Source organism: Protopterus annectens, chromosome 4.part0 (assembly GCF_019279795.1).
Source record: "Protopterus annectens isolate FY-2018-M chromosome 4.part0, PAN1.0, whole genome shotgun sequence".
Lineage (NCBI taxonomy): Eukaryota > Metazoa > Chordata > Ceratodontiformes > Protopteridae > Protopterus > Protopterus annectens.
In genome coordinates this window covers 204,578,964-204,723,142 of record NC_056733.1, presented here as the reverse complement: position 1 = coordinate 204,723,142, position 144,179 = coordinate 204,578,964, and the positions used below count along the sequence as shown (strand labels likewise).

Below are 144,179 nucleotides of genomic sequence, written 5' to 3'. Positions count from 1 at the left end.
TCACTATTACATTAGCCAGATGTACAGTTTTCAAGAATGGGAAGGGGTTGAAGGGGGGCTACCAGATTCTGGAAGCATGGGCACGTGTATTAGAGAGATGTATACCAGTAGACATAAAACAAATGACAAGAAGAAGGGAGATACAAAAGAAGTTCATGGAGTCAGGAAGGGGTGCCTTATAACATAAGGAAATTGAAAATCTTGAGTAAAGGACTGCATCTTGTAGATATGGTACATAATTTAACATATGCTGTTGTTAGAATTGGGCAAAACTTACCATAGTTCAAGGCACTGTGAAATTTATGGGAGAGGGAGTACAGATACTCTGTGGTCTAAGTATAGTCCTAGTAGAAATGGTGTGGGAGAAGCAGCAGATTGACCCATTGTGAAAAGTACACAGCCTCAATAAAGACAGAAAGAGATGAGTGTAGAAACTTCAGAACGTACTAGATAGTATCAGGTTTTAGCTGAAGGGGATGGAAGAGCCTGTGCCTACTGAGTCTTTCCAGAAAACCCAGCTGTTAAATTAGTTGAAGAAGTAGATGAAGAAATGGAAAGGGAAGAGCCCATAGTGCATGATATGGAACCTTTTTATAAGTGTCCAGCCATTAAAATAAGGAGGCTGTCAGTGAGAGCATAGGCAAGATGGCTAAGTGAATGCAGCACAGTTCTTTTGTTCTGCTTCATGCATTTTTTTCTGACAGGGATATTTTGTCAATACCATCAGAATTCTATCAAAAGTAATATATTATTGAAGTAGAAGACACAAGGAATATTATGGTGTAAAACTCTACATATTTTGTCCTGTCATTTCATCAACAGGAAATCTTCATACACTAAAGAAGGAGATGAGTGACTTGAAGTTGGTGACACAAGAGAGCTGCATAAAAAAGGAAATACAACCACTTATTTCTGCCATCCAGGAATTAGTTACAAAAACTGGCAAGCTGGATTCAAAATTGGACAAAATAAAAGAAGACTGCTCTAAACAAATAGAACTCATGAATGAAACAATAAAGCAACCAAAATCACAAATAGAAAGCTTGGAGGAATCTGTCTCAGATATAGATGTCAGGTTAACAAAAGGGGGAACAATCTCAACTTCATTCTGCACCAAAATAACACGCTATTGGAGCAGATATATGACTTAGAAAATAGATCATGGAGAAACCACATCAGAATATATGGAGTACGAGGAAAAATTGAAGGAAGTAGTGTAATAAATTGGTACTTACGTATTATCACAACCAGATTTCCAAGCTGAAATAACTGATGTTAAATTGAAGAACGGATGTTTGGTCTTGCCTTGCAAGGTCTGTCTAATCTTTGTTTCATAAAAAAGTTCAAATATTTTTAAGGTGTAATGTAAGGATGGATTGTAAACAGTGGGCTTACTCAAACTTTTCTTTACATTGAAGTCTTTTAACACAAATTTTAAGTTAATTTTTCTTGTATATAATTTTAAATCAAGAATAGTCTTAATTAAATTGGCTGTATGACTTGGTATAAAGTCAAAACCATGATGCAAAACTCTGGAATAATGTTCATTTAATTCAAATCTGATAAGTTGTATACTTTAAAGTCATTACAACTCACACTCTGTGGTAAAACAGTCAGCATTTTTTTCTGCTGCTTCTTCCCCGACTGTGCTTTGAAAAATTCTTCATTTTCCATCAGTTTGAGTTTTTTGGATTACCCACTCTGCTATAATTGATCTCCAAAGTGAGACTAGCATTGTGGGAATGAAAGGGAAGTTAGTAGATGCAAAAGATTTTCCAGTAGTGGCATTTACTTCTTCTAGCTGAAAACCCCCCGATTGTCTTCACTTCCTATCAGATGTTCTGATGCACGTAAAGGGACACAAACACTGGAGCTAGTGTCTTCAGTCAAGCTGTTGATGTTATTTTTGTGATGATAATATTTGCTGTTGTCAGTACTAACTGTCTTATTAAAGTTGAGTCTTGTTCCTACTAAATAAGCTGTTTGACTGTTATAAGCATTTAGGTCCCACAAAACCTTCTTCTGATTATGTTATACTATGTTTTTTTCATAGTGATCAACTGCAAAAAAAAATCTGTTCATTTATCTTTCAGTAGAAAAGTTATGTCGCAAAAGTACATCACCCACAAATACAAAAGATGACCATTATCCCTCTTTCTGATTGATACACAAAGTGACACACTACTAATTCATACTTCCCACAACCCCTTTCAAGGTTAACAGGAATCGTTTGGTAAAACTGAATGAATTATCGCAGCTTGGAAATCTGGTTGCGATAATATGTAAGTACCAATACATTTTTTAACAGCCTGGATTTAAAAGTTTTAATTCTACCAGAAGCCTTTTACTTTGAAACTGAAAGGGTGCACAGATCTTTGGTGACTGTTCCCACAAACAAAATTCATCCAAGATCCTTCATAGTCAAATTCATATCAACACAGGACAAAGACTTAGTTTTAAAAAACAGCATGGTCTGCTGCATCTCTAAAAATTGAAAACTCACACATCAGATTTGATAATGATTATTTTTCTTTGGTAATAAAGAAATGGAAAGCCTGCATACCTTTGGGGAAATATTTAAAAAAAGAAGGACTCAAGTCACATCTTGTCTTCCCTGCTAAACTTAAGACTTTTTCTACCTGAAGGAACCAAAACCTTTGATAATTTAGAAGATGCCCAGTCTTTACATCCAAAAGAAAAACATTTTATCTTCTTCTGAAGCTATGGATACCACTATATCATTAAAGAGGCAAGCAATAAAAAGTGACTGGACTGTCAAAGAGAAGAAAAAGTCTAAGGACAAATAAATATCTTATTAACAATGTAAGGTAGTTACTAAAAGTGATGTTCCTTTGCCACTCACATAGAAAATCAACTAAAGGTAATCTTTTTCATTTTTTCATTCCTTTAATAATACAAAAAAAAAACAAATAATCTTATACTATTGCAGTATTAAATAATAGTTATAGTAATAGTATATTGCAACTAATTTTTTTATCTTAATCTTTATGAATTATTGCTAAAGTAGTTCAGTTACACCAGTTTCTTTTAAAGTTTTTTACACACATAATGGTACATATAAAACAAGTTCAACAACATAGCAGCATATATGCTAATATTCTAATTATTGAAATGAGTGTTTTATGTTTGGAAAATGCTGGTTAATATAGTCATCCATATGATTAAATGTTTCTCATCATTTTAAAGTCTTTCTGTTGTTTTTATTAAGTATAGCCTGTTTTGACTATTGGAAAGATCAAAATCTGCAATTTAATGTTGTATTCATTATACATATGTTTAACGTAATGCTTAAAAGACACATCTGCCATTTTTGCTTTAACTAATAATTTAACTTATAAAAAAAATGGCGTTTTGACTAAATTATGGCTTTTAAAAAACATCTCTGAGATATTTGAACTAAAAGCTTTCATTTCAGTTTGTTTTTCCCACTTAGGAGACTTACAGTGCTTCTAGGACTTTTTATGCACAGATTGAGCCTATACAACTGTAAACAGCACTCCATCCTTACTGCAAAATGCTCACACATTCAAAAGGAAGTGTAGTGCAACCTCCAACCTGTGAAAAGTAGGAAGTGCACAGAACTGGAAGAAAAGATCAAAACAGACTGTCTTAATCTTTTTTTAAAGAAATTTTATTTTTAACTGCCAGAATATTGTAGGTAATGTTTTATTTTCTAAGCAAAATGTTATTTAAAGTATTTTAATCATTCTTATGTTAAATTAATAGGGAGGGGGAACATTTATAAAGTTACACATAGAATGACATATTTTATTGCAACACCAATTGTAGTTTTAGCCATGTGCTGCAGTTATAACATTAAAACTGTTTCTAATACTTCGTCTTTGTAAATAAAGACTGTAATAATAAAGCAGCTAAAAGAAACATCATAGATAGCTATGTATGAATTATTTAATGCTTGTGACAGCCACTTCATAATATTACACATTGGAAAATCAGTTAAAGCTGCAGCCAAACTGAATGACAGCACTCAGACATTTCATTCATATTAGTTAACTCTAACATTTATATACTATTAAGCTAGTTTTGTAAAGTTGTATTATAAATATGTTGGATATAGATAACACTGTATTTTCACTGACAAAAGTAATACATATGCATTATAATATAACAGAACTTGTCATGTGTGCCACTAGATTACATTTTCTATATATAAAAATGTTTATTCCATTTTTATTTTGTAAAGAGATATGATGAAAGCAATTCATCAAATCATTAAAAGAAATTAATCAAATCATAGCCATTAGCAATAATTGAGACGTTTCTTATTCTCTTCCTTGGGATATAGTGAAAGTAGTTTTATATGGCAAGATTAAAAACTGGTATAGAGCAAAAAGGAAATAATTGGATAAGGAATTAACAAACCTCCAAATGGAAACTGACAAATTAAAACTGAATATAAAACCTAATGATATAAATGTAAATACTCAGTTAAAAAATCTAAACAAGAAATATACAGATATACTACAACACAAGATTTTTAACTTAGTGAAAAATAAACTACAATCATACTCAATAAATCCCAAAAGCTTACATAAAATAGCAGTTAGATCAAAATGCATGAACCACATTAAGGAAATTATATATAAAGATAGAGATAAAAAAATAGAGACTTGAATGACGTATTAAAATGCTTTAGAAATATGAAGAAATAAACAAATCAAAACCAATTTTAAGTAGCAATAATCTTTTAGATAGATTTTTAAAAAGTATACAACAAAAGCTATCAAAACAACAAATACTTAAAATGGATAAGCCCCTCTCCTTTAGAGAATTAAAAGAACAAATTAAAAATATAAAACTTAACAAAGTGGCAAGACTAGATGGGATAATTCCAGAATTGTACAAACTAATGATAACACTCTAAAACTCTTGCTAAACACATTTGAAAAAGTTAAGACTACATATAATTTACCTTCCTCTTGGAAATATTCCCTTATTTCCCCTATACTAAAACCAAACTATGATCCAGTTTCTTGTTCATCTATCTCTTTTAAATATAGATTATAAGGTATTCATGTCTATCTTAGCTAGAGATTAAACTCAATTCTTGCTTAATAAAGTAAGATTAAACAGCCTTTATAATTAATAGGAAAGCACATGACAATTTATTTAGGTCATTTTCTTTGATTGACATTGTGAATAAAAACAAGAATTAATTATCTGTAATAAGCCTTGACATAAACAAAACATTTGATTCAATAAATTGGTCCTGTCTGTTCAGAACATTAAAATAATATAACTTTTCTGATGAATTCATAGATCTAATTAATAAGATTTATGTTAACTCAACATCTTATGTAATAATAGGCACTTTCGTATCTAGTCACTTTAAGTTTTTAAAAGGAACAAAACAAGGATGTCAACTATTCCCTTTATTATTTGCACTTGCAATATAACCTTTCAGTAACTTTGTAAAACATAATATAAATATAAAAAGTTATACATTAAATGAAAATCTTGCCCCTAAAATCCAGTTGTTTGAAGATGATATTTTAATCACTAATGGAAATGTTGAAACATCTCTAGAACATTTAATACAATCTATGGACTTTTTTGGATAACTATTAGGGCTAAAATTCAATCAAAATAAAACAAAGACATTGTTAAACAAATAGATAACAGATAGGTTGACTACATTTAAAAACTTCAACCCAGAAAACTCTCAAATAAAATATTTAGGAATAATCATTGAATCAATCTATAAACAATCAATAACTAATTATCAGCATTTGGAAGAAATTATTCCTTACTTTGAAGGACAGGCTAACTCTAATTAAAATGATAGTATTACCAAAGATTTTATACATCAGCCAATCATTAATACTCCCCCCATCAAAAGCAATTATAAAAAAAAGTTAGACTCCATTTTAATAAAGTTCTTGTGACACCCAAAAACCTAGAATCTCCCAACATTGGCACACTTTAAGTTGGGTATAGCTTTTCTAAAGTTGAACTATATATTACACCTGTTATTATAAAAACCATTTACATGTGACTAGATTCTTCTTTTACCTCATGCTGGAAATCAATTCATGAAACATTGATAATGCAAAGCAATAAAATATAATTGAGTCATTTATCGATATTGATATAAATGTATTTATATGGATTATAAAAGGTTATTTATTGATTGAAAAATACTAATATATCTTCTTTCTATTTATGAATCAAATTCTTATATTATTTAAAAAACTCATTAACTCAAATTATTTATGTAAAGATCTATTGATAATATTATTCCCAATAGCTTACACAAGCAGATGTCTAATATATTTTAATACCAAAAAAATGATAGATTTGAAGGAGAATGGGCTCATACACTGGCATCAATTCTTAGCAAGAAACAAAATATATTCTGCAGATTATTTAATTGCAAAATATAGCATAGAAAGTAATAGTTGGTTAGACTTGCAAACATGTAAAAGAATTTATACAAGATAAAATCAAAATAACATTCAATACACAAAACACTCAGATTCCCAAAATTCTAAACCTTCTAACTAATGTCAATAACAAATCATCTAATAATATTTATTTCTTATTAATCATTTACAAAATCCTAAGAATTTAATTTGCCTTATCTGATAGCTCATTCTAGTCATACTCAACTAAAATTAATAAAGAAAAAAATTTTGGATAATAAAAAAATAATATTTAAATCAACAGTGAAAACAACATCTTCACCATACTGGAAAATGTTTACATGGCAATTTATATACAGAAATTTACTCACACCTCTAAAGACAGCAGCTATATATAAATTAGATGACACAAAATGTTGGAGATGTGAGATAGACCTAAATGTTGATTGGCAACATATGATAATTGGTTGTAAAATAGTTCTTCCATTTTGGACTGGCTTCAGAAACTTTTGTAGAGCATTGTAGTTGGATAAGTGTAACATCTCAGATTCTCTTATATTATTTAACACACCTATACCTGAAATGATTCCAGTATCACAAATACTTCTTCTCTGGAATATTTTAGCAATAGCTAAAAAACTGGAAAATGAATTTCTCTGTTTAGCAAAGTCAGTATGTAATAATTAAATAATATAAGAATGAGAACTAAAAATGTGACACATAAATTATTAGCATGGAAAAAATTACAAAGCTTACTAGAAAAGCATTAATTATATCAGAAATGCTTTGAATTTTGTTATGGACTTTATAAATAGTATGTACATAGTTTCATGAGATTGTTAATTAATAATTGTGTAAATGATTATTGTTTTGTTCAAATAAAAAGTTTAAAAAAATAAGAAGGCTATGTTCTTCGTGTTTCACTGTTGCAGTCATTACATTTGGGTAATCTGCTGGCAGATTGCCCTCAGTCACGGATATTCTCTGTTGCTGTTTTTAAAGCTGTCTCGCTATGTTAAACTCATTTAACATAGCAAAACAGTTTTTAAAAAGCAACGGAGATCTTGCTTTCTCCGTTGCTTTTGCCCACAGCTCTGATGTACTACGTAGGCATGAGCAGTACATCAGAACTGCCGCAGGATACCAGACAGCTGCGGAAGGGCAGCAAGGAGGCATTACACAATGCCATTATTTAAGAAAAGTAATTATTTTTTTTCTTAAATAATGTCATTGTATAATAGCAATAACCCACTTCTGGGTGTGGGTAATGCTGGATTTACCCACGGTTGGCTTTGTTTGGCCACTCGGGCTTCGCCCTCGTGACCAAATCACACCAACCGTGGGTAAATCCAGCATTACCCACACCCAGGCATGGGTTATTGCTATAATATAGCACCATTATGAAACTGACAAGTTGAAGGCTAACCTGAAACTATATAGGATACCAGACTCACAATGATCAGCCATGAATAGTTACTGAGGAAACCTAAAGTGAATGGAACAATCAAGTTAAGATGGTTCATAAGCCAGATGGCTCTACAAGATTTTGAAATCATTTCTACAAACTGAATGCCATATCCAAATCTGACATATATCTAGTGCCCAGAGTTGAAGAGGTCACAGCCTAGACAAACCAAGGCTTTTGAAAACCCTAGATTTAACCAATAGGTAATGGCATATTACCAGTACCAATAAAAAAAAAAAAAAAAACACAAGACAGCATTCTCTACCATTGATGAGCTTTTGCATTACACTCCTTTACCATTTGGACTTCCCAGAACTGCTACTTTTCAGAATATTACAGATGTAATTCTGAAATTTCACATCAGATATTCAGCAGTGTACTTTATTTTTTCAGAAGCTTGAGAGTCACATTTATTGAAAGTGTAGGTCATGCTAGACATTTTAAGCCAAACATTTGGTACAATTAATGTTGCCAAAAGTAAGTTTTGTATGAAGAAGCAAAACACTTAGGGTATGTGATCAGGAGGGGATAACTGGACTCAGAAAAAAATAGAAGCTGTCAAAAACTGGCCTATACCACATGACGAGTGAAATATTCTTAGGACTAACAAATTACTTTAGAACAACTGTATACAACTTTGATACCATAGATTGCCCTTTTACAGACCTTACACAATGTAAGGCAAATATTAAGGTAGATCATAAAAGCATATGAGACTTTTAATTAACTTTAAACTGTCTTATGTTCAGAGCCAGTGTTGGTTGCTCCTGTCTTTACTAGGCTCTTTATTGTCTACATAAGTACATAAGAAGTAGGCTAAGGACTGCGTTATTTCAGAATGTAGAAGGTTAGTTATACCTAGTCTGCTACCTGAGTAACAGGCTAAGTAAGACATACAAAATATTCCACCATCAAACATGATTGTCTTGCTTTTAAGTTAGCACTGATTTCTTTATGATATATTTTGGGATGTAGCTTCACTTTGATAACTGCTCATGGCATGCAAACACGAAATTGTGGTGGGTGGATTTGTCACTACAACCTTTTAATTTCATCATTAAACATAGACCTGACAACAGCTGCATGAATGTGGATGGGTTACTCTGATCCTATAACCAAACCCATTCAGAAAAGAACTGAAGGTCATTATGGCATAATGCTTGTTTCAGATGAGAATGTGCTGTATCAATACTATACTATATATTTTGGTAAGAACTTGATGGCAGTATATATTGTCAGTATGGTTACAGTAGCAAAATCCTGTGATAGGCCAGTCAAATGCGAATCACCAGAAAAGCTGTTGTTAAATGTAGGTCTTGACACCACAATGATCAGAGACATTTGCCTCTGTTAGAATAGGACTGAGAATGAGAACTGAGACTGTCAGTGTACCCTGCCTGAGGAAGTGTGGAAATGCCAGAAGAATCACTGGAATTCCTGTGGGTTTATTTATTTATTTTATTTAATTTTAATTTGCATTTGTTAACCGGGAAAGTCCGACTGGATACATATCCATTTTCATTGGAGGCCTGGGAAGAAAAGCTCCATATAACAGTATGGACATGAGAGAAAATATAAGCAAGCATATAAGCAAATATAAAAGAATACATATGAGCACCCATGAAAGAAATACATATAAGTATATATACAGTAGTTATTAACAAGTTCTTGTTGTAAGAACATTCATATAGTACATTAATACATGATAATGACTGAAAAATACATAAAATCACATTTTTTTAGAAGATATGTATTTGTTCTATACAGTATATGTCATTGAATCTGAAAGGTACATATCAGTGGATGAACAAGTATACTGGGGGAAACAGGTGATTCCCTGATGGAGTCCTTGCAATGGTGCAGTGGGGTGGATTAGCTAGGGGTGTAGCATGAACAAAGATAACTGTTTTCATAGTGGGTTTTCAGGAGTTTTTTAAATGGGTAATAAAGGTAGAAGTAATTTGGCTTGGGAGTGAATTCCAGGTTCTGGCAATAGTGCATCCAAAGAGAAATTTACCAGCATCATTTTTTTGTGTTTGATGACATTTATGAGGTTTGGTTAGTAGATCTTAAGGTTCTAGTGGTGAGGTAGGGCTGGATTAGTTGCTGAAGTTCTGGGGTTTTTACAAGAAGGTAGTAGAGCTTGTGTGCTATTGAGAGTTGATTGAGTATGAGAGTAGATGAGGCAGTTGAGTTGCTTGAGGGATAGACAGTGGTGGGATCTATAAGAGGTGTCAGTCGCAAACCTGGCTATCCTGTTGTAACAAGATTCCATTTTGTTTAGTTCTGTGTGGTGGAGATTAGTCATGATGGAAGAGGCATAAAGGAGGATGGATAAGAGGTGAGTTCTTGGCAATAGTGGCTTTGGTAAGTTTAGTGATGAAGTGTTTGTTCCTATAAAGGAGACCAAGCTTTTTGTTTACTTTCTTGATTGTTTGTGATATGTGTATGTCGAATTTTAGATTGTTGTCTATTTCAATGCCTAGCAGTTTTATGTGTCTTGTTGGGGTGATCTGAGCATTGTTTTTGAATGTTTTGGTAAATTCATTGTTTAGAGGAGGAGATCTACCATGGCTAAAGAGCATTAGTTTTTTTTTTTTTCAGATTAAGAATAAGTTTAATGTTAGTGAACCATGCTTCAGCTAAAGTAAAGTTATTTTGAGTTAGTGTTTGTAGCTCATTTAGGGTGGGGGTAGCACATATAATAGTGGTGTCATCTGCATATTGCACTATTGATAAAATCCAAACTGGAAGCAGCAGTCAGCCAAGATATAAATTCCACACTAATTTATTAAATAAAATCACATAAAAAAGCAGGTTAAGCACTTTCGTCTTGTTCAATAAAAGACATCATCAGAACCTGAATTTTCACTACCAATACAACATTTAAATACTATTAGCTAAACACCTTGACACACCCTCATTAATTACCATAGGAAACAGGTCATCTGATCACTTTTTTTCTCCAAAGATTTTTAAAGAAATTAGCCCTGTATGGGCACTTGTCTTATAAAAGAACCATGAATTCATACTCAAATGTTGTGTCAATGTGAATGTTAAACCACCTAAAAACTATTAAATATTATTCGATCTATATTTTAATTCACTTGCTATGGAGATACTGTCATTAAGCCCAGGTGGCATTGTTGCATCAAATCTGAACTGCCAGAACATCTCCTGATGCAAAAGTTTATTTTTCCAGTCACCTGAAAAAGTATGTCCTGGAATCTGCTCTACCAGAAAAAAGTGAATTTAACAAAATTCCTGCATTATGGAGTGCCTAGCTAGCACACTTTTGTTATCCCTTTTTAATATACTATACATATGTTGATAAATTCTCTTATTAAATGCATTATTTGTTTTTCCAATATAAAATGCATTACACTATTGAGGCAGAGGGGGAGGATGAAGCTATCTGGTTAGTAAATAGGAAGAACAGCAAAGGACCGAGGATGGAACCCTGTGGGACTCCTATGGATATTGGTAGTAGGGGGGACAATTGGTCTTGCCATAGGACTGCTTGCTGATGGCCTGATAAGTAGCAATTAAACCATGATATAGAGGGGGAGCTTATGTTAAGGGTAGTTAGAGTTTTGAGAATTATACGGTGGTTAACCATATCAAATGCTTTAGATAAATCTAAGAATATGGAGGATACAAATAATACCTTGTTCCTATGCTGATTGACTATGTTGGTAAATGAGAGTAATGCTGTGGTTGTGCTATGGGAAGTTCTAAAGCCATGCTGAGATTTGGATAGTAGATTGTTATTTAGGAGGCACTGCATTAGCTAAGAATGAACTACTTTCTGTAATAATTTTGATAATGGAGATAGAACTGCGATTGGGTGATAGTTTGTGAGTTCAAGAAAGTTACCTACTTTGTGCAGTGGAATAATATGTGATATTTTCCATGCATCAGGAACTTTACATTCTGATACAGACCTATTTATGAGAATAGATATGGGATAGGCTATAGCTTCTGCTGTTCACTGAAGGAAGTCTGCTGGAAGATTATCAGTGGCTAGTGTTGTTGGTTTAAGTCTTTTGAGGAGTTTGGCTATTATTTAGTGGGTACTGGATGTAGCGAAAAGCCATGGGAAATGTTTAGTGAACTGGGGTAGTAAAGTAGTTGTTAAACTGAGTGGGGGTGTCCTCCTGGTTGTTTGGTAATACAGGGGTAGGGGTAGTGGCTTTCCCTGGGTGAAGTAAACTATTTAATGTGGCCCAGTATTTTTGAGTGTTGTGAGCATAGTTTTCCTGCATGAATTTGTAATAATTAGTTTTGTCAAGTTTAATTTGTTTTTTGGCTTTGTTGCGAAGTTCCAGATAGTTTTGTCTCAAGGTAGTGGGGATTTCTGGTATTGTAACCAACTTTGTCCCTTTCTTTTATTATAGTTTAAGTATCCTTTGCTAGCTATGGGGCATAGTTAGTTTTGGCTTCGATGATTTGGGAAGGTGTATGATGGTTTAAGATGTTTAGGAAGGTTGAGATGAAGTATTGCATGGCTTCATCTAGTGGTAGTTGTTTTAGGGGAGTCCAGTTGCAACATTTTAGTGCATTTATTAGGTCATTGGCTCTGAAGTACTTTTTGTTGCGTACTACTCTAAGGATGGGTTGGTTAATGTGATGGGATCTGTTCCTAATTAGATAGGTTGCTTGATGGTCACTCAGACTATCTGGAAGACAGACTGATTGATGTGTGAAATTGGGGTCAGATAGCAGAATCAAGTTTAGTATAGACTGGCATTTGGTTGTCTTGTCAATTCTAGTGGGAGTAGATATAATTTGGGTGAATCCATGAAGGTTAATGTAGGTTGAGGGATTGTGGCTGGTACAGTCAGACTAGTCAATATTTAAGTCACCTAATAGTATGGTCTCTTTGGGGAAGGGAGGTTGTCATTCAGTTTAGCAGGTTTTCCATTATAGTAATATTATTGCCTGGTGGAATATAGCCACCTGCAATAATTATGTGTTTGTTGGAGTTTAGTTTTAATTTGGCAAGAATTAACTCTACATCATTGATTTTCTGGGAATTACAATCAAATTGTTCTATAGTGAGGTGCTTTTGGAATAATATTGCTACTCCTCCACCCTTTTTCCCTAACCTATTTCTATGTATAATATTGTAGCCAGGGGCAGTGATCTCATTATTGTGGTGTTCTGGTTTAAGCCAAGTTTCTGTTAGCACAGTGATATCTGGCTTGTATACTGCTAAAAGGGCAATAAGGTCCTGAATTTTGCTAAGTATACTTCTTACATTACACAAGAAATATCACAAACAATTTTGGATATGTCTGCGGATTGCAAGGTAACATGGCCTAAACTGCAACACCAATGCTATGAATATCAGGGATTGTTGTGTTTCATTCAGAAACTTTAAAAATGGTCTAGAAAACACATAGTTGAACTGTAAGTTGTCCGGGACCATGTTAAGCAAAAGTATACCTATCTTCTCTTTAGGGTGGATGTGAACTTTGATTTTATATTGCACAGTAAGTAAACTGCACTTAAACTGAAGAAAGTTTCCAGTATTTTGCATGTGCTATAGTTGTTATTTTAACAGAAAAGTATTTAAAAGCTAAACTTTTTCTTCTGGCAAATGGTCTACTTTTTTGTCATTGATAGAAGTAACTCACCTCTTCTGAACCTAGATCAGAAATGTTTTGTGGTGGGCAAACAGCACTTAAGTTTGTTGCAGTCAGAGCTTGTTTTGGTTATATCCTGATCATAAACTTGAATCTTGTGAGAATTGTCAGGTTTATTGAAGCTAAGAGGCTTAAAAGTAAACTAACAGAAACATTTTGAAAGCTTGTTCTTCCTACCTTACTGAGAAAACCTTGAAGTCATTAAAAAAGTCTAAAAAAGAGGTGCAACCATATAAAGCCAAAACTATGTGAACATTTTTGTTTATATCTAACATATACCTTATATTTTAGAATATGAATCCTTGATCTATATTTGCAGGTTCAAATTGCAGTGAAAGCTTGTCACTAATGCTCCTGCCTTTATTTTTGGCAAGTCTCAATTTGGGAATCAGCATATTCACTTTGGCTGCCTATCCTTAACATCTGTTGATGTGTGGTTACCCTTTCAGCAGAATGGTGTGTTTACCCTGATCAACAAGTATGATCTTATAGTGTGGAAAAATCTTCTGAAACAATGGATGAGAAAAATTATGTCAGGAAAACAATGCAGGAAACCTGTGTGTGTGAAGGTGGATGCTACTTGCAGGCTTAAGGAGGAAACATGGTATATTGGCTTTTTTAGCATAAGCAGCCAGAAAAGAAACTCAAACAGAGCAACTAGCAGAAATAGGGTCCTCTAAATACTCCTTTAAAATTTATTAAGAGGGGAGTAACTATCAGTGAAGATATTCAGGACTGAAAGAAGAGACTGGAGACTGGAGAAGTTGCAGCTGTTAACAAGCAAATATTAATATTTCATCTACTGCCTAAAGCAATCTTGGAGTTGAACATGCAAGCAGCTATATTGCACAAAGTTCCTCCTATTCCTGGGATTAGTTAGAAAAAAGATGTAAAATACAGAACACACAATTACGGATAAGTGAAACTGTCACTATCCCCATGTAATGAGCTTGGATCTGTTACTGCATCTAACTTATCTCTGTAATGTTGGAATGGGATCTTACATGTCCACAGCCAAATTGGCAACCATCTGTGACTGTAGTAGTTGACCAGCTCCATGGATGGCTCCTCACACCTGACAGGTGATCCAAAGAAGATATTGCATGTTCCAATGTGTGACTGAGTCTGTTGGAAGAATCACACATATGGATTATGCACACCCTGCATCACCCTCATTATGTCCTCCATGGTTCTGATGGTACTAAGCTGTGATCCATAATGACACTGGACATATGGTGGGTTGTCGCAAATTGCTCACCAACCTCAGGGAAGGACGTAATCATGTCTCCATCACATACCATTACCCACCCCCATGTGTGGTCCTCACTGATAGTGATACTCAATGCTAGAGCAGATTTTGACATCTCTCAACTGGGGACCAGCACACTTTCCTGGTTAATAGTGTCCCCATTAACCTGATCACTCTGTGAGGTGTGGGTAGCCACATTCATAGATGCTGTGTCTACAGTCTGTGCTGGAGATGCAGTGATCCCATTTCTCATATCCAACACTTTCTCTGTGCTCCTTGAATGTGTCAGCTCATCCCCATCATCATTATCAGAGAAGGCAGATTCCTCTAATATTGGAGACTGTATATCCTCCAGTATTGGGGATGGAGGATAAGTTCCACAGCGCTGGTGGCAGATTAAAAAATCCAGAGTGTAAGTATGGCCAAGCACCATAAGTATACATGCAACTTAGATTTACATATGTCAGTATGATAGCAAATAGTATTTTATTTGCATACCTTGTACGAATGGCTGAGGATTTTGAACCCCAGAGGTACCTGTATACCATAAGTCAGATAGCTTTGATAAGTTTAATAGTGAGTAAGGGATGCAGAGGACTTGCAAGTATTCTTACACAGAAATAGGTTTACTTATCTGGACAACTCTAGTGAATTGTCTCTGTGGCCTGTTCAGCTTTGCCCCAACATCCAGAACCACACTGTGGGACTCTGTGGAGGTTCCACTACCTCTGAGAGTGACCAGAACTCCTCTGTTTCTCTGAGATGTGTTGCACCCAATAGTTCCCCACTCATTGCCCTAACTTCTCTTGCCAGGAGTTATGGATTTTGTTAAGCAGCAGATATAATGTCACTGGTCCTGCAGTGTACCATGTCATAACTCTGGTTGTGGCTGCCAACTACATTACTGCCTGCAACAATTTCATCTAGATATGGTCCCTGTATGTCTGGTCAGCTGCATGCTGGGCAAAGAACCATTACCAATGGAGATGGAGGGCCTGGAGTAGCACCTCATTCTTTGCAATGGACGTTTTTGCTTCTGTGGATGTTTCAGCAGAAGTCTCAGAGGCAACAGTGTACTTCTGATGTTCCTGTTTTAGACATTTATCTATAGGTACAGAAAAAAGGTCATATTAGCAGCCTTGTTCCAACATGCATCTTCCAAATTCACATACCACTTGCTCCTCCACCCAACTGCAGAGCATACCATTTGTGTGCCTGAGACTTAATGTATCTGTAGCCACACTTTTTAGTCCAACTCAGACACATAAGTGTACTGAGGAAGTGTCTCCCAAACAAAATTACCCATGCCATTGCAATTAAACAAGGTAACATAACTGTTTACCAGAGAGATAAAAATACTGGCATGTATAATGTTACAATTTTATTTATTTATTTATTTTACATTTGTTGACCAGGCTAGTCCAGCTGGATATATGTCCATTTTCAGTGGAGGCCCAGGGAGAAAAGCTCCAACGGTTATAACAAGTTTAGAGAATACAAAATAAATAACAAAACAAAACAAAACAAAAACAATGAGCATAAAAGATAAAAAGATTTTAGTATAGGTAATACACATCTCAGAGGAAATATCCATAACAAGATAATATTCCTAAAGAAGTTATTAAATAATTGCAATAAGAAAATTTGATAATATCAAAACATAGTGTAAATAATACATTGTCTTACTAATATGGACGACAAAATAATTTTTTTTTTTTTTGTCATACAGTATACATGAGATAAGTTATATCTACAAAGATGTTATGTCAGTGGGGATCAGTCAGGATGCAGTAAAAGAGAAGGAAGTATTGTGGTAGAGGAAAGGAAGAAGGAAGGTTAATCAGGGTTGGTACAGGAGCAAAGCCAGTATTTATTAAGATGGATTTCCAGTTGTCTTTTAAAGAGTGGAAGAGTGGACAAAGATGAGATATTGGATGAAAGTTTGTTCTACATTTTGCCAACCGAGTTGGAAAAAAGGCAATCTCCTGCAGCATTAATGGGTTTGGTACTATTAACTAGTATGTCTAAAGAACGTAGTTGTTTCAGGTTGTTGTAGGGAGTAAGGAGGTTAGAGAGTATGGGTGTTATAGATGGTTGATATAGAATTTTGTGAGCTATTAAGAGCTGTTGATAAATGAGCTTGTTAGGAAGTTCAAGCCAGCCTAGTTGTTTTAAGTTAAGACAGTGGTGAGTTCTAAACTGGGATCCTGTGGCAAATCGAGCAATATTATGGTAAGATGTAGCAAGTTTCTTAAGGTTACTTTTAGAGAGATTAGTGTAGATAGGGGAAGCATATAGAAGGGTAGAGATGAGGTGAGATCGGGCTAAGGTGGTCCGGGCTTCAGGTGTAAGGAAGGGTTTGATTCTGTAAAGGGATCCAATCTTTTTGTTAACTACTTTTATTGTGTTGTTGATGTGACAATCAAAGTTAAGATTATTGTCAATAGTAATACCTAGTAGTTTTGTAGAAGAATCAGGAGTAATTTGAGTGTAATCAGTGGACGTAATAGAGAAGTTTAGGGAAGTAGATTTACGGGTAGGTGAGAACAGTAATAATTTGGTTTTCTTGGGGTTAAGGAGTAGACAACAGTCAGAGAACCACTGTTCAACAGTGGTAAAGGTTTTTTGGGTAAGAGATTGGAGTTCAGTTTGAGAGGAAGCAGTGCAGATTATAGTGGAATCATCTGCATATTGTATGCACGTGGTGTTAGGGATAGCTGATTGGAGGTCATTAATAAAGATAGAAAATAGAAGTGGACCTAAAATAGACCCTAGAGGTATTCCTAAAGAGATAGGAAGGAGGGTAGATAATGAACTTTTCCAGAGTACTGCCTGCTGACGGTTTCCAAGATAAGAAGTAAACCAAGTTAAGGAGGAGGGATCAAGTGCAAGAGATTTTAGTATGTGCAGAAGAAGTTTATGGTTAACCATGTCAAAGGCTTTTGATAGGTCTATGAAGAGAGAAGATGAAAGGTTATTGATGTTACGGTTATAGTTGATGGAGTTGGTAAAGGAGAGTAATGCAGTAGTGGTGCTGTGGGAAGGTCTAAATCCATGTTGACTATTGGCAAGTAGGTTATTATGGAGAAGGTGTTTAAGTAGTTGTTTATGGATACATTTTTCCATGATTTTAGCTATTGGTGATAAGAGTGCTATGGGACGAAAGTTAGAGAATTCATTAGACTTGCCTCCTTTGTGTAGGGGAATGACGTGGGATATCTTCCAGATAGAAGGGACAATACCTTCCTTTATAGATCTATTTATTAGGATAGAAATGGGATAGGCAGTGGCTTTGGCTCCTATTTGCAGGAATTCTGCAGGAAGCTTGTCTGCAGATGGGATGGTAGGTTTAAGTTTTTGGAGCAGAGATTGGATATAGGAGGTAGATACAGGTTGTAGGTGAAGGGGAGGAAGAGTAGTTTTTAAAGTAAGTGAGAGTAGTTTAGAAGTGTCAGGAGAAAGGTGGTTTGCAAGAGTTTGGATGGTATTGGTGAAGAAAGAGTTGAAGTCATTGGCTATTTGTGTGGGATTGTCAGGGTCAGAATCCTGAGGGTTAGGTGTGATTGCCTGGCCTGGGGATAGAAGATTATTAATACTAGTCCAGAATTTTTTAGGTTCTTTTTTGGTGGTTTTCCTGTAATTAAAAGTAATAGTTCTTTTTATCTGTCAGAATAGCTTTTTGTGTGCTGTTTCTCAGCTCCCTAAAGTTTTGGTGGTCAGTTTGGTTTTTAGTAGACCGCCATTTATCCCAAGATTTATTTCTGAGAATGATTTTTTGCTTGGTATTCTTGGTTAGCCAGGGTGCTGCTTTAGTTTTAGTTCTAATGGTACGACTTGGGGCATGGTGATCTAGGATAGACAGGAATGTAGAATTGAAGTAGTCAACTGCTTCATTAAGTGGGAGATGTTTTAGTGGGGCCCAATTACATTGTATTAGTTCAGCTAGAAACTGTGCAGAGTTAAACTGATTTTTAGTACGTAGAGTTTTGTAAGTGGTAGGTAAGGTTAGGTTAGTTTTGTATCTAATGATATAGGTTAGAGAGTGGTCACTTAGATCATCTGGAAGGGTGCCTGATTTGTAGGTTTGTAAGGGAGTATTAGTAAGAATCCAGTCTAATGTGGTTTCAGTATTGTTGGTTTTATTAGTTCTGGTGGGACTATTAATGAGTTGTTTGAAGCCATATAGGTTGATATGGGAAGTGGAGTTAGTACTGTTACAGGAATGCCAATCTATGTTAAAGTCTCCTAAGACTAGTGTTTCTTGAGGGAGTTTGGTCGAGAGTAGGTTAAGGATATGTTGAATGATGTTGATATTATTTCCAGGAGGGAGATAAGCACAAATGATATTTATGGGTTTAGTAGTACTGACTTGAAGTTTAGAGCTGATTACTTCAGCATTATTGTCTAGGGTAAGAGTCAGATTTATAGTACTAATTTGGAGTTTTGTTTTATATAGAATTGCTACCCCTCCTCCCTTTTTGGCAGTACGATCGAGTCTAATGATGTTATAACCAGGCGGGGTGATTTCATAGTCATTAATTGAAGGCTTTAGCCAAGTTTCAGTTAAACATAAAATATCAAATTGATGGACTTCTAGAAGGGCATGGAGTTGACTAGATTTGTTACAAATACTTTGTATATTGAGATGGGCAATAGAGAGAGAATTGGTGGGTTTAGAGAATGAGAGAGATGTAGCTTTGGTTTGTATTTTGTGTGTATTGGTTTTATTATTATGTGGGCCTGGATTAAGATGAATATCTCCATCTAGTAGAAGGTGGAGGAGTATGAAATATTTTTGTTGGGGAAGTTTATAGAAGGAGTCAAATATTTTCCTGGATCTAAGTTTCTTTAATTTGAAGTGTGCTAGTCTATGGTATTTGGCTAATAGGTAGTTGGGTTGTGTGGTTGGGTTTAAGAAGGTAGGAGATAAAGGTGATGTAGGTGTAGAGGTGTATTTTGAGGGAATTGAAAGAGAAGAATTCAGTGGGTGTTCGTAGGAGGTTAAGAGGTAAGTAGATATAAGAGAAGATATAAGTAATAGGCAGATAAGTATTTTAAGTTGTGGATGGATGGATGATATAGGCATATTAATTTGTATGGAAGTTAGCAAATAGGTGAGATATAGGTTGAAGGTGTGGTGTGGGGTAGAAGTATGAGAAGGAAGATAGGGGAGAAGGTGGGTTTGTAAAGTAGTGGGCGAGGTGTTAAGATAAGGGAGGAGCTGTGTTAAATTAGTGGGTGTGGTATTGAGAAAGAGGGTTTGGTTAGTTAGGGATGTTAGGAATCTGATTGGAGTGGACTGGATAGGGTGTGTCTATTATTGGTGTAAATGTAGGACCCCTAGGGGTGGGTGGGAATTGGGGGCGGGGTAGGGGAGCAGAGTGAGCCCACAGGGTGAACGGAGCGGGTAGAGACAAGAGAGTGAACTACTAAGGAAGACAATCAGTGGAGTGAGAGAATTCAGCAAGTAAGGTAGAAAGTGAGGAAGAAGTAGAGGTAAGTTAACATGCTGGTATAAGGAAGATATACCTGACAGAGAGGTAGAGTATAGAAAGTAAGTTGTAGGAAAAGGGTGGGAGGTGATTCATGTTTCTCACACTATACTTAACAATCCTGCAGCCCAACAAGTGCTTTAGCCTTGCAGTCTTCCTCTCAGTATAACTTTGTAACACAGTTACTGGTAAACCTACCTCATATTATGTACAAAAGTCCAATAGCAGTAAAAAGCAGCAGTATTTCAAAAGATAGACTTGTAAAAAGTACCAGTTATGTTGCAAAAGCAGAGATTTAGTCTTTCACAGCTTTCAAACTTGGCTGCTCTACAACTTCTTCCATAGCATGATGAGGCTATCTGCTTACCTTTGTGCTTATAATGTGCAGATTTACGTGGTACCCTGCCATTAACTGGGAAAACTACTCGTGTACCAACAACTTTGCCCAACAGTTTTTGGAATTCATAAATTCCAATGCCCTGGATCAACTAATCCATAGTCGCATGAGGGGCTCCACTATCCTGCTGGACCTGGTCATTACCAACATTGGAAATCAATTTTCCACACCAGTGGTCACCCCCTGGTTGGTTAGGTCTGACCATAAGCTAATCACCTTTGACATCCACATCCCACCCCCACACCCAGTAAGGAAGCATCTGTAAAAAAACTTCTCCAAGGCCAACTTCATGATACTCAAGTCAGAAGTGGCAAACTTCATGACACCCATGCAGACGGGAACTGAAAGTCTGACTGCCAAATCCTACACTAAAGCACTGTATGAGCACATCCACTCATGCATGAATCGTGCCATCTCAAATAGAACCAAGATGCTCTCCTCCAAAAAAAGGAAGCCAATCTGGTGGTCCCCTCTCATAAACAAACTATACAACAGAAGGAAGAAACTGTTGTGGAAAAGAGGGAAATCCCAGGATGCAAAAAACTCCCTTACCAGCCTCATTAAGAAACTGAGATCCCTCATAAAATCCTCCAAAGCTAGTTACGAAAATAAAATTCCCAAAGATTCCAAAGACAACCACAAGGCATTCTATAGCTATGTCAAGAATATAAATGGCAATGCTCAGATCTGCTCTGAGCTACAACAGAATGGCATTAAATATACTGATCCCAAGCTAAGAATACAGCATCATGGGACCAGATGACATCCCGGGCTGTTTACTACATGAACTACAAAATGAACTGGCACCTCACCTAAGTGTCATGTTTAATCATAGCCTCACCTCAGGCTTCATGTCCACTGAGTGGCGCACAGCTATAGTTATCCCACTCCACAAGGGGGGATCCACCTTGGATCCTGGTAACTACTGTCCCATCAGTCTGATGAGCCTGATCTGCAAGGCCATAGAATGTATTATCATGGAACTTATAAACAAAGACATTGGCAACCTTCAAACACTGGACCCCACCCAATTTGGGTTCGTGAAGGGCCGATCGTGTCTCCTGAACCTGATTGACTTCTTCGAATCAGTTTCCAGAGCTGTGGGTAAGGCAGTCCACACAGCCTATCTGGACCTCGCCAAGGGCTTCGACACCATCCCCCACTCTGGAATCATAGATAAATTACTAAGCTGGGCATTAATCCCTACATCACTTGATGGGATGCCAACTGGCTTACTGACAGAACCCACACTGTAAAAGTAGCCGACTCAAAATCCAGCTCCAGACAAGTGACAAGTGGAGTACCTCAGGGTTCATTCCTGGGACCGCTCTTGTTTGGCATCTACTTCTCTGAGGTACAGGCCAACACTGAGGGACTCTGGCTAACAAAGTTTGCAGATGACTGCAAACTGGGAGCCATTACTGAATCCCCAAATGATGTGGATATTCTACAAAAGGGCCTTACAGAAACAGATGCTTGGTGCCAGAGCCATGGGCTTAAGCTCAATGCCAAGAAATGTATAGTTATCCCCTTTGGGAAAAAAAACATGTACCCGTGAATTACCACATAGATGGCAGTACACTAAACACCGAAAGTGTGATAAGAGACTTAGGGACACAGGTGAACAGTGGTCTCACCTTCGATAACCACATTGTCACAACAGTCAGGAAATCCTTCTATGTGGCACACCTCATCACTAAGGGCTTTTCATCCAGAAAAAAGGAGGTTGTTGCCCCACTGTACTCATCCCTCATTATACCCATCATAGAGTACAATGCCCCATTTGGTATGTACCTCACAAGACATCTGCAACAACTGGAAAGGCCGCAGAAATACCTCACTAAAAGAATCACAGGCCTAAAGCAGATGCCCTATGCTGACTGACTAAAAAATCTCCAGCTATACTCTATCGCATATCGTCTACTCAGAGGCGATCTCTACTTAACATACAAGGTCATGTCAAACTCAGAGCTGTTGGACATGCTACACTTAAAGAAATCCCAATCCATCAGAGCCACATGCTCCAGGGACCTAAACCTTGTCATCACAATAAACAAAACATGCTGGAGGGATAGGTTCCTGACCCAGAGACTCCCCATACTCTGGAATAGACTGCCCATACATGTCTTCAAAAGGAACCTTGACAACTGGATGGGAGATAGGAAATTTAGCTCGGGCATCACATCAGTCACCCTGCTAGACCACGGGTCAAGGGAAGTAAATATTGTGGGAAGAAATAGCCAGGGAATTGTTATGGCTAGGCTTGTATAGGCCCTAGGGCCAATAGACTAGTACCAACCTATGAACCTATGAACCTATGGTGCTGTGTGATATTTAGATTAATTAGGGCTCAACCCATTATTTCTGAACTGCTCAGATTAGAAGAAGAGCACACCTACTGAACAGCACACTCACTCCTCTTCATTGCTGTGCACACACCCAGGTTGCTGCAGGCAGCACTGCCCATGTGAGGTCTAGGCCATGCCTTCAAGGGGGATCTGTAATTCCAAATCTAGCCATTTGTAAATGGAGTCATTGTACAGCCTGATTTCTTCACAGCATACATAGGAACACAGGACCACCATGTGTCACACCTTAATGTGCCATTCCAAACCATAATAATGCAATATCTATATTATCTGAGCCCACCATGTGTCATGCAAGTAAGGTGCTTATTGATGCCAGTTAGATGGGACACATAAGACCTGCTTGGGCACTGATTTTCCACATTTTTACTGAGATTCTTCAAGGTGAGACATCATGACTGTAGAAGGAAAGACTAGTGCTGCTTTAGGAGCACCTAAGAGAAAGTATAGTTGCTTCAGAATGTGCAGCATTTAATGTTAAAAGTGGTAGAGATTCATTTTCAGACAGTATTACCTTTCATAAATCTCTTCCACTTCTATAAAAACTGACATCACTCAAAGGTAGCAGTATGACTGTTAAGTGTTATTTCTGTATTTATGCATGCATTTTTTCATATTCTTGGACAAGTGGCCCAGGAGGTTAAGGCTGTGCTCCCACATTGTGAAGATGCCTATAGTTTCAATTCTCCCCCTTTATATCACCATAAAATTTAAGCTGAGGTTTCTTTCTCATTATACTACCTAAATTAGATGTGGGAAATATGTATGAGCAACATTTTTGGGTGGATGAATATCTGTGTTCATGGACAGCATCTGTCAATATACTCGTTTCCTGTGCTTATCATCTATGACTGAAAGGTATGCTGAGTAGTATTTCATCTTTATATATACACAATTGGGTCAGACATCATTACTGCATCTTGGAATTCAGACCCTATAACTTTGTCCAAATAGTTCATTATGTTAATCATTTGCTTTTTGGAATGTAGTTGTTGATGGTGATGGGCTCAGGTCCCCATCTCAGCTGTGCATTGTAACAGTGATGTTAACTTGGGAGATGTGTTTGTTGTTAATTATAGGACACCTAATCACAGGACAAATGCATAGCAGCTGTATGTATTCATTGTATATGGTTTTCTTTCTCCCTACCCTCTTTATCACTGTCCTTTCTGCTATGTACATTTATTTTGTTTCTTATGTTGTTTCTCTTCATTTATATTGCTATTATATATAGCACTGTCATGAGCTGCACCCATTCTTTCAACACAGAGTGTTGGCTCCCATGTGGCGGCAGCAACAGCAGCAGCAGGACTGTCACCACTACCACCAGAAGCACCCAGCCTGCCACGGTCACCTCCTCAAAGCCTTCCCTACCTGCATCACCCACTTCAGGTAGCCCTGCATCAGATGCTAAGACAGTTGTACCCATTGTAGTGAAACCTGTAACGTCCATCAGCAGCTGGCAGATATTGTGGGGAAGATTATCAATAGGAGATTGGATGCTCAAATTAGCCATATGGACAACCGCCTCTGGCAACTTGTTGAGTTATGTTCCTGTCCAGTGCTGTCTCCACCATCTGAGACAGGACCCAGTGGTGAGCAATCTCCTATTGGGTCACAACTGGCAGAGATTACAACTGCAGAAACCCCATTTTATCACCAATTCTGGTGTTCCCCCTCCATTTGAACCAGGCTCTGTTGAGGTGCATCATCTCTGGGAAGTTTTACAAAATTTCTGAAGCTTCAAGACCAATCTAAGAACTTTTTCATTTATTTTCATTATTGGACTTGCACTTGCCTGTCATTTTTATCTGTGCCTTATGGCTAATTTATCACATCTGCACTGTTTTATTTCATTACTGTTTAACTGTATTTCATTGCTATTTACTGCAATTCATTACTGTTTAACTGTATATTAATGCATTTCATTACTGTTTAACTGTATTTTTCATACTGTGAGTTCTGTTTTTGTCTGAAAGTGGTTAATATGTGCTTTTCTGTGAATTTTAATGTGTTCTTAACCCTTAAATTGAGTAGCATAGTCTGGTTTGCTGCGTCCAGAGCTGTTTGTTTTTGCCATCTGTGTTTCTGGCAGCCATCTTGTGTTTGCCTTCTGTGTTTCTGGCAGCCATCTTGTGTTGGTAGGGGCCTATCTTCTCTGCTAGTGAGAGTAGCAGGGCTGCCTGGACCTTATCTGGCACAAGCTGATCGGTAAAGAGAGCAGAGGCTAGCAGGGTTGGCTAGATTTTTGTGTTACTAAAATCTTCTATTTTTTGTGGTATTTAAACCCCATGTTTGAGCTGGTTTGGGCATGTTTGTGCATCACACACTACAGCTGCGTTGTTTTTAACCCATTGTGAGGTATTCCAGGTACAAATTTTCCCTTAGTAGCACTTATGTGATCACCTAGTAGTACTCATCTTAGACCTTCCATCCTTTACCCCCTTAGCTCTCTCTGGCCTCTCTCCCTCAGAGTCTGACAAATATGGATGGACAATTTCACACAATTTCTTCTGCTAGTCTGGTTGATATGGGCATCCTGAGACAGTGTAGCAACTGCTTCATGTACATGGACAACTCTCTACTACTATTACCTAAGAACACAATTTGTGAGAGATGTAATTAAATCAAGAACCTAGAGTCTATGCTGTCTCCTTCACTAGTCAGTATATCTGGCACTGAGAAGTTTATCAACACAAACATCACACCTCAAACACCACCCACACCTACATAACACACATCCACATATGCAGAAGTCCTCAACAAAAACATACCCAAACAAAATAAACCTCCGATACAAAAACACATGCAAACTCCACAGCCCACCACACCACACATAGTCCACACTCCTGCATCTCACAGCCACTAAGGCCTGACCATAAACCCAACATATTAGTCATAAGAGACTCCATTGTGAGACACAGAGATGTGCCCCTCAACAGGATGGATAAGGAGAAAGTCATGATTAGTTGTTTGTCAGGTGCCAGAATCCACCATATCACACGTACACTCAAGTCTCTCAACGACAGATACTGTTATGATTCTGTCATAGTCCATGTCGCAAATGACTTGAGATGAACCTCCCTGGACTATATGAACAGAGACATGATTGGGCTTGCTGAATATGTGTCCCATTCAGGTATGTTCCTAGCCTTAAGCAGCATTCTGTCATCACCCAGAATGCCTCAATACAAGCAGAAAATGATTGACTTCAACAATTGGCTTAGTTTCTGGTGTCATTCCAAGGCGATCCAATACCTGACATCCTGGGAATAGATGATGGCCTGCATCTGTCTCCCTTGGGGTTCAGGCTTCTGGCAAAGGCTCTTGCCTCCCCCATAGAGCCTTTTTTAGGCAATGCCATGAGGTCAAAACTACCAACATGAAAATTTCATCAAAATGCAAATTAAAGATCATGCTGCTAAACACTAGGAGTCTAAGCATGAAACTGCACTCATTGCAAACATTCTTAATCCTGGAATATGCTGACATTTGTGCAGTCACAGAAACCTGGCTCATAGCAGTGAAGAGCATCCCAGCCATACCAGGTTACTCATCATATCATACATTCAGACTCCAAACTGTGGGCAGCAAAGTAAAAGGAGGTGGAGTTTCAATATGTATTAAAAACATACACACCTCCCGGCTGGTCAAATAGTATGATGCACAGGAGGCACTCCCGTTGCAGTTAACCATTGACAAGTCCCCTATTCAAATCATGGCTAACTACAGACCCCCAACTTTGACTCAGGATGCCCACTCCATCTATCTGGACCTCTTAAAATATATCAAGATTCAACCCTTTACCTTGATCCTGGGCTACTTTAACTGTCCAACCATAGATTGGAAGAACTACTCATGCCAAAATACAAATGCCCAGAGATTCCTTGATTTCGTCAATGCAAATGCCTTGGATCAGCTGGTCGACCCCCCCCCCCCGCAAGAGGTGATAATATCTTGGACTTGGTATTAACCAACATGAGTAACCAATGCAGCATCCCTACAGTGTCTTGCTCCCTGGTAAGTTCTGACCACAAAGTGGTCACTTTTGAAGTCACCATCTCCACCAACTCCCTCCCAGCTAGAGTCAAACAAAAAAACTTCTCCAAAGCTGATTACAGCCTTCTGAGGGGAAGGTTTAAACAGCTTCACAGCCCCCTCCCCCTCTGTAGGAAGGAATACATGACAAGACAAAATCAACCTTCTCGAGGAAGAGTAAACCTGTCCGGTAGACATCTGCAATAAATAAACTCTGTAATAAGTATTTCGGCTTTTCCCGGTTAGGGGTCGCCACAGCGGAACTCTGGTCCGCTAATGATTGGCAGTAGATTTTTACGTGCTGGCTTTCCGGGCCTAATGCACAATCTTCAATGAAGGAATGCCCATTCACGCATGTCGACACACAGAAGACGTTCTATCTGAGAATCGAACATGCAACGTCTAACTGTGAGGTGACAACGCTACCACAGCACCACCACCGCAGTAAATAAACTCTGTAATAAAAGGAAAAAATGCTGTCCAGGACCAAGAAGGAGCAGATGCCTAATTGAAATCAATCTCTCCTTAGTCTGAACAAGCAAATAAGAGCACTAGTAAAATCATGCAAAGTAAACTGAGTCCAAAATGGCCACATCTACTAAAGATAATCATAAGATCTTCTTCACATATGTCCGCAATCTCAAAGGAAGCACTCAGTTCTGCTCAGAACTGGTGATCAAGGACACCACATACACAAATGCAGTAGATATAGTCTACCTACTGGCAGACAGGTTCAGTGAAAACTTCACCCCTCTGTTCCCCCCATCAGTAACGCAGGACATCCCCAGCACTTGCCCCCTTCCCCTTATCTCTACCGAGTAAGTCATCACTGCTGTCTCAAAGGCAAAAAAATACATCTTCCATGGGACCCAATAACATACCAGGCTGCATACTACATGAACTTGCAGCGCAATTAGGCACCCTATTCAACCAAAGCCTGAGTACTGGCTTTATCCCAGCTGAGTGGAGGTCAGCCACTGTCATCCCTTTGCACAAAGGTGGAGTGTTCACTAGTCCAGGAAATGATAGACCTGTCAGCCTAACTAGCCTGATCTAGAAGGCCATGGAATGGATTATCATGCACCTCATTAACAAGGACATTGGCAACCTCCAAACACTCGATCCCACAAAGTTTGGTTTCATCAAGGGGAGGTCATGCCTGTTAAATTTGGTCGACTTCTTTGAGATAGTCACCAAAGCCATGGATGAGGGGAAGACAGTGTGCACCACCTACCTTGACCTGGCCAAAGCCTTTGATACTATTCCCTACTCAGGTATAACAGATAAACTCTCTCAATAGGCATCAATCTGTATGTTATCAGATGCGTAGCAAACTGGCTCACAGATAGAACCCACCTAGTTAAAATAGGGGAAGCCACCTCAAGCAATAGATCTGTATTGAGTGGTATACCCCATGGATCAGCCTTGGGACATGGTTGTTTGGGATATACTTTTCTGAGTGCAAGCCAAAGCCAGTGGGCTATGGGTCACCAAGTTTGCAGATGACTGCAAGCTGGGCACTGTCATCAATTCCCTTAGTGATGGACATCTCACCCAAACAAATGACTGTTGCCAGAACCATGGCCTCAAACTGAATCCCCAAAAATGCGTCATCATCCCCTTTGGGAAGAGTGATGCCCCCACAAATTATCACATTAATAGCAAGGTCCTAAGCATGCAATTAGTCATGAGGGACTTGGGCACCCATGTTGATAACAAACTGACTTTTTACCATCATATTGCCTCCATTGTATGGAAAGCTTTCTACATGGCCCACCTCATTAGGAAGGATATCTTATCCAGGGACAAGGAGGTCATAACATCCCTGTATTTTCCCTTATAGGACCCATTATTGATTACAATGCCCCTTTCAGTATGTACCTCACAAAGCACATGCAGCAGCTGGAGAGACCACAGAGGTTTCTCACCAGGAGAATCCAGGACCTCAGACATCTACCCTACACAGATAGACTAAAAGCCCTGTTCCTCTACTCAGTTTCATACAGACTCCTCAGAGGTGACCTCTGTCTGGCATCCAAAGCAATCTCAGACCCGGCCTTGATGGGACTGCTGCATATCCGCAAGTCAAGCTCCATTCCAGTAACCCACACACATGACCTCAACCTGGTCTGCGACATTAGTAGGACTTGTTGGTAGGATAGACTTGTGTCCCAGAGAGTCTCCCTTCTGTGGAATAGACACCCTCTCCACATCAAGCAGAGAACCTTATTAATCCTTTTTAAATGCAACCTGGATAACTGCATGGGGAAAGGAAAATACACCCCTGGGATTCCACCTGTGTTCCTCCTGGACAGAGGCATCGGATGCTGACTTGTCAGAACAAGGGCTAAATTCTTGGCTAGGCTTGTAAGGGCCTGAGGGTCAGTAGCCTAGTAACTTCCTATGATCCTAGATCCTATGATTTTATGTTCATGTCTACCCCTGTTTGTTGTTCAATCCTCCCCTCAACATTATCTTCCCCCTTTTTGTCTGATATCTCCTACCATTGGGATTTCCCTCCCTTAATATGTTAATACACAACCTATCAGTTGTGTCTTTCTTCCCCTGCAACCTAACCTAATCTTCATACCTTCCTCTTATGTGTCTTCCTTCCTTCTTCAACTTACCTTCTCTGGGTACATGAAAAATTGGCACCTGTTACACAAAATGTATTTTACCCCACCTTTCTCACCTCCATCCTGATCATTCTTTGGTGGCTCACCTTTTGTTTTATCTTCTGCTTGCTTCCCTTTTTTTATTTTTCCTATACTCCCATTCCCACCCCTTTAATCTGGTCCAAAAATAGATGAACACAACTCATGGTTGCCCATCTAGGGTTTCCAAATCACTTATCTTTTTGGTCATTCTGTGAGTGGCAGGTCACAAAGAGCATCATCACAGCCCATGCACAACCAAAGAAAATTGACAGTGCTCTTTGTATACCAAAGAAGTGGGGATGTCATGTTCTATATATCCAACTACTATGTACATGGATCTATTGTACAACACACTTGTTCACTCCAACTAGTCCTATCATTTGTAACTATGTTGCTCTCCCAACACTGGATCCTATAAAACTCTGTAGCCCTACAAGAGCCTTAACTCTAACCTAAAAACTCCCACCTGCACTCTGAAACCCCACTCCTCCTTCCTAACTCTAAAGTTTCTGATCACTTGCTAAACTTAAAACTCCAATCCTCTCTCTAAATCTAAATTCCCTGATTGCTCCCTAACCTTAAAACTCCCCTTCCTCTCCCTAGCCCTAAAACTTCCTTTCCACTCCCTACTCCTTTCCTACTCCCTAATCCTAAAATCCTCCTCCCACTCCCTCTCCATGGGTGCTGCACTTACCTCACTTGAAATTGAATAATGTGTTCAGATAAAGTGCAGCAGCTGCTTGGCCAACTCATATTTGAGTTTTAGTGTACTCATCAGCCTACACAAGCTACAATATGCCAAAGTCCCTAGCTTTGGGACAGTGGTTTTTAAAGGAGGTGGGAGTTGAGCACATGTAGTAGAGCTTATGTACAGCCACTGTCATGCGCTATGTATATTGCCATTGGCCAGCATTGGTCTCACACATGAGCTGAGTATCATTGCATGGCAGTTTGTGTATTCAGCATAGGGTACATCTGTCAGGATTTGAGTAGTTTCTCTTGCAAATAATTACTATACAAACTATGCATACAGATGGTAGCTTAGACCCAAAGGGTGGTACCCTGTGTTGTTACTGACTCTCTTATTATTTAATTCTTCAAGTGTGTCATAAGTAACTACTCCATGTTTCCCTGACATATTTTATCTCACTGCTTGTGTAGTTCAACCTATAATTGAAGTGTTGTACATAGTACAAGTGAAGGAGGTTGTGGGTTCAAATTCCCTTCGGATTGTATGCTTTTTATCTTTTTTTCCCTTTCATTCTGCAAGTGTGTCACAAGCAACTACAATGTGTTTCCTTGATGCCTTTTATCTCACTGCTTCTATAGCTCAATCTGTAAATTAAGTGCTTTACATAGGACAGTTGAGGAAGGCTATGGGTTCAAGTCTTATGGGGATGCATATAGGCACATCATTGTTACAGCAGGGTACTTGTCTCCTGGCATTGCATTATAGTACGGGTATGGTGGTGAGACTCAGCAGATATTTTACCAACATTTGGTAGATATATTGGTATGTTTCTCTCTCTCACCCATTATGTGTTGTTTTACATTTTTCCTTCAGTTAGTTGACATTTATATCTGCATATGTGTGTGTGTGTGTGTGTGTGTGTGTGTGTGTGTGTGTGTGTGTGTGTGTGTGTGTGTGTGTGTGTGTGTGTGTGTGTGTAATGCCCCCTTCTCCATTGTTTTCCACATCCATGATTGTGTTACCACCTTCCTTCATTGTCTAGTGTTATTTGTTTGTTTGTGTGGTTGTACTGCTGTACTTAACTTATATTCTCTGTCTATATGTGTATATATATATATATATATATATATATATATATATATATATATATATATATATATATATTATTGCATCAGAAAAGTAGACTGGATTACATGCTTCATGACCCTGTCAGGCTGCCACTTACCTTCTTTCATTTGTTGCAACTGTGAACATCAGGTAGTGCAGAGCACCCTGAGGACTTATGCTCACTCATGAGAACTGGCACTGCTTGTATTTCCCTATAGCAGCACCCTACATTCTCTACCTGTGGTCCCTGCTGCAGATGCAGCCAGGGTATTTAATGAGGTTCTCACTGTGCACACTTTCCTGGCTGCATTCACTGTTATTGAGCTTTAGGGCTCATTGCACATGCATAATAAACAGAGGAGGGCTGGCTGTAATTTTTATGCATCCAAGAGATAATAAACTCATAAAATGTTATAAATAATTATTTTTGATGGTGTCTTACTGTTGTTAATTATATTGTTTCATAGGTTTCAGAAGATTTATTAAATCATTATAAAAATACTAACTGCAACATTTTGAGAAATGTGAAAATTCATAATTATACGATCCAGCATTCATAATTAATATTTTTTTCTGAATAATATTATAAAAGCGATTTGTGAAAATGTTTAAAAAAGGCCTCTTCTGAAAATTGCTACACTCAACAGCTCAGATTATTTTTAGCATTAGAGCTTACTTTAATATTATACAGTATCAAAAGTTGCCTTATTGTTACCAGGGCCATAATAGATAAAATGAACAAATTATTTAATAGTACATAGAAATGAGTAGTCTTTGGAATTTTGTCATGAAGTACAAACTGTATTAATGTTAATAGTTAAAGCATGAAGCTGTATGTGTTGCTGTATTCATCAATGCATTGGTAAAGTGTTTTGGTAGAGAACATCTGTCATCAACAGATGCATTTCAGCGATTATTTTAAGCAGGATCTACAGTTAAAAAAATACAAACTAACATCACTTTTTTTTTTAAAGCAGAACACAGAATAGCCAAGGATAAGTTATTTTGATGTTCATCATTTCCACTGCTGCAGTAGACTATATGGGTTGTTTTCTTGCCCAAGACACAGCAACCAGCCAGCTTCCAAAAGCTCTGGCTTCTTTCCACACCTCCACTCTGATTGTTGATTAGTCAGCCTTGAAGAAGAACCATCAGCAGTCAGAGTGGAAAATCCTCAGTACTTTCTTGAAGCCTCATGTAGAAGCAGCTCACAGGCTTCACAAGAACAGTAGCTGGTCATTCAGCTTATCTTTGTTAAATGAGTCCCCTATGAGGGAACTCTTGTACACAGGAAATATTTATATTTAATGTGTTTAGTGTGTGTGTGTGTGTGTGTGTGTGTGTGTGTGTGTGTGTGTGTGTGTGTGTGTGTGTGTGTGTGTGTGTGTGTGTGTGTGTGTGTGTGTGTGTGTGTGTGTGTGTGTGTGTATATATATATATATATGTACATACATATATAGATATACATGGATGTAGATAGATATATATACACACAGATATATATACATATATTAATTAAAATTTTTTTTTTACTTTTTATGTATATATGTATGTTATGGTCCCTTTAAGAAACCTGGTAGTTCTTAACCACTGTCAGTTTCCTGTCTGAGACCACTGTTTTTAACTTTGGCTTGTGTATGGCTTATTTGATGTAGAAATGTACTGCTTATGCAATCTTATTAATGTTTTGTAAAACTTTAAATGTGGGCAATGTTCCATTTCAACTGGTACAATGACTGTTTATAATCACTTTGTGGCAACTTACCTGCCATTTATTCTGTCAGATGAAATCTTATTTCTAAGGAGCTTCTTACAGGATTTTGGCATACTCTTTGTGCATTCACAGGGTGTGTAATGCTTATGTTCAAGCTGCGACAATTTACTTCACATTTATTTCTGTCAGATTAATTTTACTTTAATGAGTTGCTAACAGTATTTCAGTATACTGCTTCTGTTCATTCTGTGATAACCTATGCGCTATTTATTTCTCTCAGATTAATTTTTCTTCTAAAGGGTTTCTAACAAGAATTTAGTGTACTGCTTGTGCATTACTGTGTTTTATTTACTTTTCTTTTTAGGGAGTAAGTGTAAGTGTGCTGCTTGTGCAGACTTTTAACAACTCACCTTCTGACCAACTTGTTCCAGCAATACTAGGCAAATTCAATGCATCCTTCTCAGTCACAGCAGGGATACTTACCCACTCCTACTGGTCCCACTTCCATAGTTCATAAACAGAAAAAAAATGACTAACCTGATATCCTTGCTGACTAAGCAGGCTCAGTCTGCACCTCATCCAATGGTGGGTGAACCTGCAGTGGCCATTTGTTGCTGTTCAGACTACTCACTGATTTTTCCAGGTTCCTCAGGTGTAGCATTTTAGCCACCATGAACCAGGGGTCAAGCACATCCTCTTTGGCCATTCCAAAGCCTAGACTGGGCATGAAAGAGCCATGTTACTGGGACATGGAGTTTTTCCAGAGAATAATACTGGAGGTATCCAAAGGAAAAGAACTCTTGGAGGGACACAGATTCCTCTTTTAGTCGGCCTCAGAAGATACCTGTTAAGGTAAAACAAAAGGTTCATTTTTGCATACCTGCAGACATAGTATCAATAGGTAGAGGTTATTTTCTTACCTCAGTTAAGAAATTGCTACAGTTAGTCAGTCCTGATAAATAGACTTTAGTACCTGTTTTACAGGTCACTTTAATTATCCATGAGGAAAGCTGGTCTTCCAACCACCTGGGGAGGTAATTTCTTACCAGAATTGTTGTCAGATTGAATTATATGCTTTTGGGGAACTAATGGGTGCTCCCACTATATCGAGGAGATTTTTTTAAATATATTGGAAGTGGTTTCACCACATTGTCTGCCTTTTCCTCTTCCAGTGCCAGCTTTGGAGGAGGCGTATTATATTGTCTGTAACAGTTCTGATTCACATTCTTTAGTCCCTATAGAAGCAAATAGGTTTTATAAAGTTTCTTAACTAAAAAGTACTTATTTTCTACATTAAGTTCTTTCCTTTGTAAATATAGAGGGGAAGGTTATGGTACAGATTTTATATTACATTTTCTCATTCCACCATTTCGGCATTTGGAATGGATAACTATCAGTTCCTTATTTAGAGGTCCATACATATCTGTATCCTATTGTTCTTGACATGCATCTTGTTTCTAAACATCCCTTAAAGGTATATATGACCATGCAAATACTGTCTAGAACCTCTGCTTCTGCTACTGTTTGAAAAGTTATACCTAGGTATGAATTCTGAAGCTGTCAATTGGCATAATGGTTACATTGCTTACCTCACAAACAAGAGGTACAGGGTCTAACTCTCACCATGGAAAATTGGCTAGGCTTAAAATGGTCCACAAGGGCAACAAACCGAATGCTTACATATGAACCTAAAAGAAGTCTAAATATTTATATTAAGTTTTAGAGGAAAAAGTTTTTCCTGAGCCTGTCCACTACTCAGGTCCACCAACATTTTCATGAAAGAGGGGAATTAATTTAGTGAGTTTCAAAGATTTTTCAGGCTATCCCCTTCCCCTTTTTTTCAGATCTCCCAGATCTTCTTTGATGCCTAAGAATCGGTACAGCTGGCAGGAAGGGAACAATAACAAGCGGGATCTTTTCCAATAAAAGGACAACATACAACTCCAGGAAAGTTATGCTACCATGCCTCTTTCCTTCATCCTACCATCGTGCCTTAATCTCTTATAACCTGTCAAAACACCAGCTCTGCTCATTCCCTTTGAACAATGGATTGTGGTAGACTCTTGGGTGTTAAAGGTGGTACAGGAGGGATGCGAAAACCTCTGTGCATGGGAGTTCCTCCCCTCCCTCCAAACCAAACATAATTTTTCTTCCTTTTTTTGGATGACTTAATTATCTTTGCAGAGTTTTCTCCCAGATGTCAAGAATCCATAACATGGGAGGTTTTATCTCTTCTGACCAACCTAACACTCAAGATAAACTTTCAGAAATCCTCCTTGACCATTTCAGGAAGGTGGAGTTTTACGTAGAAAACTTCTTGGGCTTTTCAAATCAGCCAGACTTCAGCCTGAGAGTTCTCAGGATTCTGGGGTTTAGAACACTTTTGTTTCTCATGATTCCTCTAGCCAGGTTGTACATGAGAAAGATTCTATGGTATTTAAAAAAAAACTTGGACCCAGCACTTTCATCCTTTAGATTTTCAGATACCTATGTTGGGCTTCACATAAAGGGAACTGTACTGGGGGAGTGCAAATATTAGCAAATATATCTCCTAATTTTTCTCCTCAACCTCCAAATCAGTCTGTAACTGCAGATGCCTCAGAATTTCCTTGGAGTGCAGTTCCTATGAGGGTAAAGGTGCAAGGCTTGTGGGATGGGACTCTTCAGACAGTTCATTGAACATTATTTTCAAACTGTTGAACAACACCACAGTGATGTGATACATCAATATACTAGCAGAGCAGGTCATTACCCTCTGTACACTCTGGCTATGATCACATGGGAGTTAGCTCTTCAGCATTCATTAACCCCCCTAAGCATATTACTGTATGTATGGAGCAATACATAGTGTCAGGCAAATTGAGAAGAACAAGGACAGACCACCATGAGTACAATATGAAAGTGAGGGTCTTTCAGGTATTGATCAGTTCTGAGGAATTCCTCAAACAGATCTCTTGGCCTCCTTTAAAACAGACACTTTCTTCATTCCTTTCAAGGGAATGTTTCCTTATGTATTCCACCCTTTCCACTGATATCCAAGGTAATTACTAAGATTCAGAAGGAGTCTCCAAAAACATTTATGGGGACCCCTTTTAGGCCCAGGTATGAGGATGTGCAGCAGGTAATTAAAGGAGGCACGAAATCCTGATATTAGAAAATCTTATATTGTCACATGGAAGCCTTTTCTAGTTGGTGGCTACCCAGCAAGCAAGGTCCTACCTGGGGTATCACTATTGCTCAAATATTTGTGAGAGTTTTAACCTTTGGCCTTCATACTACTTTGCCAAGATACATCATGTGGCCACTTCAGTATGACTGCCCATGGATCCTTTTCTTTCTTCAATGTTTTCTAAGTAAAACAGTTTCTCATAGGAGTTTTTCACTGGATGAACCACCTTGCAAACAGTTTGTTCCTTCCTGGAATTTTAACTTGTTGAAAAAGTTAACCACATTTCCATCTGAACCTGCACATCAGGTACATTTAAGTTTCATTTCATGGAAAACTGTTCTTTTATTTACTATGGCATCTGCAAGATCAGCATCTGAATTGCAAGCTCTTTTGGTGGGTAAACCCTGTCTGGTCTATGTTTGGGATAGGGTGTCTGCAAGAACATATCCCTTATTTATGCTCAAAGTTGTTTCAGCGTTTCTTCAAATCAGGCCATCAGTCTCCCTGTACTCTATCTTACCCCTCAGAACCATGAATAAAGGGTTTCACATACTCTGGACATGCATAGGCAGCTCAAGTACTAACTTGACAGAACCAAGCCCTTTAGGAAAGCCAGTCCGCTATTTATTTCTTATGCTGGGATGTAGAGAGGATAACATTAGTCAGACAGACAATTTCTAATTGGTTATTTTTGGCTATTGCCTTTTGTATACCCACCATGGTAAACCAGTTCCAGGCAGCAATAAGGCACAGAGGACCTTGTCTTCTTTGATAGCATATTGGAAAAGAGTGAACTGTAGACGCTATGTAGACAGAGCTATAGGGTCCTCTGTATATACCTGTGTAAGACATTTCATACTGGATTCCTTGGTAATCAACCCTTATAGTGTAAACGCTACTACACAGTAGGAAAGATGAACATATTATGGTTATGTAAGTTGCACTTACTTGTAACAGTAGATGTAACAGTAGATGCTCAAATTCATCACTGCTGTACTAACCACAGCACCCATCATCCCCTGAGTATGAAAATGAAACTATTATTTTATAAGATAATACAGAGACAGCAATTATGGAAAATAACAAGAAAGTGGTTAATGAATGTCTGCAAAACAGTTGAAAAGAAGGACATCATAGATGAAAAAAGTTACGGAAGGGAGGCACATTCTATAAACACCACAGCCCAGATATTTGGGTGGAAAACAAAAATAGGAAGGAAAAAATATTACAGTAGAAAGATGAAAGATAGAAGTTTGAGTTAGAGGGAAAATAAGATTTATTTAAATATAAAGACAGAAAATTGAATATAAGCAAATAGTGCACTTGCTGAAGATTGTAGGAAGAAAAAAAACCTTAAAACTGGGAATTTGATTTAATAATTAGTTTAATAAACGGGGAAGCTAAGAAGACTGATTTAATAGAGACAATTTAATAACAGTATTTACCTCATGGTTAGAAAAGGAAAATAGAAACAGGAAAAAAGAGCAAATTAAAGTACATTCAGGGGAAGAAGAAATAGTAAAAAGGAATATTTACTTAACACGCATAAAAGACATAATGATAGCACACAAGTTCCTACTGGAGCAGAAAACCAAAGAAACCGTGTTGGGTAAAACCTTGGTGCAGAAATAAATCCAAATGAAAGGTAAAAAGTAAAAAATGCACCAAGATAACACACAGCAATCGTTTAATCACAGCAAAGTACAAAGTGGTAAGCGCTTTCACAACCGAAGTTGCTTCATCAGACACCACAGTAAAAAATGCACAGGTTTAAATAGAGATTCTAAAATGCCAATTAATCAATAAAAATCACACAATGATTAAGTAGCAGTGAAAAACAATTAAGCCTCATGCTCAAACTAAAAAAAGCATTGCTTAAAAACATTGTTTAAAAACATTGTACAAAATCCACTTTGAAACTTAATGCTGAAAAGTGTCCTGGTTTGAATGCTACTACTTCCTTGGTCCCTTTTTTTAAAGGCTAGACATCTCAAGCATTAAGATTAGCTAAGTTCTTTGAAAATTAGTCTAATGTATTTAATTATTAGTTTCCAAGTATTCTATTTAACTTTTTCCTGCCTAGTATTTTTCCATGTTTTATAATGATTTTATAAGTTTTTTAAGTGCTTTCTCGTGTATAGTATTTGATTCCTTCTTGTACAATGTTTTTAAGCAATGTTTTTAAGCAATGCTTTTTTTAGTTTGAGCATGAGGCTTAATTGTTTTTCACTGCTACTTAATCATTGTGTGATTTTTATTGATTAATTGGCATTTTAGAATCTCTAAACCTGTGCATTTTTTACTGTGGTGTCTGATGAAGCAACTTCGGTTGTGAAAGCGCTTACCACTTTGTACTTTGCTGTGATTAAACGTTTGCTGTATGTTATCTTGGTGCATTTTTTACTTTTTATTTTTTACTTTTTACCTTCCTACTGGAGCAGCTAACAGTGAATTATGTAGAGGAAGAAAAACTAATTGGCTGAAGCTAGAGTATTAGACACAGCAAAATATTAAAATCAAAATGCTAGGTGTTAAAAAGAGAAGAATGGAAAAAGAGAAATGGAAAGAATGCCAGAGAAGTCTATAACAAAAGATAAACACTGGAGTAAAAATGAGGGAAAATAAAGAAGGAGGAGAAATTCTTTGTTTTAAGTACAAGGGAGAACAGTTAAAAAAAGTGAAATAGGAAAGGGCATTAAAGTGAAGCAAAAGGCAGAGGGAAAGAGAATGAAATAAAGACAGCAAGGAAAACAGTGGAGGAGAAGAGATTTAACACAAAATGAAAATGGAAAAAATAAGTTTCCTTTTCAAAGAGGGGAACTAATTTCAAAGCAGCAAAAAAGCTAGAAAAAGAAAGGGTGGCTCAGTGATGTAGAGGGAAGGAGCCCTGCCTATGACACTGGCAACTGGGGTTCAATTAATGACCCTGGCACTGGAGAAGACAGTAAGTCGTAGGAAAAGGAATGAAGTGGCTGTTTTTGGTCACCTCTGTCTCTCTGTCTCTCTCACAAAGGGGAGGGATGAGTATTGTTACAAGGGAAGCATGTTGCTCTTATATTGACTGGAGAACATGGCAGAGTGCTCCACAGTCTGGGATAGAGTAGGCAGTATGTTACTGTGGAGGTGGAGTGCTGCCTTATAGTGTTCCATTACAAGGCCCCTGAGAGTGGGACCCCAAGTTAGTCAAATCACATAGGAGTTGTGGGGATGTTGGTCTCTCAGGTCTTGCCATCTAGAAACAAGCCTGGAACCAAGATGGAGGCAGTGGCAATCTATACAGTCCACAAGTTGATGGTATCTCCCCAGTTCTCCTAACCCTTACCCCTGATAGATGAAGGGAAATGCATGGGCCATTTGCGTAACTGGGGACAACTGATGATGATTGAGAGAGGGTGTCAGAAAGACAAAAAAAAATGAAGAAAGAAAGACCAAAAATTCATCTGTCTAAGTTATGATTTGTTAAAAATAATTAATAAATTGCATGTAAAAATGAGGAAGGTCAAAGGGTGTTATTTTTTGAAAATTTTAGTTATGGACAATAGAGTTAAGTTCAAAATAGAGACTGTTCTAATGTGAAGAATGAGCAGTTATGGGAGTTTACATTTTATTCAGTCAAACTAATTGTGATTATGTGAGGTATTGTGAGTTATGCCAGGAGAAGTAGGGCAGTAGATGTGTAACACATACCAGCATAGCTAGCTGGAGTTTTGTAAAGAATTATATTTCATATGTATAGAAAACTGATTTCTACAGGTGCTTGTGTTGAAAATGTATTTATAAAGCTGTTTGTGTTAAATATGTACCAACAGTGGGTCATGTTGGACAGAAAAGGAATGCACCTGTATGTCATATTGCATAGTAACTGTTGAAATAAATATATTGTAACAGAAGATATTGGAAGAGAAGATGTTAATTTCAGTCCAGATAACTATGAAAAATAGCCTGAAATTAAATTACCTGGTTTAGGCCATAAAGATTGTATCTTACACTTCTGATTGCAGCCAGAGTCAAAATTTCTGTGAAAAACAGGACTATGAATCCTACTGTATTGTCCTTAGGGATGAACTAACTGGTACCCTAGAATGGTGGAAGTTTTTGACTGGTTTTATAGCTTTCAGATGCTATAACGCATCTTAGCGAAGCCCTATGGGTGTGTATTATGAGACATATATGCTAGATTCTGGTTCAGTTTCTAGTAAAGGGTTAGTGTGAGAACCAGAAGTCAGATGACCAGATGTATGTGATGTCATTCTGTAATCCAGCATTGAAATGATGTTCTAGTACTAGATGAGACAGAAGTCTCAGGGCAGTCTGTTTGTGAAGCCAGACAAGAAGGAAGACCACTCATAGGTTCATAGGTTCATACTAGGCTATCTATCCTAGGGCATTTATAAGCCTAGCCAGAGTGTGTTTGGCTTTTCCTCCCATTTTAAATTAATTTTGCTATGCCCTTTTTCGAGGTTAGTATACTGTGCCTCTGTCTAGCAGTGACACAGAAGTGATACCCGGGGTAAACCTATGATCTCCCATCCACTCATCAAGATTCCTCTTGAAGAGAGTCAATGAGGGACTCTGCCTAACCTGGACTGGGATTTTATTCCAGAGTGAAGGGAACCTCTGGGTTATGAATCTGTCCCTCCAGCATGTCCTATTTATTTCAGTGCTGAGGTTCAAGTCTCGAGCACGTAGCTCGATGGGATTTGGATTTTCTGAGGTGCAGCATGTCCATTAATTCCGGGTTGGACATGGCTTTATACGTCAGGCACAGATCGCCTCTGAGCAGGCGGTATGCCACTGAGTAGAGCTGGAGTTTCTTTAACCAGGCAGCATATGGCATCTGTTTGAGCCCTTTGATCCTCTTGGTGAGGTACTTTTGGGGTCTTTCCAGTTGCTGCAGGTGTCTGGTAAGGTACATCCCAAAAGGGGCATTGTACTCAATTATGGGCCTGATGAGGGATGAGTAAAGAGGCACGATGACTTCCCCTATCTAGATGTGAATCCCTTCATGATTAGGTGGGCTATATAAAATGTTTTTCTAACCACTTTGGCCACGTGGTTGTCAAATGAGAGATTGCTATCAACTTGGGTCCCCAGGTCCCTAATTACTTCTTCTGTACTTAATGGATTACCACCTATGTGGCAATTTGTGGGCACTTTGTTTTTGCCAAAGGGGATGACTATACACTTTTGGCGTTTAGCTTGAGGCCATGGCTCTGGCACCAGTTGTCTGTTTCTATGAGGCCCTTTTGGAGGATGCTTGTGTCGGCTGGGGAGTCAATTATGGTGCCCAGTTTGCAGTCATCTGCGAACTTGGTCAGCCACAGTCCTTCCATGTTGGCCTGTACCTCTGAGAAATATATACCGAACAAGAGGTCCCAGGACTGAGCCTTGTGGGATGCCACTTGTAACTGGTTTGGAGTCTGACATGGCTCCAGCAATTCTAACCATGTGGGTTCTGTCCTTGAGCCAGTTTGCAACCCATCTAGTGACATAGGGGTTTATATTTAAGCTGGTGAGCTTATCTATAATGCCCGAGTGGGGTATTGTATCGAAGGCTTTTGCGAGGTCCAGGTAGGCTGTGTGGACCACCTTCCCCTCGTCAATGGCCTTGGTGACTGTTTCAAAGAAATCAACCAGGTTTTAGAGGCAGGATCTGCCCTTAACAAAGCCGAACTGGGTAGGATCCAGTGTCTGTAGGTCCCCAATATCTTTATTTATGAGATCCATGATGATCCTTTCCATAGCTTGCAGACCAAGCTAGTCAGGTTTATGGGGCGATAGTTTCCAGGATCCATTGAGGCACCACCTTTGTGGAGAGGGACCACTGTTGCTGTACGCCACTCTTTGGGTACATATCCTATAGAAAGGCTGAGATTGAACAGTAATTTTATGTTTGGGTTTAGCTCTTCTTGGAGTTCATGTAGGACACAGCCCGGGACACCGTCTGGTCCTATTGATGCTGTGTTTTTTGCTTTGGAGAGGGCAGCTCTTACCTGAGTATCTGAGATGTCAGGGGGGCAGCACTCTGCTGGGATAGATATTTGTCCTTTTGGTGGGGGGGGAGAAGTTTGCACTGAACCTGTCAGCTAGGATGTTGGCAATGTCTGTGGGTTCGATGTATTTTTTGTCATTTTGGACTAATTCTGAGCATATCTGGGAATTCCCACCCAGGTTCCTAACATAACTAAAGAAAGCCTTGTGATTATCCTTAGTGTCCTGTGAAATTTTTCTCTTGAAGCTGGCCTTAGACGATTTTATGATTGCCCGTAGTTTTTTGCTAATACTGATCAGAGATGCCTTCCCTTTTTGGGATTTTGCTCTATCATGTAGTAGCTTCCTCCTTCTATTGTATAGTTTGTTTATGGCTGGGGTCCACCAGACAGGACGTCTGCCTTTGGAGGATTGGGTCTTGGTTTTATTTGGGATTGCATGATCCATGCATTCCTGAAGGTGTTCATAGAATGTGTTTATAAAGGATTCTGTGGTCTGGGCTGTATTTTCCACAGGCTCGGGGGCTTTGAAGAATTCCATCTCAGTTTTGAGGAGTGTGAAATTTGCTTTAGAGAAGTTTTTCACTGTGGTTTTCTGGGCAGGGGGTGGGGTCGGGATGTGAATATCCAGTGAGATTAGTTTATGGTCTGATCTTACCAGTGAGGGATACACTTCTGGTCTGGAGCATAGAGTCCCCATGTTGGTGATGATCAGGTCCAGTATGTTTTCCCCTCTTGTGGGAGTGGTAACAAGTTGTTTCATAGCATTTGAGTTTATAAATTCTAGGAACCTTTGGGCTAGGGTGTTGGAGCTAGAGTAATGCTCCCAGTCTATGTTTGGGTAGTTGAAGTCACCCAATATAATGGTGTTTGGAGAGACCTTCATATTTTCCAGTGTTCTCAGGAAGGCCGAGTGGGGTTCCTGGGTTTGAGAGGGTGGTCTGTAGCAGGCTATAAACTGGAAGGCAGTTTTACCCACTGTTAGTTGCACATGGATAGTCTCTGATGCTTCGTGCTGTGCCACCAACCTGGAGGTGTGGGTATCTTTGATGAATATTGATACTCCCCCTCCTTTTGTGGTTTGGTCCAAGTTTTTGTGCCGAAAAGCATGGTATGAGGTATAACCTGGTAGTGCTGGGGTGCTCTCGGGAGCCTTGAACCATGTTTCTGTTACTGCACAGATATCGATGTTCTCCATGCTAAGGAGAGTTTCGAGTGCATGCATCTTGAGGTTTAGACTTCTGGCATTGAGTAGCATTACTCTTAGTTTCTTATTCCTTGTGATACCTATGGAGGTGGGTTTGTCTTTTGAGCCTTGCCTAAAAAGGCACTATGGGGGAAGCAAGAGCCTTTGCCAATATCCGAAAGCCCAGGAGTGACAGGTGCAAGCCGCCCCTAGCAAAGCATCGTGGCTTGTCAAGCATGTCATCCCAGGCTGACAGGCATTGGATCCCCTTTGAATGACACCAATACTTAAGCCAATTGTTGAAATTGATCATCTTGTCTTCATATCTCACCCACTTCATCTTGCCTTGCTCTAGTAAGTGAACTAGGGGACAGTAATTCTTTAGGTCAGTCAGGAAAATATAGTGAGATTAGTTAAGTATTGTTTTTCCTGTATCTGTATGAATCTTTCCATTGGTGTTATTTTTAATATTTCCTGTATCTGAAACTCTGATGTTTATTGTAAATAGATATTTAGTATTTTCATGTTATTTTACTATTATTATTAAATATATTTACACTTTTCATGGTGACTAGTCTTTTAGAGAATATTTTAACCTTTGAGTGTAATTATATTTATTTGGTGACACTGTGGCCGCTCCTGAAAGCCTTGCTGCATTGGTGAAATACTATCATTTGTATTATTATTAATTTTACTCAGTATTATTGGGTACCCTTGTAAGGAACTTACAGTATCTGGCTTTGGAGTGTTCTGGTGACAGTATCTACCTTATATTCTGGGCAGAGGGAGCATAGCTGGTAAATCTGTGCCAGTCTTTCCCAAGTGTGTATGTATGTGTGTGTGTGTGTGTGTGTGTGTGTGTGTGTGTGTGTGTGTGTGTGTGTGTGTGTGTGTGTGTGTGTAAATCAAATCTCAAAGAGTGTGTGTGTGTCATCTACCTAGAGCAGGGACACAGTGCACTGGTTTCACAGAGAGAGAGTAGTGGAGGACTTGGCATGGAACACTCAGCTGAAGACTCAACTCTACAGCTGGTCAGTGTGGAGTCTTGTTCGGGGCCTGGTGAGAGAGAGGGAAACACAGCCCCAGGGTGGTAGTGTGTTCCCTGTGTGCTCTTAAGGGAAATTGTGCTTGGTGCAGACAGCCACATCTAGAAATACTGTGTGTATCTATTTTTGTTCCAGGTGAACATCCCTCACTGGTATCAGTGGTGAGGATTTTGGCTCCTTGATTACGGTCCCAGAGAAGGGACATCACACTAGTTAAGTATGTTGATTAAAATATCCAATTATTTAGAAACTCGACGGCAAAACAAACTAGGTAAAAACAAAAAAAAAAACGGTCACAGCAGCAGTAGAATAAACACCAACAATTTATTAAAACCACTTTAAACACCAACGATTTATTAAAACCACTTTAAACACCAATGATTTATTAAAACCACTTGAAGCACTTTTCGTTTGCTGAGTGTGCAGACTTCATCAGAAGTAAAACAGCTGGAAATGCATCAACCATTTTAAAAGCTCAATCAAAAAACGCAGGACAATCTAATCAATTGTTACCACTTAAAATAAAACTGGTTTAACCTTTTTAAACTAACCTCCTCAATCAAGGAAGTTCACCTAAAGTTATTTTTAGACGTGGTAAGAATTTGAAGAATTTGTTAGAAAAACAGTACCACAGAGTCTCTAGACTAGTTGGCATGAATAAATGTGAGAATTGTAATTTTTGTAAATTTGTGGAGGTGGCCAATTCATTTGTCATCAATGGTGCACAGTTTAAACTTAAGTTTAGGTTTAACTGCAATTTGAAACTAGTGGTCTATTTGGCCAAATGTACATGTTGCCCTGCCTTTTACATAGGCAAGATGGAGTGAAGACTCCATGACAGAATGTATGAACACCTTTATGCCATAGGTCATAATAAGACTGATAATGCCTTGGCCAACACACCCAATTAAATGTTGACCATAAATTTAAATTCATGGCCATAGACCATGTATTGCAAGATGTTAGAGGTGGTCCTACACCCCTTAAACTTGAAGAGCTTGAGCTTTTCTGGCAAATTAAACTTAATGCATATAATCTACCAGGTCTCAATGAAACTTGTTCTATTAGTAGCATCTTAAAATTGAGGAGTTTGTAAAGATAATGTTTCACAATAGTTAAACATTTTAAGTTTGACTTGGTTTTTAAATTGTTTCTAGTGTATAAAGTTAATTTTCATTCTTACTTTTTATTTTTTAGGTATTAGTTAACATATTTATGTCATTTGGTTATGTACATGTAACATAATTATTTTATTTTCAGTTTATGTAAAAGTCTGTATTGTCACTTTATAGTATTCTTCACAGTTTTAGCTTCGTGTACCACTTTAAGTGTATTATAAGTGGTAACAATTGATTAGATTGTCCTGCGTTTTTTGATTGAGCTTTTAAAATGGTTGATGCATTTCCAGCTGTTTTACTTCTGATGAAGTTTGCACACTCAGCAAACGAAAAGAGCTTCAAGTGGTTTTAATAAATTGTTGGTGTTTAAAGTGGTTTTAATAAATCGTTGGTGTTTATTCTACTGCTGCTATGACCGTTTTTTTTGGTTTTTATCCAATTCTTTAGACTGTGTGAATAGTATGTAAGATTTTACAAATGAAATAGAATTTCAAAAAACACCAGATAGAAACTATTAGCAACTTAGTAAAGGTTCGAGAGAGAAAAGAAAAATAGTTGGGCAGTTAGCATAGAGATTAAGGCTGTAAGCTGTTAAACTGATTCTTGTAGTTCAGGGTTTGATTCCATCATCCTCTATTTTACGAGTTTGTGACACTGAACAAATCACTCAACTAGACAGTGCTCCAGGGTCATAGTTGAAATGGGATCCATGTCCAGTGGGCTTAACCAGATAACAACTAAATTAAAAATGAAACAATGAAGTTGGAAATAGAAAATTGTATTACAAAAGAGAGAAACAGTGGATCTTGAGGAAAAACAGAAAAAAAGATATAAGATCAAATGAGGAAGTGGTTCTGATCTTTTTATAGAATGGTTTAAGAGACACTCTGGGATGTAAAAAAATGCTTTGAAATCATTTTTAATAGTGACTTTATTACAAAAATGTGTGACACAGCTTGGGTTGAAAGTGCTTTAGACACAAACCAAACAGTTTTACAGTACGTTTATTTCCAGAATAAATAACTGTCAGCTAACATTAAGAAATTTGATTAAAATAGAATTTGCAGATTCCATTAATGGAACAAGAATTGAGTGAATTGACAGCTAAAAACAAGATGTTAAGAACAGTGTGGAATTTGTGTAAATCATTTATTTATTTATTTGCAGTTGGTTTACCAGGATAGTCCATTGGGCCAAGATGAACCCATTTTCAATGGAGTCCTGGGGAGAAAAGCTCCAGAAACAGGGTTACATATTTTTTAGATATGTATTACACTATTTGCAAAATTATACGGTTAGAGCATCATACTGGTGATGAACATTACAGATGATACAAACTAGAAAAAGGGAGATCCATATTACTATATTTACAAATTTATACAGTTAGAGTATAACATTCAGGTGACATTACAGATGAAACAGACTAGAAAATGAACATTTCAACAGGGATACTGAGAAGCCATTATGTCTTAGGTAGCTAGCTAAGGAAACAAAAGTTAAGAGAGGCAGAAGCTAGGAAGTTCATGGAAAGGAGGAGGAAGGAGGTAAGGCAGTGTAGAATTATGATGGATGGGTGCAAGAGCATTCCCACTGGGTTAGTAGATGAGAGTGAAGAGATATTTTGAATATAAAGAGGTTGAAAGTGGTACGAATGGCTGGAGGTAGGGAGTTCCAGAGACGTACTAGACCATAGGATAGGAGATTTTTTCCTGGGGGTCGAGTTGGTTTATATAATTCAATTAGGTTTTGGTTATTAGATCTGAGAACTCTGTTGGGGAGGTGCATTTTAAAGGCAGAGGAAAGGGATGGACAAAGGAAGGGTTTAAATATTAGCTTATAAGCAAGAGTAAGTTGAGAATAGATGAGTTGGTTGGGTAGTTCTAGCCATCTTAGTTTGTGGAGAGAAGAACAATGGTGGGTAGATGCTTTATGACTAGTAGCGAATTTGGCTATTTTGTTGTAGCATGAGGAAAGTTGTGTTTTGAGGAAAGATTGTAGGTTAGTCAGGAGTGGGGCTCCATATAGAAGAGAGGGAATAGGAAATGTGGAAGAGAGAGTGATTTTAGTAGAGTGTGTAAGGAAGCGATTTTGTCGGTAGAGCATGCCTAGTTTTTGATGAGTTTTTTTGATATTTAGGTGTATGTGGGAGTTGAATTTAAGCTGACTATAATTTTGAACCCCAAGTAACTTAGCCTCTGGCACCAATTCCAAGGATATGTTGTTGTTGCTAGTTATTGAAAAGGAGTTTGTGTTGATAGAGATGAGTTTAGAGGGAGTAAATACCATTAATTTGGTTTTAGAGGCATTGAGTGCTAGGTGGTTTTCTTTCATCCATTGTTCAATGATTGAGAATGCATCTTGTGTAAGCTTTTGGAGAACTGGGATGGATGTGGCAGAGCAGATAATAGGGTCATATAATCATCATCCATCATATAATGGAACATAGCAGGGCTTGAAAATAAATTGCACGATTAAGATTTTCTGCAATGCAAAAACATTATTTATATAATACATTGTTTAAGAAACATGGACAGCTGATGAGGGTATAATAGTAATACAGGATTATGAGAGTTGTGAGAGCATACCAAAAGAATGAAACACTTTGTCAGAGTTGAAGGTGGACTAAATAAATAAGTTCTTTCATTCTAGATTAATTGAAAGTAAATACTTATATTTTTGACAGACATTACAACAAATTAAAAATGTTAGTATGCTAAATATTTATGCACCCCTCCCTAAAAATAAAGAAGTTGGAAATTTAGACTGTAAAGAAATGGGAAGATATAGATAAATAGTACATAATATGATAAATACAAAGAATCATAATATTTTGTTCTTAGAATATCTAAATGTAAGGACTGGAATGTATCAGAAAATTCAGTTTATGTAAAAGAGAAAAATAGGACATCAGTGGATGAGAAAGAGAAGAGATTTGGACAAGCATTATTAAAAACAACTGAAAAAATGAAATGTGGCCTAACAATTTCCAGTGGAGTAAAATAATCAGATAGTACTACTAATGCATATTACCACAGGAACAGTGGGTCAGTAGTTGATTATTTTATAGTATGGTTGAAATACTTAAACAAGTAAAAATAATTCAAGTTAGAACTCAAAGTAACCATTTCCTTTAATAATAAATTTAAACAGAAAAATTAATATGAGAAGAAACACAGAACTGGAAGGAAATAAAAGATTAAAACAATGGAATGGGTGACTTCTAAATATGCTAGAAATGGGTTGAGAAGATACACATACAACTTTCAGACATTATCAGCAAATTAAAGAAAGGAATGTAAAAGAGAATGTGAAAAAGGTGAATTTAATCTTTTACTAAGAGAGTTTTAAAAAATTAAGAAAGTCAAAAATAGAAATAAAGAAAGAAAAAAAATTTAATGAAGGATGTTAACTTCAAAAATACAATAAGATATATAGTTTGGAACTGGGTATGCCTAAAACATAAATGACTATAAGCTAGCCAAAATAGAAGATTAACTTTAATAACTTATTAAGAATGAATGAAGACCAGTTGTGGAACATGTGTGACAAGAAATATTTAACACAAAGAGTAATTTAGACAAATAATCAAAATCTTTGGCAATTAATTGTAATAAGAATAGGAAAATATTTATAGGACATTGGTAGCTCAATTAAAAGGAATGGTTTAATTTTTTTTTCAGGAAAACATTTAGCAACAAGGTCAGTCAACAAGTCATATGAAACCTGCTAAAGGTAGGGGTGAAATGAACAAAAAAATCACAAGTGAAACATTTTCAGAAGTCTTAAGGAAACTGAAAAATAATAAAGACATTGGAATGGATAAAACAATAAATTAAGTTTATAAAGTCTCTATTTCTTAATGGGCACAGTTCACTTTTTATATTTCAAAATTATACAAATTAATTCATTTTTTAGGTTATGGAAAGAGAATTAAAGTTCCTGTTTTGTAACAGACATATTTATTAAATTATCACATATGACATAGACAATCTTCCATTAATATAACCGAAAAACAAACAATATTGACACCACTTTAGTTGCAAACATTATACATTACTGACACCATTGAAACAACTGCAGTTGCAAACATTATACATCACAGACAACCATTGAAACAAATGTACCTGCAAACATTATTCATCACTTATAATTTATCTAGTCATTGTCAGTTAAGCCTTATATGACTCATTCAAATCCTGCCTCTTAAATCTCATTCCTTCTCTGTATATATTGTTCCCACAATTCCCATTTTTTCCAATGTAGTTTGCTCCTTCCCTCATCTAAAGATCCCAATACCAGTTGTTTTATCTATGTTACTATATTCACTACTTCTAGTAAAGTTGGTCTAGACTTTCATTTCCATTTTCTAGTAATTGCTTTTTTGTTAGCTACCATAATTAGACTCAGCAAGACTTTATTATGTCTAGGCAATTCTGATTCTCAAACCTCAAAAAATCATCTCCCCAGTCAGTCCAATCCAATAACTCGGGATCTCCAACAGAGCAGTCCACAGAGAATCCCTAATATCTGCCAGCTCATTACACTCCCAAAAAATATGTTCCCAGCCATCTCTTTCTTGCCTGTCACACCTCCATATCCACCTGAGGAAAAAGTCTTTGAAGTCTACTTGGGATATAAAAATACCTATGTAAACACTTCCAGGCAAAGATCCTAAATTGTCTAGACTTTGTTGCATATTTGGGAAATATACATATATCCCCCATTGTCTTTTTGTGAATTGCTTATCCAGTCTCTCTTCCCAATCCTTTCTAAGCTCCTCTGATGTTCTCATAATTATCGTGCAATGTTTTATATGCTTTACTAATAATTCCTTTTTTAATGGTAGCTTCTGTTCTAGATTCTATTAAAAATTCTACCAGTGTTGGTCTTTCATTTAGGACCCCACCATTTCTTTCTCTTTGCATATACTATGACATCAATCCTTGACAGGGAATGCAATCTCTAACCTGCAGTCCAAATAAATTCTTGGCCTCTTCCCATTCTATTACCTTTCCCCTTCTAGTTATTTGCTCCCAGTACCTTGGTTCTTTTGCCAGTTTTCTCCAATAAATTCCACCCCCCTCTTGCTTATTATCAGTATCCATAACCACAGTCATCCCTATTGGCAAAATCTCTTTTCTCCATTCTCATACGGTTTAGTTCTTAGAATACTCCCTGCTTTTTATGAATATAATACTCTATATGATTTTTGTTGTTCTCCTTAAGATTCTGCATCCAAAATCCCAATCCCTCCTTATTTCTTGAGCTTCCCCCATTTCATCATCATCCCTTTCCACTTTGAATTATAGTTTTCTGCTTGTGCTATGTATAAGAGCCTTAACTGTGTTGCTCTATAATAGCCCCTCAAGTTGGGTAATCCTAGTCCTCCTTGTTCTATTGGAAGCATGAGCTTATCCCACTTGACCCTTGCTCTCTTCCCTTCACAGATAAAATCCTTCACCTCCTTTTAATTGCTACCCACAGCTTCTCCTCTGGTTAATAAAATATGCCTGACCTGTGTATAAGACTAAAGGGACTAAAAACATTTTAATTGCTTGTATCTAAGTATCCATATCCATGTAACAAAGCTTCCTGTTTCTCAATTTTTGTATTATCTTCTGTTTAGTCTTTTCCCACATATCCTTAGCTGCCACAACAGAGTAATTTCTAATCCATACTCCTAAATACTTCATTTTATCATGTCCCCATAAATATGGATATTGTTGGACCAATTTGTGTGCGGGTACATCATTTACCGCTATTGTCTTCATTTTAGCACTTTGTATCCTGAGAAGATTTGAAGCTGTCTTAAAATGTTCCACAACACTGCAATGTCCCTTTCTGGTTTTGTCATGTATAAAATAATATTGTCTGCAAATAGATCTAGCTTTTCCTGACTACCATACCAATTATATCTTTAAATTTCTGAGTCCCTTATTTTCTTTGCAATGGTTCTAAATATAATTCAAGTGACAAAAGGGAAAGTGGACAACACTGCTTGGTTTCTCTACTTAAGCAGAAGTTATCAGAGAGGACCCCGCCCACTTTAATTTTTGCCTCCAATCCCATATATATATATATATATATACTCCTAATTAATCTTATAATTGAATCAGGGAAAGAAAATGCTTCCATTGCCCTGCTCATGAAGTCCGAGTCTACTCTGTCAAATGCTTTCTCTGCATCAAGACACACCAATAACAGTGGTATTTTCTTACATTCTGCTTCCCTCTGGATCATCAGTGTTCTATTAATATAGTCAAATGTTTGCCTCCCCTCCACAAAACCACACTGTTCCGTATCTATCAATTTTGGTATCACTTTTGCCATTCTTTTAGCCATTATAGACATACACATATTATAATCATGGTTTAGTATTGAAATGGGGCTGTATGAAGCTGGAGCCAATGGAGCTTTACCCTCTAGATATTACTGTTACCACCACCTTTTTCCAGGATGTTGGTACTTCTCCTCCTCTTAAAATACTGTTAAACAAAACCTTCCAGATCTTCATCAGTTTTTTCCCTCCTAGCTTCCCAATTTCCACAGGAATACCATCTATTCCTGGTGACTTTCCTGTAGATTGGTTATACATAGCCATTTTATCTCATCTCTTCCTTTCCTGTGAGTAATTGAGCCTCATGTACCTCTCACCTTGGCATATTTAATTCTTCCATAAACATTTCCATTTGTATCTTTTCTTTATTTTCATATTTCTCTGCTTTATACAAACATTCATAAAAATTCTGAAATATTTCTAAACAGTTCCATGGGATCTCTTGTTATCTTCCTTGTTATAGGCTCCCTAAGCTTGGTGTCAGCTTTCTGTTGCCTGAGTCGTTGTGCTAAAAGATTTTGTGCTCTAGAATTATTATCAAAAAACAGTTGCTTAACAGCAATCTTTCTAAACTCATGCATATTATCGAGATAATCCCTTATTTTCTGTTTAGCATTCTGCAATTGATACAGGCTCCTTTACTGAATACTATTTTATAGTAATTGCAAGTGGTGAACCTCTTGGTTTATTCTCTATGAGTGAATGAAGCATATGTAAGGTAGTCTCAACGCTTCCAGTTTGACTCAGGTTTGTTTCTTTAGATTTATGTTCTGAAATGTTTGTTCTGTGGTCTGACCAGACACATTAGTCTTGTCTTCAGGACATATCTACTTGGTTGTTTCTACGCCTTTCAGACTCTGAATGCCTCTGCTCTCTATATTGGTCATCTTTCTCAGTCTCAGAAGGCTGTTTTTTTCTTTTGCAGATTTGTTACAGCCATACAACTTTCTTGTATCAACTTAGCATGAGAAGCAGGAGTTGAGAGATGTTGCTTGAATTTACTGTTTGTTTCTGCCAAAGAATTGCTTTGGACTTTATTTTCAACCTGCATATTTTTACACATAGTAGTTAACTTAAGAATAGCATCATACTGTGCATTCATCTTACAAAACATTTATTTTTCTTCTTACAACATATTAAGGTGACTTTTAGTTATTTTTGTATTTTTGTTCCAGCTACTGGATGTCTTGATTAAGTACACTTAGGTCAGTGTTATTGTATCTCTGTAGTTCTGTTATTTTGTATGTATATAGCTTTTTAAACCACTCACTGATTAGTGCCAACTGTTTAGTTTCTTTTATATTTTCAACTTTATTTTGTTGCATAAGTAGGGTCACTTCACTCTTATGAGCCATAGATTGTATACAGTTATTTACTTTATTTTCAGTCTGTTGGAGTTAAAGAGTTACACCAACAGTAGCTAAATCTCAGCTTGCACATTCTGGCACTTTACTATTAGAATATGCAGGACATAGTATTATTAAACTTTTGTAATTCCTGACACAGTTTTTCATTTTCACTTTGTAAACACACAATGCCAGCTTGAGTCTAAAACCTTTTTTGTCTTTCAGGGTCCAATATCATAACAGTTTTCTCCTTTTCCTTTGAGCTTGTGAAGCTAATTGACTTAGCATTTTATGTTCACTCTTATATTCCACTGTTTCTATTCACACAGACAGTTCGGTGAGTCTTTTGGCCAACCCAACAATTAATGTTTCTATTTTATTTTGATATTATTTTGCTGGCCAAGATCAGTGAACAGCATTGCAAAACTCTATATAATGTTATTTTCATTTGCAGAAACCATATATAACAACGTTGCTCATTTTCTTTGGTAAAAGACAGCAGCCCCAGGCCTCAGGCTCTTTCGCATTTCTGCACTCTCAGTTAATGTTTTGACTTTTTCTTGCAGAGCTGCATAGCACTGAAATAAGTTCTGCCCTTGCAGCTTAGTCTTTTTTTTTTTTTTTTACAGGATTTGATTCCTTCCTTCAGTCCCTTTCAAATGCCAGGGAATGGTGTTTTAATAATTTAAATTGCATTTAACATCTGAGAAAACATTTTTTTTTATTTCAGTGCATATTGCTAGGTGGACATAACTTAATTCAGCTTGGGGCTATCCTGTTACATTGATAGTAACTAGTAATTTGCTTTTGTTCTAGGGGTTTATTTGCTGAAATATGGTAACTAAATGGATGGGCTGGTCAAATGACTCTTCAGCCATGATATGGACTTCAAGGAAGCAGAAAACAAAATACAAGTTACAGCAAAAATTTAACAGAAATAGTAATAGATTTACATAGCAAAATGAATGCCAATAGTATTACTTGACTGAGATTTAAATTTACAGTTGACAGAGTTACAGCTGAAAGGGAAAGAATACATACAGTAAAGTTAAATACAATTTCAGTCTAAAAAATGTATTTACAATCTATATACATGAGATTTTCACCCAATGTACAACTAACAGAAGTATTTACAGTATGCATTGATGTGTGATAGTGGGGTAGTTATTTGTTCCCTAACATGCATCTTCAAAATAGTTGCAGTCTGATTCATTCTTGAGGTGCTTTTTGTATTTTGGACTTAAATTATTGTATAGTGTCTGGAGTTGTTAACTCAGGGAGTAGGTGGTTCCAGGTAGCTGGGGCTTTTTTCTAAAGGCTCTTACTACTGCTGAGGCCTCAATTCTGGGTTTGTTGAGGAATAGCCTCTCTTCTTGGGAATTCTGGAGTGCATACGCTGGTTTTCTGAATTGCAGCTTTGAACTGAGTTGGGGATCAGTGACCTAAAAAGGATTTTCAATATGAAGATAACCTTTAAGTATGTTACAGTGATATGTGTGGTGGGGGCTAGGAGTGCAATGTGTTATATTTAACTTTCCACTAATTCTGCTTTTGGGGCATTAGTGCTACAGTGTAGGGTTAGGGAAGGTAGACCTTATTCCATTTTGGGAGTGAGGTCATTTTTGGCTAGGGATTGCTGTGCTTTATGAAATAAACTGTGGGTTATTCTGCTGCAGAGTTTTAGCTGTGTGAGACATTTTTAGATAGGTAGTCAGTGTGGTGTGAGAAAGAGAGTGAGGTGTCAAGTAATATGTCCAAGGAGATCAAATTACTCCTGTCCTAATAGCAAGTTGTTTACTGATTGGCGGTTTCAATTTTCTGTTTTACACACACACACACACACACACACACACACACACACACACACACACACACACACACACACACACAAGCACAGATTGTGGATCTTACTATCCTTTGGCCTGCAGAGCTGTGAACTTTGCACCTGATCTCTTGTTAGTATCAGATTTGATGATTTTCTTACTGGCTTTGACTCCCTTCTTCTGCCCCTTCAAACACTAGGGAAGAGTGTTTTAGTTGATTGTCATTTAACATCTGAGACATCATATATTTTTTATTTCAGTGCATATTGCTAATTACGCATATCTTTGTTTGGCATCACTTAGTTTGATGGACCATCTTGGAACACTGCTATTGATTATTTTGTGAGACAGGGTAATTTGCTGCTGTTTGGGAAGTGAGTCTTCTTCTCAGCTTGTGGGCCTTGTTCTCCTTTTGTCTGGAGTATTGTGAACCGTGCATCTCAGCTCTTGCTGGAACCAAATCTGACCTGACCTGTTTTTTTACTGAATTTGAATCCGTTCTTCAGTCCCTTCACAATAGGAAAATGCATTTTAATTGTCATTTAACATCTGAGATAACAGTGTTTTGCTGACTTAAGTACATATTGCTAACTGAGCATAACTTAATTTCATGGGCACACTGCTATTAATTATTTTGTGAGACAGGGTAATTTGTTGCTGTTTGGGGAGTTCAAATTACTGCTGGCCTAGTAGGAAATTATGATTGATTGGCTGTTTCAATTTTCCATTTTTCTGTATTGTGTTGGTTTGTGCACATTTGCACTCCACTGTATTCTGCTGTTGATGCTGCTGCATAGTAGCTGGTTAATGCTGTTCAATAGTCATGCTTAGAGTGCCTAAACAAGCCCATTGTGTATTTAGTCATTAGCTAACATGCTTATTGAGCATTTCAGTTTAACTGTACAGGTGTTTCACTTAACGTCCTTCTTCACAATGACCGACTGCATATACATCCGAGGTCAACCTCATATACATCCCAGGCTACGTACAATCCCAGATCAAGTAAATTATGGCCCTCAAACATACCAAAACTAATCCTTGTGATGGCACCAAGGGGCAAATGAGGATTATTGACTTGTAAACAAAACTAAAAGTGATTAAACAACATGTAGGTGGAAATGAGTGAAACTTATTGCTCGTGAGTTAAGAATGTCTCACTTGATGATCACGACCTTCCTGAAATACAAAGAAAAAGTGACCTGAGCTGTGAAAGGATCTGCTCCATTGAAAGCTACAAAATTAACTAAAATGTGAGAAGGGCCTATATCTAATATGGAGAAATTGTTAATGATGTAGATTGAATAACAGATCTAGAAGCTTATCCCCCTCAGCACCATGACACTTATGGCCAAGGCACGGAGCTTGTTCCAGATGCTTAAAGAAAAATCAGTACCAGACTATGATGTTAAGCTTAGTGCTAGCTCTGAGTGGTTTAAGCACTTCAAATAGAGGTTTTCACTACATAATGTGAAAGTGAGTGGTGAGTCCACAAGTGCTGATATGAAAGCTGCAGAAATATTTGTGGAAGTCTTGAATAAACTTATTGCAGTGGGTGGATATTTGCCCCAACAGATCTTCAGTGAAATGTTCCTATTCTGGAAATGTATGCATTTATCCATAAGGAGGCCAAGACAATGACAGGTTTTAAGGCTTTTAAGGAAAAGATAACAGTTTTTTAGGAGTCAGTGTTGCAGGCTACAAGTTGAAACCATTTGTAATCTGCCACATTGAAAACCCCAGGGCTTTCAAGAACATCAATAAGCACACTTTACCTGTGTACTATTGCAGCAGTAAGAAGTCAGGGGGAACTCTGCAACACTTCCAAGATGCCCTTTTGAATTGTTATGCCACTGAAATAAGGAAGTACTGTCAAGAGGAAGGTACACCTTAAGAAGAAGGAATACCTTTCAAAAATGTAATGATTGTTGACAATGCTCCAGGACATCCTCCATTTATTGGTGACTTCCATCCCAATATCAAAGTTGTGTTCCTTCCTCCAAACACAGACGCTTTAATCTGTGGGTTATTGCTGCTTTTAAGGCCTACTACCTGTGGAAAACCTTTGCTCAGGCTTTTGATGCAGTTAACGAAGGTACTGGAAAAACACTGCAGTTCTGGAAGGAATACAACATCTACTGCTGAATCAAGAACCTTGCATGGGCTTGGGATGATGTCACCAAAGAATGCATGAATGGCATCTGGAAGAAGACTTTGAAGAGGTTTACCCATGAAGAATTTGCTAGGGTGGAGGTGGTTGCAAGGATAAATAAAGCTGTTGTTGAGATGATAACCTTAACCTGGAAGTGGATGGTGAAGACATAGAAGAACTTTTAGAATTGGTTCCTGAAGAATTAACAAATAAGGCATTTCTGCAACTGGAATAGGAGCATATAGCTGAAGAAGAGGCAAGGGAAAAGGAATCTGTAGGGGAAGAAAAAGAACAAGTGCAAAAAAAAAGATTCACTGTGAAAGGACTAGACAAATTTTTGCAGACCTAGACAATTTGCTTAAGAGTGCAGAAGACAGACATGGACCCAGACAATGAACGCTTTTCACTGATAGAGAGAAATTTCCATGCTGTAGTTGCTGCATATAAAGAAATCTATGAAAAAAGAAGCAAAGTAAACAAGCCACATTGGAAAATTCCTGAGCAAGCAAACACCTACTCAAGAAGAGCCTCAACCAGGTCCTTCAGGCTTTGCAGAAGCTGATATTGACATTTTTGGTAATGATGAATCAGTGCAGATAGTTCAACATGAGACTGTTCCACTGGGGCAAAATGTGGAAGTGAAGGACAGTGATGACAATGTGAATGATCCTGATCCTGTGTAATCTGTGTGTGATATAAAAAGTGTGTGATATAGAAAAGTTCAAGTGTGAGGTATTTCATAAGACTAAGAAAGTTTAAAAGAAAAATTTAAAAAACTAAAAACTACAAATAAAAAACTTTACAAACTAAGGTTAATTCAATTTACTGTAGTGTACAGTAAGTTCATTATCATGTCTGTATACTCATCCAACACTAATTTATCCCTGAAAGCTCCATTTGTAGTAAGTACTGTATACTTGCACTATGTGTACTCAGTATTGTGTATTACTATATGTATACTGTGTATATTATTCACATTACATAACCTTTTTATTACATAGCCGTATATACTAGAATACTATTTGTTGAAATATAATAAAAGAATATTGGCTGTTTAGTCCGTAGAAGTAGTACAGTGCAGTATAATAGGCTTGTACAGTAAAGTACAGCACACTATGAGATATTCGCAAAGCATCCTAGTTGCCTAATGTTCTATTGCACAGGATCTCTCCAAGACGTTAGGCCACGCTCACCTGTACTGCTGAAATCTACATGTGGTTGCAAGAGGCTGTCAGGTGCTAGTCAAGCATTTCATTGCTACAGTATTGCTATAGGGTGAGTGACTTTGGGTAGAACAATTGCTATTTGCATGCTTTGCCCCTCAGTGTAATCGCATTGCTGCCAGTTGAGCAGACTCCTTATTGCTGTTCTTGTTGCTGTACCAGCTAATTTATTCTCACACAGTGTATGTTGGGATGCACTAAGCTGCTCTTAGCTGCTCAGAATCAGTTGTCTCTACACTTAGCTTAGTACACCTAGCCAGAATAAAAACAGTATATCTTGAGCATATTTGTCAAACTAAAGTAAAGATGCACCTGGAACAAATAGAATGTAAACATACTTGTACTCCTTATTTTGCCAGCCCGGACACTGTAGGAATCACCCTACACTCACAGACAATGAACTCCTACTTGATGAAAATTATTTAGTCTGTGAGAGTAGAAACTATCTGTGCAGTCTGGAGACATCCTTCTTATCCAGTAAGAAGGTCAGTGAGATCACACACACTACCACTGACATACCACAACCACACTAAACTGGTGAAGGCTAAGCCTGTAAAGAAAGTCACTACTGGAACATCCATGAAAAAGAAGACAAGTTCTCAGCAGATATCTTCCACCACATTAGTATCGTGTTCATACATAGTAAAGGGTCACCAAGGGGTCACCAGGAGGTAGACCACAAACCATCTAATATCTCAATTTCCATGGATAAAACAGAAATTTCTTAGTGCTTGGTGACTGTTATCAGCCACACTGACTCAACTCTCTCAAGATTGAATAAAGACAAGGTTACAGTTAGTTATCTTTCATGAGAACCCTAAAGTCCCTCTCACTACTCAGTAGACAAATATAATTATGATCTAGTGGTAGTCCATGTAGGTGTGAATGATTTAATGTGCAAAACCCTGAGGGGCATGCAGAGAGAAATATTGAGACTCACCATGCATGTATCCAGTGCAGACAAGACATCCTTCCTTCCCCTAGAATGATACCCTAAGTACAAAGAAATGATGACTGGCTTCAATTTGGCTTAATAGTTTATGTCATCATCACTCATTTCCAGAGGGATCTAACAAAGGAAATCACCAGGCTCGAAGAAGGTAAGAGGAAGTGAGAACATCCGGCAAAGAGGTTGATGGATTGTGCGAAAGAAGATCTGCGACAGTCAGGCATGAGTGTTGAAGAAGGCAGGAGTGCGGCACTGAATTGACAGAGTTGGTGACAGTTAAAACGATACACCAACCCCATGTAGAAAATATGGGAAAAAGGGTCTGATGATGATGACAAGAACAAGGAAAGAAAAAAAATCCCCAAAAATATATTAGGAACTTTACTGAATGTATTTATTTCTGTGTTTCAATAATTTAAAAGTGAAATTAAGATACAGGTTTATCAAAATTGCAATCTGCATATATATATATATATATATATATATATATATATATATATATATATATATATAAAGAAAATGTAAAAGGAGCTCCCTTCACTTGATAAGACAATTTCTATATAGCATATATTGTGTATGCCAAATTCATCAACTCAGACCATGAGGCAATATCCTGCTAGTAAAATGGCCCATTACATTTTCAGAAACTGTACATTTCATGGGAGAATGCTTTAATTGACTTACTGATCATTCTTCTCCCAAGGAGAGATGTTGGAGGTGATCATGTTTTCAGAATGTAAGATGAGAGCCCTTCCTTTGTGTAATACTTTTTGGTGTGATGAAAACTAAAAGCCTTCTTGCAGATGCAGAAGATGGCATCTTTACAAAAATATAAAAGTAGATCCATTAAACGTTCTCTCTTATTTCCCAGAAAATCTAGATGGCAGCCTTGAAGACACTGCTGCCTTATCCAGAGGAGGGTCCTATATAGCAACACTGAGTCTGGAAGATGTTCACCTACATATTCCAGTAATGCCATCCCATATGAATACCTTAGGTTTCTGATTGTTCATTATTTTAGTTTCCAGTCCTGCCATTTTGGCTCTACATAGCTCTTAGGGTAAGTACTAAAAGTTTAGCTCCAGTGTTTGGTCACATGAAGAAGCAAAATATGCCCATCTTTCTTTATTTGGATGATTGCCTCCTAGTAACATAGTCTTAGGAAATAGTAGTAGAGCACATTAGCCTTCCTGTTTTATTCAGTCTTTAGGGATCACAATAAACTGCAACCCTCACCCCTTTTACATCACTAATCGTACTGTGTACAGCTATAGACTATTGCAATGAGAATATACTTTGCTCAAGACAAGCAGATACAAATTCAGGTTGCAATGATGAGTTTTCACATGAAGCAATAGAAATGGCAAGGCAGTATGTATAGGCCCTGCTATCGATGCATTCTCCTATTCCTCCATGAAATACCTCATGTGATAATATCCCAGGGGAGCATCAGCAATATTTGGAACCAAAGTTTTGGATTCCCTTGAGATTACTTCATCTCTATTTTTCAGTGAAAAAGGAATTTAGTTGACCGACCTTGACAATCTGTCCAAAAAAATGTCCCAGAATAATCCTCAACCAATACAATGGATGAAAAGACTCTTTATATTATGCTTGGACAGCCCATTTCACTAATCTGTCAATGCAAGGAAACTGGTCTAATTAAACATTAGCCTGACAAAGAAGCAACAGTCTACAGAGCCTACACAGCATTTCATGGTAACTTTATTCTGAGTCATGTCAAGTCAGTTCTGGCAATAAAGAAGGAGGACTAAATATTTTCAACTTTGCAAAGTGATCCTTAGTCTTCATCTTATAGCAGTACATCTCCCAGGACCATGGAACTAACTTGCACATTCATGTAGGAAAATAAAAAAAAATATGTCACACAAATAGAGATTTGGTCAACAAACTTTTCAGATGTTACACAGATGTAAAGCACACCAGGTGAACTTGTTTGCCGCTTATTTTAGTAGTCAGCTTTAAACTCCCCCCGCTTTATCAGACCTCATGGAAAGTTATCACCTTACCAATCCACATACTCAGAATTTACTTTCTGCCTTCTTTGTATTTCATCTGATGCAGAAAGTACTATTCTTATTGAAGCAGGGCAGAGGCGGCATTATACTGATAGCTCCTTAGGGACAAGACACCCCAGCTGCTCTTTATTTATAAAGTTTGCTGCTGTTTCTCCTTGACTCTTAATTCTTCACAATTCCTTCTAATCTGGCCACAGAGTACATCTGACCTTCAAGATATGAAATCTCATTTGGAGGAAAGGATGTTAATGCATAACAGGAATTCCTTTTTCCAGTCAAAATCTAAACATCCTAAAGGATGCAAAAAGTTGTAATACAAGAAAATCTTACCTACAGAACTGGAAACAATTTGCATTGTATCTGCTACAAATGGAACAGACTCCTTGAATTGTCCAGTCCCAAGAATACTAAATTAACTCAATCATTTCTTTAATCTATAATAGTATGTTCCTTTATTAGAGTAGGTGCCTCTGTCATTGGTGTCTTTCTGTCATTCTTTACAAAAGTAGTATCCAATCCTTTGGCCAAAGTCTTCTTAAAAAAAAATAAAATAAAAGATGTCCTTCACCTACCCCCCCCCCCTTTCCCTGAAAGTCATAAATTTCATCCTTGAGATTTGAATGTCATGCTGGAAAATCAGATAGTACCTCCTTTTGAACAAGTTGACATAAAAAATGATGTTTTAAAAAACACCTCTATAACAAACAATACTGAAACTTCACAATCTGAATATGTGTCACTAAGAAAAAAGAGTAACTTTTCACCTCCTCTACCCTTCAGTATTGACTGTTTCCTAAAGGCATGTGAGAGAGATTTTGTAAACTCTTTTATACTAAGAAAAACAAAATAGCTTATGTTAATTTGTCTTCTGGTGAAATGGCATCTTTAAAGAAGTTCAAACTATTTTCTGACATCACCTTTAGACCTGCAGACAAAGGTGGTGGTATTATAGTCATGAATACTACAGACTATGTTACTTTGATGTTAAATATGTTATCAGATCAAGAAACTTATTCCATCATTTCTCAAGAAAAAGTCTATTCCATCATAACTAATGTACATGCCACATTACATGACCTCCTAATGTGCCGACAAATTACTCCAGAAGAATATAGGTATTTTTATATTGAGTTCCCTACTACTCCTATAATAAAAGGCTTGCCCAAGATTCACAAACAGGTATATCCTATACCCCTTAGGCCTATAGTATCAGGCAATAATTGGGTAACTGCCACCATTTCGACAGCTCTTGAAAAATATCTTAGGCCTGTAGTGGACTCGGTTCCAACTCTGTTAAAAGACACCTATGATTTATTAAGCAGCCTTAAGGATGTAACACTCAACACTGGGACAGATGAATTTTTACTGATAACTTTGGATGTAAAAAATCTTTTTACGTCCATCCCCAATGACTTGGGTTTGGAAGCAATTAGAGAACTACTTGTAAGAGATACCAGCTTCTCCTCTGATAAAATTATACTAATTTGTCAGCTCTTGGATTTAGTGCTTAACAATAACATCTTTATGTTTGACAGCATGACGTATTTGCAGACATGGGGTGTAGCTATGGGCACCCCATGAATCTAGTGGTCCTAAATTGGGAAAAAGAGCATTTGTTCACTCATCCTGCTTTTGACAAAGTTAAGTTCTACAAACGTTTTGTAGACGATGTTCTCTTAATTTGGCAAGGTACCCTAGAGGAATTTACATGTTTCTTACACCATCTAGAAACTACCACTAGTTACTTGAAATTCACAGTGGAAGCATCCATGAAACAAGTTGATTTCCTGGATGTTACCTTGGCACTTACTGAGCAAGGAAAAATCACGTCTTCTATCTTTAGGAAACCTACTTGGACCAACACACTACTCCATTTCAGCAGCATGCATCCTAGGCATATGTTCCCAGGAATAGTTAAAAGCCAGTTTACTAGGCTGACTAGACTTTGCCAGGAAAATACTGTTTTAGAAAAAGAATCTGACCTGTTAGAGCAATTACTTTTAGATAGAGGATATAATTTTAAGCTTGTCAATTCTATTAAAAACAACACCATACGTTCATCAGAATTTACACCACTTACTGTTAAGAAGTACACTTCTTTTAAACATAAAAATAGCAATGACAACATAAAAATACCATACATTTTAAAATACACTAGCGATGTAAAATGTTTAGAGACAGTTATACGGAATAACTGGAATATATTACAAACAGATTTTTTGGTATCTAATCTAGTGGGAAACTTTCCTTCTTTTTTATACAAAAACTGTTCCAACTTGAAGCAAATTTTATGTAAGGATTCTGTGCTAAATACTAAGAAATCTACCCAAGTAATGGGAACAGTCTCTTGTGGTTCCTGTACCAGGTGTAAAATGATTTGTCTAGACTCAACTTTTACTCATTCCACATTAGGTTTTACCTATCATATTAATATTGCAGCTACTTGTCAAACAAAAAACCTGGTTTATTTAGCAACTTGTACAAAATGTACAGCATTCTACATTGGATTAACTAAAAGAAGGCTAACTGACCGTATATATGATCATTTATATGAAATAAAGAAAGAAATAAATACCAATGCATTAGCACAACATATATTAGAACATAAAGAACATAATTTTCTATTTAGGGTACTTGAAAAAATAAACTTAAATCCCAGGGGCGGAGACAATATAAATAATTTAGCCCTGGCAGAACTAAAGTGGATTTTAAAATTCAATGCTCATAGTTACCCAGGATTGAATACCTCAGTTTCCATTAAACCCATTTTAAATAATAGGAAACGCTAACAGTATTGCACAGTTATTACATTTATACATTTTTTAGTTGTACGTTTTTTACTACTAGTAAATGTTCTTAAAATTATGTTAAAAATTATATAACTTAACATATATTTTCTTAATAGTATTTTTATATTAATATTGGCTTAAAACTAGACATCTTTTACATGTCACTTTATAATTTTAAATTTATATATGTTCTTTAATTCATATGTCCTGTTTTTTACAAGCAATCAATATATTTAGTTAAGTTTATATTCAATATTTATATTTATATGTTTTAATACACAGTTATACTCCTGGATCTATGCTATATTAAATTAAATCACATTTTTACCTAAATAGATTATGTCCATTAGCTTTAAGGCATAGGAAGTATCCTGGTATATAAATTCTAACTATAAGTTTATTCAAGATCTATTCATTTGTATACTTTAAATGTATGGTTTCATTTTTCCACCATTTTTTAGCACTGCTATATATTTCTCTACCTCATTGTTATTCGTGCCTCACCGGGTACGTTTATGCTTCAAGTTGTTAGCATATTTCATTAGACTTTGCTTCGGGCTCTATTTGCTCTGTGATATACCTTAAAAGCTTTATGTCACTTGGTTTGAGCTCCGAACTATATCTCTTGATGTTTTAACAACATATTCTTATAGCAAGACTTAATTAAGTATGCAAAAATTTTTAAAAATGATTTCATTTGTTTGTTTTTAAAAAAGACATCGATAGAACTCACATTTAACTATGTACTTTTAACGGTGCATTAAGCACAAATATATATTCTTAGTAATACTTTTTGAAATGCTTTATAGTAATCTGATGTATATTGTCAAATAATTCATTCTAAATAATTCATTTAAATGAATGTAAGCTTAACCATACAAAAGCTTACTGAACATTATATTCATTAGCATTTCGATACATAGAGTTTTTTATTGCCTTTTTTATTGCCTTTTTAAACATAATCTAACTGTTGAACTACACTAGGTTCCTTAAATGTTTATTTATTTGTTTAGTTATATTGTCGATCACAAACAAATTCTCTCAGGGTCATACCTGTTTGCTTTCAATTGCGCAATGCTTTCAATGCTCTCATTCATTTTATTATATTTTATTTTACTTAAATATAGAGTTATAGTTGAATTACATTAAGTTTCATGATAGTTTGTCTAGCTCACTATTTACACAATCTAGTGTACATTTTAAACAATTTGTGTTAAACGTGTGCAAGCTCCGGTTACGATGATAACAGTACAAATGCTCACCCAGCTCTATTTTTATTAGTATTTTGATATGCAAGGTTCATTTTGCCTTTTGTCTAAACATGGATTAATTGTTGAACTGCACCAAGTTTCTTAAATGTTTAAATGCTTACTCGTCTGTTTAGATGCATTGGCAATTGTATATAAGCCCTTTTAAGGGCTATATCTGTCAACTTTCAGTTGCGCAGTGTTCTCACTGCATTTGTTAATTTTACCGAAGCAAAAAGTTATAGCTGAACCCTATTAAATTCTATGATTCTTTGTTTGTTTAACTCATATATACATGTATTTACACTTTTAATTCATAAACCGTAATATGAGTCAAGTTCAAGGTTTGTTATTTTAGAGTTGGTATTCATTATTAATGAAAGCATTGCTTCTGATAGTTTGTCAGTTCTTGGAAGTTAAGCATTTTTGCTTTAAATGGCTAATGAGGTACTTAATTACATAGGGCTTGGTTTCATTTTATATAATTTATGTAGTATATAAGCACTGTACTATAGGGTTTTCATTTGTCTGATGAAGCGTGGCTGTGACCACGCTACCCTTCAATTATACTTGTTACAATAAAGAAGAGTTTTACTTTCTGCCAATAATTTCTTTGAACTGTGGATTTGGGAAGTTTGTTAAACAGAAACTGCTCAGTTTTTCAACTTCATTGCGGTGAGATCAGGTTTCTGCTTTTTGCATAAAAAATGATGTTCCCGTCTTGGAAACATTTGGAAAAGCAAATGACGGGGCTTGACAATGAGTCTGCAACAGTGTGCACAGTAACTAACAAAATGGATTTAGCTTAAGTTATACCTGGTGACAGTCATGACTGAGCTGAAAAGACATGCTCAAAACTTATCAGATCTGACTCAGAAGCCTTTTTGAGTATGTAATTGTTGGGATTTCAAATAAACTCAGCCTAGCAATATTTTTCTGTCTGATTCCAAACCTTGAGGGTACTCAGGTCTCCTTCTGACATGTGCCATCACATCACTCATTGGGCTAGGAGAAGGAATCAAGCCCCAGTGCCACCCACTCATTTTCTGCTGAATTAACACTTTAGAAGACATTTATAATATTTGTTGTCGAATCATTCCCATGTTCTTTTCTGAAGAGAGGGGAAACTTCAAATTATTCCTTTGTCCAAAGTTTATAAGCCATAAGCCATACTGGCATTGTCTCTGTTACTTGAGAAAGGAGTATCATGTGAAGCACTGCCATAAATGCCAGTAATTCAAACCAATTAACTGACACTGAAGAAAACAGAAGCTTGAGGCCTACTGAAATTTTCTGAAGATGAAAGCTGCTTAAAGTGCTCTGGACTATTCCTTGAGTTCCTAGACATGGGGAAATCTTGTCTGACTCACCGTCAAGGGTCAAGGAAGCTCCTCTGGGATATGCTGTGCCTGGGTGCCCATGAGCATATCCAAATGTTGTGTTGGATATTTACCAACTCTAATATCTGGTGGGATCTGAACTCTTTCCCCACCCTCCAGGACCTTGCCTAAAGGCACCAGTACCAAAAAAAAAAAAAAAAAAAGTAACAGTACTAAAAGTCAGTCAGCCTGTTTGTTATGGACCCAACAGTCTGTTCATTCTCACCTGGGAATCCCAATCTGTGTTATTCTTTTCCTGTCATATTGTTTGAACACTTTGTAGCCCCTACAACTGTTGCCTTCTTTAAGGGTCCATGGGCATAACATTTTGGCTAAGGAGCACATCTGACTTTGGGCTCTAACCAGCTTTTGAAAACACTGTCTCTATGCATTCCAGCCTTATATTTCTGACAGTTTTTGTTGTTTGATGAATAAAATGCTTATGTGTGTGCTGACACTTTCTAGTGCTTTTCCTTAGCAGTTTAGCCTTTTGATTCCCTGACTGGCCTGATCTTATTTGACCTTCAGACAAGCATCCTGTAACATCTCCCACTCCCCAACATTCTTAACTTGAGTTGTATCATGTGGTTAAGGATGCTTTTACCCGAGCCATCCATGAATGCGCATCTACTGTTAAAATCACCTTTTGCTGCATTGCTCTCATTCAGCTCTGAATAAATCATACTTTAATTCTTTGTCTAGAGCCCCATCAGTGAGGTTCTAGTAATCCCTAAATATAAATCCTAGGTCTTAGGAACAGAGTTTGTTTACTTCACTCACCAAATCAAGACTTGGTTCTCTCGTAGTCTATGGATGTTGCAGTGGACATGCAAACATTGGTTTCCATTCTCATCCAACAGGTGCCAGCTTTGCTTGTCTTCTACCAACCACCTGCTTATTGTACCATTAGACTTATCATTACCATGTTACCTTTGAAATGCAACTCCGCTGCACCCCTCTAAAAATCCTATTAATAATTCTACATCTTCATGAAACAGAATAGTAACCCAACCCTCAAGATCTAATACTCTCTTTAAACTTGCTCCCAATTCCTTTCTATTAAACTGTCAAAGTCCCAGCTATCTGTATCCATTCTTTTTAAGTACCTCTCCCTTCATTTTCGTAAGTGATTACTGCCTACAAGCCACACACATCTATTGCAACTTGTGACTACTTTCCCATTCACATCTCATTTGTCATTCCATAATTAATGTCACTATTTAACCCATGCTGTAGCAATAACTGCTAATGCTACTTGTCATATCTTATTAGAGAAAGCATACTGCACTCTGTTGTTTATCTTCTTCAAGCTATACAGTCACACCCTTAACAAACCACATAATTCCCTATCCTCATGTTTTAATTTATAATAAACTTGTTAATGTTCATTCCTTGTATATTCTTTTGCTCCTCTCTTCTCACCCTTCCACATTTTTTCTTCTTTTGCCCCTTCAATCCCTTCCAATCCATTCACTATGTCATGCCTATACTCACTGCAACTCACTCTATACTTTTACACTTTCCTACCCACCATCACACCAGTACTTTCACTCCTTACCACCCCTCACCTTCTCTTCTTTCCAATTACATTTTGCATTTCTTAACAGCAATCCCAAATCCATTGCCCACCCTTTCCCTTCCTCCCCTATAACTCACCCCATCACCCTCACAATATATCTTAAATACCACTCCTATCCCCCTTGTCCCACTCTAATCCCTCAAAGAAGAAGAATGTTCCTTTTTCCTTCTCTCATTAGATTTCTGAAAGTTACCATCTGGGCTAACACACTAAGAAATATCCTTGTAATTCTAAGTTATATTGAAACAAACATTCTTCCCCAGGTCTACCCTTCCCACAACTACTTAATAAGGGAAATAGCCTGTCTCCCTAGCAAAGAGGGATAGAGCTCTTACAATGACCCAGGTGACTATGGTTCAGTTGTGTGGCCTGGTTTTCTCCTCTTGGGAATTGAGGGTTGGGTTAGGGCAGCAGTCACTTGAGGAACATGAATAATACATGGGAAAGCACAATAAATCAAACGGAGACCAGGGAAACCACTTCCAGTGTTTGAGTAGAGAGAGCCGGGCTAATTGTTGATCACTTCCTTTGAGGGATGTATAGTGCAGACAGCCCATTTCATGTTCCCATTCAGGTCCACAAACTGATCGACCACAGTAGAAACATAAGGCCAAACTGAAAATTCTTATACCACACCTAATACCTGTCTAAATGACGACCTGACACAGCTGGCATTTGCACTGATGGCTGAGAACAAATGGGCTGATTGGCTGGGAGGGGGTTGATGATTGACAGGCAGCATGGATAAAGAGTGAACAAAAAAAATACTTAACAAGCAAATCTCAGTAGCCCTACATAATGTAGACAGTGTTAGGAATAAAACGGAACAACTGAACTCCTTCCCTAACACCCACAACTTAGGGTTCCCATTCAGAAGCCTGAAACATCATAAGCCTGAAAATCAAAATCCTGAAACCAAAAGCCTGAAAATTCAGAATCCTGAAAACTCAAAATCCTGAAAGCCCAAAATCCTGAAAGACCAAAATCCTGAAACTCAAAATCCTGAAAACACAAAATAGACATACTGATGTCATTGTGGCTTTGCTATTGTTAGCCCTGTGGTGTTAGGTCATGCGTTGGGGTCAGGTAAGTGCGGTTGGTTTTATTTTAGGGTTAGGGCGGTTTAAGTGAGTTAGGGTTAGGTTAGGTTAGCATGTATGCAATAGTGACAAATATTGGGGTTAGGCGGTTTAAGTGAGTTAGGTTTAGGGCTGGGTCAGGTGAGTGTGCGCGATAGTGACGGACCTTAGGGTTAGGGTTAGGGTCAGGGTCAGTTGGTAGATATTAGTGTCTTTATAGTGACATATTAGCATTATTTGTGTTTTCAGGATTTTGAGTTTCAGGATTTTGGTCTTTCAGGATTTTGGGCTTTCAGGATTTTGAGTTTTCAGGATTCTGAATTTTCAGGCTTTTGGTTTCAGGATTTTGATTTTCAGGCTTATGATGTTTCAGGCTTCTGAATGGGAACCCAACTCAGGCATATGTAGCACTGAATCCATCACTAAATCCTGGCTAGAAACTGACCCCTTTGGTCCTAATCAGCACTTTCCCAACTACTGCTACCTGTTTGATAGCAGACCTGGAGAAAGGGCGGATGTAAGGACATTTATACTCATAAAACAAAACTTCAAAGCCTCTATCTTAGCCTGGAGCACATCCGATAATGGCCATGCTCTAAACTGGCAAATCATACACCTGCACATTAACTCCACCCTCACTTTAGCCTACATCCCTCTGCCCTCAAATGCCACAAAGCCTGAACACTTAATAAAGTATTTCCATGTATTACTAATCGCAAAGACATTGTCTTGCTTAGCAACTTCAGTCTTAATTTTCTTTACCCCACTCGCTCTAAAACAATTTTCTACCTCATAGACCTTGGTCTTACTCAACCAGTTAAAGAGCTCACCAGACCCAACTTTAAATCAGAAAAAGCACTGTTTTCTGGATCTTCCCATAACAGATATCCAACATAAGATTTAACCCTTCTTTTAATGCTGACTGTCCACTTTATTTATCTAATAACTAAACATAACAAGCCCCTTCCCAGAATTACTACCTTCTGTTCCAAAACCCTCAAGAACATTATAGCCCTGAAACAAAACTTTTCACAAAGTAACAGGCAAGCTTTCCTTCAGAACATTGATCCCAGCAACTTTGTAGCCTCCCTAATAACCACAGTAAACATGCAAGACAATATTTCTCCAGCATAATCCAGATACGTAAATACACTCATAATAAATGGTTCATAAAACAACTTAAAACCTTATTCAAAGTGAGAGATGAGGCCTAGAGCAAATGGAAAAACTGTCCCTCCACTGAAACTCAGGACAGTTTTATATCTGTCCATTTCCACACAGCACATACACTTGAAACCTGAACCTCTATTCACCCCTGCATTGATAAATTCTACTCAAAACCCCCCACACATACACACATTGTGAATGCATTGATAAAATCTTCACAAATGCAGCCACTAATGCAGATGAGCTACTGCTTTGGTTTATTGTATTATGCAAAAACCATATACTTCTCACCCTTTACCATCTCTACAGCCATTGTCTCTCCTCCAGCACAATGCTTACTCTTTAGAAAACGGCAATAATAAAACCCATACCTAAGCAATCCAGTCATAAAAATCCCAACAACTTTCAGCCAATTTCATTTCTACCCACCCTAGACAATATTATTGAAAGAATAGTTTTCACCCAGCTTACAGAATATACCCAGACGTACAGCCTCCTTTCATCACATTGATGTGGCTTTTGGTCTGGTAGTAGTACCATGACATCCCTATACTTCCTCAATCATGATATCTTCTTAAACATAGGCAAAGGACCTTTAACAGGTGCTGTCTTCATCAACCTGACAAAAACATTTGACTTAGTGGACTTGATCTTTTATTAAGCTCACTTATCCAAGCTTGTATCAGCCAAGGCTGTCTTCCATGGTTCAGAATTATCCTGGAAAAGAGAGACTTTAAAGTCCAAATTGGATCGTCAGTCTCTTCTTCCTCTTCCTTATGCAATGGAGTTCCTCAGGGGACCATTTAATCCCCTCTACTGTTCTCCACATGTATTAATCACCACCCAATGAAGAAAATATTGTCATCTAGAGAACCAGTCCTTCCCTCTTATGCAATCAACACAGATCTTAAAGAAGACCTTTTCTTTTCTTTTTCTTTGACTATTCAAAAATAAACTTGTGTTCAATAGGAATAAGAACAAAATGTATTATCTTCAGTACCAAACAAAAATTTTCCACCATCCCCATGCAGTGGGTCATTCAGTTTAACAACCAGCTACTACTAGAAAAGCAACCACTCACTTCAAATACCTAGGAATTTGGCTTGATCAAAGCCTATACTTTCAAGTCCATATCTTTAACATCAGATTAGTAGTCCACTCACTCCTAGTCTGGTCTAAAAAGGTCTATTTCCTCTCCCTGCTACCAGAGCAGCCACAGGCAAATGAATTCTGATGGTACAACTAGAATATGTCTTCTCAAGCATAGCCAGTGTTTCCAAGACAAAAAACATTTACCTCCATCCAGAGCCCACCTAGCAATATCCATAGATTCAGATCCCTTGCTACTAAAAGAGAACATCACTGCAAATGTTTTCAAAAGGCAAAATGGTTCCCAATTAAACAAATGTGCACCCTAATCCTAGCATCTCTTACCTATAAACTATAACCTGGAGACCTCTCTTTCCATCAGATTAACTAAAAAATACACTACTTATAACATAATATCACAATCTTATGACATACTCTCCTTACTTACCTCTAGACTGACCACAGTTTCTCAGCATTAGTCCCCTCCCCATATGGGAATCCTTCTCACTAAAGATATCATAGCTCCCCTCCTACAAAGTCATTTGAGCAGTCTCTGACACATACACCCAACTCTCTTTCCCCACTTGCAGCAAGCAGGCACAACATTGTTATTCCCCTCACATCCTTGCCAGTTCCCTCAGGGCTTTATCCCTTTTTATAAAGAGTTGACTAGGTCTCATTTAATGATGCACATATGTAGGTATTTATACTTACTAGAATGTCCAAGTGGGTTGTGACTCATTTCCAATTGAAGCCTAGGGAATACCAAGTTTTAGAAGCATGTTGTTATATTAAAAGATGCAGAAAAGAAAAGATAACAAGAAGCAAAATACACATTAAATCAAATTAACAGAGTTCCATCACCATAACACAGAGTTATAAACTGTACGTATGGTTGGTTGTTTGAGTCACTGGCAGTGAATTATGGGTATACCCATCCTGGGGATGGGGGATCAGTGTACATTTCAGTACACCTCATGGTTGATCCCTGGTGCTGGGTGCATACAGGGGTCTGTTGTCATTATGAGGAAATAGATGGGGACATTGTCTGAGTCACCATGGACATGAGACAATATGACCCCATTGTATGTCTGTCCCCAAATATTCAGAAAGTTCATGCAGTGGGAAGGGGAAAAGTTAGGGTACAACAAATAAATAATTTTCTTCAGCATGATGACATAGCACCAGAGTCCTCAATATCCTTACTGGCCACAGACCAGAGCCTGAGGGAGACTAAGGTGGATGTAGTAGACCTAGTAAATGAGGAGAGGAATCGGTGGCAGCCAATAGCTATAAGGAGTCAAAAAGACTGGTTCTAGCTCTCCCTTCTCACCGAAAGAGGCTGTGGCCTTCTTCACTCAGGGCATCTGTGTAAGGTCCTCCCTGGGAATGCCTAATACTATAACACCATACACCCCAAAGTAGCCACTAAGGGGCCCTATATCACATGACACCCACATTTCAGACTCATGGGTATGAGAAATAAAGACCAACCAGATCCATCCTCAGCTGGCCCATGAAATCAGTGCCAGATGGATATCCTTTTTCTAATCTATGTTTTTGTCTATATAGTTCTTGGCAAAGTGTCCTAAATGGGAGAAAGCATTTATAGTGCTTAACTCATGCCATTAATAATCCCCTGCTTCACAGTCTCTTTTTCAGGTTTGTTACTTTGGTGAGCGTTTTTATTTGGAGGATCAGAACAATGGTTTTCTTTTTGTTTCTGTTGTTAATTCTGTCTTCCATAATATGCTAATTCAGTGTCAGACTTTGGCTGTTTGCAGCACAAAAAATTCTTCAATGGATTTTACTGTCTCAGCAGATGCTATGTTGCAGACTCCTTATGCAGTACAGCTTCTTGCTCAGTGTCAGAACAATCCACAGTATCATCTCCCATGTTACCAGAGAGTTCTGAAAAATCCTTATCATCATCAACCCCTTTTTTCTCATTTTCTACATGGGGTCAGGATGTAACATCAAATGTAACCATCTCTCTCGATTCAGTGTCATTGTTTTACTGTCTTCATCAGTCATGCCTGACTGTCACAAGTCTTCTCTCACACAATCCATCCATCTCTTTGCTAGATGCCCTCATTTCCTTTTGCATTCTGCCTGTTTGTTTCAAAAATTCAACAGTTTGTCTTCTGATTTCATGCATATGTTCCTGAACAATCTTAATCTGTTTTCTTTGACCTTTTCTGCATTTGGAGTCACTAGGGCTTTTGTTTTCATGTCCTCATTTCTTCATCTTTCCCACAGTGTACTTCATACTACCCATCTCAGGAGCTTCATCTCCATCACCTCTAGCTTCCTCAACTGTTCTGCCTTTGCTGCCTAGGTTTCTGTACTATACAATAGTACTGGTTGTACCACTATTTTGTACACTTTACCTTTCAGCTTCTTTGGCATTCTTTTGTCATACGGTACCCCTGACACTCTGTGCTATTTGGCTACAGTCCTCTGATTCTAGCTTTGACTTCTTCATTCATATTCCTTTTCTCTTCAACCACACCTCCCAGATACTTGAAGTTGTTAACAGGTTGGAGCTTATTCTGATTTCCCCCATTTGCTGCCATTGCAGCTGTCTTATTTGTACTCAGTTTCATCATGTGTGCCTTCATATTTGCATTACATTCCCCTTCCTTTGCTGAAGCTGTTGTTCAGAGTCCACCTGCAATGCGACATCATCTGCAAACAACAACTTTGTTGAACTGTCCCCACTGACCTGTTTGCACTAATGTCGTTCATCACCAGTATGAACAAAAGTGAGCTCAGAGCTGTACCCTGATGCGCACCCACTCCCACTAGGAATTCCTCTGTGAGTCTGAACACTGTTCATACTTGTGTCATTGGATCCTTGTACATAGCCTGCAGTAATTCTGTCAATGTTTATGGAACTTCAAACTATTGCAGGACTGCCAAAATCAGCTTTCGTGGGACCTTGTCATATACTTTATCCAAGTCTAGGAATGTCCACTTGGACTCTTTCCTCATCTCTAGCTTCTTCTTCACTATCTCTCTCACTGTAAATGTTAGGTCAGTTGTGCTTCATCCTGATCTGAATTTGTACTCCTCATCTCCTATCTTATTTTCAACTACTCTGTGTATTCTTTTATCAGTTACCCTCTCCAGAAATTTCATGGTGTGATAGGAGTTTGATATCCCTATCCTGCCCACAGCTGGGAATGCCCCCTTTGTTCATGTACACTGGCACTAGTATGTTTATTCTCCAGTCATCTGAGATATACCGTTCTGTCCATACTGCTATGAGTACCCTCAGGAGCATCTTTCCTGTCTCACTCAACATCTTGATCATATATGCAGTGACTTCATCTGAGCCTGCTGCTTTCCTCTGACTTACTTTTCCTTACTGGTGTTCTTACTTCTTCTAGGGTGTATTCCTCTTCTTCTTCATCCATCATAAGCTGTGTCTGGGATGGTATGGCTTCTGTAGGGTTTTCTCATTCAGAAGTTGCTAGAAATACTCCTTTCATTTGCCTTTGATGTCCTGTGGACTAGTGAACAGGTTGCTGTTGGCTTCACTAATGCAGGGTGTCTGATGACTATCTTCTTTATCTTTCTGCCTTTGCTTTTCAACCTGAGTTTATTTGTGCTATCTAATGAGTTATTTTCCAGTAACTGGTAGAGTGCCTATGGTGCTTTGTTCTTTGCTATTGTGATGATTGTCTTAGCCTATTTGTTAGCCAGCCAGTATTCCTTCTTAATTTGGTCTGTCTTTTCCACTTCCCACTTTTTCCTGCACTCATTTCTTTTGATGACTTCATAGACTTTTGCATTTTACTACCATCTTTCCTTATGTACCTTATTTCCATACCTGGCTTGGCTGTATATCTGTTCTGTAGTCGTCAGATGCGTTGTTTTGAGGCACTGCCGTTCTTCTTCAGCTCCAGCTACACTGTCTTCTTCCTGAGGTGCTAGAGCCCTGTGTATTTCCTTGAACTGTTGTGCCTTCTCTCCAGTCTATTTCCAGGTCTTTGGCCTAGTCTCTGTTGACCTTAGAATCTTCTCTAATCACTGCTAGCAGCTGATTGTGGCCACCAGTGGTTTCTGCTAAGGGCCAACTTTTTCACCTGAGATGACTTTGCAATTTCTGATTCTACCCAATGCCATTTTCCTTACTAAGATGAAGTCTGACTGAGTTGCATGTTGGCTGCTCTTATATGTAATCTGAACTACGTGTTGACCACCGAAAAGCCATTTGCCAGACAGAAATCTAGAATGCCCTCTCCATTTTATTCCTGTTGCCCCACAGGAATCCTTACACTGGAGTCTGACTGCTATAAGTCTGTCACAAATTCTGATGACACCCTTACTGTCTTCTGAAGTCTCTGCCTTACCACAATTCCCACACCATTTCTAGTCCTCCTGAGTAGTTGACTCTAGATCATAAGCCAAGTGGATTTGATGCACTGCCTTTCCATCTTGTCTCCTGGATACAGAGCATGACAAGCCTATCCTTATCATCATGTTATCCACTTCCAAGCTGCTTTCTGTCAGTGAACCTATACTGTCAATCCTTACTCCATGTTTGGCAGGTTGGTTGGTTTTATATCCAGCTTTTGCTCAATAAAGCTTTACAAGGTAACCCAAGCTGGCCAGTAAGTTATATCCTTTGACTGCTGGGCAGCATGAAGGGCACACACTGGCCAATAGGGGCACATAGATCCCTCTCACATTTCCTGGTGTAGGCTGGTGTAGGCTGGATTCTCAAACCACTTATCACAGGAAAATGTCTGTGCTCATTTTTGGTAACATAAGTCAACATGAACGAATTACCTAGAGTTGATTTTTACACCAAGTGGCTAATCCTGCCGTGGTGTGCAGTCCATGATCCCTGTTCTCCTATTTAGAGGATACTGAGCACCACAGCTGATACATAAAGTGATTGGTCTATACAACTCTTCCCATTATAGGCACCACCTAGAGTCTGCGCTGCTGTTGCCCACAGCTCCATTCTTGGGTGTGTTTGAGGTGGAAACAGTGAGCATGATTTTGGGAGATGAGAGGAACCCCCTCCAGAGAAACAGGGAGAACCCACAAACTCCATACAGGCATTGACCAGAGGTCAGGATGGAATCTTGCATGGGAGGCAAAAAACTTAGCCATTATGCCACCTGCAGGTTCTCAACCAACTAATCAGATCTACACGGACATGCCATATGATGTGGAAGTGCTATTTGTTTTCACCATTTTTTTAACAAAGGGTTTGTCTTTTAAAGTGGAACATAAAAGTAGACCTGAAGGTGCCAAATCAGTTTCCATTGCTTCATCTCTTTTTCTTTTGTTCTGATACAGGCTCCTTTATTGAATACTATTTTACAGTAATTGCAAGTGGTGAACCTCTTGGTTTATTCTCTATGAGTGAATGAAGCATATGTAAGGTAGTCTCAACACTTCCAGTTTGACTCAGGTTTGTTTCTTCAGATTTAGCTTCTGAGTTTGTTCTGTGGTCTGACCAGACACATTAGTCTTGTCTTCAGGACATATCTATTTGGTTGTTTCTATACCTTTCAGACTCTGAATGCCTCTGCTCTCTATATTAGTCATCTTTCTCAGTCTCAGAAGGCTGTTTTTTCTTTTGCAGATTTGTTACAGCCATACATCTTTCTTGTATCAACAGCATGAGAAGCAGGAGTTGAGAGATGTTGCTTGAATTAACTGTTTGTTTCTGCCAAAGAATTGCTTTGGACTTTATTTTCAACCTGCATATTTTTACACCTAGTAGTTAACTTAAGAATAGCATCATACTGTGCATTCATCTTACAAAACATTTATTTTTCTTCTTACAACATATTAAGGTGACTTTTAGTTATTTTTTGTATTTTTGTTCCAGCTCCTGGATGTCTTGATTAAGTGCACTTAGGTCAGTGTTATTGTATCTTTGTATTTCTGTTATTTTGTATGTATATAGCTTTTTAAACCACTCACTGATCAGTGCCAACTGTTTAGTGTCTTTTATATTTTCAACTTTATTTTGTTGCATAAGCAGGGTCACTTCACTCTTATGAGCCATAGATTGTGTACAGTTGTTGACTTTATTTTCAGTCTGTTAGAGTTAAAGAGTTATACCTACAGTAGCTAATTCTCAACTTGCACATTCTGGCACTTTACTATTGGATTATTCAGGACATATTATTATTAAACATTTGTAATTCCTGACACAGTTTTTCATTTTCACTTTGTAAACACACAATGCCAGCTTGAGTCCAAAACTTTTTTTTGTCTTTCAGAGTCCAATATCATGTCAGTTTTCTCCTTTTCCTTTGGGCTTGTGAAGCTAATTGACTTAGCATTTTATGTTCACTCTTATATTCCACTGTTTCTATTCACACAGACAGTTCGGTGAGTCTTTTGACCAAGCCAACAATTAATTTTTCTGTTTTATTTTGACATTTCTTTTGCTGGCCAAGATCAGTGAACACCATTGCAAAACTCTATATAATGTTATTTTCATTTGCAGAAACCATATATAACAACAATGTTGTTCATTTTCTTTGGTAAAAGACAGCAGCCCCAGGCCTCAGGCTCTTTAGCATTTCTGCACTCTCAGTTAATGTTTTGACTTGTTCTTGCAGAGCTGCAAAGCAATGAAATAAGTTCTACCCTTGCAGCTTAGTCTTGTTTTTTTTTACAGGATTTGATTCCTTCCTTCCTTCAGTCCCTTTCAAATGCCAGGGAATGGTGTTTTAATCATTTAAATTGCATTTAACATCTGAGAAAACATTTTTGTTGATTTCAGTGCACATTGCTAAGCGGACATAATTTAATTTGGCTTGGGGCTATCCTCTTACATTGATAGTGACTAGTAATTTGCTTTTGTTCCAGGAGTTTATTTGCTGAAATATGGTAACTGAATGGATGGGCTGGTCAAATGACTCTTCAGCCATGATATGGACTTCAAGGAAGCAGAAAATAAAATACAAGTTACAGCAAAAATTTTTAACAGAAGTAGTAATAGATTTACATAGCAAAATGAATGCCAATAGTATTACTTGACTGAGATTTAAATTTACAGTTGACAGAGTTACAGCTGAAAGGGAAAGAATAAGTACAGTAAAGTTAAATACAATTTCAGTCTAAAAAATGTATTTACAATCAATATACAAGAGATTTTCACCCAATGTACAACTAACAAAAGTATTTACAGTATGCATTGATGTGTGATAGTGGAGGTAGTTATTTGTTCCCTATCATGCATCCTCAAAATAGTTACAACTAACAGAAGTATTTACAGTATGCATTGATGTGTGATAGTGGGGGTAGTTATTTGTTCCCTAACATGCATCATCAAAGTAGTTACACTCTGATTCATTCTTGAGATGCTTTTTGTATTTTGGACTTAGATTATTGTATAGTGTCTGGAGTTCTTAACTCAGGGAGTAGGTGGTTACAGATAGCTGGGGCTTTTTTTGTAAAGGCTCTTACTACTGCTGAGGCCTCAATTCTGGGTTTGCTGAGGCCTCAATTCTGGGTTTGCTGAGGAACAGCCTCTCTTCTTGGGAATTCTGGAGTGCATACACTGGTTTTCTGACTTGCAGCTTTGAACTGAGTTGGGAATCAGTGACCTAAAAAGGATTTTCAATATGAAGATAACCTTTAAGTATGTTACATTGGTATATGTGGTGGGGGCTAGGAGTGCAATGTGTTATATTTAACTTTCCACTAATTCTGCTTTTGGGGCATTAGTGCTACAGTGTAAGGTTAGGGAAGGTAGACCATATTCCATTTTGGGAGTGAGGTCATTTTTGGCTAGGGATTGTTGTGCTTTATGAAATAAAATGTGGATTATTCTGCTGCAGAGTTTTAGCTGTGTGAGACATTTTTAGATAGGTAGTCAGTGTGGTGTGAGAAAGAGAGTGAGGGGTCAAGTTATATGTCCAAGGAGATCAAATTACTTCTGTCCTAATAGCAAGTATTTTTCTGATTGGCGGTTTCAATTTTCTGTTTTACACACACACACACACACACACACACACACACACACACACACACACACACACACACACACACACACACACACACAGATTGTGGATCTTACTATCCTTTGCCCTGCAGAGCTGTGAACTTTGCACCTGATCTCTTGTTAGTATCAGATTTGATGATTTTTTTACTGGTTTTGACTCCCTTCTTCTGCCCCTTCAAACACTAGGGAAGAGTGTTTTAGTTGATTAATTGTCATGTAACATCTGAGACATCATATATTTTTGATTTCATTGCATATTGCTAATTACGCATATCTTTGTTTGGCATCACTTAGTTTGATGGACCATCTTGGAACATTGCTATTGATTATTTTGTGAGACAGGGTAATTTTCTGCTGTTTGGGACGTGAGTCTTCTTCTCAGCTTGTGGGCCTTGCTCTCCTTTTGTCTGCAGTATTGTGAACTGTGCATCTCAGCTCTTGCTGGAACCAAATCAGACCTGACCTGTTTTTTTACTGAATTTGAATCCTTTCTTTAGTCCCTTCATAATAGGAAAATGCATTTTATCTGTCATTTAACGTCTGAGATAACAGTGTTTTGCTGACTTAAGTACATATTGCTAACTGAGCATAACTTAGTTTCATGGGCACATTGCTATTAATTATTTTTATGAGACAGGGTGATTTGTTGCTGTTTGGGGAGTTCAAATTACTGCTGGCCTAGTAGGAAATTATATTTGATTAGCTGTTTCAATTTTCCATTTTTCTGTATTGTGTTGGTTTGTGCATGTCTGCACTCAGCTGTATTCTGCTGTTGATGCTGCTGCATAGTAGCTGGTTAATGCTGTTCAGTAGTCATGTGTAGAGTGCCTGAACAAGCCCATTGTGTATTTAGTCATTAGCTAACATGCTTTTTGAGCATTTCAGGTTAGCTGTACAGGTGTGTGTCACTTAACGTCCTTCTTTACAATGACCGACTGCATATACATCTGAGGTCAACCTCATATACATCCCAGGTCATGTACAATCCCAGACCAAGTAAATTATAGCTCTCAAACATACAAAAACTAATCCTTGTGATGGCAACAAGGGGCAAAGGAGGATTATTGACTTGTAAACAAAACTAAAAGTGATTAAACAACATGTAGGTGGAAATGAGTGAATCTTATTCCTCGTGAGTTAAGAATGTCTCACTTGACGATCACAACCTTCCTGAAAAACAAAGAAAAAGTGACCTGAGCTGTGAAAGGATCTGCTCCATTGAAAGCTACAAGATTAACTAAAATGTGAGAAGGACCTATATCTAATATGGAGAAATTGTTAATGATGTAGATTGAAGAACAGATCCAGAAGCATATCCCCGTCAGCACCATGACGATTATGGCCAAGGTGCAGAGCTTGTTCCAGATGCTTAAAGAAAAATCAGTACCAGACTATGATGTTAAGCTTAGTGCTAGCTCTGAGTGGTTTAAGCAATTCAAACAGAGGTTTTCACTACATAATGTGAAAGTGAGTGGTGAGTCCACGAGTGCTGATGTGAAAGCTGCAGAAATAGTTGTAGAAGTCCTGAATAAATATATTGCAGTGGGTGGATATTTGCCCCAGCAGATCTTCAGTATGGATGAAATGTTCCTATTCTGGAAATGTATGCATTTATCCATAAGGAGGCCAAGACAATAACAGGTTTTAAGGCTTTTAAGGAAAAGGTAACAGTTTTTTAGGTGTCAGTGTTGCAGGCTACAAGTTGAAACCATTTGTGATCTGCCACATTGAAAACCTCAGGGCTTTCAAGAACATCAATAAGCACACTTTACCTGTGTACTATAGCAGCAGTAAGATGTCAGGGGGAACTCTACAACTCTTCCAAGATGCCCTTTTGAATTGTTATGCCACTGAAATAAGGAAGTACTGTCAAGAAGAAGGTACACCTTAAGAAGAAAGAATACCTTTCAAAAATGTAATGATTGTTGACAAAGCTTCAGGACATCCTCCATTTATTGGTGACTTCCATCCCAATATCAAAGTTGTGTTCCTTCCTCCAAACACAGCCTCTTTAATCCAAGCAATGGATCAAAGGGTTATTGCTGCTTTTAAGGCCTACTACCTGTGGAAAACCTTTGCTCAGGCTGTTGATGCAGTTAATGAAGGTACTGGAAAGACACTGGTGCAGTTCTGGAAGGAATACAACATCTACTGCTGCATCAGGAACCTTGCTTAGGCTTGGGATGATGTCATCAAAGAATGCATGAATGGCATCTAGAAGAAGACTTTGAAGAGGTTTACCAATGAAGAATTTGCTAGGGAGGAGGAGGTTGCAAGGATAAATAAAGCTGTTGTTGAGATGATAACCTTAACCTGGAAGTGGATGGTGAAGACATAGAAGAACTTTTAGAAGTGGTTCCTGAAGAATTAACAAATAAGGTGTTGCTGCAACTGGAACAGGAGAGTATAGCTGAAGAAGAGGCAAGGGAAAAGGAATCTGTAGGGGAAGAAAAAGAACAAGTGCAAAAAAAAAAAAAAAAAAAAAAAGATTCACTATGAAAGGACTAGACACATTTTTTGCAGACCTAGACAATTTGCTTAAGAGTGCAGAAGACATGGACCCAGACACTGAACGCTTTTCACTGATAGAGAGAAATTTCCATGCTGTATTTGCTGCATATAAAGAAATCTATGAAAAAAGAAGCAAAGTAAACAAGCCACATTGGAAAATTCCTGAGCAAGCAAACACCTACTCAAGAACAGCCTCAACCAGGTCCTTCAGGCTTTGCAGAAGCTGATATTGACATTTTTTGGTGATGATGAATCAGTGCAGGTAGTTCAACATGAGACTGTTCCACTGGGGCAAAATGTGGAAATGAAGGACAGTGATGACAATGTGAATGATCCTGATCCTGTATAATATGTGTGCGATATAAAAAGTTTAAAAAGTGTGTGATATAAGAAAATTTAAAGTCTGTGGTACTTTATAATAATAAGAAAGTTTAAAAGAAAAATTAAAAAAAACTAAAAACTACAAATAAAAAACTTTACAAACTAAGGTTAATTCAATTTACTGTAGTGTACAGTAAGTTCATTATCACGTCTGTATACTCATCCAACAATAAGTTATCCCTGAAAGCTCCATTTGTAGTAAGTACTGTTTACTTGCACTATGTGTACTCAGTATTGCGTATTACTATATGTATACTGTGTATATTATTCATATTATGTAACCCTTTTATTACATAGCCGTATATAATAGAATACTATTTGTTGAAATACAATAAAAGAATATTGACTGTTTAGTCAGTAGAAGAAGTACAGTGCAGTATAATAGGCTTGTACAGTAAAGTACAGTACACTATGAGATATTCGCAAAACATCCTAGTTGTCTAACGTTCTGTTACACAGGACCTCTCCAGGAGGTCCACTGTACTGCTGAAATCTACATGTGGTTGCAAGAGGCTGTCAGGTGCTAGTCAAGCATTTCATTGCTACAATATTGCTATAGGGTGAGTGACTTTGGGTAGAACAATTGCTATTTGCATGCTTTGCCCCTCAGTGTAATTGCATTGCTGCCAGTTGAGCAGACTCCTTATTGCTGTTCTTGTTGCTGTACCAGCTAATTTATTCTCACACAGTGTATGTTGGGGTGCACTAAGCTGCTCTTAGCTTCTCAGAATCAGTTGTCTCTACACTTAGCTTAGTACACCTAGCCAGAATAAAAACAGTATATCTTGAGCACTTATATCAAACTAAAGTAAAGATGCACCTGGAACAAATGGAATGTAAACATGCTTGTACCCCTTATTTTGCCAGCCCAGACAGTGTAGGAATCACCCTACACTCACAGACAATGAACTCCTACTTGATGAAAATTATTTAGTCTGTGAGAGTAGAAACTATCTTTGCAGTCTTGAGGCATCCTTCTTATCCAGTAAGAAGGTCAGTGAGATCACACACACTACCACTGACATACCACAACCACACTAAAATGGTGAAGGCTAAGCCTGTAAAGAAAGTCACTACTGGAACATCCATGAATAAGCAGACAAGGTCTCAGCAGATATCTTCCACCACATTAGTATCATGTTCATACATAGTAAAGGGTCACCAAGGGGTCACCAGGAGGTAGACCATAAACCATCTAATAACTCAATTTCCATGGATAAAACAGAAATTTCTTAGTGCTTGCTGACTCTGTTATCAGCCACACTGACTCAACTCTCTCAAGATTGGACAGAGACAAGGTTGCAGTTAGCTGTCTTTCATGAGAACCCTAAAGTCCCTCTCACTACTCACTAGATGAATTTAAATATGACCTAATGGTAGTCCATGTAAGTGTGAATGATTTAATGTGCAAAACCCTGAGGGGCATGCAGAAAGAAATATTGAGGCTCATCACGCATGTATCCAGTGCAGACAAGACATCCTTCCTTCACCTAGACTGATACCCTAAGTAAAAAGAAATGATGACCGGTTTCAATTTGGCTTAATAGTTTGTGTCATCATCACTCATTTCCAGAGGGATCTAACAAAGGAAATCACCAAATCACTCCCAGGGACCTTGTCTGTGCATCAAAGAAAATTAATTGATTCACAGTTGGCTACCTTACAGTCTCTATCCAATGCCTCTATACACCTTATCTCTAATGCCACAGAGAGTGCATTTAGAGCAGCCGGCATAGGTATTTCCATAAGAAGGCAAGATTGGATGTAGCTATGTGATTTTGTAGAACATTTTAAGATGTTCTTTGTCAAAGCCTGATATGATGGATCCACTTGGTTTGACCTCAAAGTTAAAGAAACTATCTCAGTAAGTGAGAAGAATGGTAAATCCATGAGAGTAGGGCAATGAGCAATATCTTCTCAAGACTTTCTAATAGCAATGCATATCCTGGGAACATCCAGTATTCTTGCGGACAGGTTGAGCAAGTCTGTCACACTCCCTCATGAGTAGTCAATCCATTAATAATGGAATAGATTTTCAGCCTCTGGGGCTGACCTTGTTCTGACCTCTTCATCTCTCCCCATAACACCAAACAGAAGGTCTTCACTGTGGTCCCCTGAGAAGGGGAGTCACTGAGAGACACTGTAATGTACCCTTGGCCCCCAGGACTCCTTTATGCCTTTCCCTGATACCCCTGATTCCAAAGTTTCTTCAGAAAGTATCTGTGATGAAGGTCGCAGTCATCCTCATAGCCCTTTATTGGCCTCAACAGGTCTGTTTTATCTTCCTCTGGTCTCACCTGTTCCACTTTCCCTGTGTGCTGGGTTTGGACCCAGATCTTCTGTTTCACCCATCAGGGTCACCTCATCCAAACATTCAGTTACTCTAACTGATTGCATATTTTCTCCAATTCCAATGATGGTTTGACAGTCTAGGTTTTCATCTTTAGTTGTCTCCATTTTATCTACACCTCAAAAACCCTTGACTAGGAAAATTTATAAGACCAAATGGAAAAGATTTTCTATTTGGGTGATTGCAAAAATAATGACCCTTTCTCAGCCCGTCTTACAGCAATTTTGGACTTCCTCACACAACTTTTCCAATGTGAAATCAGCAATTCCACAATCAAGATACATTTATCTGCAATATCCTCTTTCCATATGGGTAAAAATCATATGCCCATGGATTATTCAAGGCTTTCCTCTGAGGTACCTTTCTACTACCATCGTCTGCTTAGAGATCATCCCTCAGTGGGATATTACTATTGTGCTACAGGCTTTGACTGGGTCCCCATTCGAACCTGCTGCTAGGGCTGATCTGACATTTTTTATCATGGAAGACTTTATTTCTAGTGGCTATCAATTCTGCCAGGAGGATTTCTGAGCTACATGCTCTATTCTCAAAACCTCCCTGCCTAATTTTTCACAAGGACAGAGTATCCCTGAAAATCAACCCCTCTTCTTCCTAAGGTAGCTTCTGAGTCATCCATTAATTAGTCCATAAATCTTCCAATGGTCTTCCCAAATTTTTTGAACAAGGGTGAACATACCTCGCATTTGCTAGATGTTTATCATCAGTCACATTTTTATATGCATCGGATAAAAACTTTCAAGAAATCTGATCAGTTATCTGTGTCTTTTTCTAAATTGCTAAATTGGGAGGAGCAGTCACTCTCTTGTACTGGATGTCACAGTGCATTTCCTTTGTTTTTCATGACAGGGGATTGCCACTTCCTTCTACCCTAAAGGCTCATTCCACCAGATCTGTAGCTTCATTTACAGCCTTCTTCTCTAGTGTTCCAATTGATGACATATGCACTGCTGGTACCTGGTCCAAGGTACATACCATTATCTCACTTTATAAATTGGATATGCAATCCAGATCTAGATCCTTCTTTGGTTCACTTGATCTCTAGAATATGCTTCTATAAGGCCTCCCAACAAACAAAGTGGCTGAGGACTCTGTCCCATATGTTGAAGAACAGACAGAAAAGACAACATCAGATACGAAAGTTATGCGCTCACCATAATGATAGAACTGTGTTGTCTGTTTCCGTCCTTCCTCAATTACCCTCCTACCATTTCCTTCCTTATTTTTTGTAGACACAGTTTTTTTTAATCATGTTCTCATTCTGAGATGGATCTAGCTGACCTTGCCTTGGCTCCTGAAGGTAATTTCTTTCTCTTTCACTCTCCTTTCACAGACTGTCAGAGTTTAGGTCAGCTAAGTTGATTTGCTGTCAACACCTTTATATTTTTAAATTCCCTTTTATTGGTGAGCAAACTTGATCAAATATAGCTCGTTCTCTATACAAGGTGCATGAGCAGGGAGAGGAACTTGAGCACCAGATCCAAAGCTTAGAAGCTCTAGCCTATGTATCTCTCCAGCTCATAGTCTGCTCTTATGAATTCACTTGTCTGATCTCAAAGACCAATGCCTCTCTTTCTCTCTCTGCCCTGGTTTTGGCCCTCTCTTTTCAACAAATGGGAGGTTTTCCCAGCTCCACTTAAGGTATTTCTGTAGGGTCGACCCTGTAGCATGCGCTAATAAAGTTCTTCACATCCCACAGCACTTCCTAGAGGTGTACCAAAATATTTTTATAATATAAAAACATAAATGCAAATAATATAAAATGTGTTTAGTTTTGCCATTTTGCCTTGTGGACTGTGTTGATGCTGAAAATGGCCTATTTAATAAATTAAATTAAACTGAAACTGGTATATTATTTTTGTTCCATTTTTGTTTGAAAACATCTAGTGGGAATGCATATGTTATAGGATGCTTTTGAGAGTGAGAAGAAAAAAGTTGGGAAATCAGAAGACTGGGAGTTCAAATGAATATCACTACAACTTATAAGTGGCACATATAGAAGATGAAGATAGAGAATATTTTTGTACAGTGACTTTTTGAAAGCTGTTAAGTTTCAAGGAGGAAGATAGAATAGAAAGAGGCTTGGCAGCTTGTTGAGGAAGAGGAGGGAAGTGCAAGAGTTTGTATGACTTTGAAGTTGATACAGGGTGGATAATATAGCTACTAAGGATAGTATGGCTACTAAAAGAGTGTCATAATAGTAGAGGTACTGAAGCCCAGTAGTTTGAAAGAGAAATAATGGGCACAGAAGAGGGAAGGGGAAATAAGGAGTAGTATAAAAAGACTGAAAAGGGACAATACAAGGATAATAGTTATAGCAATTAGGCCGAGGAGAGAGGAATTAACATGGGAATGACATTAAGTGAAGCAGAGTTGGGTGAATGACTACGAACAAGGTCATCACAAGGAGGAGAGTTACAGATAAGTGGAAAGATATTAAAGATGTTGTGTGGTGCATTGCAAATAGAAGAAAATTAGTCTAACATTGCGAGCAGCTGTGACCCAGTGACAAGAGACTGAAGATGGAGAAAGAGAGAGAGAAGGACAGTGATAAGTTTGGAAGAAAGGCATACAGAACGATAAGAGGAGCTGTAGTAATGTGCATTAATTACATAGAACCATTTGGAAACAGAAAGCCTCAAGAAGGTGGGGAAAATGTATCAAAGGGAAAAAGTACCAGGAACCAGTAGGTGCGTGGAACCTCAAGACGATAAAGAGAATACCATAATGTAGATGGGCGTAGTGCAGATTGTCATCTGGAAAACATAATTTAGATGCAGGGAAGAGATGTTAATACAAGGGTACCACAGTCTGCATTCAAGGGAGAAGAAAATTATCTTGATGCAGGTAAAGAGAAAGAGTAATGGAAAAGACACTGTAGATAGCATACTATACTGATATAAGACAATTCAGAAAATGCAGGCAGTCAATGCTACAAGGGCAAGCAGGGTAACATAAGTTACAGTAATGGAACGTGACTTCATAGACCGTATTGTTCATCAAACTAGACAATGCCCAGAGCTCTAGTCTATAAGATTCCAGTAATAATGAACTCTGTGGGCAACAAGGTGCCATGGAAGGAGTTATAATGCAGAACCTAGGGAAGAAGAGTCTTGTGGATCTTGTGAGAGAAATGTATTTGCCAGAGAAACTAAGTGAAGGTGCATGGACAGTAGTAAATGTCACTTTGTAATGGCAGCACAAGAGAAAGAAGGACCTCAGAATGGCAGATACTGGCATGATGGATGGAGGAGGGACTGCCATTAGCTCACTACAGAGGGGACTGGTGGAGATGTTTATTTAAGTAAGTGTGTTTGACAAGTGAATGAGGTGAGGTGAGAAAAAAACAACACAGTGCATAACTGTAGTTTACAGGAACACAGATTATGGACAACAAGAGGAGTAGGTGAACAAATGTCTGACTGTGTTGTACTACCAATGTGTCAGTATAAAAAGCAACCATTGTCTGCACCACACAACACTTGGATGGAACTTACTGTTCATCTCAAAGCTGTTCTCTTGTGTTTTTGTAGTGGAAACACATGAATGCAAAGGTGTTATTTTGAGATTTGTGGGAATACAGAGATAATGTACAGAGATAATTGTACAATGTTGCTACTGGCTATTGATGCTATTAAAGAAACAGAGGGTAAGAGCACTTGAATGGTTCATCTACAAGTTACACAGTTATAATAGACAGATAGCGCAAATAAAAAATGGAACTAAGCAGCTGTCTTTATAATACACAAGAAGGCATATCAGTGTTATCTCCATCTCACATTTGCTAACTATGCAGTAATCATTAATAACATTCAATGTCACAGTAGCTGCTGTAGAACAGGAAGGAGGTTTGACATACAAGGGCATTCAAGATTCCAACTCTTTGTTGACCTCAGGATCACAATACTTACTGTAGACATTTGAGGTACCTTACAGAAGCAGTGATTTAATTACATTTTGCTTTTTCTCAGTGTTATGTTTTGCGAATCTCTGTATGAGTACTGCAAATTATTCATGCTGTTAGATGATAGACCCAGAGACAGGTGACATATTTAAGCTAACTAAGCTTGTTTGTTGCCTCACAGTAACAGGCTACAAGACTGTTGGTTCTAGTTAAGGATACAGAGATGTCTCATCCAGTAAAATATCCCACCAGGTAATACACTTGGACCTTCCAGTCTACCACCAGAAATGTAAAAGTATTTCTAAGGCTATTTCTGCCATTGTTATCATAGCTTGATACAAGACTACCCCCATCCCAGCTGAAACACCTTGTTCTCAAGCTGCAATCAGTTAAAAAGAATTGGATAAAGACATGTTGTTATTCTCATCATATAGGCCAATTCCGGTCCTTAGTCTTGATTATAAGATCTTTACTATATACTTTCACTGGGGATCTTTCCACCTTCTGAGTACTTTCATTTGTATATACCATTGTAGCGTTGTTGTCAAATGTTAAATTCAAAGTATCATGAAAGAAGACTCTGTTCTGAATGTTCAGAGGAATGCACTGATCTTGCCTTTATCAAACCCTCAGGAAAAGGAATCTTTCTATGGATCTATGGAGTTTAACAATACTCTGCAAAATCTGTACCTATGAGCAAGAGCTTAAATCAACAGTCGGTTCATTGCCTTTAAGTATATGAAGCATAAATTATCAACAAATAGGTATATCTCCCAAGTTGTTGTTCACCTCCTTCTCAGTCTATTTAGGACTTTAATGTTGGGAAATAATCTCCATTTCAGAACTTAGGTTTACTGCCTTTTAATACAGATCTCAGCAAACATAGTCTTTGGAAGACAGACATTACCTAAGAAGATGTGATGAGGTTTTTGGATGAAAGTGCTTATCTAAGATAAATAAAGCCAGATTATTTGAAAGAATGGGTAGCCTCTGATTTATCTTGTTTTTTTTTTTTGTATGAAACTAAGCAAGAGTAGATTATTTGCTTAACTCTTTTGCATTTACTTGGATTTGGCCTTCTCAGATTTGTATTAACAGGCAAGTAACATAAGTATTGAAAAGGGGGATTATTTCATAACATTAATGTCCTAAAGAGACTGAGATTGAGGTGAGTATCAACTTGGAGAGACACTCTTTGTTGATGTTTATGGTTATTCCTGCTTAACAGCACCACTGGGTATGGTAAATGTGGTAGGTGTATTCAGAGGTTACCCAATGTGGACCCCTTAGTGTGTGATTTAAGTATATGAAGCAGAGATGTCCCTTGTCCATAGTACACTTCCCTTTGTACATGGGACTTTTGGCACAGGTCATTTGGCTGAAAGTGATTCTTCAATGTATGACTATGCACTTATCTTTTTGCAGATCACCTTAATATTATGCCTTACAAAGACACAGAAAATGTGGCTTCTGTTTTCACAGGCAAAATTTAATGTTCTTTCAGGATTAGCAGTTAGTTCTTAGAAGACTGCCATTCTGCAGAGCAGATTCCTCTCACCTGAGATATTACAACATTCAGTTAATGCAGATTAGGACAATCAATTCATTTTTTAAAAATACAGATTTTGCTCTGTCACAGAATCCTTTTCATTAAATACTTAAATTCTTGGCCAGTACTAACTTTGGGCTCAGGTACACAATGCACTCCATTAAGTTTATGAATGTCTCTCCATATCACCTCTGGGATCTTCTGCCAAGGATGGCCCAATGTCCGGCCAGCATACCAAAGCCTTTATTACCTAGGGAGCATTGTACATCAGATGTATGCTCCTCACACAAGCATAGGGTATAAAGGTGATGTATAGGTTCATAGGTGTGTACTAGGCCAATGGCCTTGGAGCCTTTACAAGCCTAGCCCATTGAAGTGCCCTGGCATCATGCCGTCGTTAGTTCCCAGTGTCTCTATCAAGTAGAGCCACTGGAGTGATCCCCGGGGTGAACTTTCTATTTCCCATCCACTCATCAAGATTTCTCTTGAAAAGGGCCAGTGAGTTGCTCTGCTTGACATGTATGGGAAGTCTATTCCAGAGCATGGGTAGTCTCTGGGTTATGAACCTGCCCCTCCAGCATGTTCTGTTGATTGTGGTAATGAGACTGAAGTCACTGGAGCGTGTGGTGTGGAGGGATTGGTATTTCTTTAGGTGTAACATTTCTAACAGGGCTGGGTCAGACATGACTTTGTAAGTCAAGCTGAGATCACCTCTTAATAGATGATATGAGACTATTGTATGTATGTATGCTCCCAACTCAGAATTTCATTGCTGCCAATCCAAATGCCATTGTTGTACATCAATTGTACACCAGTCTGAACTCCCTTCACATTTGCTGGTTATACTGAGCCTATGTCTTTCAGATAAATAACCCACTGGGGTTCTTTTTCCATTTTCTTATATTGTTCAGTGAGTTACATGTCATCAGAGAAAGGGAAATGTCAGTGCAGGAGGCAAATTCCCCAGAAAGATTGTTATGAGAAGTGTCTCTTCTGGATGCAGATTCCTCATAAAGACTGCCATGACAGGTGCTTGTTTTACTTAGGTGCCTCTCATGGCAACACTCAGTGATGTCCTTACATATCACTGTTGCAGTATTCTTTACAAATGGGATCCTCTGCCAAGGCTAGCCTCAATGTTTGGCCAGTATACCAAAGCCTTAGATTTATAGACATTGTACTTCACACATATGCTTTCCAGACAAGGTGTAGGGCATAAAGGTGACATATGGATGTACATAACTCAGAACTTCTTTGCCACCAGTCCGAATGCCATCCAACACAAACCATGAAACACATACTTCACAAAACCAGTGTGCCATGCAATCACAACCCTTAAGGCAAAATAACATACCCAACATACTAGTAATAGGTGACTCTATAGTCAGGCACACTGACGTCCCACTCACTAGGCTGAATAAGGAGAAGGTTACTGTTAGCTGCCTGTCAGGTGCCAGGATCTGCCACATAGCACAAGCACTCAGGTAACTACAGAACAAGTACAAATATGACTCTGTCATTGTCCATGTTGGTGTGAATGACCTGAGCCATACCTCTATGGACTACATGAAAAGAGACATGGAAGAGCTCTCTGATCACGTAGCCCAGGCCGGTATGACCCTGACCCTGAGTAGCATCCTGCCCTCACCAAGAATGATACCATGGTATAAAGAAAAAATTCTCAATTTCAACAATTGGCTAAGTTTCTGGTGTCATTCAAAGGGGATCCAGTGTCTGTCCTCCTGGGATGACATGCTCGACAAGCCACGCTGCTTCACTAGAGATGGCTTGCACCTGTCACCCTTAGGCTTTCGAATACTGGCCAAGGCACTTGCCAACCCCATAGTGCCTTTTTTAGGCAAGGCTCAAAAGACAAACCCCACTGCCGTAAATAGCACAAGTAACAAAAAGCTGAGGTTAATGCTACTCAATGCCAGAAGTCTGAACCTCAAAATGCACGCACTCGAGGCACTCCTCAGTATGGAGAAAATCGATATATGTGCAGTAACAGAAACCTGGTTTAAGGCTTCAGAAAGCACCCCAGCACTACCAGGCTACAACTCATACCATACATTTCGGCCACAGAACCCAAACTGAAATACAAAAGGCGGGGGCGTATCCATATTCATCAAGGATACCCACATCTCCAAGTTAGTGGCACATCATGATGCTTCAGAGATCATCCACATGCAACTAACAATGGGCAAAACTGCAATTCAAATTGTAGCTTGCTACAGATCACTCACCATGTCCCAGGACCCCCATTTCACATTTCTGGAAACACTGGGAAACATAAAGGTCCTACCAAACACCCTAATATTGGGTGATTTCAATTACCCAAACATTAACTGGGAGAACTACTCAAGTACTAACTCCCTTGCCCAACATTTCCTAGAATTTATAAACTCAAATGCCCTGGTTCAACTGGTCAACACTCTCACCAGAGGTGACAACATATTGGACCTGGTCATTACCAACATGGGCGACCGGTATTCCACACCTGAGGTCAACCCCTCGCTGGTTAGATCTGACCATAAACAAATCATTTTGGATATCCACATTCCACCCCCACCCCTGGACAAGAAAACCACCGTGAAAAACTTTTCAAAAGCAAACTTCATGTTACTTAAGACCAAGTTGGAAAGTTACAAAGCCCCCATGCTGAAGGATAATGCTGTCCAAGCTGCAAAATCCTTTACTAATGCATTCTATGAGCACCTACAAGAATGCATGGATCATGCCATCCCAAGCAAAACCAAGACTCACTCCTCCAAGAAAAGGAAACCAGTCTGATGGACTCCTGCCATAAACAAGCTATACAATAGAAGGAGGAAACTAGTACAGAAAAGAGTAAAATCCCAAGAAGGGAAGACATCCCTGATCAGTATCAGCAAGAAACTACGATCCCTCATAAAATCATCCAAGGCGAGCTTTGAAAGAAAAATTGCCAAGGACTTCAAAGGTAACCACAAGGCATTCTTTAGCTATGTCAAGAATCTAAGTGGCAATGGTCAGATCTACTCAGAGTTAGTGCAGAATGGCACAAAATACACTGAACCAATCAATATCGCCAACATCCTGGCAGACAGGTCCAGCGCAAACTTCACCCCCCTCTCACTCCCAAGAGGATCCATAACCATACCAGAAGAATGTAGAGTCCCTGAAATCACAGACACTCGGGTTAAAACAGCCCTCTCCAAAGCCAAAAACACAGCATCAATGGGACCGGACAGTGTCCCAGGCTGCGTCCTACATGAGCTCAAAGATGAACTAATCCCTCACCTAAACACACTGTTCAAACTCAGCCTCTCCACAGGCTACGTACCCACAGAGTGGCACACAGCAGCAGTTATTCTGTTCCACAAAGGTGGAGCCACAACAGACCCTGGGAACTATCACCCTATAAGCCTGACTAGCTTGGTCTGCAAGGCTATGGAGTGCATCATCATGGAACCCATTAACAGAGATATTGGGAACCTCCAAACACTGGACCCTACCCAGTTCAGCTTTGTTAAGGGCAGATCATGCCTCCTAAACCTGGTGGACTTCTTTGAGACAGTTACCAAGGCTATAGATGAGGGAAAGGTGGTACACACAGCCTACCTAGACCTCACAAAGGCCTTCAACACCATTCCCCATTCTGGTATTATAGACAAGCTCACCAGCCTGAACATAAACCCCTACATCACATGATGGGTTGTCAACTTGCTCACAGACAGAACCCACATGGTGAGAGTTGCAGGAGCTAGGTCCGACTCTAAATCAGTTACAAGTGGAGTTCCAGAAGGGCTCAGTCCTAGGACCCCTCCTGTTCAGCATATACTTCTCAGAGGTACAGGCAAGCACAGAAAGACTATGACTGACCAAGTTCGCAGATGACTGCAAACTAGGGGCTATAATTGACTCTCCGGCTGACAGAGACATCCTCCAAAAGGGTCTCACTGAGACGGATACCTGGTGTCAAAATCATGGCCTCAAGCTAAATGCCAAAAAGTGCATAGTCATCCCCTTTGGAAAAAACAATGTACCCACAAGCTACCACATAGGTGGTAGTCCCCTACATACAGAAGATATAATAAGGGATCTGGGGACCCAATTAGATAGTAATCTTACCATTGATAATCACATTGCCAAAGTGGTTAGAAAATCCTTCTACATGGCCCACCTAATCACAAAAGGGTTCGCATCCAGATCAAAAGAGGTCATTGTGCCCCTCTACTCATCACTCATCAGACCCATCATAGAGTACAACGCCCCATTTGGGATGTACCTTACAAGACACCTGCAACAGCTGGAAAGACCACAGAAGTACCTCACCAAGAGGATCACTGGCCTCAAACAGATGCCCTATGCAGCTTGACTGAAGAAATTACATCTGTACTCGGTTGCATATCGCCTATTCAGAGGTGATCTCTGCCTGACATACAAGGCCATGTCCAACCCAGAATTGATGAACATGCTCCACCTAAAGAAAACCTTATCCCCACGAGCCACATGCTCTCGGGATCTAAACCTCACCACAACAATAAATAGGATGTGCTGGAGGGATAGATTCCTGTCCCAGAGACTTCCCATGCTTTGGAACAAGATCCCAATCTACAACAGGCAGAGGTCCTCGCTAACACTCTTCAAAGGAAATCTTGACGAGTGGATGGGAAACAGAAAGTTTACCTCAGGGATCACTTCAGTGGCTCTGCTGGACAGAGGCACAGGGAACTAATCTAAGGGGGCAGTGAACGCCAACACATTCTGGCTAGGCTTATAAATGCCTTCGGGCAGATAGCCTAGTGCCTGCCTATGAACCTATGATCATTGGTCTGAATGGTCCTTCTTCTGTGCTTGTTACTGAGCTGTGTTTTGCCCCTTAGGGCTTTCTTTGTTATCTTTTTTTCACTTTTATTTTTATGAGTTCACATGTCATCCAGAAAAGGAAAATGTCATTGTGAGAGGCAAATTCCCCAGAATGATCAATATGAGCAGTGTTTCTTCTGTTTGGGTGCTTCTCCTGACCATATGTAGTGTTCTGTCCATCAAGCATTTGTCACTAAGAACCTATGCAGTTGCCTGTCCTCCTTGTCAATTTACATGGAGAACAAACGTCTTAAATTCTTGGCGCAACCTGCTATGGCAGAATCTTCCTGTCCTAAAGGTCAGACACTTGCCAAGAAAAGGGACAAAACACTCAGGTCTGATTCAGGTGCTATACCCACCTTCCCTTGATGTCTCTCTTGAAGCTGGTGAAAGCCCAGAGGAACTTCCAGTTTTTGTTTCAGATTCCTTTACCATGACCCTTTTGAAGAATGGCATAGATCCAACTTCTCACACATCATCAGAGGCTCTGCAAATGTTCATTCTGGATGTTGAGAGGAAACATTGGCTGATTATTTCTGAAAGACTGGGGGGATACAACAAATCTTAGTTCTGGAGGGGTCTCCTACTATGTTGGCTGAGTGTAGGCAAGGTTTCAAACCTCCTAGGGTTTTTAGGGCAGATGTCCCTCAAAAGAAAAAACAGAAAACTAAAGTTGTTTCCCCTGCTACTAAAGATCCCCAGTGTGAATGGCAGGATTTTGCCCAGGGGTTGTTTAATTCCTTAATGAACATAAAACCTTCCCAAGGAGTTTCTCTTACTGCTCCTCCTTGGTCATCTACTCCCCTTAAGAGGCCCAGGGACAGAAATTCTCTGAAGAGTATTTACATTCTGAGGAAGAGTCCTTGGCATATTCATCTCAAATCCCTTCTCCTTTGGATTATGGATCTGAGGTGAAAGACTCTATTAGTTCAGACTCTCCCTTAGAAGAACTCTCCTTTGGGGACACTATCTATCCCATGATGGAATTTTTCAAATGGGACTCTTCTCAGCTTTCTGATATTCAAAAGAGGTATTATGAACTCCTCCAGATAGAATCACCTAAGCCCTCTGCTGTACCTCCTGTCTTGGCTGCCCTTCTAGATACATTTTCAGCAGCCTCTGTGGTCCCTGATTCTCAACCCCCAGCTCCAAGATACCTGACAGATTTTACAAGGTACCTGATGATTGTAAGTTCTTGTACAAATGTCACTGTGCTGATCCTTCTGTAGTATCTGTCTCATCTAACAAACCTTCTAAATGTCTGTCTTCTACTAAACTACTTCCTTCAGACAAGGACATTAGAGCTATCAAACGTTTTTGCAAAAAGTTATATATTGCTGCCACCCTGGCTTTTTGAGCTATTAATTACCAGACCCATATGACTAGGTATGTTTTAGTCCTTCTTTCCCAACCTTCTCAGGCTATCTCTGACTCAATAATTCAGAAGGGAAGGTCTCGGTCTTTTCTCTACTGAGTTCTGCCTCTCACGTGGCTTGCCACTATATTAAATGCAGTTATGATGCAGCTGATGCCTCCTGTATGGCTGCTGCCTTTGGTTCTGTTTTGAGACACTATTCTTGGCTTCATCTCCAGCCCTTACCTGATAATATTAAGGCTAAATTGCTGAATGCTCCTCTTGATAATAAGAACCTTTTGGGATCTGCTGCTGCTGAACCTTTTCAGTCCCGTCAGGATAAATGCAATGCCTTGCAGGATCGGAAGCATATCTTTGTGTTCCCTGTCCCTAGGTTTCAGAGGAATTATCCTTCCAAATTTGCTTTTGTAGACAGACAGCCTCACCCTCTTCCTAAAGGTAAGAAGGACAATAGGCGTGTAGCTCCTGCTAAGTCTACTCAAACTCCTACTTCCCAGAAGCCTCCTTTTCAAGACAAATCTGGTTATATCTGACAGTTGGCTTCCCCTTTCCTGAGGTCAGGTTCCATTATTCCTTTGTCTTTTTGTGTCCCTTCCCAGTTGGTTATGGATCATTCAAGACTCCTGAGTTCTGTCCACCATCCACCAAGGATACTGCATGGTATGGAAATCTCTTCCTCCTTTTCTGGGCATCCCTCAACCTCCTCAGGAACAACTTCCTTTCTTTTCAGAATTGTTTCAGGGCCTTTTTGGCACAGGGCACTGTTCAGGTCATGCCTCCTACCCAGGAATCAAAGGGTTTTATTCCAGGATGTTTCTAGTCCCTAGGGAAGAGGGCACCTGGAGACCCATTCTGGATCTTTCTCAGCTTAACACCTTTCTGAAGGTCCTTTTATTTTAGATGTTGTCCCTTCTCTCCCTGTTTCCTCTTTTTCTTCCGCAGGCTTTCTTAGTATAACTGGACCTCAAAGATGTTTATCTTTACATCCCAATTCATCCTGTTTTCAGGAAGTTTTTATGTTTCTCTGTTTCTTCCTTGCATTTTCAGTCCTCTGCTTTTCCCTTCAGCCTCTCTACTGCCTAAAAGGTATCCACCAAATGCCTCACTCCTGTCATTACCTTTTGCAGGATGAGAGGAAAACGTTCTTTATCTGGATGACCTGGTCATTCAGGCTTCCTCCCCCGAGGTCTTGCTTCAGCACCTCCAGTTTACAGTTTGTCTCTTACAATGCCTAGGGTTTACCATAAACTTTCAGAAGTCAGCCCTGGTTCCTTCTCAAGATTATGTGTTTCTTGGTTGCAGGATCCACACCATTTCCATGCTGGCAACCCTGCCTCCACTCAAGGCTCTCTCTCTAATCAACTTTTTTTCTCTATCCTCTCCCTCTGGCTTCAGTCATGGCCAGGGATTTTCTCAGGGTTCTAGGATTCATGGCCTCCACCATTCCTATCCTGTCTCTGGTCAGACTCCATATGAGAAAGCTACAGTTCTTACTAAAGTAAGTGTGGCTTCAGCACTGTCATCCACTGGATTTTTTTAGCTCCTCTCTTTCCGTGTCTCAAATATGAGCTACAGTAGTAGATTCATCAGCTTTCTCTTAACCCAGGACTTCCCTTTCATCTGCCAGTCCCTTCTTACAAACTTTTTGAATGCCTTGGACAGGGGGTAGAGAGCTTCGTTTAGTTCCCTCGAGATCCAGGGTCTCTGGCCTCCCTGTCAGAGGTCAGATCACATCAATATCAAGGAGATGAGAGCTCTCCTTTCAGCTCTTCAGGCTTTCCATTTCCTCTTTCTTTCAGGGCCTCTCAAAATCTTCACAGACAGTAACACAGTGATATGCTATATCAACAAGCAAGGAGGGACATAGTCCTACCTTCTTTGCAGACTAGCTGTTCAGGTCTGGGATCTAGCTCTCCAGTATCGAGTGACTCTTCAGGCTGTATACATTCCTTCAAAGCAAAATACAGTGACACACTCTTCCAGCAGGTCCAGTACACAGGTTTGCACATGGATGCTTCACAGAGATATGTTTCTGGAGATTATCCTTCAGTGGGTACTCCACAGGTAGATCTTTATGCCTCACCTTTGAACAGAGAACTTCTTCTTTATTGCACCAGAGTCCCAAGTCCTCCGGCTTGGAAGGTGGACACCCTATCATTTCCTTGTAAGGAGATGCTTCTCTACTCCTCCCCCCTCTTCCTCTGATTCTGAGGGTGTTGCTCAAGATAAACCAAGACTCCCCCAAGATCTTGCTGGTGACTCCCTTTTTCCCAGACAGTATTGTTTCCCCCTTTTACTTCACCTAGCTAGGAGCAATCACCACAAGTTACCTCAGAGGGTAGACCTTCTCACACAAGAGAAGGGGTCTCTGATCCATCTCCACTTATCCAATCTTCAGCTGGCACTGTGGGTACTAGGGTTTTGATCCCTTTTAGGCACCTTTTTTTTCTGAGGACATGCTTAGGGTTCTGCAGGAAGCCAGGAAACCCACAACCAGGAAATCATATTTGTCCAAATGGAAGAGATTTTCTGTCTGGTGCCTTTCTTGTAACCAGGATTCATTTTCTGTGGGATCCCTCTAGTTCTCTCTTGTTTGAGTGAATTGCTCCATGCTGGATTGGTGTATTTTTCAGTTAAAGCTCACCTTTCAGCTATTTCTGCTTGTCTGCCATTCAGTCCTCCTCTGACCTCTAGGTTTGAGGTCAAACAATTTCTTAAAGGCATCCTTCATATTAGGCCTATCCACTAATAACCAAATAAGCAAAACAGGTGAACCAGTAGACCACACTTTATTAAAATCAACTCAAGCAGTTAAGCGCTTTCATTCCAGAAGGGACTTCATTAGAACTGTAATGAATGTTACCCACCAAACTTAAATAGCATACTAAAGTCACATGACCAAACAGTTGACAAAATTTAAACAAAAATATTTTAAAAACTTTCAGTTAGAAAACATATATAATATATATGTAAAAAACTTTGTTACATGTAAATCAACATTCCAAACTTTTAAGTTTAAGTACAGGAGCAAAAGAACAAGCTTCATTTAAACCTGCGGCAACTTGTGCATTCAAACTTAGTTGCCACATAAGTTCCCTAGCTAATAAATCTTCCTCTATAATCCTACCCCTCACATATCTTTTTAACTGTTCCACAATTTTGTATCTAAAATAGTGGGAAAGGTATTCCTTAACATGTCTAAAAAGTGCATTAGAATCCTTTCCCTTTTTAATATCCCTCTTCTTCTACTTCTTCTTCTTTCGGCTTTTCCCGGTCAGGGGTAGCCCTTTTTAATATCCCTCTCATGTTCATAAATTCTGACCTTTACCTTTCTTATAGTTTTTCCCGATATAACAAGCAGGGCACAACTGACAACATGCTTCATAAATTGCCCACTTAGTGTCACAATTGTAACCTCCTTTAACTCTAAATGATTGACCATTAAGACTGACTGTTTCACTCACCAATATGTATTTACACATACTGCAATGTCCATATTTGAACATACCAATTTTGAACCTTTTGGTTACACCTGTCTCTTTACAATTTGGTCCTCTTCCCATTAGGTCCTTAAAACATTTTTTTTTCTATATACCATCCTAGGACTGTCCCCTAGCAATTTGTTTAAATGTGTATTAGATGTAATTATCCTTAATAACATTTCCTGTGCTATAGGAATCAACAGTAAATGTCATTCATTATACATGGTTTTGAAAAATCTTCTCTTACTGATAACATCAGAATTAAAGCTATTCCCTCTTTCTCTTACCCCACTATCATAATTACTAGATTTATTCAAAAGGGGCAATAAATTCTTCTACATCTTTTGTCAATAACCTCATCTGTTATTGATGTTAAAAATTCCATAGGATAACCCTACTTAACAAACATTTCCAGTAGCTTATCACATTCAGCTTCGAATAAGTTATCTTCTGATACCATCCTAGCAAGTCTCACTAGTTGGCCTTTTACTACTGATCTTTTCTGGAATTTAGGGTGACAACTTTGGAAATGCAAATAACTATTGGAAAATGTGGATTTACAGTAAATATTGGAAACAAAACATTCTCTCTCATAATCTTTAGTAATCTCCACATCTAAAAACACCATACTATCCTTATTAAAGGAATGAACAAATCTCAAAAAAGACGTTGATGTATTAATTTAATTTAAAAATTCCACTAATTTATTCTCATTATCTTCTGACACTATACATATGTCATCCAAAAAGTGGGTGTAGTAGGAAAAACAATTGTTATAAGGAGTTATTTCCAGGGCAAGAGCCAGCTTTGCCAGAGCTATCCTACATGGGTTTCTTGAGGCCTTCTCTGTGCCTTCCTCTTCCCATATTTCCTCTTGGGCTTTTGTTCTCTCCGGTTTGTAAAGAATACTGCAATAGTGATGTAGAAGGACATAGTACAGTTGTGTAAAATCTTACCATAACAATAGATGTCCTTCTCTTTACTGTTGCAGTATTAGCCCCCCCCCCCCCTTTTTGTTTTGCTCCTTTCTTTCTGTCTTCTTTGCCTGGAATTCTTTTCTTTTCTCCTTCTGGATGCACATGTTCCTCCTACTTCCTAGGACTGATGGTTCCTCCTGGAGCTTTTCAGTTCTGATGTTTCTATGTCCATAAATCACCTTTATGCCCTACTCCATGAGTGGAGAGCATACATGTGATGTACAATGTCTATAAATCTAAAGCTTTGGTATACTGGCCAAATGTTGGGACTACTCATTAAGAGATTGCATTTATAAAGAATACTGCAGCAGTGAAGAGAAAGACATCTGCTGTTATGGAAAGATTTTATACAACTGTACTTTCCATTTATCTACTGTGGTGGTGGTGCTGCGGTAGCATTATCACCTCACAGTAAGAAGTTGTCCTGTTCAATTCTCAGCTAGAGCATCTTCTGTGTGGAGACATGCGTGAATGGATATACCTTCGTTGAAGGTTGTGCATCAGGGCCGGCAACTCGGCACATAAAAATCTACTGCCAATCATTAGCGGACCGGAGTTCCGCTGTGGCGACCCCTAACCAGGAAAAAGCCGAAAGACACAACAACAACTTTCCATCTATCACGCCTTTGTACTCAAGACCTTGCATAGCTATCTTTCTTTACTTTCCATTTACCTTGAGAACCAGCATCTCAAACTTCTGGCCCAGGGTACCATGGCAGAATCTGCTCACCCTGAAGTACAACCGCCACTTAAAAAGAACACCAAGAAGTCCAGACCTGAGCCTGCTGCTGTTCAACCTTCACCAGATGTCTCTCTTAGGTCAGTGAGAATATAAAGGATAGCCTGGAATTACCTTAGGTTTCTTCTGCTGTGACCTTCTCAAAGGCAGGCATGAAATCTGCTTCTTGCATGTCCTCTGATGCATTGCAAACCTCTGCTGTGGACGTTGAAGTAGAACCATGGCTGGTTCTTTCCAAGGGGCCCAGAGGGATACATAAGATATTTGCTAGGGAAGAGGTTCCAGCTACCTTAATAGAATCCAGACAAGGGTCCCAATCTCTACATTTTGTCAGAGCAGACACCCCAGTGAAGTAAAGGCAGAAGACTAAGCTTGTGGTGTCAGCTCCCAGGGATCCACAATATGAATGGCAGGACTTTACTTAAGGTTTATTCAATGCCTTAACGGCACTCAGCCTCCTCAGAGGGTTTTGGTTCTTGCACTCCTTGGTCCTCTACCCCTAAAAGGGCAAGAGACCCAGAGTCTTCAGCTGAGGATTTGCATTCTGAGGCTGACTCCTTAGCCTGTTCCTCTCAGTTGCCATCACTTTTAGACTATGGCTCTGAGATGGGGGAAATCTATCAGTCCTGATTCTCCTTTGGAGGAGCTTTCCATTGGTGACACAGGCCTGAGTATGTCATTTCAAATGGGATTGCTCCCAAGTATTGGACGTCAAGAAGCAGTATTTTGAGTTGCTACAAATGGACTCTCAAAAACTTTCTGCTGTACCTCCTATGTTTGTTGCTCTGTTAGATACTTTCTCTGCTGCTTTCCTGACAAGATTCTCAGCCTCCAGCTCCTAAGAAACCTGACAGGTTCTATAAGATGCTGGATGCCTGCAAGTTCTTGTATAAGTGCCCTTCCTCTTGCAGTGATTTCTGTATCTACTAACAAGCCTTCTAGTCTGTTGCCTTATTCCAAGCTACTTCCTTTGAATAAGGACAGTAGAGCCATAGAAAGGATTGGTGAAAAGGAGCACACTTTGGCTACTTTAGCCTTCAGGCCATCGATTATTAGACTCATATGATATGGTACATCCTGTCTCTTCTTTCCCAGATTGGGAAAATTGTTTCTGATATGTCTGACTCTGAGTGTAAGGCTTCAGCTCTGTCCTTGCTGAGTTCCACCATTCAGGTTCCCCATCACTCTATCAAATGAAAATATGATGCAGCAGATGAATCCCCCAAGGCTACTGCCTCTGGATCTGTGATGAGGCACTTATATGTGGCTTCATCTTCATGCTTTGCCAGATGATATCAAGGCAAAGCTTCTGGATGCTCCCTTGGATAATCAAAATGTGTTTGGTACTGCTGTGACTGACCTTTTCAAGGCATTACAGGACCAGGGTAAGGTCATGAAAGATTTGAAACATTTTTTGTCTCACTTATCCCCAGATTTCAGAGGAACTATCTCAGTAAGACTGCTTTGTTGTGTAGACTGCCTAGACAGTCTTCCAAAGGTAAGAAGGCTCCCAGGAGTGTTTTTTCTGATATGTCTACTTAAACATCAAGGCCACAGAAACAGTTCTTTCCTGAAAAATCTGTAGCCATCTGACTGTCTGCCCTCCCTTCCTCATGACCAGGTTCCCTTGTCTCTCAGGCTCTTTCTTTCTCTTCCAGTTTGGCAGGTGATTACCGCAGACATCTCGGTTCTATCCATTATCTGGTAGGGTTACTTTATGACCTGGAAAACTCTTCCCTCCTTTTCTGGTATTCCCCAACCCCCTGCAGAACCACTTCCTTATTTTCCAGGAGTGTTCCAGGGTCTGTGAGACCAGGGTATCATTCAATCAGTTTCACAGACAGAGAGAGGTTTGGGATCTTACTCCAGGGTGTTTCTGGTCCCCTGAAAGGTGGGGTCTCGAAGACCTGTCCAAGAGCTTTCCTTTATGAACATCTTTCTCATAGTGCCTTCATTCCAAATGTTCTTTCTTCTGTTGCTACTCAGGCATTTCTGATTTTCCTGGATTTGAAGGAAACTTGCCTTCACATCCCTATCGACCCTCTTTTCAGGAAATATATGCATCTCGCTCTTTGTTCCTCTCATTTTCCATTATCTGCTTTACCCTTTGAACTTTCAAAAGCCACAAGGGTTTTCAACAAATGTCTAGCCTCTGTGGTTGTCATTTGCAGGCTTAAGGGTATTCAGATACTTCCTTATCTGAATGACCTCTTGCTTCAGGCTTCATCTCATTCCAAGCTGGTGCAGGATCTTTATTTTACCCAACTTCTGTGGCACAACCTGTGGTTCACGGTCAACCTTCAAAGGTCAATGTTGACTCCATCTCAGGACCTAGGCTGCAGGTTCCAGACTGTTCCAATGCTGAAATCTCCTTCTGACTCGAAGGTTTTGTCCCTCACAAATTATTTCCTGTCCCTGCTTCCCCTGTCCTCTCTTCCAGATAGGGAGTTTCTCAGGGCTATGGTGTTCATGGCCTCCATGATCCCATGCTTCCCTGGACCAAGTTTCACATGATGAAGTTTCAGTGGTACCTTAAGTCTGTCTGGCTTCAGTACCTTATTCTAAGGGTGGACCATGTCATTCCTCTGCTCCCTTGTCTCAAACTGGAATTTAACTCATGGATTTGGCAGCTGTCAATCCAGGTGCCCCTTTCCACCCTCCTCAGCCCTCTCAGGAACTCTGCAGAGATGCATCAGAGCTTGGGTGGGGAGCTGCTTCAGATACCCTGAAGGTACAGGGCCTTTGGTCTCCTCAAGGAAATGTGGGCTCTCATTCTGTACCTTCAAGTTTTCCATGTGCTCTGTCTTCTGGATCTCTTGAAGGTTTTTACGGGCAACACCACACTCATGTGGTACATCAAAAAACAAGGGGGCATGAGATCCTACCTTATTTGAAGACTGACCCTTCATGTGTGGGAAATAGCTGTCAATCTGCAGGTCACCATACAAGCAGTCTATGTACCTTTAGAGTGCAATCTTGTGCCAGATTCTCTCAGCAGGTCAAAGACACAGCCTCACAAATGGATGCTTCACAGGGATATGTTTCTAGACATAGTTCATTGGTGGGGTATTCCTCAAATAGATCTTTTTCTTTCCCCTCTGAAAAGACAACTCTCTCAGTTCTGTTGCAGAATCCCAAGTCCTTTGGCTTGAAAGGTGGGCACCATGTCTTTTTTTGTAAGGGAATGTTCCTGTACGCTTTTCTTCCTCTTCCTCTTCTTCCAATGGCCTTTCAAAAAATCAAGAAGGACTCTCCAAAAATCTTGTTGGTGACTCCCTTTTATTCTATCTGGCCAGGGACAATCATCACAAGTTACCTCACTGTGTGGATCTTATCCCACAGGACAAAGGCACTCTGTTTCACTCTCATCTGTCCACTCTTCAAATGACACTTTGGGTGATGGGATTTTCATTTGTTTCCAACACCATTTTTCTGAGGATGTGCTTAGGGTCCTGCAGGAGGCAAGGAAACCCAATACCAGAAAAGTATATATGTCCAAACGGAAGAGATTTTCTGTTTGGTGTCTTACCAGGACCCCTTGATTCTTTCATACCCATGTGAATTACTGCATGCTGGCTTGGCATATTCTTCAGTGAAAGCCCACTTGACAGCCTTTTCAGCCTGTCTGCCACTTTACTCCTCCTTTGGCCTCTAGGTTTGAGGTCAAGTAGTTTCTTAAAACTATCATTCATATTAGACTTCCAAGAAAGCCCATTCCTTCTTCTTGGAATCTTAATTTTATCCTTGAAAAAGCTGACTTAGGCTCCTTTTGAGTCTGCTACTTCTTGGCAACACTGCACCTGGAAGACTGCTTTATTGGTTGCTTTAACCTCTACCAGAAGGGTATCTGAGCTACAGGCCTTAATGGTGGTCCCTCCTTTTTTGTTTTTTCATACAGATGGGGTGTCTCTCTGCATGAATACTTATTTTATGCTCAAGGTGGTTAATGAGCTGTCCCTTAATCAGTCTATCCAGCTTCCTTCTTTTTTCCCTTCTCCGCAACCTGCTAGTGAGAAGGTTCTACATACCTCTGGATTTGCAAAGACAGCTGAGATATTATTTTGACAAAACTAAAACCTGTCGTAAATCTGATCAGCTTTTTGTTTCTTTTCATACCAGGACATTGGGTTTCGCAGTTTGTAAGCAAACCATCTCCTCCTGGATTTCAAAGGCCATTTCTTTTGTTATTCTTTTCATGGTAAGCAATTGTCTGTTTCCATGAGGTCTCATTCTGCTACAGCAGTGGCCTTTTCAGGGGCTTTCTTCAAAGGTTTGGACACTAACTCCATCCTTGAAGCTGCTACTTGGTCTTTGGTTCACACTTCCACAAAACATTACAAATTGAATGTCATTTCCACAGCTAGGGCAGGTTTTGCCAAAGCTATCTTGCACGAGTTTGTGGAGGGGTCCTTCTTGCTTTCCTTGTAGCTTTTGTACTCTCCCAGAAGTGATGAATGCTGCAACAGTGATTTAGGACATAGTACAGTTGTATAAAATCTTACCATAACAGTAGATGTCCTTCTTTTCACTGCTGCAGCATTCACTCCCTCTCTCCTGCCCCCTTTTCTCTTTCCTTTGCATGGGTTCTTTTCTTTCTAAACTTACAGAGACATTTTTCTTCTTCTCTTCCTTAATTTCTTTTTTCTGGATGGACATGTCCTCCTTTCCACTGGGGGTCCTAGTTCTCCTTGGGCTCCTCAGTTCTGAATTAGAAGCATATGTATGTCACCTTTGTATCCAACACTTGCACAAGGAGCATGCATCTAATGCATGATGCTCCCTAGCTAATAAAGGCTTTGGTGTGCTGGCCAGACTTTTGGCTATCCTTGGCAGGACATCGCTGAGGTGCTGAATACTGCAACAGTGAAAAGAAGAACATCTACAGCTGCTATTGCAAGATTTTACACAACTGTACTTTCTGCCTATTTCTCTATATAGTCCAGGCTATGTTTTATGTTCCAGTCAAGCTAATCTTTTAAATGTCTTTATTAAAGTGCCTTCGCTGAAGGTTGGGCGACGGGCTGGCAACTAGGCACTATAAAAATCTACTGCCAATCATTAGCAGACCGGAGTTACGCTGTGGCAACCCCTAACCGGGAAAAGCCAAAAAGACAAACAACAACATTAAGGTATCACATTTTAAGATGCAACATGAGTTCACATACACCAATAATAAGGAATTTGAAGCATAACAACAGTTTCCATTATTATCATCATTGTGCAATATACCTGTATATGTTCTTATTAACAATTTTTATTAACTCTAGCACTAAATAAATTGCTCAGTCCCTGCCTTCCCTTAAACCTCACTCCTCATCCTGATACTTTTTTGCATGTACTGTTCCTACAAATTTCATTTTTCCAAGAAATTTACTTTCCCAAGATTCAAGCTCCAGTTCTTTCATCAACTTTATGATAGTGAAAACTTCCCTTAGGAATGATTTTGATTTTGATTTCTACTTTAAAGAAATTGCTTTTTGTCACCAATAGCATTACACTTAGTAGGGCCTTAGTATGGGGGGTATTCAGAAAGAGCCCTACTGCAGTACTCTACTAGGAAGAGATGCAGCACCACAGTGGGCAATCTTTGCAGCCTACTGCAAATGCTAATGAAACATTCTGGGAGAATGGCCTATGATAATTAGTCATGTGCTCTCCCACTAGAAATGCCTGCAGTAAGGTATTTATGCAGCCAAACTTTTCAGACAATCTCTCGGCTGCATAAGTCATCTTGGATGACAGAGTTGATGAACAACACAGCCAAAGGTTTGTGTTACTCCTTTACTGACAGTGGCTGAGATCAAGTTAGAGGTAAGTGCTGGAGAGTTTAGGAGATATGTAGTGGTGGTGGGGTGAGTGCATGTGTGTGGCTGGATGTGTGAGTGCATGCAGAGGGTTGAGGGTTTTCAAGTGAGTGTGTATGTGTTGTGTGTTTGTTGTGTATATGTTGTATGTGCGTGTGTGAGAGAGACAGATTGTGTATCTATATGGGTGGTCATGGTCGTGGGATTAGTCAGGGGATAGGTAGGGTAGATGTTTATTTTGTGTGTGCCTGAATGTGTGAATGCATTTGTTTTGTACGTTTGTGTGTGGGGGGGCTATCATACCACTAAACTCCCCTGGACTAATGAGCAAATCCTGCAATATTGGATGGTAGAAGAAGAGACACCAACAGTACTATAACACAATTAAAATGTTAATGGAACAACAGTTTTGCAGCACGAAAGACATATGGGCACAATGTTTTAGGCATAAGGGGACATCAGATACCCCAGAAAACCCTACACCTTCAACTCACAAACCAGCTTGTTAACAATGCAGAACTTTAGTCCTCAGTGCCACCAACAGGGTTACTTTTTAAATTGTACCTTAAGTCAATGGAACATCTTATAACAAAACTGGGAGACGCTATTCATACCCTGTATCTTCGGCATGGAAAGCAGCTCCTTCTCAATAGAGAGATTCAGTCTGCTCTACTAATTGAGAGAGCTTGCTTTAGGTTGTATTTTATGAGCTATAATAAGTATGAAATTATTACAATCTGGCATTATTGACTGTTTGTAATTGTCTGTGAGACATGAGGAGCAGACCAGGCAGTTGTCAAGGATGTGAGTGTGTCCGATTGAAATCACCATGTTGAAGACTTCAGGACAAAGTTGGGAGGAGCTCTAAATGGTACCAGAGAGATGTTTTTAATATTACTCCAAGGCACTTAAAAAGTTTGTAGATTCACAGGGAAGCATCAATATGAACTTTCTGAACTATATGAAGAATCAAACTCTACTGTCTGATGTTACTGACTGACTGTAATTGTTTGATTTATGAGGGGCATGGAAAAATAAGAGGATACATCAGGGACATTCCATCAACTCAGGGACAGGTAAGAGTTATGTTGGTGTGTGTGTGTGTGTGTGTGTGTGTGTGTGTGTGTGTGTGTGTGTGTGTGTGTGTGTGCGCGTGTGCTTGTGTGCGTGTATGTGTGCGTGTGTGCATGTGTGTGTATGTGTGTTTGTAAGTAAAAATTCACTACGGCCAACTTCTCCACAGTCACAAATAAACAGCAAAAAAGAAGCAAGGGGAGAAGAAAGGTGCACCAAATCCACTTGAATAGTTCCAACACAATGAACGCTTTATTCAACACTGCGTTTTCGTCCCAAAAGACTTCATCAGATAAAACTACCTTTTTTAAAAAAACATTTTATACAATTTTAAATCATTCCTGTCCAATCATATTGTACTACAAATTAAGTAAGAGAGACCAAATGAAATTCAATATTGTATGTCTCATACTGAACGGTACTTCCGTGCTTATTCAATTAAATGTTAAAAACTGCTGTCTTCATAAATATTTTGCTAAAATCAAATTTTCTATTTTAAAAAAACATTTAAAATCTTTTATTAGTTTATCAAGTGGTGTAATGTAGTTCATAAGTTTTTATTAGTTTCTATTGTTCGTTTTGTAATTCTTTGTTAGAAACTTGATGCTTAAAATACTTTACTATCATCTATTTATATTGGAATAGTGCCATCTACTGGCCTTATTTATTATAATTTATTTAATCATATCTTGGTGGCTTTTAGTCTTAAGAGTGGCAAAATAGAAATATTTTCATTCAAACCGGGAGGTTTATTGGCTTCCAAAACCAATTGCCACCATAATTCTTTAAAACCAATATTTTCCTCCATTTTTGGGACGAAAACGCAGTGTTGAATAAAGCGTTCATTGTGTTGGAACTATTCAAGTGGATTTGGTGCACCTTTCTTCTCCCCTTGCTTCTTTTTTGCTGTTTATTTGTATGTGTGTTTGTGTTTGTTCGTGTGTTTGAATGTGTGCGGGCGAGTGAATGACGGGATTGCCTGCCAGAGGTGCTTACCACAGGAAAGTGCTGATTGCAACTAGCTGTGTTTATCTGTGATTCAGAGACATGCAAATTAGCAGATGTCTTTCTTTATTGCAGTTAACATATCTTTAAATTGCATTTTCTGTGACTGTGTAAACAGACCCTATTGGCTGCAGCTCGTACTGCCTATGGTGGGATTCTTTTTGTATGCCAGATTATGTCTAAGTGATTCCGATGCTATATCTGAGCTCAAAAGAATCATCTCTTTAGTTACTACCATTTGTACACCTAACATTTCTATCAAAATACTCTGCAGGAAATTTTTAAAATCTGCCAACTCACTACATCCACAAAATAACATATTCCCATTTTCCTCTCTCCCCCATCACATCTCAAGCATTTGCGGTCTACCTGAGAAAAAATCCTCTGAAATCTACTTGAGGTATAAAATATCTATGTATACACTTGCATGCAAAAATCCTAAACCTTTTGGACTTTTGTTATTTGACTCTATCTATTCCTCCAGTCTCTTGTTCATTTTAAACACATCTAGTGCATTTGATTTATTTTTCCCACAGTGTTAGTGGAAGTCATCTCCTATACTAAAGTTGCAACTTGAACCTATTTTGCTGAACAGCTGTAAGGTTCTTCCCAGTCAGAGTTTCTTCGTCTTCTTTTCTGGTTGATTTTCCTTCACTTTTTCAAATTTTCTCCTTTGCTGGAGTGTAATTGCTAGCCAGTAACCAGACTTTACCCAAATTGCTAACTGTTACTGGCTTTCTAAAACAATATCTCAGTTTTCACACTGGGGGAGTTCTGATTAACGTTGTTCAAACAGCCATCATCTTGAAAGACCATTTCTGATATTTTTTTTAAGTTCTAAACAGGAAAATAATAGCAGCCCTGAAACATATAGCAGTAGAACAGCTAAGGTAGCTTACCAATAAAGGGCATCTAGGACTTCTCCATCTATAAATATATTTTAAGCAGCACAGCTAAGAACAGCAAGATATCTAATTAGTGTAACTAGGGTTGTCACCTCTCCAGGATTGCCCTGGAGTCTACAGGATTTTTATAGCATCTCCCATCTCCTGGAAGTAATTCAAAAAACTCTGAAATGTACATGAATAATAACATTACACTCTCACTTAACTCAAGCAACCGACATTCACTCACACACAATCGTGCTCACTCTCTCTCTCCTGATTTCACACACACACACACACACACACACACACACACACACACACACACACACACACACACACGCACACACACACACACACACACACACACACACACACACACACACACACACACACACACACACACACACGCACACACAGTCACTTCCTCATTCATACCTGCATTCAGTCACACATCGCTCTCACTGTTTGTCACACGTACACTCCACACACCCACTTATGCATTCATTCATACATTGCTGTCTCTCTCTCTCACATACACACAGCCACACACCCACTTATCTCTCAACTGTACAGATTTTCACAGAATGTCGAGATTTTTGCCAGAAATTTTGGTCCGTTTCTCATAAAATTGTGGTTTTCTGGCATATTAGTGGCAAATAATTAATGACTGAAGTTAGAAAATAATGACAGACACTTGAGTTTCAGACTTCATACCCTTCAGAAAATTCATGATAATGCAAAACCTGTTATTCTATCAACTTTCTAAGTTTGTCAGAGCAATATTTAAAACTTGTCCCTATTTTTGGGTCTTTGCCCCACTTTTACTTATGCCTTTGTCTAGATTTCTTGCTCTAAGAGGTTGAAAGGTATGCCACTTGACTTAACATTCATTCACACATCGCATTCACTCTCCCAATCTCTCTCTCTCACACACACACACACACACACACACACACACACACACACACACACACACACACACACACACACACACACACACACACACACACACAATCTCTCACTCCATACCTTTCAACGTCTTAAAGCAAGAAATCTGGACAAAGCCATAAATAAAAGTGGGACAAAGTCCCAGAAATAGGGACAGTTTTTAAATGTTGGCCATTATTTACTGCATTGTCCATATTTTTTGTTCTTAGAGTTAACTCCCTAGCAACTGGAAACAACACTTATCTGGCATCTACCAAGAATAAGGGAATAAAAAAACTGCTTAACCATTTCCTTAGTTTTATTATGTATTTCACTTTCTTGGATTGGTTTTCCAAACAAGAAATTTCTTATCCATAAAAAAATTTAACAGCTCTGTCTACATGTTTTTGGGTGTGGCTGGGCTATCATCCATGTATGACACCTTAAGATCAACCCTATAGCTGCCTGCTGCCCTGGAAGCAGAGTCTGTACTGTGCCAATCCCCATGGGTGCTGGATAACTTAGAGTCTACTTTACTTAATTTGTTGCCTTGGCTGCACTCCACATGATCAATAAAACCTCGGAAGTCGTAATGGCTGAACCAAAGCATTCAGATTCTGAATCTGAAAGTTGTCTAAAGGAAAAAAAAAAGTGTCACTGTTCATTCAATGATGAATGGTTAAAAGAAGATGATTTTAAGGACTGGTTGAGTAAGAAAACAAAGTCTGAAGCAGAATGCAAAATTTGCCATCACACATTTACAGTAAAGTACGAGGGACGGAGATCAATAGTAGTGCATGCAACATAGGAGAAACATAATAAAAATGTGAAGCAGATTAAGCAAAATACAGTCATGATGAGCTTCTTCAGAAAACCAAATACCAAAGAGGATGATCCTATAACAGCTGCTGAAGTAAATCTAACTTACCACAGTGTTAAGCATCATCACAGCTATGCAAGTGAAGATTGCTGTAACAAGATAATGGGAACTATTTTCCCGGAATTTAGTATTGCGAAAAAGACTGCTTGCGGCAGAACAAAAGCAACTAATATAATTGAAAATGTTCTCGCTCCAGCTTCAAAAGAGCAGTTCATCTCTGACCTACAAGAATCAAAGTACTTTTCAATAGCAACTGACTCTTCAAACAAAGGAAGCGTTAAAATTTTTCAAGTCAAAGTGCAGTAATTTTCAAAACAAGAAGGAATAAAATATGGTTTGCTAGACTTTTATGAAGATTCAGATGAAAACAGTGAGGTGATAATGGGTTGATTAGTTGAAGTGATAGAGAAAAATGGATTGGAAATAAGCCGAGTGTCTGCATTTTCTGAGAATAATGCTGCAGTGAATTATGGCAAGAAGATTTCTGTGTATGAGAAACTGAAAAAAAGAAATTCTGAACTCATTTCGGCAAATTGCAAGTGCCATATTAAATTGTGTTAAACAGGCATGCAAAACTTTGTCAATGGATGTTGAAATTCTCATTCCCAAAGTTTATGCTGAATTTTCTGGATATGCCAAACGAACTGCACAACTCCAGTCATTTTTCAAGTTTGTCGAACTTGAGTATCAAGACATTCTTTGTCATGTACCAACGAGATGGTTATCATTACTTACAGCACTTGAAAGAATACTTCTAGTATGGCCTGCTTTGCAGTGTTACTTTGTTTCACGGGGAGAAGAAGAATGCCACAAAGTAATTTGAGATGCCTTTAGAGACGAAGAAAGTGAGTCCATGCCTAGAATATACTGTTTCTGTTTCTTACAGAATGTTATGCATGTCTTTCAAAGTAGTGTGCTAATGTTAAAGCTGTGTCAAACAACTAGCTCCGAACTGCATGATATTATGGTTGGAGTAAGACAGAAAATTGCAGATCACAAGCAAGACAAATTTTATGGAAAGCTGCAGAAAATGCTTAAAAGAATTCCACAGGATAAGAAAAGGCACTTCAAAGTGATGCTGATCAATTCTAGAACAAGTGTTTACACTACCTAGACAAGTGGTATAATTACCAGGATTCGGAATTTCAAGCAATGAGAGCTTTAACCTTGAAAGAACCAATGATGTGGAGCTTATTCGAGGAACTGGCAGACAAGTTCCACATTGACATAGACAAAGACAAGTACTATGATGACTACTGTATTCTGCGTGACGTTCAAACAGAGCTGGTGGAAAAAAATGAATGAGTGTTCGATAAATGGAAGGATTTTTTGCAAAACTGACACATGGGAAGTGTGGTGAGGAACTCTTTAAAGTTGTATCCTTCGCATTTTCTATACCTGTGTCGAATTCTTCATGTGAATGACTTTCAGTGTGATGAATTCTTTGTGGACCAAAGAAAGAAATCATCTGGGACTTGGTGTTTTGCGAGCTGAGCTGCAGGTGCAGGTGTGCGAAAATCTGAGGTACAGTTGTTCTCAGTTTCATGAATTCTTGATGAAGACACCCAAATTGTTGGCGGCTGCAAGATCTGATCAGAAATATACTTTTAAGTGCAAGTAGTTTGCGTGACTCCACCAAAGCACATAGAATGCACATTTGAATGATTAGTTTACAGTTGTATTATTGTTTTGAACTTTTCCTGTACATAGTATTCGTTGTACAATCATTATGAATATTAACATATCAAAGACTGATAGTCTATGAGTCAGACAGGCCAAACAACACGGTTTGTGTGTAACATTAAATTAGCATCTCTAGGAATTAGCCTTATGTGAGGTGGCAACCCTAAGTGTAATATATAATTCACAATGGAAACTGCTTCAAATGCTTTATCATTAATAGCCCACTCATTAGAAAGCTCAAATCCTGGCTCTCAAGACATTATGAAACACTCTCACATACTGCATGCTCAAAGAAAACTATCAAATATCTTATAATATTGCTTACTTAAAGATTGGAATTAAGGAAAGTATCTGTTTATTTGTACACAAAAATTAGTCCCAGACAATGGCCTAGAAGCTCCGGACTCTCCATTTACTATATAGTCGCACAAACGGTTAATCTGCTGAAAGCATCTCTTAATTCCAGTGTGTTATGAGATAGCAGCTCTCCAGAATATCAGCCTTGATAACAATTTCCACAAAGTCATCTGTACAAGTATTTATGGGAGCAGGTTTTAATCTGTTTATCTAACTGTACTGCAGTCACTAATTCCTTTTACCTAAATACTGACATGCACAGAAGGGGACACATCACTAAGTTTACTTTCCCAGGAATATCAGGCCTTCAGACTTCAATAAAGTCCTTGATGATTCACTTGTGGAAAAACCTTAAGAATGTTAAATGAATCTCTGTAAAAAAAACTCTGCAGTATGTAATGTAAATCTTTCCTTAAATCACAGTAAGATCTTTACAGTATAGGTATTTAGTTGTCAATATTTCCAGACATAACATCCTTATGCCTGCCAGGCTTGCCACTCATATATATTTCTTAAAATATCTACTAAATTTAAGCAAATGTTAGCAGATGGTAGAAGATACTTGGGGGTGTTTCTAGGACTCCAACAGTCTGTAAGTAATAGGATACAACTGAACTGAGCAGGGAAGCTAGCTTTTCACTCCTCTATTCTTCTTGTCAGGTTTAGTGTGCCCCATAAATTCAAAGAAACATTTCTTTTAGCCAGAAAAAAACCCTGCAAATAAATTGAAATCAGTAGATTCCTAGTAAGTCTGGTATCTGTGAAGGAATAAAAAATATGTGGAAATTGGAATCTTTTTATTCTTAGCTGACAAATGACTGACTTCTAAATGGCTGCTATGGACAATGCCTTGGCATTTAGAATATTAAAATATACACTGGCTTGATTTGAAGATGGAAATAAGCACATGCAAGCAATTAGTTTTGTCGAAACTCTCATGAGAGTGTGTGTTGCTCCTCAAAAGGCTGACGTTTATTAGATTACTGTCCTCTAAGTCCTGAGAATGACGATAATGTACTTAATTGCATTGGTAAGTCCTGAGAATGATGATAATGTACTTAATTGCATTGGTAAGTCCTGAGAATGATGACAATGCACTTAATTGCATTGGTAAGTCCTGAAAATGATAATAATGTACTTAATTGCATTGGTAAGTCCCGAGAATGATGATAATGTACTTAATTGCATTGGTAAGTCTTGAGAATGATGATAATGTACTTAATTGTATTGGTAAGTCCTGAGAATGATGATAATATATTTAATTGCATTGGTAAGTTCTGAGAATGATGATAATGTACTTAATTGCATTGGTTCTTGACAAGATATGACACTCAGCTGTCTTGCTTCCAACAGCCAGATGGGCCTGTACTGATCTGCTCTCCTCATTTCATCAGTTTGGATTTCTTCTGCTACTAATGTTGTCATCCTGCACATGAAGTCAAGATAAGTCTGAAGAATTACATTAGATCTAACAATGAGGACCCTTCTTGGTACATCCTAAGTCGGGGGTTGGCAATCTTTTGGGGCATTTCACTTTCAAGAATGTCCATGTTCCCAGCCAATACATGGATGTCACACTTGCCTACAGAGCCTTATGGCTTCTTTTTGCAAATCATACAGTCTTGGTCTTGATCCTTGTAATCATCAGTGAAGTCTTATGTTTGCATATCTTTGTTGGGGCCATTAAATTACAGGTCAAGACCTGCACTGACATTACATGTACTGTCACAGAGAAGAGCATACCATTAAAAACTAATACAAGTGCCCAGAGGTTCAGCTTGGCTACTTAGTACTGGAGAAGGAAAAATCATTGGCCCACTTTTTGAAGACAGCAGTGGTTCATAGTTCTTCATGCAGAGACCAGTATTAGGACCCTTCTCATCGACCTAGGCATAAGTTGGATTATCACCAAATAGACAGATACTCAGAGTCCAAGTCCAAGTCTGAACCTTCTCAAGGTAAATTCCATTGTTCAACCAACCAGCAGAATGTGAGCAATCCATAGGACACCAAGTTTATTGAAGTTAAGCGCTTTCCTCTCTATTACAGAGACTTCCTCAGAACAATATTGCACAAAAACCCAGTCAAATATATACCCACCCCTCGATTAAGCATTCAAAATTGCGCCGAAAATTTTTAAAGCAATATATACACATCAAATTACAGCAGTAAAAATATTGCATGTAGCAAATAAAACTAAATAAAGGTTACCATAAAATATTATAATATGTTAATAAATTATTAAATAAAATCAATGGTAACTTTACTAACCTAAAATTCTATCAAGTTTTAAAACACTAGCAATGCTTATAGTTTCATTGATACCTGGGTAACAAGAGGCATTTAAAAATAACTGCCATCTCAATTCCATCATATCCAAATGCACATTTGTAATGCACTCCTGTTCATCCAGCACTAACTGCTGTAAAACCAAAAATTTTAAATCATGTGTTGGATTAATATGTCTATACAAAGCACTAGTAACCCTACAATGTCTGATGTCTCCCAGATGTTCACCTATTCTTAATTTAAATTTTCTACAGATTTTCCGAATGTAGAAACCGGAACATTTTCCACATTTAGCCATATACACAACATTTTTACTATTACAATTGTAGTGGCCTCTAATATTGACAGTCTTCCGAGTAACCCTAATTTGACCTTCAGTTTCCATTATAAATGGGCAAAAAGAGCAGGAATTACATTTAAAATTACTTACTTTTCTATTGATTCTGCCTTCATGTCTAATACCTTCCAAAATTTTCTTTATAGATGTGTCCCTCCTAAAAACATGTCTCGGGTTTTTACCAACTTTCAACCCAACATTAGCATCAAATTGAAGAATCTCCCAATTGGCATTTACCACATCAATAATAAAGTTGGCCATACCATTGTATGTCAAAATAAAGGCTGAGTTGTAAAAAACTTTTTCATTACTAGATCTATTAGTACTCACAAATCCGTGGCCCAATATGGGTCTATAAAAACCTTGTTTATGTTTGTGGGTTACCTCATGAGCAAGGTCATCCAAAAGACAGTCAGGATATCCCCTTTGTTTAAACATATGTGTAATAAAATCTAATTCTACCAAAAAATCCACATCAGAAATCACCATTCTGGCAGCCAGCACCAACTGGCCTTTAACTACGACCCTCTTTGGATGGTGCGGGTGCCAGCTCCCATAATCCAAACAGGAATTTGAGAATGCGGACTTTCGGTGGATTCTGGTGTTAAAATTCATATTACACCAATCTATCTCAAGTTCTGCATCTAAGTAGACAATTTTATTCTTACTATAAACATAGGTAAATTTAAAAAAAATCAACTGTTTCTCATTAATATATACCAGAAACTCATTTAAACTGTCTTCTGTACCTTTCCAAAGAAAAAACAAATCATCCAAGAATCAGGTGTAATGTGCAATATTAGACATGTGCCGACTATTAATCAGAAATTCCTGCTCCCAATAAGACATAATAAGGTTGGCAAAAATGGAGGCACATGCCGCCCCCATTGCCACTCCTTTCACCTGTTTATAATACTGTCCCTCAAACCAAATGTAGTTATTTTTTACAACTAATTCCATAAGTACACTCAGTTTGTTGATTTCATCTTGAGAAAAAGTATTGATTTTATTAAGTTGTTGTTCTAACCAATAAATACCTAAATCATGTGGAATAACAGTAAACAGATTAACCACATCAACAGTGACCATAGTCATATCGGTAGTTAATTCAATGCCATTTCATCTGTCTATAAATTACCAGGATTCCATTGTTCATCCAACCCTGATGTGCCCTTCAGGTTTTAAGTTGTTCCTCAATTAGCAAGTGCTGGAGCCCTATCCAGCCCTCTACATTTTTGAAGACTTGGGAATTAGGGATCTCACCCTGGAGGGATCACAACCTTGCATTTGGATGATTGGCTGGAGCCCTTTGGTGGCCATCCATATTCTACAGAATGTTTCCATGAGTTTCCAGAAATGGATTGGGGTACTCAGGAATAGGGACTCCCCTCTTGGGTGCAGTACCTAGACCACTGTTGGCCAGCAAGTCCCTGACAAAAAGGGTCCCTCTAGTCTTCCTGTGCCAGGGCTAAAATTATAAGGTCTAGAAATCAATGTGTGTGAAAACATAATATTAGAGAGTTTGTTTTGATGTCCACACTATTTCCTGTGTGGGTCTCTCCTCATTCTATGCTGCTCTTTGCTAGTGCAAGATCCAGTACAAGCTACTGGCCTCTCAACTCCATCAACAGTCCTTTACACATTTCCCCTTGTGAGCTCATGTCCATAGACAACAGAGTGATATGGTTCATAAGACTTGATGGGATGTTTTATCAACAGCTTATTTTTGTGAAGTGCAGAATTAAGAAAACTATGTAAACAGATCTGTGTGCTGTAGGTGCACAAACCTCTCATTATAACTGCCTCTAACATACCTCTAACATTGCAACAGGTCAATGAAGTTACTCCATTTGGTAGAAATGTAATATCAGTGAAACAGTTAGTCTATAATGCAACCAAAATGTAGTGGGGTTATACTGTTCCCTCATCCTCCAGATACTATGAGGATTCTGAAGACCCTGAGGCTATTGCCACAGAGAAAGAGAAGTGTAATGAATTCACTGTGCTCTTCACATATCCTCCAGATGTCCCCTTCTTTGTGGATGTCTTCAGCCTTATGAGGCACAGCTTGAACTGGCTCCATGCACACACATTCAAAACACCTGGTGGACTTTGTGAGAAGAAACCTCAGATGCCCTGGGTTATTCCACACCTACCTTTACCAGTCACTTGAACTGGCAGACCAACTGTTGAAGCATTCTAATGCTGACTCACATTTGATATCTTATTTTCAACATTTGACCATCTTGCCATCACACAAGGATTTTCAGACTTTGGACAGGTGTGGCAAGAAAGTTTACTCCTCCTCCGCATTTGGACATAGAACCCTCATCTGTTCATATCACTTGCACCATCTCCATGCCCATTTTCTTATAAGCTGTTGTATATATTCAAGGACCTCCCTGAGACTGTGATAAAGAACCTTTAGGAAACCCTGTCTATGGCTTCTACTGTGGGGTAACATGTACTTCACTTCATGTTTGACCATGCTGATGCTGTAGTTAGGGTTGCAGGTTCAGGTGTGTGCTTGTGTAAGATGGCAGAACTGTGTTTTTCCTCCTTTAAGGAGGAAGAGCTCAAGAACTAGGTACTGGATGTCCATTTCTTGATGTATGTGCTCATTGGCCAGAAATCCTATGATCGTGTCGGTGACTTCATGGAGATATAAAGATCAAAACTCTGTGGAAGCCCTATGTAATTCATTTTATGTCACTTTCATGAGTCCAATGTGAAATGTTTTGGCATAGAAACTGTGGGTTGCAAACTGGATAAGTCAAACTCATAGCACAATGTACTTACCAAAACTGCATGTAGTTTCAGCAATAAAGCATTTTATTTTATTTTTTGCAGAGGAGGAAAGCCTCCATGCAACCCCTATGTGAAGATTTTCATCCCACACTCCCTTATATATAGTACTTTCATAGTCAAACGCACATGGGGAAAATAGTAACACCCTGTAAGGGTGAGAAAATGGATCACACAACTATAGCCTTGCAGTACAACTGATTCATGTAAAACCACTCATTGACTTACACATTTGGGGAGTTGGTGATGGCCAGCTTGACTCCCACTAGTTACCAGTAAATCAACTGATAGGTATTTCCACCTCCAATCTTTCTTCTTCCAGACATTGTCCAACCCCAGAAGAGGAAGAAGTCACCTCAGTGCCTCAAGAAGGCCTTTAAGCATCACATTGTCTTGACCTATGTGGTGCTGCTGCTGAAGCTGTCTAGGTTGACAATTTTACCATCTACTCTCACAACGGTCTTGTATCCAGTCTGTGACTATTCATGAGGGACAAGTCTCTGTATTTTGACCAAGCTTTAACAGCCACCACAAAAGGACCACCATGTCACCTCGGGACATGCTCTTAAACTCATCAGGAATGGTCCCACTGGTGGATCAGTCTATTTCAGTGATGGTCTTGAAAGAGGCCCACATTCTACTGATCAACTGAGCGTGGAGATCCTGGAATTCTAACCCACCTCTTCCTGGTACCCACAGAGGCAGAGCATTCTATTCTGGAATTCATTGACTTCAGCCAGCATATCTGATAATTTGGTTCTGTCTCGTCAACCTGCATACACTCACATTCTTGTATTTGCAAGGTACCTGGATGTTGTTTCACGATACAACGGACTTCTTTTTGTACATCAGTACTTGGGTTCCACACAGGAGAACTTTTTGGTTTTCCCTGGATGGATAATACCTCTAGTACAAAGTGTTGTCATTTGGATTTTGCTTAAGGTGCACCAATATGTTGACCATGATGACTGAAACTTTGCAGAAGAAGGGTATCTTTCAATCCCTTTTCCTGACTTACTGGTTCTTGGTTGTACCGACCAAGAACTCCTTGAATGTGGCCCTCCTTTGACACTCCCATTTATGAAGTCTGTAGAGGTTGCAATAAGTTGGAAGAAGTCTTGAAGAACTGTGGCTTAGAGAAATCCTTTCTTCAGGGTTGAGTTTGACACACTAAGGTTTTGGCTGCTCCTGGTTCCTGTAAGTGAAGAAAATCCAGTGGGTGATGGTTTTGGTATTTAGGTGAGGACACAGTGTATGGTCCAGGCAGGGACTTTACTGCATCTTCTGTGCTTGATGGCAGTGTGAAAAACTGAAATGCTGCCAGCCCAGCTAGTTGAATTTTGTAAATAATTCTGTCATTTATGAGTATTAATATGATTTTTAAAGAAATGTAACAGAAGGAAATACTTGTCAGCCCAGCTATCTGGAATTTTTAAATAATCATATATTTGTGAATATCAACATGATTCATATGCTTCTCTTACACATATAAGAAAACCATATCATCATCATCATCATCATCATCATCATCATCATCCCCTTTTTCCATTTTTCTACATGGGGTCAGGGTACCATGTTAACTGTCGCCACCTCTCTCAATTCAGTGCTACACTCCTGCCTTCTTCAACACTCATGTCTGACTGTCGCAGATCTTCTTTCACACAATCTATCCACTTCTTTGCTGGATGTCCTCACTTCCTCTTACCTTTTTCTTGTCTGTCTCAAATCTTCCTCACCAGATTGTCTTCTGCTTTTCTACACATGTGCCCAAACCACCATAATCAGTTCTCTTTGATCTTTTCTTCAATTGGAGCTACTTTGGCTTCTGCTCTTATGTCCTAATTTCTTCATCTGTCCCACAGTGTGCATCCTAACACCTTTCTCAGGCATTTCATTTCCATCACCTCTAGCTTCTTCAACTGTTCTGCCTTTACTGCCCAGGTTTCTGTATCATACAGCAGTACCGGTCACACCACTGTCTTGTACACCTTACTTTTCAGCTTCTTTGGCATTCTTCTGTCATAGACTACACCTGATACTCTATGCTATTTGGCTGCAGCCCCTCTGATTCTAGCATTGACCTCTTCATTGAGACTACCATTCTCCTCAACTACCCCTTCCAGATACTTGAAGCTGTTTACTTGTTCCACTGCCTTCCCTTCTATCTCCATTCTCAGCTTCTTCTGATTTCCCCAATTTGCTGCCATTACCACCATCTTATCTGTGCTTAGTTTCATCCCATGTGCCTTCAGATTTGCATTCCATTCTCCTATCTTGTACTGAAGTTCTAGCACAGAGTCTGCCTGTACTGCCACATCGTCTGCATACAGCAGCTTTGTTGATCTGTCCCCTCCAATGTGTTTGCTAATGTAGTCCATCACCAGTATGAACAGCAGTGGGCTCAGAGCTGAACTCTGATGTGCACCCACTCCCACTGCGAACCCCTCTGTGAGGCCAAACACTGTTTGTACTTGAGTCATTGGATCCTTGTACATAGCCTGCATTAATTCTACCAATGTTTCTGGGACTTCAAACCACCACAGTACTGCCCAGATCAGCTTTCTTGGGACCTTGTCATATGCTTTCTCCAAGTCTAGGACTGCCCAGTTAGACTCTCTCCTCATCTCTAGCTTCTTCTAAAGTATCTGTCTCAATGCAAACATCGGGTCAATTGTGCTGCATTCTGATCTGAATTCAAACTGATCATCTCCCATATTAGATTCTACTACTCTGCATATCTGTTTATCAGTCACCCTCTCCAGAACTTTCATGCAATGTGATAGGAGTTTGATGCCTCTGTACTGCCCACAATTGTGGATGTCCCCTTTGTTCTTGTACACTGGCATGAGTATGCTAATTCTTCAGTCATCTGGGATACACCTTTCTCTCCACACTGCCATTAGTACCCTCAGAAGCCATTTCTCCCCTATCCCACCTAGAATCTTTATCATATCTGCTGTGACCTCATCTGAGCCTGGTGCTTTCCATGACTTCATCTTCCTTAATACTGTTCTTACTTCTTCTGTGGTGGGATCCTCTTCTTCTCTCATCATAGGCAGTTTCTGGGGCAGTACAGCTTCTGTGGGTGTTTTCTTCATTCAGAAGCTGCTGGAGATACTCCTTCCATCTGCCTTTGATGTCCTCAGGACTGGTGAACAGGCTGTTGCTGGCATCCCTTATGAAGAGTGCCTGACTATCTTCTTTATCTTTCTGTCTTTGCCTTGCAACCTGATATAGTTTCTTTGTGCCCCTTATTGTGTCACTTTCCAGAAGTTGGTACAGTGCCTCCAATGTCCTATTATTTGCTATTCCAACTTCTTTCTTAGCTTCTTTGTTAGCCAACCAGTAGTTCTTCCTAGCCTGGTCAGCCTTTTCTATCTCCCACTTCTTCCTGCACTCCTTCTTTCTTTTGATGACTTCCTGGACTTCTGCATTCCACCACAAGCTTTCCTTATGTATCTTATTTCCATTCCTGGCTCAGCCACATATCTTTTCTGTAGTCCTAACACATGCTGTTTTTAGGCTGTGTCATTCTTCTTCAACTCCACCTATTTCCTCTTCTTCTCCTTGGGGGTGCTAGAGTCCTGGGTAATTCCTTGAACTGTTGTACTTTCTCAACAGGCAACTTCCAGGTCTTCAACCTGGTCTCTGTTGACCTTAGAGCCTTCTAAGGAAGATGTCACCTCAGTGCCTCAGGAAGGCCTTTAAGCATCACATTGTAAGAGAACTGTATGTTATGCATATATTAAACTACTGGTACAGAAGTATGTGTTGAACAGGGTTTTGTACAGGACTGAGCTTCAAGGATGTGTTCCACAGTATACCCTACTGGGAAAGAGCAAAAATGTATATAAACTATATACCTGTGCAAATGTATGTTTTAATAGTAGAAACTGGAACATACAGAGTTAATCTGCGAAACTTCAAGAAAATAAGTTGAAATGAAATTGTTTTACGATTGTGTTATAAAAGTTAGTTTCAATGCAGCAAGGAGACAGGATGTCTAGAACTAGGGTGCCTTCTTCATTGTTTTGTACGTGTTTTATTATTTTATGTCTTCTGGCAACTGCAAACATCTGAAGGATATGTATTTTTCATACAGAGATGTTGGACAGTGGGGGTTTAGCCTGGGAACTGAAGACAGGAGACAAAAAGTGATGTCATCCAAGCTAAGTCAGCAGTAATATTTGATATTAATTTAAGAACTCTCTCAGAGAGAGACTGGGAATTTTGTATTTTGCCTTGGGCCTAGCAAGAACATCCGCTCATCAACATCTGCACTTGCCTTGATAATAGTATGTAACTAGGGTACAGTAATTTCTCTTAGATAATAGATAGGAATATAATAAATATTAGTTTAGATGTTTTCTGTATTTATTTGAGACTGTCCTGCAATCTTGTTTTAAAATATTTCCTGTGATTTTGAACTCTGGAGTTACTGTGTTGACTTACTGAGTATTATTTTGTTCTTTTGTTATTAAATATATTTAAACCTATCTTTGTGGCTGATATTTCTGAGACATATTTAAGCTCTTAGAGCACTTGCTTATGCATTTGGTGACACTGTGTAGGCCATTCCTAATAGCCTGGCGCTTGGTCAAAACTACCATTTGGATTAATAGTAACATTACACAGTAGGATTGGACACCCTTTGTTAAGGGCCTTAAGTAGCTGATAAGTAGTGGCTGGTGGCAGCTGGAACTACCTTATAGTCTAAGCAGAAGAGGCATAGCTAGAAAACCTGTGCCAGCCTTCCCCAGGTGTGTGTGTGTGTGTGTGTGTGTGTGTGTGTGTGTGTGTGTGTGTGTGTGTGTGTGTGTGTGTGTCTGTGTGTGTGTGTGTGCCTGTCTGTGTGTGTGTGCGTGCGTGCATGTGTGTCTGTGTGTGTTTGTATATAAATCAAATCTCAAAGTGTGTGTGTGTCAGCTACTTGGGCAGAGACACAAAGCATTGGTTGGACAGAGATGGTGCTGGAGGTCTTAGCTTGGTCACGCAGCTGAGATCTCAACTCTATAGCTGTGCCAGTGGGGAGTCTTATTGGGAATCTGGAGAAAGAGGGAGAAACCAGTCCCAGACTGACTGTGATTTATGTGTGCTCTTAAGGGAAATTGCACTTTACTGTGTGTGTTCTTGTCATCCTCCCAGTGTGTTTGTCCCGTAGCTTTTGCCAGTGGTGAGGATTGAGGCTCCTTGATTACTGTGTCATTGCAGGTGTGTCACATTAATAGGTTAGCAGTGGTGAGATATCCACATCACATATTAATTGGTTGACAGTGGTGAGGTGGCCACATCACATATTAATTGGCTTGTAGTGATGTGGATATTGAATTCCTGTAGCATGTGTACAGTGGCCACTGAAGGTGTTTGTACTCTCAATCAATCACACAATGAACATTCAGAGTTTCATATCACAATTGTTTTATTATTTTTTTGTTAGCTTAGTCAGGGAGACCATGCAAGCATGTTAGCAGAGGTGTATGGCAAGATGACAAAGAGCCAGTTGGCTGAGATGTGCCAGGCTAAAGGACTGGTGCATGCCAACCTGACTAAGGCAGAAATGACTGTAGCTTTGGGTACAGCTGCATCACAGACCAGCAATCAGGAGGACAACGAGGCTGGCCTTGGAGATGTACAACTCTCAGAAAATGGACAGCTCAACCTTTCCACAGAGGACTTAAAAATCCATCTGGAGTTAAAGAGACTAGAGCTGGAGGGCAAGCATTTGAAATAAAAGCAGCAGAGAGACTGAGACATCTAGAGGCTGAGGAAAATGAGAAACTGCAATGTTTGCAGGCTGAAGAAAATGAGAAACTGTGACACCTGGAAGCTGAGGAGAATGAGAGGCAGAGACAACACGAAAAGGAGATGCTGAAGGCAATGGGGAAGGGAGTAACCAAACCCCAGAAGCAACAAAGGTCAGTAAATTTCTTCCACAATTTACAGAAGAGGGATAATTTTGATAGTTTCATTCATATGTCTGAAAGGGTATATAAACCATATAATGCTGACCAAGGGCTCTAGGTACAGTGCCTGACCCCCCTACTCCATGGTAAAGCAGTAACTGCTATTTCCAAATTGTCTAATAATGATTGCTTAAATTATAATATTTTAAAGAACTGCCTTTTAGAATTTTATTTATTTATTTATTGACATTTGTCAATAAAAGAATGCTTTAAGTTAACCGACGCTTATAGGAAAAAGGTTCATGAGCATAGACCCAAGGCAGATGAAAGTTTGTGTGAACATGTTGCTGAACTAAGCACTTATTTTCAGAGGTAGGTGAGTAGATGTCAGGTCACCACTTTTGAAGGGCTGGCAGACCTTTTGGTGAGGGAACAAGCCCTTAGCACTTTGCCTGAGAACATGAGAATCTGGTTAGCTTATAGAAAATGGAGCAATGCAGATGAGTTGGAGAAGAAGGGAGACCTATACCTAGCAAGCAGGGAATCACTGCACAGGAAAGGGACACCCAGTGCTGCTCATAGGTCTAAGGGAACCCATGGTGGGCAGCACAGATTGCCCCTAACAGAGTCCACCAGTTGCAGGGGAAGCCACTAGTCCAGGTACACATCCAGGACCAAGAGTTAAATGTTTTAAATGCATCCATTGCTGCCATGTAGCATATAGATGTCCACAAAGGCAAGGTGGGGAAAAAAGGTGGGAGAGCCAGTGGGAATGACAAAATGCCAGTGGTAAATTGTCTTGAGACAACAAGGGTACCAAACTACCATAAGAGGTTATATCCTATCTTAGTGGATGGGAAAGAGGCCACTGCTAAGAGAGACACAGCCTCTGAACTAACCATTGTGAAGCCTGCAATGGTTAAAGAGGAGCACTACTTGCTTGGGCAGTCTACTCCAGTCAGAGCCTTAGGAGGGATCCCATTCCAAATACCTTTGGATCGGGTTCACCTTAACTGGGAGGGTGGAAAAGGAAGCCAGCAAATAGGTGTGTTTGAAGATATCCCTGCAGATGTCCCGATAGGGAATGATTTTGATAATGCAGTACCCTGTGTGCATGCAGTTACATGCAGTCAGGCTTGGAGACAAGCATGTGGGTCTGGTAGCCTGGGGGGAGACCCTGACAGACTGCACACTTGGAGCCAGGACTGGTGAGGTGGTTACTTCAGGGAGGGAGCTACCCTGTAGCAGTGAGACTGAAGGTGAACCACAGCTGCTTGTAGGTACTGATGTTCCCTTGGACAGAGTGACTGCAAGGGCAGAGGTGAGTAATAGTACTCAGTATGACAGCAAGGCACCGCTGTCAGGGAATACCAGACTTCCTGTGGAAGGGCAGCTGGGAAGGGTTACCAAGAGAGAGAGTTGAGACAGGCTCAGCTCTCAGACCTTACATTACAAGGCCCAAGGGAGGTAGCCAGTGAGGCACCTGATTCTCAAGGGAAAGGGGAATCTGTATACTGGAACAAAGGGTTATTGTACAGAGAGTAGACCCCTGAGGGAGGGCTAGAGGGTGAGAGAATACAGCAGTTGGAAGTGCCCAGAGCCTACCATCTGGCACTACTAGCCATAGCCCATTATATTCCCTTTGCAGGTCATATGGTCATAAAACGTAAACAGAGACATATTATGCAGAACTTTTATTGGCCTGGGATTTCCAGAGATTTAACAGGGTACTGCAGGACCTGTGAGCAGTGCTAAAAGGTAGGCAAGGCAGGAGACAAGGTGAAAGCTCCTTTGATGCCTTTGCCTGTGATTGAGGAGCCATTTCAGAGGGTAGCTATGGATATTGTGGGGCCTCTGAGTACCCCAGGTTACACAGGGAAAAAAGTATATCCTAGTGGTAGTAGATTATGCTACCAAATACCCTGAAGTGGTGACTCTGTCCGCCATTGAGGCAGAAAAGGTGGCAAATGCTTTGTTAGAGATATTCTGCAGGGTAGGTTTCCCAAAAGAAATATTGACTGACAGACATGCCAATTTCATGTCAGATCTGCTGGCTTGTCTGTGGAAGTACTGTGGGGTGAAGCACCTAAAGACCATGCCAACCATCCCCAGTCTAATGGTTTTGTTGACAAGTTAAACTCTACACTCAAGATGATCCTATGGGCATTTGCAGACCAGTTTAAGAAGGAGTGGGACAAATATCTGCCCCATCTGTTGTTTGCTTACAGAGAGGTTCCCCAGGAATCCATGCGTTTTTCACCCTTTGAGTTGCTGTATGGGCATAGTGTGAGGGGACTTCTAGATTTGATTCATGATGAGTGGGAGGGTGAGTGTAAATCCTACAGGAGTCTGTTGTGGCATATGTCCTAAACCTCAGAACAAGGCTCAGGACACTCATGGGCTTGGCCCAGGAGAACCTGGCAGAAACCCAACAGCAGAAAAAGGTCTGGTATGACAGGAATGCTCGAGCTAGAGAGTATGCTGTAGGGCAGCAGGTAATGGTTTGTCATTCCTGTCAGGCACACCAAGCTGCAGGCAGCTTGGGAGGGACCCTACAAGGTGTTAAGGAAGGTCAGTGATGTTAACTACATGGTATAACTGTTAGGCAGGAGGCAGAGGCACAAACTGTACCATGTAAACATGATGAAACCTTACCATGACAGAGATGCCCTTGTGCTAAGTATTTGCAGCACAAGGCAGGAGGAGTCTGAGGTGGATCTATGGCTGCAGGGAGACAGCCAGCCAAATCCCAAATTATTATGGTGGAGCCTAGGGTTGCAGGTATATGATGGGACAGTGATGCACTGTACTGGGGTCAGCAATGTCAAGGCAGCTGGAATCTCAAGACAGGGAATTGAGTAAGGTATTCCCAGATAGGCTCAACCCTCTCAAGCAACATTTCTCAAGGGTCACTTGAAAAACTAGCTTGAGTTTTCGGGGGGGCAGTGACAAACCAAAATACTGCCAGCCCAGCTACCTGGAATTTTGTAAATAATTCTATGTCATTTATGAATATTAATATGATTTTTATAGAAATGTAACAAGGAAATACTGCCAGCCCAGCTATCTGGAATTTTGTAAATAATCATATGTCATTTATGAATATCAACATGATTCTTATGCTTGTCTTATAAATGTAAGTGAACTATATGTTATGTGTATATTAAACAGCTGGTACAGAAGTGTGTATTGAACAGGTTTGCATAGTACTGAGCTTCAAGGATGTGTCCACAGTGCACCCTACTGGGAAGGAACAGAAATGTATACAAAGTATATACTTGTGCAAATGTATGTTTTAATAGTAGAAACTGGAACATGCAGAGTTTACTTGCAAAACTTCAAGAAAATAAGTTGAAATTAAATTGTTTTATGATTGCGTTATAAATGTTAGTTTCAATGCAGCAATGAGACATGATGTCTAGAACTAGGGTGCCTTCTGCATTGTTTTGTAAGTGTTTTATGTCTTCTAGCAACTGTAAACATCTGAAGGATATGTATTTTTCACATAGAGATGTTAAATGTTAGACAGTGGGAGTTTAGCCTGGGAACTGAAGACCGGTGACAAAAAGTGATGTCATCCAAGCTAATCCAGCAGTAATATTTGATATTAATTTAAGAACTCTCTCAGAGAGAGACTGGGCATTTTGTATTTTGTCTTAGACCTAGCAAGAACATGCACTCATCATCATCTGCACGTGCCTTGCTAATAGTAAGTAACTAAGGTACAGTATTTTCTCTTAGATATAGATAGGAATATAGTAAAGATTAGTTTAGATGTTTTCTGTATTTATTTGAGACTGTCTTGCAATGTTGTTTTAAAATATTTCCTATGATTTTTAACTCTGAAGTTACTGTGTTGATTTACTGAGTATTGTCTCATTTTATTATTTATTATTAAATATATTTAAACCTATCTTTGTGGCTATTTGTGAGACATATTTAAGCTCTTATAGTACTTGCATATGTATTTGGTGACACTGTACAGGTCACTTCTAGTAGCCTGGCATTTGGTCAAAACTACCATTTGGATTAATAGTAACATTACACAGTAGGATTGGATACCTTTTGTTAAGGGTATTAAGTAGCTGATAAGTAGTGGCTGGTGGCAGCTGGAACTACTTTGTAGTCTGAGCAGAAGGCGGCATAGCTAGTAAACCTGTGCCAGCTTTCCCCGTGTGTGTGTGTGTGTGTGTGTGTGTGTGTGTGTGTGTGTGTGTGTGTGTGTGTGTGTGTGTGTGTGTGTGTCTTAGCTTGGCCACTCAGCTGAGCCAGTGGGAAGTTTTATTGGGGATCTGGAGACAGAGGGAGAAACCAGCCCCAGACAGACTGTAATCTCTGTGTGCTCTTAAGGGAAATTGCACTTTACTGTGTGTGTACTTGTCATCCTCCCAGTGTGTACATCCCCTAGCTGTTGCCAGTGGTGAGGATTGAGGCTCCTTGATTACTGGACCAATGCAGGGGTGTCACGGACAGCTATGACATTCATGGTGTCATTTGAATTCACGGGCAGCTATGACATTCATGGTGTCATTTGTGTTTTGCAAAAGAATGTCAGTAGCTACAGAGCCACCATGTTTTATGGATCTTTTTCTGGTTTTGGTCTTTTGTGTCCATACCTGGGAGTAGTACACAGATCCATTCAATCTTGTGGTAGGTTTTCCATTTCTGCAATGACCACATTACAAATCTCAATGACAGATGCTTCTAACTTTCGCACACATGGTAGAAAGACAGTGGTCTCCCCTTGAGTGGAGACTCCAAATTAGCTATTTTGAGTTCCGAGCAGTGCTAATTTCCCTGAAGACCCTGGATAAATAGATGTTTCCCTAGTCACCCCTCATCTGACAACATAATCAGCCCATCTTTTACCTAAACAAGCATGAGGCAGACAGTTGTATCCCCTTTACAGGGAAGTGATACTTGTCTGGCATTAGGCCAGAAAAAGAGTCTACTTTCTGTCAGTAGTTCCTATTCCTGGGAAGATGAATAAGCCAGCAGATGGCATGAGCCTTGTTGTCTCTCATGTCCCTGGATCTCTGGACTGAGATGCCATGCTTGATTAAGGTCTTTTGTAAGTGGCATACTTTGGATATCTACTGCTTTGTTTACTACACATAACATTGTGGGGTAAGTCCCCTACTACTTAGTAGACCATGGGAAGGTGGAGGTAGCAGTGGATGTGTTCTTTCTCCTATGATGTGAATGGTTCATCATTCCCACTAATTCCAAGAAAAAAGACCAAAACTCATTCTTACCTCTCTATCATGGCTGAGAATAACATAGTTCAAGTCTCTAAGTCCCCTTGTGGTACGGGAAATTTTTATGTTCCTCACCAGGGGTGTCTCTTATGGCTGGGGGCCAGCTGGCTCCCCCTCAGGACTTAGCTTCTGATTCAGGTGCCCTTATTTTGCCAGACTTCCAGGTGGGTGTATCTGAAGTGGACTAAGTTACAAGGAAGCCTTCTACTCAACTTCCAAGTGGAAATTGGGCAGAGTGGAACCTGGTACCTCCACAGTCAGTCAGTCTACAGGTGATTTTAGTAAATCTCAGACATCTGCATGATTTGGGCCACAGTTACGGTACATGTCAACAGTTTTCTCCACATCATGGCCTTAAAAGGGGCATGATTGTGGCCCAGCAATGTCTGGTCAAGCAGTACCAAAAAAGGAGTGTTATTTCTTTTGTACTGCATTCAGGAATCCCACCTCTTCATGGGGCATGAATGTCATGGTATATAAACATAATAATTCACCATTTGAATTGGCTAGCTGAGTAGCACTGAAGTCTGTTTCATGGAAAAAATTCTTCCTGGTGGCCATCTTCTCCAAATGGCACATCTTGGAGATTCAAGATCTTATGTGTAGGGAAACATATTTAGTCTTTTACAAGGATATGGTATCCCTCAGGGCAACACCATTTTTTCCTGAAAATGGTTTCAGAGGTTTTTCCTGAGCCAGTCCATCAACCTCCCAGTCTTCTGAGAGGCAGCAGAAGCCACTGAAGGAGACAGGATACTGCACTAGAGGCTTGAGTACTATCTTGAGATAAGTGGATACATTTAGGTAGCTTGATGAACAGTTTCTCTCCCTTACTTTTCAGAGGGAAGGACTTCCAGCTGCCCTTCAGACATTTTCCAAGTCGATTGGCAACTGCATTGTTTTCTGTCAATATTCAATGTTCAAAAAATATCCATAGACTTCAGCAGGGATCATTACAGGCCTCACTCCATTTAGGTGGAGTTCAATATGTTTTATCCCCATACCATTCATCTATTCTAAATTAAAAAATTTCAAACTGTGTAGCACTGTCATTTCTAAAAGCAATGAATTCTATTGGAGATAATTATGCCCCAAGCTGGCTCGGGTCTATATTAGAACATCGAAGTTTCAGAACTTCGAATGTTCTAATATCGACCCCTAATAAGTGAAAGCTGAAAATTGCGAAGTTTCAGAAAACCAAATTCTTTCTTAGGAAAAGAATTTGGTTGTCCGTTCCTGTTGCTTCGCTATTTTCAGCACTGTGGTGGAAAGTTACAGGTCGGGTTCATGTAAGTGTGCGATTGTGTGGACATGAGGGTTAGGCTGGGTTAGGTGAGTTAGGGTTAGGGCACGGGTCAGGTAAGTGTGCAAATGTGTGGACGTGAGGGTTAGGCTGGGGTAGGTGAGTTAGGGTTAGGGCGCGGGTGAAGTGTGTGTGTGCGATAGTGACGGACCTTAGGGTTAGGGTTTGGGTTAAGGTAAGTGTGTAGATAGTGGTGTATGTACTGTTTAGTGTAGGGTTAGATGTAAGATTTTAGGTGTATGTGTGTGGATTGCTGTTTATTTGGTGTGTTTGTGTTGTGTGTGTGTGTTTTGAAACAGCAAATTTTTTCCCTAGGAAAAAATTTGCTGTTCTGAATTTTCGATGTTATCAGTTTTCGGTTACTTGGGGTCGATAGTTCAATGTTCTAATATAGACTCGCTGGCTCGCATTATCCAACAGACACTGATTATTTGTTGCCTTCATCTCATGATGTATAAAATTGATCCCCGAAGTTTATTTATTTATTTAACATTTATTAACCGGGAAAGTGTCACAAGTTGGCCAGTTGTCTACTGGATGTTGAAGTTAAAGCCTATTTGACCAGAGGAGTGGCTGCCTCCATTTCTTGCTTCAGGAATGCCTCTATTGAAGACATTTATGCTGCAAACTTGGTGTACATTTCAACAAGCATTATTGTTTCAGATGGGACTCAGTGAGTTGGGCTTCAGTTGTGCATTCAGTTAGCTCATGTTCAGCCATCTATGCTGTCATCTTGGGAAATTCTCTGGCTTCTTTCACCCTAGTGGCTCTGTCTGGGATTCAAGCCAACCTAGAACCCATAAAGGAACATCTTAGATATTAGATATGCCAGATATAGTTTTTAGCCATTATTCTACACTTTATCAGTTGTTAGCTAGAAAAAGAGTTCAACCTGTGATTAAATTCACTGATTCTGAAGTTTTCAATCACATTTCCCATACAAAATCACTGCCAGTGTGATTTTTCTTTGCTTTTCTTCACCAGTAGTGATTAAGTGTGTGTGTTTTTCCTCAGCTGTGTTGTCATGGAGTTATTATATGCTGGTCTACCCCCTGCAAAAACACTTTCACAAGGTTTTAACTAGTTGAACAGTAAACTTTTGTCATCTGGTTAAACCTTCATCTAGATGAAACTCATGAAAATGTAAAGGAACTGTTTGTAACATATCAGTTTAAACAAAGCAGAAACTCCGCAGTGTGGAGGGTGTGAAGTTCACTCCTTGAAATAAATTATGCATCAAGTTCACTAATAAAAATCGAACTTTAAAATATGTACTACAAAATAATGGAATTGTAAGTAGTCCACTGTTGAGTTAAAAATGGAATATCCTTTTCAATGAAGGATATTCCATTTTAACTCAACTGTGGGCTACCTACTATTTTATTATTTTGTAGTATGTATTTTAAAGTTCGATTTTATTAGTGAACTAGGTACATATATTTCAAGGAGTGAACTTCACACCCTCTACACTGCAGTTTCTGCTTGATTTGTTTTTGACCCAGTATAGGTTGCATACTGGGTTTTCTGAGACTTTGAGGGATACCACATTTTTTTCTTTTTGTTTTTATCAAATCAGTTTACCTACCAGAAGAACCTCTTTGGTGGATAAAGGAAATCATTGCTCTATTTCCCTGCAAATTCTGCCAAATACTGTAGGAATTCTCTGCACGTCTTATGACACTCCAGTTATCAAAATGTGATGTCACATCTGTACAATTTCTGGATTTCTGGAAATATACTTGGTGGTGGCAAGGACATAAATTGCCTTATTTAGCTAGCACAGTACATAGTGGCATATATTGTTTGTAATCACAGACATCTGTGAACAAAGGATCTAGCTGAAAAAAGGAGACAAATTCTAATTGCAGATGACTTCCCATTTTGGAAATCATCAAGAAATATTGGTTAGTAGAACCAGTCCCATGGCAGGGTGGCTGTGGGGGTGCAGCGGTTAGTGTTGCCGCCTCACAGCAAGAAGTTCTCCAGTTCGATCCTCAGCTGGGGTGCCTTCTGTGTGGAGTCTGCATGTCTTCCCTGTAGTTGTGTGGGTTTCTTCTGGGTGCTCCGGTTTCCTCCTACATCCCAAAGACATGCTGTAGGTGGATTGGACACTCTAAATTGGCCCTAGGCATGAGTGCATGCATGTGTGCCCCTTCTGTGGAAGGTTGGGTGCTGGGCTGACAACTTGACACCATAAAATTCCAATGCCAATCATGAGCAGACAGGTGATCTGCTGTGGTGACCCCTTACTGGGAAAAGCCAAAAAAAAGAAGAACCAGCCCCATGGCATAGAGGGATAAAGCTCTAACCATGACTTGGGTGACACAGTTTTTTTATTGCCTCTGTTGTTTAACATGCTGACAGAGAGGGATGAGCATGCCCATCCAAATGAGAGGTCATTTGGCAAAGATGCTCCCTGATGGGTGGTGTGGTCCATAGACAGGAATAACCTTTGGATGTTGTGGAGGAATTCAGGGGTGGGGAATGCGGAAGCAAGAGTAGGTCATAACAGCCCCCATCAGCAACAGCAGAAGCAGCCTCCATCACCTACTCTCAAGATGCCCTTAAGATCTATGCTGGCCCCACTTCACTTGAAGTCCAGGGGAGGTAGGAAAAACAGGAAGACCTGGAGATGGATGGGGCAATGGGATGCCAGACCAATTAATGAAGCAGAACGGAGGGGAAAAAAGAAATATTGCTTTGTAGATCAACTAATAAGGTAAGAAAGTATCTGTTATACTTTATTCCAGATGCCTAAAACTGTATTTCTTTCATATGGACACCGTGTGCCAGTCACAACCAAAACCGTCCAGAAACCAACACAGTGCACCCCTCTCAGACAGCTCTATATCATTTGTGTGAATGACATATGGTTAAATGCAAATAGCTGAAACTTCATTTAGTTGAAAGTTATTTGGTTTTCAGTACTTTTAAACAATATTTTTGGAAGGGAGCAAGCCCCTCTGCACTCCTCATCTTATACTAACTAAAGGGTCACACCATGTTATAGGTATGGACAAATTCAAATTCAATAATTAAACAAAAAACTTACTTTATTCCATCATATTGCCAACTCAGAGTTAGGTCACATAATAAGCAAGGGTATGCATGGTGTGTATGTAAAATTGCTCTGCACATCTATATTAGCATGCTGCCTGCCAGCCATCAACCCTCCACATCAATACATACATTTGTTCTCTGTACTGTGACAGCTGAACATAGAGGCTGTCATTTAGGTAGCCTTCAGGGTTTTTCCTGTTAAGGTCCTACCTCTGCCCCATAGTGACTGACATCCGCATCACAATGAGGGCCTGCTATGCTCTTTCCTTGCATATGTAAGTACTGCTATCCACATGCTAATCAGGACTGCCATTACCAGGGCAAAGCCCAAGTCCCTAATCACGGCAATTTTACCTACAAGCCACCACTCACGTGGTGAAACAATCACCGTCGCACCACTTCCAACACCTTCAGGACAGACTGGCTCCTCCAGTACCTGAGCTACTGGTTGAAATTGTGTTCTCTAGGTCATAGTCAGGGTTTTTTCCATCTATGCCCCAGACCAGGCTCTGTAGTTGAATATTTAAAAATAAGATGCTGTCAAGCAAGTGATTTTCAATTTAATCAAGTTTCAAGTAAATTTTGTTAAAGCCATTTGTATTCCGTCATATGTCATACATGCAAATATTGCAGCCCATCACACACAGATACACCGCACATGCCAGTCTGCCCAACATTTGTATACCTAGAATGCTTGTATCTGAACCTATCGTACCACATTCTGTCATTATTTTTCTCATTCAAAGAGAACCGACATCTTTGTGAAGGCTCTTCAGCTAGTAGTAAGCTGTCATTTGGACCAGTTTAACAAAGCTGTCATTTCATTTGCTTTATTTTTCTACTTTATTAGTGTGCTGCTTAGATGGCTGTGAGAGTTCTCTTTTATGGGAGTTTTCTTATGACATCACGTGATGCATTTTAATGTTTCACTGGCTGTATTGCAACACGGTCTTTCTTAACCTGTTAACATTCTGAAAGGAAAATTGTTTTAAGTGTTGTTAATCTTTTTCCACTCTTATTTCATATCTCTTGAGGGATCACTTTTTAATACTATCGTCACAAAAGGAACTGTCAGGGGATTCAGTCTGTCTTTCTCTCTCTCTCTCTGCTTTCTTATATAAATCTTGTAATTACAGATTGCTTTTTTGAGCTTCTATACAGTTAACTTCAAAAGTATAGTCCCTTTTCCATACGTTTTTGGTAATCTTGATAGTTATTTTAAGAATCTAGTTTTTAAACCTAAATAGTCTGTAAATGAAATTCTTGCATTTTTATTTTTTATTATTTTTTTAATATTCTTTCACTGCAGATTTTGATAAAAAAAAGTATTTTTGTTTATGCTCATGACATTCCCAGAACAGTCATACTACTGGTGAAGTTTTGTTTTTTTTTACTATTTTCTTTTTTCTTCTTTAGGGTATAGAACTTTTGTTTTATGCTCTTCCTTTTTTACTTGTAATGGAACTTATCTATTCAGGTATGCTTGATTTAGTCGTATAAGAATTATTAAGGCCGTCTGTTTCTAACATTTTCATAGCAATTTTCTTTAAAGGTCTAGTATTAACATTTCCTTTACATGATTATACTTCCTTTTGGTAAGCTGGTATGCATATCTGTAGTGCATGTACACACACACACACACACACACACACACACACACACACACACACACACACACACACACACACACACACACACACACACACACACACACACACACACATATATTTTATATATATAAGTCCCAATTAGATGATCAAAGTCTTAGAACTTCGAATTTCATATAGCCTGCATCTTATGATCGAAGTTTTAAAACTTTGATTGTTCTAAATGGAGATCTCCATACAGCACGGATGGGAAATTTTCCCTTTTCCTCGCTGTAGTGCGATCTCGGAGTTGGTATATTTAAGTAGCAGTGGGTGAGGGAGGTGCGGTGGGGCTTGCCCCCTCCTGCAAAAACGTCCAGGAATATTTTTTGTTTTTGTTTTTTTTAGGTGTTTGAAGTTTTAAAACTTCAATCATATGGTGTTGGCCCAAACAGGCTTTAACATGTGTCCGGCAGAGGGGACAAATTCTTTCCTCAGTGCATATACAGTTACAAAAAAGAAACATTAGATGAAATGGACTCAACCATTTGCACATCAGTCAGGTGAACTTTCAGCCATACAAACAATACTCAAACATATGGGTAGGGGTGGGGGGGGGGGGCAAAGAAAGAGACACACAGACAGAGAGAGAGAAAGAGAGAGATACACGTGTGTATGTGTGTGTGTGTGTGTGTGTGTGTGTGTGTGTGTGTGCGTGTATAAATTTATATATAAATATATATATGACTTCCAAATGATGGCTTTATTTGAAGCTCATTAAAACACAATTGCTCTGTCTTGCTGTCTTGAAAGTATTCCCTTGAATTCAGATTACATCTAAATTCATGCACTGGTGTGGGAATGGTGATTTGAGCGATCAGACCATGTCAATGTGACCTCAGAAAGGAATTAACAGAGAATACTTTAGTCTGGAGTATTTCTCCCCGGGCCTCCACTGAAAATTGGCTTCGTTCAGAGTCGGACTTTCCTGGTAAACAAGTGTTAAATAAAATAAATAAATATTCAATAAAAACACTGAACTACAATAAATTATGATTTAAAAGGAATCTGTAAATATTTGCAAAAAGAACTTGAGTAACTGAAGGGATATATATATATATATATGTGTGTGTGTGTGTGTGTGTGTGTGTGTGTGTGTACGTGTGTATGTGTGTGTACTGAAATTGAACAAACTACCCGAATATCAACTTTTACAAAGGACAACATGCTACTATGCATGCTGCATGCCCCAATCGACAATCTCAGCACATGCAAAACTTGATTAAAAAATTATATTAAAACATTTTTTGTGAGGGGCAAACCCCCCTGAATCCTCATATGGGGAACTGTACCCCCATACCACCTGCCAATTATTTAATCTAGCTCCAAGATCACTCAATCTCTGGGACAAAGCATATTTTCCCTCCCCAAGAATCATGCACTCTAAACAGATGTCGACCAAAGGTAGAGTCGACTCATTTCAGACGGCCCATATATATGTATGGGTGTCGTTTTATAGAAACTGAACTTATTGAATCTCAGTTTATCAAACCTCAAAAACAAAAACAAAAAAAACAGAACACTTTTTTTACGGGTGCAAGCCCCCCTGCACCACCCCCAGGTTATATATAACAAACTTCATGGTCACACTTCAGTGAAAGACCGATAAAAAACACTGGAAGTGCACCATCAGCTTGCATAATGTAGCACATTGTAATAAACAAACTGCAAGATTACCTATACCTACATATCTTTAATAAGAAAACTCCTACCAGTGATCAAAAATCATTTTATACTGTACCAACACATTTGTTCTGTTTCTGCAATTTGTTGCTTAGGTAAGTAGAGTTTCGATAAGCTGAGTTTATATAAAAATACATACATTAGCATTAATTCCTTCTCTCATACCTGGATATCTGCTTTGACCTGTTCAGGATAATATTGGAGCCAACAATGGTTAAAAGGCAGAGAATCAGTTTTGGACAGGATGTCAGTCCACTGTAAGGCACATGCAGGCGTGCATGCATATCTATGGGCAGTGAAGGGCATCACTTGTTCGGCTAAAGGAATATTTTTGGGAAGTCAAAGGAAACCATGGTACCTGGCCATCCAGACACAGGGTGGGCATGTAGGTTCCACACAAAAAGCATTACAGCTTTAACTCAGCTGGGGAACTGTGGGAGCTGTGAAGCAGCAGTTCTAACCTATACACCACTGTGCCACACATTATGTATGTGCGTGTGTGGGGGTGAACAGTTGCCATATTTGAAAGAAATTGGTCTGAGTTTATATTTGAGGAAGAATTATGAAGATGTGCTGTTGAAGGTGACGGATCAGTTGTGACAGGCTGTTCCATCTGGATTATTTATCCACCAGCATCAGATAATCATAACAGCTCACTATAACGGTGTGTGGCACTGGAAATCTTAATTGTCAAAGATATAAATAGCATATATCATTATTGTAGTACAAACTCATTTTGTCTCTTAAACTGCAACTTGTTTGAGGTTTGGTGCCTAGGTTCAACCCAGCATCACAGTTCCAATGTGAATCATAAGAGCCAACAATCACTGCATTCTCATTTCCTTCACACAAAATGTGGGTAAGTTAGTTTCACAGATTAAGAGCAGAATCTCCTTCTTTGACACATCTTGTACATCTTATTAAATATTTGTATAAAGGAAGTCCCTTATTTTAATCTTTGGGTTCATCCCATGGCCTACAACCACCTTGCTTGAGGAAAACATCACCTGTCATCTGATATCCTCTGTGTGACATGCTCAGTAACCTAATTTTGAAGTGTTTGTTACTGAATTCACAAAAGTGCATTTGTCCTGCTGAAGGAACCATAGACTGCTACAATCACTTTTTTGTTGTTCTTTTATTTCCACTGACCTGTGTTTGGAGAGACATCCCAAGTTCCTTTTAAGGAGTCTGTTTGTTAATTGTTTTTATGTTGTACTTTTTTCTGTTACCACCTAAACTGCACGTATGACTTACTTTACACTTTTTAGTTTTCTTTTTTGCTTTATAGCCCATATTGTATGTGAACTCATTAGGATCTCTGCAGTCTGTAGCCTTCATTAATCATTTAGTATGTCATGTTTGTGGATTATCTTTTGTTTAGCACAGCATAGTACATGTAAGTGTACATACTGGAGGAAAACAACATTTTCAGGCTTGTAGAGTGGCTTGATTAACATAAAACATGGTGTGTACAAATGCTATAGGTAGGAAGGTATTCATTTTGAGCACTAACAGTGTTATGCAGTGTGACTGGCATGAGAAATACTTCAAGCATGGAGTTCAGTGATCAGAAGAAAGTATGTGTTTATGCAACACTTAGTACACAAAGAATGACTGAGTCTGTATGACAATTAGAAGGAAGTGACAGGTAGTGCAAGTGAGTGGTACTTAGCATATAGCAGGAGCACTTCCAGGCCAACATGAGATGGCCTCCTAATGGGTAAGAAATGAACAACTGTAATGTACCATAGAATGTTCTTCATTTTAGCCTAAGTTCAGTAAGGAGCATCTGGGATGAAATTTTGCCAAGCAGTGTAGACCTCAGGAGGGAGGACAATAACTTGGATTTCATTCTGCCCACAGAATGGACCTCAGAAGGGAATACAACAGCCTGGATACCCTTCTCCTCAGCAGTCTAGACCTCAGGAGAGATGATAGCAGCTTGGACATTTTGCCCAGTAAATAGACCTCAAGAGAGATGACAGCTTGAACAACATTCTTCTCAACAATGTGGACCTCTGGATAGAGGATAACAGCTTATAAAATATTCTACCCACCAGTGCAGATTTCTGGTGAAAGGATAACAGCTTATTGAATATTTTGCTCAGTCTTGTAAACCTCAGGAAAGAGGATAATTTAGAAAACATTTTGACCAGCCATGGAGATCTCAGGAGAGGGGATAATAGACTGGAGAACATTCTTTCCAGGCATTTAGAGCCCAGGAGGGAAGTTAACTTAGAGAACATTCTACACAGTAGTGCAGACATCAGCAGACAGAGGATAATATCTTGCAGATCATTCTGTATAACAATGTAGAAATCACAAGAGAAAAAAGCTTGAAAAACATGTTGCCTAAGTATAGACTTAAGGAAAGAGGACAGCTGCTTGCAGAACAGACTACCCATAAATACAGACTTCAGGAAAGGGGTAAACAGGTTTGGAAAATATTCCACCTAGCCATGTAGACTTTCAGTAGAGTGGATAATAACTTGGTGAACATTCCACCTAGCTATGTAGACCTCATGAAAAAGGATAACAGCTTGTAGAACATATTACCTGGCGGTTTAGAGAGACAATAGGGATAAGGATAACAGATATTTCCTGACCCCAAAAAGGAAGATTCTGAGTAAAACAGAAAAGAATAACACAGAGTTCACTCTCATAAACAGTGTATCCCAAAACTACAAGCTAGAAGCTGTAAGTTGTTGTTCTTCTTCTTTTGGCTTTTTCCGGTTAGGGGACGCCACAACGGAACTCCGGTCTGCTAATGATTGGCAGTAGATTTTTTTGGTGCCGAGGTGCCAGCCACCGATGCCCAACCTTCAACAAAGGCATGCCCATTCATGTCTTTCGAATACCGCTCGACCATGGGGAGGACATGCAGACTCCACACAGAAGGTGCTCCAGCAGAGAATCGAATGGCAGAATCTCTTGCTGTGAGGTGACAATGCTACCGCTGCACCACCACAGCTTGAAAAAGTTAGTGGAAGCTTGTTGTACACTAGTTCAAGGGAGAGCACCACTAGATCTTGTACTGCACATGGCAGGGACAAAATGAGCCAACCTTCCACATACTGCTGTATGAGAATTGCCTTAGTATATTTACTGCATGCAGCTTGTGATTCATCTGTTTACGTTTTACTTCTTCAACTGTTTCCAGGAAGAGATCGAGCTGTGCGCAGCTCCGAGAGTTTGTTTGGTTACTTGCACTATTATGGAACTGTTACTTGTAGTAGAGATGGTGAGGGCCATTTCAGGGGTATTACAACTTTTGTCCATACTCTACATATCCATTTTAATTGGTGGGAGCAGTTTCACTTAACTGTGGCCTTTTAAGATTAAAGCATTTTGTATGGCACAACAGGACTTGGACAGTCAGGCACCTCATACTCACCTTGTGTGTCCAGTAGGAACTCAAAAATGGTGGGAGGCCAGTTCCTTACTGGAGGTACAAAAAGTGCCCTAAACTGGATCTCTGAGGGCCCACCACATTATAGGAATTAAGAGAGTAGAGCACTGTATTCTCCTTTGCTGCAACTTACCACTGGAAAAGTTAGTTCTAGGATCATGAAAGAGTAGTGCAATTGGAATTAAAAGTTTCAATGTTGAGTAAAAACAGAAAATGGCTGATCAGGTTAACAATGACTGCTGTTATTCAAAAGCCTAGAGAAGAATTTATGGAGCTGTCTAAAGTAATATGTATTAGTGAAATTGTTATTTTACAGGTGCCATTTGATGACTTAATATTAAGTGCAACACTGATTGTTTTGTGTATCTCACTTATATAACTGTTGACATTTTACATAAATGTGCAAGTTTTTTTTCCATGGTCTGTCTGCCAGCCATCAAGCCTCCTCCTATCAGCCATGCCTACTTGTTCCCTGTCATGGGTATTCCTCAGTGACAGTGAGAGTGACAGCTGGCTGATGGGGGCTGTCATACAGGCAGTCCCAGCTACAGTTGGTACCTGCCTCAGCATCTTGACAATGCGGGAGCATTTTTTGTTTTTTTACTTTAGCCCTAATCCCTCCCCTGGGCAGCAGGGGGATGCATGTCTTACATCACTGCAGCAACTGCAGTGCCCTGCCTGATATGAAAGTTCTCTCCCATGTGCTCACAATGACAGTTACTGCCAAAATGGCTTGACGATGGACTAGCCATTTCTGGGAACCTCCTCTTGCAGTGCTGCACCTCCACTGAGGATTGCCCCCATTCCTCCCAAGATGGGTATGTCCATCCTCCCCTACCAGCTCTGTCATGCACCTGTGCTGTAGTCATGGTTTTATCTATGTAAACTACTAGAGCAGGCTCTTATTTTCAAAAAGTTCATTCATAAAGCAAAAGTCTAGTAACCATAGAGCAAAAAATTAATGAATGAATGAGCCACAGCTGAGAGTAGGATACTGATCAGAAAGTAGCTGGGAAACACTGTAGCATTTCCAAGGAATGCTTCTAGCTTTGATGGGGTGATTAGTTAACAGACCTCTTTAGAGACATCTGCTCCAAAATAAAAACATGCAGCTGCTTCCTCAGTTTGAAAACAGCCCACAGAAAAGGCTTATAAACACAAAAGATAGACTGCATCTGTCCCCCCATCCCAGTACCACAACAGTGTCCATTTTGTGGGATAATTTGCAGAGTGTCCATTAGGCCACACATCAAGTGCATTAAGTGTTTAATGTGGTCTCTGTTTATCTGTTGGAATAAAACCTGAGCAGGTTACCACAGTTTACTGAAGTACGTCTGTCTATAGATGATGATATGCAAGACCCATTTCTTCATATAAAATTGTTTAAAGCAGACTTTAAAGTAGTCCATCCATTTATCAGGAGTGTTAACTAAAATAAAACAGCATCAGAATAAAACAGTAAGGTGTATTTTCAGGATAACTGGAAAGACATGCCGAAAGATCAGTCAATAAACATAGTGCATATGCAATGCACTGGATACATAACTATGCATTCCCTACACAGAAAGACACTTACAAATATGAAGCAAGACACCCATCATCAGTTTAAGGCTGATATATTAAAACGAACAAGTCATTTGTATGCTGCTTGTACATAAATCTCTTTATATAGCACATACAAACAAATGTACACAGAGATAAAAGTCACAGTATATGCCATTATTTTTACAAATAAAAAATCTTTCCAACTTAGCAAGCCTGCTCAGCAGTAAACTTGGTTATATTTGGTATCTACAATATGGTGGTGGTAGTG

General features: G+C 39.0%; 1 protein-coding gene across 1 annotated transcript in view; it reads right to left on the bottom strand.

The window, feature by feature from the left end:
- Positions 1 to 144,008: 144,008 nt before the first annotated feature.
- NPB (neuropeptide B) overlaps positions 144,009 to 144,179 on the bottom strand; it is a 16,045-nt gene continuing 15,874 nt past the window's right edge. The window contains exon 2 of the mRNA XM_044069641.1: positions 144,009 to 144,179. This exon is cut by the window's right edge and continues 352 nt beyond it. The gene's annotated coding sequence lies outside the window, so the exon portion shown is untranslated.